The sequence below is a fragment of the Excalfactoria chinensis genome, chromosome 23, assembly GCF_039878825.1.
Source record: "Excalfactoria chinensis isolate bCotChi1 chromosome 23, bCotChi1.hap2, whole genome shotgun sequence".
In the NCBI taxonomy this organism is placed as follows: Eukaryota; Metazoa; Chordata; class Aves; order Galliformes; family Phasianidae; genus Excalfactoria; species Excalfactoria chinensis.
The window spans coordinates 875,538-988,164 of NC_092847.1; the positions used below are offsets into that span (position 1 = coordinate 875,538).

General features: G+C 59.4%; 9 protein-coding genes and 1 long non-coding RNA gene across 23 annotated transcripts; 8 read left to right on the top strand and 2 right to left on the bottom strand.

The window, feature by feature from the left end:
* The first annotated feature begins 371 nt into the window (after positions 1 to 371).
* Positions 372 to 756, top strand: LOC140262088 (uncharacterized). The gene is made up of 2 exons (XR_011905807.1): positions 372 to 484; positions 563 to 756. It is a non-coding gene; the product is annotated as an uncharacterized lncRNA (long non-coding RNA).
* A 752-nt stretch (positions 757 to 1,508) lies between these two features.
* LOC140262005 (glutathione S-transferase 2-like) lies at positions 1,509 to 4,008 on the top strand. Its single transcript, XM_072356071.1, is given in 9 exon segments — positions 1,509 to 1,625; positions 1,725 to 1,800; positions 2,012 to 2,076; positions 2,302 to 2,383; positions 2,481 to 2,581; positions 3,086 to 3,181; positions 3,276 to 3,386; positions 3,912 to 3,944; positions 3,946 to 4,008. Coding segments are annotated over 9 exon segments (663 nt in total). The 5' UTR covers positions 1,509 to 1,589.
* Positions 4,009 to 4,411: 403 nt separating this feature from the next.
* LOC140262002 (glutathione S-transferase Mu 3-like) lies at positions 4,412 to 6,504 on the top strand. The gene is made up of 8 exons (XM_072356067.1): positions 4,412 to 4,511; positions 5,086 to 5,161; positions 5,269 to 5,333; positions 5,549 to 5,630; positions 5,713 to 5,813; positions 5,914 to 6,009; positions 6,107 to 6,217; positions 6,298 to 6,504. Exons 1-8 carry the CDS (start codon positions 4,479 to 4,481, stop codon positions 6,391 to 6,393), a joined length of 660 nt encoding a protein of 219 aa, XP_072212168.1. The 5' UTR covers positions 4,412 to 4,478; the 3' UTR covers positions 6,394 to 6,504.
* Positions 6,505 to 6,846: 342 nt separating this feature from the next.
* EPS8L3 (EPS8 signaling adaptor L3) lies at positions 6,847 to 15,385 on the bottom strand. Its single transcript, XM_072356164.1, is given in 20 exon segments — positions 6,847 to 6,947; positions 7,058 to 7,190; positions 7,287 to 7,579; positions 7,666 to 7,762; positions 7,861 to 7,907; positions 8,000 to 8,023; positions 8,025 to 8,097; positions 9,298 to 9,446; positions 9,558 to 9,632; positions 9,810 to 9,874; positions 9,961 to 10,075; positions 10,158 to 10,222; positions 10,328 to 10,449; positions 10,815 to 10,888; positions 12,056 to 12,208; positions 13,990 to 14,145; positions 14,257 to 14,321; positions 14,388 to 14,455; positions 15,012 to 15,075; positions 15,266 to 15,385. Coding segments are annotated over 19 exon segments (1,833 nt in total). The 5' UTR covers positions 15,053 to 15,075; positions 15,266 to 15,385; the 3' UTR covers positions 6,847 to 6,929.
* Positions 15,386 to 21,712: 6,327 nt separating this feature from the next.
* Positions 21,713 to 26,931, top strand: CSF1 (colony stimulating factor 1). The gene is made up of 8 exons (XM_072356353.1): positions 21,713 to 21,960; positions 22,850 to 22,975; positions 24,205 to 24,267; positions 24,485 to 24,664; positions 24,831 to 25,011; positions 25,777 to 26,567; positions 26,781 to 26,840; positions 26,890 to 26,931. The coding sequence occupies exons 1-8, from the start codon at positions 21,940 to 21,942 to the stop codon at positions 26,929 to 26,931; spliced, it is 1,464 nt and encodes a 487-aa protein (XP_072212454.1). The 5' UTR covers positions 21,713 to 21,939.
* Positions 26,932 to 32,832: 5,901 nt separating this feature from the next.
* AHCYL1 (adenosylhomocysteinase like 1) lies at positions 32,833 to 51,382 on the top strand. Of its 3 annotated transcripts, none has more exons than XM_072355798.1 (17): positions 32,833 to 33,124; positions 41,950 to 42,061; positions 42,533 to 42,676; positions 43,062 to 43,162; positions 43,389 to 43,491; positions 43,714 to 43,808; positions 44,609 to 44,715; positions 44,798 to 44,914; positions 45,038 to 45,101; positions 46,412 to 46,500; positions 46,985 to 47,055; positions 47,349 to 47,443; positions 47,522 to 47,620; positions 48,176 to 48,244; positions 49,177 to 49,255; positions 49,553 to 49,673; positions 49,759 to 51,382. In XM_072355798.1, the coding sequence occupies exons 1-17, from the start codon at positions 33,017 to 33,019 to the stop codon at positions 49,763 to 49,765; spliced, it is 1,581 nt and encodes a 526-aa protein (XP_072211899.1). In that variant the 5' UTR covers positions 32,833 to 33,016; the 3' UTR covers positions 49,766 to 51,382. The 3 variants fall into 3 exon arrangements, with proteins under 3 accessions (XP_072211899.1, XP_072211898.1, XP_072211897.1); XM_072355797.1 differs by lacking the exon at positions 32,833 to 33,124 and adding an exon at positions 34,177 to 34,459; XM_072355796.1 differs by lacking the exon at positions 32,833 to 33,124 and adding an exon at positions 34,487 to 34,710.
* A 468-nt stretch (positions 51,383 to 51,850) lies between these two features.
* On the top strand, positions 51,851 to 62,290 carry STRIP1 (striatin interacting protein 1). Of its 3 annotated transcripts, none has more exons than XM_072356246.1 (21): positions 51,851 to 52,034; positions 52,549 to 52,618; positions 52,870 to 52,944; positions 54,068 to 54,202; positions 55,190 to 55,310; positions 55,632 to 55,700; positions 55,887 to 55,993; positions 56,234 to 56,361; positions 56,598 to 56,780; positions 56,876 to 57,093; positions 57,451 to 57,516; positions 57,694 to 57,757; positions 57,918 to 57,989; positions 58,242 to 58,316; positions 58,537 to 58,634; positions 58,889 to 59,015; positions 59,117 to 59,217; positions 59,338 to 59,404; positions 59,654 to 59,758; positions 59,929 to 60,133; positions 60,413 to 62,285. In XM_072356246.1, exons 1-21 carry the CDS (start codon positions 51,939 to 51,941, stop codon positions 60,658 to 60,660), a joined length of 2,430 nt encoding a protein of 809 aa, XP_072212347.1. In that variant the 5' UTR covers positions 51,851 to 51,938; the 3' UTR covers positions 60,661 to 62,285. The 3 variants fall into 3 exon arrangements, with proteins under 3 accessions (XP_072212347.1, XP_072212346.1, XP_072212348.1); XM_072356245.1 differs by lacking the exon at positions 51,851 to 52,034 and adding an exon at positions 52,045 to 52,189 and having other exon boundaries at positions 60,413 to 61,043; XM_072356247.1 differs by lacking the exon at positions 51,851 to 52,034 and adding an exon at positions 52,313 to 52,461 and having other exon boundaries at positions 60,413 to 62,290.
* Positions 61,692 to 68,295, bottom strand: ALX3 (ALX homeobox 3). Its single transcript, XM_072356354.1, has 4 exons — positions 68,223 to 68,295; positions 62,903 to 63,183; positions 62,430 to 62,492; positions 61,692 to 62,006 (listed from the first exon to the last, which is right to left on the bottom strand). Exons 1-4 carry the CDS (start codon positions 68,293 to 68,295, stop codon positions 61,692 to 61,694), a joined length of 732 nt encoding a protein of 243 aa, XP_072212455.1.
* Positions 68,296 to 76,698: 8,403 nt separating this feature from the next.
* Positions 76,699 to 90,788, top strand: SLC6A17 (solute carrier family 6 member 17). 4 transcript variants are annotated; one of them, XM_072356250.1, is made up of 12 exons: positions 76,699 to 76,815; positions 80,924 to 81,312; positions 82,765 to 82,922; positions 83,142 to 83,268; positions 83,456 to 83,637; positions 84,013 to 84,123; positions 84,679 to 84,920; positions 85,174 to 85,366; positions 85,676 to 85,868; positions 86,102 to 86,261; positions 86,751 to 86,913; positions 87,197 to 90,788. In XM_072356250.1, the coding sequence occupies exons 2-12, from the start codon at positions 81,027 to 81,029 to the stop codon at positions 87,563 to 87,565; spliced, it is 2,184 nt and encodes a 727-aa protein (XP_072212351.1). In that variant the 5' UTR covers positions 76,699 to 76,815; positions 80,924 to 81,026; the 3' UTR covers positions 87,566 to 90,788. The 4 variants fall into 4 exon arrangements, with proteins under 4 accessions (XP_072212351.1, XP_072212349.1, XP_072212352.1 ...); XM_072356248.1 differs by having other exon boundaries at positions 76,745 to 76,922; XM_072356251.1 differs by lacking the exon at positions 76,699 to 76,815 and adding an exon at positions 78,530 to 78,663.
* A 2,246-nt stretch (positions 90,789 to 93,034) lies between these two features.
* On the top strand, positions 93,035 to 111,506 carry KCNC4 (potassium voltage-gated channel subfamily C member 4). Of its 7 annotated transcripts, none has more exons than XM_072355904.1 (5): positions 93,035 to 93,263; positions 95,010 to 95,756; positions 99,798 to 100,734; positions 102,087 to 102,278; positions 110,555 to 111,506. In XM_072355904.1, exons 2-5 carry the CDS (start codon positions 95,106 to 95,108, stop codon positions 110,614 to 110,616), a joined length of 1,842 nt encoding a protein of 613 aa, XP_072212005.1. In that variant the 5' UTR covers positions 93,035 to 93,263; positions 95,010 to 95,105; the 3' UTR covers positions 110,617 to 111,506. The 7 variants fall into 7 exon arrangements, with proteins under 7 accessions (XP_072212005.1, XP_072212002.1, XP_072212007.1 ...); XM_072355901.1 differs by lacking the exon at positions 110,555 to 111,506 and adding an exon at positions 105,880 to 106,477 and having other exon boundaries at positions 93,168 to 93,263; XM_072355906.1 differs by lacking the exon at positions 110,555 to 111,506 and adding an exon at positions 105,880 to 106,448 and having other exon boundaries at positions 93,203 to 93,263; positions 102,087 to 102,272.
* The last annotated feature ends 1,121 nt before the right edge of the window (positions 111,507 to 112,627 follow it).

Genomic DNA, 112,627 nt, shown 5'->3' on the forward strand with positions numbered 1-112,627 from the left:
TGGGTCAATGATGGCCATTGGGATGGGGCCAATGATGGCTGTGGGGATGGGGTCTTGGGATGGGGCCAATGATGGCCATGGGGATGGGGTCAGTGATGGCCATGGGGATGGGGTCAGTGTTGGCCATGGGGATGGGGCCAATGATGGCCATGGGGATGGGGCCAATGATGGCCGTGCTGTTGGTTGTGGCCATACCAATGGAATGGAGTCAGCGGTGGCTGATGGGATGGGCTCAGCAATGGCCCAGTGCAAGAAGGTGCCACCAAGCTCTGGCGGATTCTGGAGGTCCAGAAGGAGCGAGAGAACCTTGGGACCCCCCTCTCTGTCAGGGGGGAGGTTATGGGGGTGTGCTGAGTCTACGTGCCCCCTGTAGGAGCCGCTGATGGAGGAGTACAGCATCGCCACGCAGGTCTGGAAGCTGAGCTCCTGCGACATGTGCGAGTTGGCCCGTAACAGCGTCCTGATGAGCGGCTTCTCCCATAAGGTACCCCAACAAACCCCAACAAACCTCAGCATCCCCCCATCCCCTTGTGCCGTGCACGTGGCTCACTCTTACCCCCAGGTGAAGAGCTACTGGCTGGGCCCCCATTACCTGAAGGAGGGACCAGAAGGGAACGACATCCGTCGTACCAACGTCCCCGACATCCGCGTTGGGTACCGCTTCGAGACGCTGTGCCAGGAGCTGACCCTCATCACGCAGGCGGTGCAGAGCGCGGAGCTGGAGCCCATCCAGGAGGAGGACGTGCTGTCCATCACCCCCCCCCCCACCCACACACTGATGTACCCCCCCCATATACCCACCCCCCCCCCCCCTCCTTCCATCCAGTGCCATCCCCGGGGCTCCGTCCCCTCCTGCTGCCCCGGGTTGCCGTCCCCACTGTTGTGCCTCAGTTCTTCTCGTTGTCTTTTGGTATTTTTATGGTTAATTTCGTGTGTGTTTGTGTCTTTTAGGTCGTTTTTTCACTGCTTTTTCCCCCTCCGTCTGTGTTATGCCCCATTGGGGGGGTTGAGGGGGGGTGTTGTTGTGATGGGTGCTGTGGGAGGGGGTCCTGGTGTCACCTCCTGCACAGTGACACGATGGGGACATTGGAGGTGGTGACATGACTTCCCCCCCCCCCCAGCATCCAGCTGTGGGTCCCCATGTTTTTAATAGCCCCCCCCTCCGTCCAGTTTCTTGCCCCCCACCCACCTCCGTGCATTTGGGGGGGGGTCACATCGTGCTGGGGACCGGCTGGCACAGAGAACGGTGTGGGGCTGCCATGTGCTCCCTTTGAGATGGGGAGGGGGGGCTGCTCCCATCGCTGTGTCCCCGCACCCCCCCCCACGTTCTGTGCCCCCCCCCGGAACACGAAACCAAAACAACAGAACCCACCCAAGCATGGGAAATAAAGTATTTAAGTAAGAAACGGGGCGCTGTGATTCGGGGGGGGGGGGGGGGCAGCAGCGATAGGGCCGGACTCTGCGTGGTGGGGGCGGCCCCCGGTGACGCGGGGGGGGTGTGTGTGTGTGTGTGTGATGGGGGTGGGACGGGGGCAGGGCTGAGCTGTGCTGCGTTACTCGGAACGTCCCGTCGGGTCCCGCCGCTTGCCATGGTGCTCACGTTGGGATACTGGGACATCCGAGGGGTGAGCCGGGGGGGGCCCGGGGGTCTGGGGGGGGGGAGTTGGGGGGTTGCTGGGAGGTTTGTGGGGGGGGGGGGGGTGACGCACTGGCTGTGTCCGCAGTTGGCCCAGGCAATCCGCCTGCTGCTGGAGTACACCGACACCCCCTACAAGGAGCGGCAGTACAAAGCTGGGCCAGGTGAGGGGGGGGGCGCCCAGTTCTGTCCTCATACACCCCCCCCCTATTTCCCCTGTTCCTTCCCCCCCCCGGCCCTGGATCCAGGCACAAAGTCCTCCGCAGTGCCCGGGGAGGGCAGAGTGCGGGCTGAGGCTGCTCCTCCCCCCCCCCTCCTATTCCCCCCCCCCATATATTCCCACCGTGCTGCAATGGGGGGGGGTCTCTCCTGCAGCCCCCGACTTCGACGTGAGCGATTGGACCAATGAGAAGGAGAAGCTGGGCCTCGACTTCCCCAATGTGAGCGGTGCCAGGTTATGAGGGGGGCTGTGAAGAGTGAGGGGGGGGGCTGCCATCGCTTAACCCCCTTCCCCTGCTGCCCCCCCCCCCATGTCCCACCCCCCCAACCTGATGTCCCCATGCCTTAGTGCCCCCCCACCCCCGTCTCCCTTTGCCCTGCTGTGCCCCCCCCACATCCGATATCCCCAAGACCCCTCCTCTTTTTGTCGTCCCCCCCCCCCCCAGCTGCCCTATCTCATCGATGGCAACACCAAGCTGACCCAGAGCAACGCCATCCTGCGCTACATCGCCCGCAAGCACAACATGTGTGAGTGCTGGGGGGGGGGGGGCTGGATGTGGGGAAGAAGGGGGGGGGGTCCTGTGGGGTGGGGAGGGGGGGGTCTGATGGGTTCCCTGTCCCACAGGTGGGGAGACGGAGGTGGAGAAGCAGCACGTGGACATGCTGGAGAACCACCTGATGGATCTGCGCATGGCCTTCGCCAGGCTCTGCTACAGCCCCGACTTTGTGAGCGCCCCCCCCCCACCGTGGGGGTCAGTCCCCATTGGGGTCCCTGAGGTGGCTTTGGGGTGGGGGGGGGGACATTGGGAAACCACTATGGGGTTGGAATCCCATAGTGGGGATGTGCCTCCTGCCTGGCCCCTGCTGTTGAAAGGGGGGGGGGGTCGGGGGGGGGTCTCATCCCATTGCTGACCCCATCCCATTGCTGACCCCATCCCAATGCTGACCCCACCCCATTGCTGATCCCATCCCATTGCTGACCCCATCCCATTGCTGACCCCACCCCATTGCTGATCCCATCCCATTGCTGACCCCATCCCAATGCTGACCCCACCCCATTGCTGATCCCATCCCATTGCTGACCCCATCCCACTGCTGACCCCATCCCAATGCTGACCCCACCCCAATGCTGACCCCACCCCAATGCTGACCCCATCCCAATGCTGACCCCACCCCATTGCTGACCCCATCCCATTGCTGACCCCATCCCGGCCCCATCCCATCCTACAGGAGAAGCTGAAGCCGACCTACCTGGAGCAGCTGCCAGGGAAACTGAGGCAGCTTTCTCGCTACCTGGGCTCCCGGCATTGGTTTGTGGGGAACAAGGTGGGTGCTGGGGGGGGAATTGCTGGGTTAGGGGGGTTTTGGGTTGGGGTGGGATGCCGTGCTGACCCTATTGCCCCCCCCCCTTCCCCCTCAGCTCACCTACATTGACTTTCTGGCTTACGACGTGCTGGACCAGCAGCGCATGTTTGTCCCCGACTGCCCCGAGCTGCAGGGCAACCTGAGCCAGTTCCTGCAGCGCTTCGAGGTCAGAGGGGACCCCACAGCCCTGCCCCATATCGCCCCTCTGCATCCCCATATCATCCCTCTGCATCCTCATATTGCCCCTCTGCATCCTCATATCATCCCTCTGCATCCCCATATCATCCCTCTGCATCCTCATATCTTCCCATATCGCCCCTCTGCATCCTCATATTGCCCCTCTACATCCCCCATATTGCCCCTCTACATCCCCATATTGCCCCTCTACATCCCCATATTGCCCCCTCTACATCCCCATATCGCCCTTCTGCATCCCCATATTGCCCCTCTGCATCCCCATATTGCCCCTCTGCATCCCCATATCATCCCTCTACATCCCCATATTGTCCCTCTGCATCCCCATCCATCCCCATACTCCCCATTGTCCCCATATTCCCCATTGTCCCCATCCCTGTCCCCTTCCTGCCCCCATCCATCTTCCCATCCCCATTCCCTTCCCTGTCCCCATCCCTGTCCCTGCTCTGACCCCACATTATATGTGTCCCCCCCCCCCCCCTTTGTGCCCCCCCAGGCCCTGGACAGGATCTCATCCTACATGCACTCTGGGGCGCTATTTGAAGACCCCCATCTTCTGGCACACAGCGAAGTGGTGCAACAAGAAGGAATGAGGGGGATGGGACCCCCCTGCCCCCCCGCCCCTGCCCCCCCCCCCCCCATCCCCATCCCTCTGTAGAATAAAGCTGAGGGTCTGCATTGCTGTGTGTGTGGAGCTGTCATTGGGGGGGGCACCCCACAAGGGTAATGGGGAGGGGGGGTTATGGGATATTGGGGCCTGCGCCCCCCATCATGAGCCCCCCAAAGATAGGGGGATCCTATTAAGTGTGGGGGGGGGACCTTCTGGTAATGGGGAACCCTGTGTGTGCAAGGGGGGGCGCAAAGGTAATGGGTGACCCCCCCCTCTAAATAGCGGAGCCCCAAAGTAAGGATCCAGCCCATAAGGAAAAAGGGGGGTTACGCTCATTGCGCCGCAGCCCTATTCTCCTTTAAGACCCCCCCCCCAAAGCCCCGCCCCCGGGAAAGGGAGGAGCTGAGAGGGGGGGCGCTCAAAGTGGGAGGGGGGCACGGAGCGCGCGGAGCAATGGCGGTGTTGGGATACTGGGACATCCGTGGGGTGCGTGGGGGGGTCCCAACCCTGGGGGGGGTCGTTACCCCTATGGGGGGTGGGGGTAGATTGAGGGGTCTCGGAGTTGTGGGGATCTTTTGGGGGGGGGGAAGGGCTGTTTATTTCTGGGGTCCCCTCCTGGAAGATGGGGGTCCTTTGCCCCCCCCCCCAAAGCTCCGAACCTTGTGCCGCGCTTTGCGGTATTGAGGGGTTTGGATGGGGGGGGGGGGCACGATGGGGTCCAGCTCCTGGGTCGGTCCGCGAGCGGAGGGGGGTACAGGGGGGTCCCAGCCTTGGAAGGGGGTCGCTTGGGGGGGGGGTCTCCCACTGACTTTCTATGCGGGATGAGGAGGAGCTGTTGATTCGGGGACGATTTTAACCCCCCCCCCCCACCCCCCCCCCCCTCATTGGGAGCGCCCTTTGCCCCCCCCCCCCATCGGCCACGTGCTGCGCTTTGCGCTCCCGTTGCATGGGGGGGGGGGGGGAGCAGAGAACGCATAGAGCTGCGCTTAGATCTGGGGGGGGGGGGCATCTCCCACAATGGGGGGGGGGGTCTCACTGCTGCCTGTGCCCCCCCCCCCAGCTGGCCCACGCCATCCGCCTGCTGCTGGAGCACACCGGGACGGCCTATGAGGACAAGCTGTACAGCTGCGGGGAAGGTGAGGAGGGGGGGGTGGTAGGGTTGTGTGCCTGAGACCCCCCCCCCAGCTTTGGGGATGGAGGTGGGGGGGGGACATCATGGCGTTACCCCTCTTTGTGCCCACAGCCCCCGACTATGACAAGAGCCAATGGATCAACGAGAAGGAGAAGCTGGGGCTGGACTTCCCAAATGTATGATGGGGGGGGGGGGCACCTCCATATTGCCCCTGTGCCTCAATGGCCCCCATCTCCATGTCCCCCCCCCCAGCCCCATCATGTCCCACCCCCTCCTCCATGTCCCCATGCCTTAGCGCCCCCCCACCCCCATCTCCCTTTGCCCTGCTGTGCCCCCCCCCCATCCGATATCCCCAAGACCCCCCCTCTTTTTGTCCCCCCCCCCCCCCCAGCTCCCCTATTACATCGACGGCGACGTCAAACTGACCCAGAGCAACGCCATCCTGCGCTACATCGCCCGCAAGCACAACATGTGTGAGTGTGGGGGGGGGTCCCACCATGGATGGGGGGGGGTTGTGGTGAGGGGGGGGGTCCCGGTGCCACCATGTGTGTGCAGGTGGGGACACGGAGGAGGAGCGTCAGCGCGTGGATGTGCTGGAGAACCAGGTGATGGATTTCAGGATGAGTTTGGTGATGGTCTGCTACAGCCCCGACTTTGTGAGTGCCCCCATTCCTTATTAGGGGGGGGGGATAGGGACCCCCTATAGGGTTGGGCTGACCCCTTTGTGTGTCCCCCCCCTCCTTCCAACCCCAATAGGAGAAGCTGAAGCCGGGATACATGGAGCAGCTGCCGGGCAAACTGAAGCTCTTCTCCACCTTCCTGGGGGATAGGAAGTGGTTTGCAGGGGAGAAGGTGCGACCCCCACCCACCCAAATAAAGGGGGGGGGGCACATGGGGCTGTTCCGATGGCTTCGTTGTTAATATGTGTCCCCCCCCCTTATCTTTATAGCTCACCTTTGTGGATTTCCTCATGTTTGATGTGTTGGATCAGAACCGCATCTTCGCCCCGCGCTGCCTGGAGCCCTACAGCAACTTGTGCGGCTTCATGGAGCGCTTTGGGGTCAGTGGGGGGAGTGGGGGGGGTCTAAGAGGGGGGGGGTGATGCTGACGTGCCCCCCCCCCCTCCTTTATGTCCTATAGGCGCTGGAGAAGGTGGCAGCGTACCTGAAGTCCAGCCGCTTCCAGAAGATGCCCATCAACAACAAGATGGCCAAATGGGGGGGCAAGAAGGAGTAATAAGGGGGGGGGGTCCTGCCCCCTTCCCCCCCCCACCCCCCTTCCTTACTGCCACCCCCCCCCCCCCCGTGGTGGGGAGACCCCAGCCTCAATAAAAGGGGAGCTGCAGTGCTCTGTGTCCCTCATCGTGCTGTGGGATGGGGGGTGCCAGGCTCAGCCCCCCCCCCCCCTATTGTGTGGATGGGATGGGGTTGGGGTCCCCCCCCATTTGGGTTGTCCCATCTCAAGGGTGGGGGGGTCAATAGTGCGTTCCCACGTGCTAATAAGGCAGCTCAATGGAAGAGGGGGGGGGGAGGGCAGTGGGACCCCCCACCTTACAGCCCTGTTTCCACACGGAGCTGCTGTCAGTGCGTTTATTTTACACCTCTTACACTACCCCCCCCCAACAAGGAGCTCACAGCTCCGTGCAGGGACCCCCAACCCCCTCCCAGCCCCAGGGGGGGGGGGTCCCTGCGGGGCTGCCCCCCCCCCCCCCACACCGAGTTGCTCCATCCCTTTTGGGGGGGGGTCGGGGCCGCCCGCTGCCATCGGCGCTGTCAGTCGTTGGGGCCGATCTGCAGGTTGAAAGGGGGGGGGCGGGTGGTTAATAAGCGTGAAGCCCCCCCCCATTACACACACACCCCCCCCTCCCTTTATTCCCTTTCTGGGGGGGGGTCTCACTCACCCCCAGCGCGGAGCGGACCGGGGACAGCTTGAAGAGGAGCCTCCTCCACTCCTCGGGACACACTGCGCGCAGCTCCGCCGCCGTCATTTGCAACAGCTGCCGCCCCCCCAGGACCCCCAGACAGCGCACGGTGCTGCGGGGGGGGGGCGGTGAGTCGGGGGGGGGGGGGCGAGGAAGGTTTCGTTTTAATGGGGGGGGGGGCAATGGGGGGGAATGGGGGACAACGCACAGCGGAGCGAAGCCTTTGTCCTTCAGCCACGCCGTCACCTCCGCCGGAGAGGATCCCATGTGCAGCGAGGGGGGGGCGCTCTGAAGGGGGGGGGGGGCACGTAAAGGGGTGAGGGGGGGTGAGGTGACCCCCCCCCCCCCTCCTCGAGCTGGGGCTGTTCTATGGGGGGGGGGGGGGCGCACACCTGGCTGCCCGTCATCGTGCCCCGCCGGCTCCACGATGTTGCTGGGCACGTAGCCCTGCGCCCCCCCCCGGCTCCGCACCAACCACCATTTCTTCTGCTGGTCCAGCACCTGGGGGGGGCAGCATCCCCTTTGTGAAGCGGGGGGGTCGCCTGCCCCCCCCAACCCCCTTTGATCCCCCTCCCCTCATGCCGTACCTGCAGGGTGTCCCCCATCCTCACGCTCAGCTCCTGCGGGTTCCTGCCCTGGAATTCATACAACACCCGAACCACCGCGGGGGGCTGGGGGGGTGCTCTGTGTGTGGGGGGGGGGGGGGGCACAGCTTTGAGTGGGTTCTGCCGTTCCCATATGGGGCGGGTGGGGGGGTTGGGGGGGGGTCAGGGTGCACTCACAGCTGCCCCGGAGCATCTCCGTATGTGGGGCCATCCCTTTCCAGTATCTATGGGGGGAGAACAGGGTGGGGAACTGAGCTGTATGGAGGCGACCCCCCCCATAACACCCACCCCATAAACAGCCCCATAGCCCCCATACCGGCTGGTTGTCTGCATTCAGCATGAGGGGGGGGCAGCCAGCCATCAGAGAACGTGGGGATGTAGCGAGGGACCAGATCAGCATTGGGGTACTGAGACCTGCGGGGGGGGGGATTGGGGTTGGGTTGGGATTGGGGATGGGGATGGGATTGGATGGGCTTGGGGTTGGGTAGGGATTGGGTTGGGTTGGGGTTGGGTTGGGGTTGAGTTTGGGTTGGGATTGGGGTTGGATTGGGGTTCAGTTATGTTGTTTTGGGGTGGAAGGTGGGATTGGGTTGAGGTTGGGTTGGGACTGAGTTGAGGTTGGGTTGGGATTGGAGTTAGGATTGGATGAGATTGGGTTAGGGTTGGGATTGGGGTTGGGTTGGGATTGGATGGGGTTGGGTTTGAGTTGGGGTTCAGTTGTTTTGGGGTGGAAGTTGGGATTGGATTGGGGTTGGGTTGGGACTGAGTTGGGTTTGGGGTTGAGTTTGGGTTGGGTTTGGGATTGGGGTTGGGTTGGGGTTGGGATTGGTTTAGGATTGGATGGAATTGGGGTTGGGTTGGGGTTCAGTTGTGTTGTTTTGGGGTGGAAGGTGGGATTGGGTTGGGGTTGGGTTGGGGTTGGGTTGGGGTTGGGGTTGGATGGGATTGAAGTTAGGTTGGGATTGGGGTTGGGTAGGGTTCAGTTGTGTTGTTTTGGGGTGGAAGTTGGGATTGGATTGGGGTTGGGTTGGGACTGAGTTGGGGTTGGGGTTGAGTTTGGGTTGGGCTTGAGTTGGGGTTGGGATTCAGTTGGGTTGTCTCGGGGTTGAAGTTGGGATGGGTTTGGGGTTGTGATTTGTTGGGGTTGGGTTGGGATTAAGTTGGGGTTTGGTTGGGTTGGGGTTCAGTTGGGTTGTTTTGGGGTTGAAGTTGGGATTGGGTCGGGTTGGGTTGAGGTTGGGATTGAGGTGGGGCTGGAGTGATTTTGGGTTGGGATTGGGGTTGGGTTGGGATTAGGTTGGGTTGAGTCAGGATTTAGTTGTGTTGGGGTTGAAGTTGGGATTGGTTTGGGGTTGTGATTGGGTTGGGTTGTGTTGGAGTTGAGTTGGGTTGGGTTGAGTTGGGTTGGAGTGATTTTGGGGTTGGGTTGGGTTGGGTTGGGTTGATTGGGGTCGGGTTGGGGTTGCGGTTCAGTTGGGTTGCATTGGGTTTGAGGTGGGGCTGTCTTGGGGTTAAGGTTAGAACTGGGTTAGATGAGCGTTAGGGTTGGGTTAGGAGGAAGGTTCAGGTTGGGGTCGGGTTATGTGCCCCATTGGAGATATAGGGCCGCCCCACCGGCTCCTGTTCCAGGCCATGCCCAGGCTCTTCCAGGTGCGGTGCTGGTCAGGCAGGAGGGTCCCATCCAGCAGCTGCAGCGTCTCGGGGAGCAGCAGGGGGGTCTCCACCTCTGCAGCCAGGTTGGGGTAGGGGCACAGCTCCAGGACCTGCTTATGGGGACGGGGATGGGGGGGTTCGTTCAGCCCTCTATGGCCAACCCCATGGGGTTGGGTTGGGGCTGTTTGGGTTGGGGGCAGTTGGGGGTCCCGGGCACTCACGGAGGTCAGAGCCTGGAAGATGTTCTCCAGCAGGTTGGGGCCGGGGGGGGCCTGGATGTGCAGCCAGTTGTATGCCTGGGGGGGGGAAATAGTGGGGGGACACACATAGGGTCACATGCAGCCCCCCCCCCAGACCACCCGGCCCCCCTTTATGGGGGGGGGGTGTTTGGAGCGGGGTCTGTGTGCCCATAGGGTTGATGTGGGGGGGGGGTCTCTATGCACATAAAGGTCGTCCCCCCCCCATGGACGTACCAGCAGGTTGAGGCTGTATTTCACCTTCTGGTAGAAGTCCACGTATTCTGCCTTGGAGGGGAGATCTATGGGGAGGGGGGGGGCAGACAGTGGGGCTGGCAATGGGGCGGCCCCCAAAGCAATGCCCCCCTATTGTCCCCCCCCCCCCAACCTTTCTTCTTCTTCTTCTTCTTCTTCTTCTTCTTTGGGGTCTGGCTGCTCCCAGCGTCATCCCGCAGCCGCCCCATAAATTGCTCCATATCGCCCAGCACGTGGTTAAGGACCAGCTGTAGGAACGAGGGGGGGGGCTGAGAGGGGTGGGAGCCTCATGTGGGGCAGGGGGGGGCAAAAAGGGGGGGGGGGTCTCACCACATCACGTTCGGGGTCCGACACGATCTCCCCATTGGGGCCCATCCACTTGTTCTGCTCCGCTCCTATGGGGCAGGTGGGATTCCTATGGGCCAGCGGGACCCACAGAACCCAACCACCCCACACACAACCTGCCCCATAGACCCCCACCCCCCCACCCCATGGCTCACCATAGTCTGAAGGGGGTTTGTGTTGGATGGGGGGCAGCGGTCGGGGCCCGGCGTGTTCGGGGTCTGCAGCTCTGTAGGATGCTGGGCTGTATATGGGGTCGGGAGGCAGCTGTGGGGCATTCCTGGGTGGGGGGCATCGGGGGGGGGGGTCGTGGGTGTGGGGTAGGAAGGGGGGGTGGATGAGGGATGGATATAGGGGATGGATATAGGGGATGGATGGGGGATGGATGGGGGCAATGGGGCAGATGGGGCAGCACCCAGTGCCAGCAGCAGGCAGGAGGGGATGGGTCCCACCAGGGGTGACCCTTTGGGACAGGCAGTGCCCCCCACCCCATAGCTGTATCCATAGCTGTACCCATAGCCGTACCCATAGCTGTACCCATAGCCGTACCCATAGCTGTACCCATAGCTGTACCCATAGCCGTACCCATAGCTGTACCCATAGCCGTACCCATAGCCGTACCCATAGCCGTACCCATAGCTGTACCCATAGCTGTTCTGCCGCTGCTCCTCCTTGCGCTGCTGCACCAGCTTCTCCAGGCTGCTCTTCAGGGTCTCAGCCTGATGGACCCCAAAGCTCCATAACCCCACAGATTCATAACCCTACATCCCCTTAACCCCATACCCCTTAACCCCACAGCCCCATAATCTCACAGCCCCATATCCCCACACCCCATAGCCCTACAGCCCCTTAACCCCACACCCCATAACCCCACAGCCCCACAAGCCCACAGCCCCATATCTCCACACCCTATATGCAGACAGCCCCATAACCCCACACCCCATAACCCTACAGCCCCATAACCCTACATCCCCTTAACCCCACACCCCATAACCCCACAGTCCCATAACCTCACAACCCCATAACCCAACATCCCCATAACCCCACCCCCCCATAACCCCACACCCCATAACCTCACAGCCCCATATCTCCACACCCCATATGCCCACAGCCCCATAACCCCACAGCCCATAACCTCACAGCCCATAACCCTACATCCCCTTAACCCCACACCCCATAACCCTACAGCCCCATAACCCCACAGACTCATAACCCTACATCCCCCTAGCCCCATACCCCATAACCCCACACCCCAAAACCCTACATCCCCTTAACCCCACACCCCATAACCCCACAGTCCCATAACCCTACATCCCCTTAACCCAACACCCCTTAACCCCATACCCCACAACTCCACAGCCCCATATCCCCACACCCCATAACCCTACAGCCCCACAACCCCACAGACTCATAGCCCTACATCCCCTTAACCCCACAGCCCATAACCTCACAGCCCCATAACCCCACAGCCCCATAACCCTACAGACTCATAACCCTACATCCCCTTAACCCCACACCCCATAACCCTACAGCCCCATAACCCTACAGCCCCATAACCCCACAGACTCATAACCCTACATCCCCCTAGCCCCATACCCCATAACCCCACACCCCAAAACCCTACATCCCCTTAACCCCATACCCCTTAACCCCACACCCCATAACCCCACAGCCCCATAACCCCACCCCCCATAACCCCACAGCCCCATAACCCCACAGCCCCATATCTCCACACCCCATATCTCCACACCCCATAACCCCACAGTCCCATAACCTCACACCCCATAACCCTACATCCCCTTAACCCCCCCCCCCCATAACCCCCCACCCCCACCATCATCCCTATGTGTTCCCCCTCCCCCCGTTGCCCCCCACCCCCCTCTCACCCCGGTCTGGTGGCACTGGAACAGCAGCACGTTGCTTCCCCCCCCCCAGCCCTTTTCCTGCACGTTAATGGCCAACACGGAATCGAAGCTGCCCACGTCCCGGATGGACAAACAGCCCTGAACGCTGCTCAGTGGGAACGAGTCCAGCTCCTCCTGTGGGGCGGGTGGGTACGGGGGGTGTATGGGGTTATGGGGGGTGTGTGGGGTCATGGGGGGTGTATGGGGTTATGGGGTGTGTATGGGGTTATGGGGGGTGTATGGGGTTATGGGGTGTGTGGGGTTATGGGGTGTATATGGGGTTATGGGGTGTATATGGGGTTATGGGGTGTGTGGGGTTATGGGGTGTGTATGGGGTCATGGGGGGTGTATGGGGTTATGGGGGGTGTATGGGGTTATGGGGTGTGTGGGGTTATGGGGGGTGTATGGGGTCATGGGGGGTGTATGGGGTTATGGGGTGTGTATGGGGTTATGGGGGGTGTATGGGGTTATGGGGTGAATATGGGGTTATGGGGGGTGTATGGGGTTATGGGGGGTGTATGGGGTTATGGGGTTATGGGGTGTATATGGGGTTATGGGGTGTATATGGGGTTATGGGGTGTGTGGGGTTATGGGGTGTGTATGGGGTTATGGGGGGTGTATGGGGTTATGGGGTGTGTATGGGGTTATGGGGGGTGTATGGGGTTATGGGGTGTGTATGGGGTTATGGGGGGTGTATGGGGTTATGGGGTGAATATGGGGTTATGGGGGGTGTATGGGGTTATGGGGTTATGAGGTGTATATGGGGTTATGGGGTGTATATGGGGTTATGGGGTGTGTATGGGGTTATGGGGTGTGTATGGGGTTATGGGGTGTGTGGGGTTATGGGGTGTGTATGGGGTTATGGGGTGTGTATGGGGTTATGGGGGGTGTATGGGGTTATGGGGTGTATATGGGGTTATGGGGTGTATATGGGGTTATGGGGTGTGTGGGGTTATGGGGGGTGTATGGGGTTATGGGGTGTGTATGGGGTTATGGGGTGTGTGGGGTTATGGGGTGTGTATGGGGTTATGGGGTGTGTATGGGGTTATGGGGGGTGTATGGGGTTATGGGGTTATGGGGTGTATATGGGGTTATGGGGTGTATATGGGGTTATGGGGTGTGTGGGGTTATGGGGTGTGTATGGGGTTATGGGGTGTGTATGGGGTTATGGGTGGTGTATGGGGTTATGGGGTGTGTGGGGCTATAGGGGGTGTATGTGGGGTTATGGGGTTATGGGGTGTATATGGGGTTATGGGGTGTGTGGGGCTATAGGGGGTGTATATGGGGTTATAGGGGGTGTATATGGGGTTATAGGGGGTGTATATGGGGTTATGGGGTGTATATGGGGTTATGGGGTTATGGGGTGTGTGGGGTTATGGGGGGTGTATATGGGGCTATGGGGTGTGAGGGGCTATAGGGGGTGTATATGGGTTTATGGGGTTTGTGGGGTTGAGGAGTGGGGGATGATGGGGTTTGTGGGGGTTGTGGGGTTGTGGAGTGGGAGGTTACGGGGGTTTATGGGGTTATAGGGTGGGGGGTTGTGGGGTTGTAGGGGGGGCTTCATGGGGTTATGGGGTTTGTGAGGTCATGGAGTGGTGGGTTGTGGGGTGTGTGGGGTTATGGGCTGGGGGGATATGGGGGGGTCGTGGGGTTTGGGATGATGGGGTATGTGGGGTTATGAGGGTTATGGGGTTGGGTGGGAGATACGAGGTGGGGTTTGATGGGGTGTGTGAGGTTGTAAGGGGTGGGATTGTGGGGTGCGGTTTATATGGGGGGGGGGGTTAATGGGGATACAAAGGTTATGGGGGCAAAGGGGGATGGGAGGGAGGGCTGGGGGTTAATGGGAGCGGGGGGGGCCTGAAGGGCTCATGGGGCGCTGGGGGGGGATGCAGTGGGTCTGGGGTCTCTATGGGTACCCGACTCTCCACGTCGCTCAGCAGCAGCTCCTGGTCCCGGACCCCTAAGAGCAGCTCCTGACCCCAAACCTTCCCCAGCGCATCCAGCTCCCGCAGCCGCCCCACACAGTCCTCGGTGCTGCGCAGCTCCCGCTCCAGCCGCAGGGTCAGAAGGTGCTGGGGGGGGGATGAGCCCGGCCGTCGTTATGGGGCGCTATGGGGCGCTATGGGGCGCTATGGGGCGCTATGGGGCGTGTGCTGCCCCACAACATGGGGGGTGTCTCCTACCTCCACGTGGTGCTGGAAGTCGCTTTGCGGTTTGAGCAGCGTCTGCCCGTAATCCTTGCGCTGATCTATGGGGCCAGGTGGGGTTAATAGGGGATGGGGGGGCAGGATGTGTGGGGCGGCCCTATACTCACTGTAGATGCTTTTGGCGCTGGGTCGGGCGAAGCCGGTGGTGCCGTGGGGGCTGCCCTCGTATTCAGTGCTGTGCGGGTGGAACGGATGAGGCCCCATAGCAGAGCACTGTGCCCTATAACAGAGCACTGTGCCCTATAGCAGAGCACTGTGCCCTATAGCAGAGCACTGCGCCCTATAGCAGAGCGCTGTGCCCTATAGCAGAGCACTGTGCCCTGCTTGTGCCCTATAACAGAGCGCTGTGCCCTATAGCAGAGCACTGCGCCCTATAGCAGAGCGCTGTGCCCTATAGCAGAGCGCTGTGCCCTATAGCAGAGCACTGCGCCCTATAGCAGAGCACTGTGCCCTATAGCAGAGCACTGTGCCCTATAGCAGAGCGCTGTGAAGAGCACTGCACCCCATAGCAGAGCACTGTGCCCTATAGCAGAGCACTGCGCCCTATAGCAGAGCACTGTGCCCTATAGCAGAGCACTGTGCCCTATAACAGAGCGCTGTGCAGAGCACTGCACCCCATAGCAGAGCGCTGTGTCCTATAGCAGAGCACTGTGCCCCATAGCAGAGCACTGTGCCCCATAGCAGAGCGCTGTGCCCTATAGCAGAGCCCTGCGGGCTGTGGGGCGACTCACCGCGCTGTGGGTCCGCTCCAGTATGTGAACGTGTCTCCCATCCTGAGTGCGGCGATACCGGCGGCTGCTGGGAAGAGAAAATGGGGGTGGGGGGCACAAAGGCTGAACCCCCGGCTGGAGCTGCGGGGTCCCCGGGTCCCCAACGTGCTGCCCGGCGGGGTCTCCGTGTCCCCCATCCCCCCCATAAGCCGTGACCCCCGAGTCGGGCAGCCACCCCCCCCATCTCCCCCCATCCCCCCCATCCCACTGCTCACCCTATGGCTGCAGCCCGTATCCCCGCAGTGGGGCAGCGCTCTGCTCAGCTCGGTGGGGCAGATCGGGCAGTGACGCGGTACCGCACCCCGCTGCTCTTTGCCCCGAGGCGTTTCGCTTCCAGGTAGGGGCGGAGGGTTAATATGGGGGGGGGGAGCCCCAGGTGGGGCACAGCGCGGCCTCCCCCCCCCCCCCATCACCCCACAGAGCCGCGGGCCGCCCCCTCCCCACGTTCCTCTTGCAGCTCCTATTGGAGGGGATGCAGCCCCCGCTGCCCCCCACCCCAATGCCCGACCCCCCCCCGCCCCACACACACACACACACACACACGCCCCGTTGGTGTCACCCCGCCCCACCCCGCACCCGCCCGCTGACCGCTCTCGCCCCACGGAAGCTCAATGTGGGGACAACGGGGGGTGTTGGGTTGGGGGGCTGCTCGGGTCCGTGGGGTCCCGGCTCCGTGTGGTCCCTCAGCCCATCCCATGGTGGGTCGCCCCGCTCGGCCCCACCGTGCAGGGGAGGAACCCACAGCGGGGACGTATGGGGTTATTACCCCATAGGATGCGGGTGGGGTGAACGTGGGAACCTTCCTGCCCCCAGTTCGGTGCACGGGAAGGACCCCCCGACGGGGGCGGCCCCATGAGGGTGCAGTTCCTACATGCGGCCACCAGGGGGCAGCACGTCCATGTGTCACCCAGCTGCCACCGCTGGGACCCGCTGTGCGGGCGGGGGGTTAGAGGGGGCTTGGGGGAGGGGGGGGTCCCCATTCATTGTGGGATGTGACCCACAGACCGACCCCCGGGTGGGGGTTTCCAGCCTCAGTGGGGGGCACTGAGGGCACACGGAGGGGGCAGGGAGGTGGGATGGGGCCGTTATGGGGTGGGTGATCAGTGGGATGGGGGTGAGTTTGGGGTGAGGATCAGCCCCACATCCCAACCCCGCCACCCCAACCCCATGGGGAGCAGCACCCACAGACCCACAGCTGGGACAGAGTGGGGCTGCTGGGGGGCACAACAGAACGGGGACCTGAATCCAATGGGACCAGAACCCAATAGGGACCCTAAACCCTATTCAGGCATTGGATACCCGAACCCATTGGGAACCCACATCCATTCAGAACCTGAGCCCATTGGTGACCTGAACCCACCTGTAACCCCAATCCCATTTGGGAACCAGAACCTATTGGGAACTGGATCCTACAAGGAACCTGAACCCATTGACACAACAGCAGCTCCCAATTCCCCCAGTGCAGGGAAATGGGGTGAAGGTGCTTCCAAGGAAGGCACGGCCCCATTAGGGCCTTTCCGGGCTCCTCATTAACACTGTGACTAACGAGGCAGCAGCGTGTGGCTCTGAGCTGTTTGGGGTGCAGGGATGTGGCCATAAAAGGCTCTTCCCTAGAAATAGGGGGACCCCATTGGGAGGGTCAGAGGGGGGGAACGTCCCGCTGCGTCAGCACCCACTGGGGCCTCGTGCTGCCCCACATTGGGGCTGTAGGGGATGTGTGGGGCTGAGCGTGGGGTGGTGACGGCTGAGGGTTGGGGGGAAGTTGTGCAAGTGGGGCTGGATGGCATCAGCTGTGGGGTGGGGGGTGGGGGGGGTTGTGGGGTGGGGGGTCACGGCATAAGGATGGGGTGTGGGGTAGGCTGACCCCAATGTGTTTGTATGGTGTGTGGGGGGGGAGGGCATCCCATAAAGGTGTGCATCCCATAAAGGTCGGCTTCATGAAACACAGCATCACCTGCAAGGGGGGGACACCCCAAAAGTGGGGACACCCCAAAAGGGGGGACACCCCAAAGGTGGGAGCCCCATTTAGGTGATACCCTCCAGCTGAAGGTGCCCCCCCCAGCCCCCTTTCCCTGCTCCCACCCCCCACGTTCCCTCCATCCCCCGAAGCCCCCAACCCCACACGAAGGTTCTTTTCCATATAGAAAAGCCCTATTTCCTCTCCTTTTTCTTTCTGCTTTTCCCCCCTTTTTCCTCCTCACGTGGCTCTGAGCTCATGGGGGCGGCGTCCAGCTCCTTCTCCAGGGCTGTGCTCTTGGCCAGGCCCCTCCATGGTGTGTGTGTGTGTGGGGGGGTCCTCCATCCTCTGCCCCATAGCGGCGCTGCCCCAGCCGTCCCCCATATCCCAGCCCCACTTTCCTCCCCTCAATCAACCTACAACCCACATCCTGCACCGGGCATCTGCCCGCGGCTTTCCCGGAGCCTCCAAAGTTCCCCCCCCCGGGTTTGTGTGGCTTCTCCAAGTAAATCAGAGCCAGATGTGGGGCCGGGCGGTGCTGCAGCTCCGGGTGTGGGGCTGGGCCGGGCCGGGGGGCTGATAGGGGGCTGGGGGGGGGAACGGGGAGGAGATGGGGAGAGTTGGGGGTAAGGGGAACGGAGGGGGGTTGGGGGATATGGGGAGGGATGGGGGGCAATGGGGGGGTCGGGGATGTACAGCTGAGGCGGGGCTGCGGGCTGTGCCAGCTCGGAGACCCCCAGGACCCCCCCACTGCGATGGGCAGCGCTGATGGAGGGCGCTGCGGTCAGCGGGGACGGAGCGGGGCGGCCTCAACGTGCGACAGCAGCGGCCACAGGATGACACCGATTAAGGGGGGGGGGGGGCGAAGGGAGGGGAGAGCAGCCCCTTCATTGCAGAGAGCAGCAGCAAGGGAAGGACCCTCCCCTACAGCCCAACATCCCCCTCGGGGGGCTCAGCCTCATCCCAAGGGCTGAGGGAGCAGAGATGCTTCCCATCCCCAGGTCGGATCAGGTGCCCCCAGCCCCGAGCATCCCGTGCAGCCATCGGATATGGGGGGGGTGACGGTGCTCTGCCCCCCAGCACACGCTCTTCATCCCCCCCCTTATGTCACACAGGGTCAGAGGAGGGGGCTGCCCGCCCCATGAGCTCAGGGATGGACGCTGAGCAGGAGATGGGGCCGGGCAGCCCTATGGGCCCCACTCTGTGTGTGGGGCAGAGCTGTGTGTGTATGTGGGGGGGGGGCACTTGGGGGTCAGAGCCGCAGCGGGGACGGGGCGCGCGTGCTCGGGGCCGCTGATGTCAGCAGCGCAGATAAACAAGCGCAGAGCGGCGAGGACAAGCGGCTCCTCTGTTCGGCCCCTCCGTGCGCGCATCTCCATCACGGCGCCGTGGGGGCTGCTGGGGGGCAGAGACCACCCCCCCCGCCTTTCTCCCTCCTCTCTCCTCCCCCCTCCTTGGCGCTGTCCGTGGGGTGGGCAGCGTGTTGCCGTGATGGCGGTGTGGGGTCGGGGGGGTCAGAAAGGATGCGCACAGCGCCTCGTGCCCCCCCCTGCACTCAGACCCCCCCCACCACCACCACGCAATGTGCCACGGAGCGGGCGGTGCTGATGGGCGTCGTGTAGGGGGCACTGCCCCCCCCAACCCCGGTCCGGGCTGTACCCCACACCGCTGCCTCGTGGGTCCGCATCACCCCGAAACCGCAGCCTGGGTTCCGGTGGGGGGCGGTGGTGTTTGTGGGGGGGTGGCAGCCCCCATAAAGAGGTTTTGGGCTCCGGCTTGGCCGCATTCCTCGGCCTGGAGAGTTCTGCTGGAGGGAGGAGCGCGGCCGGAGCGCGGTGTGACTCAGCCCTGGGGACACTCTGGGGACACATATGGGGCCATAACGCGCCCTCCGTGCCCCCCCTTCCCCCATAGCGCTGTGGGGCCGGGGCCGATCCCGCTGGCCGCTGCCCAGAGACCCCCCAGTGCGCTGCGGGGGGGGCGGCTGAGCCCTGAGAGCCACCGCGGACCCCGAGTTACGATAACAGACACGGCGTGACCCCGCAGCGCCCATCCTGCGGCCACAGAAAGGGGGGGGGGGTTGTAAAGGGGAGAGGAGGACACGGAGCGGCGCTGCGGGATCCCACGCGGTGCCGGTGGAGGCAGAGGGTGACACGGGACATTCCCACGGGGATTTCCAGCCGGGCACTCTTTCCCTCCCGGCTCCTCCCGGTTGCGGTGCCAACATTGAGGGGAAGCGGGGAAGGGGGGGGGGGCTGAAGGGCGGCGTGCGGGGCCGTGCGGGGGTCGGGAAGGATCTCGGAGCGCCCTCGGGGCTGGAAATAGCGGCGAGTGGGCGGCGGTGATTTCAGCGGAGCCGGGGGCTGAACCCGGACGGGGAAGGTCGGGGGGGGGCGTTTGGGATGAGCTTCACCGCCAGCAACTCGCCCCCAACACACACCTTGCAGCTTGGGGCTGTCTGTCCCTACAAGGGAGACGTGCTGCGGTCCTGTGCCCGCAGGGGACGCGAGAAGGTCAATCCGTGGCCGCAGTTTCCCCCCCGTGCCCCCCAACCACCCCCCCCAACCGGCACACAAAGGGGACAATGGGGCGTCCCCAGCGCTCGGGCCGGGATCTCTGGGTCTCCCCACGTCCTCCCATCAGGCCCGAACCACCGTTTTGCAACAGGGGCTTTGTGGGAAGGGACCCCGCAGCCCCCCCCCCCCATTACCGCTCATCACCCCCAGCCCCGCAGCCGTTCTATTTCTGCCCCGTGACTCAGGGATTTCGGCAGGTTCGGGGTTGGGGGAAGGGAGGAGGCACTTCGGATCGCCAAAACCAAAAGGGGCGGCCGCGTCCCTCCCCTCCCGCTCTGCAGCGGATTATTATTAACCCGGCCGTCCCACCGCCCCTGTTTGCAACAGCGCTGTCCCATGACCGCACCGTGACACCTTTCCGGTCACTCCGATGGCAGATCTGACAGAGCCCCACGCATGACCACGGGGTCCCCGTGAGTCAGCCCCGGTTTGGTGTCCCAAAGCAGCCCCGGAAATGGGGCCATCCCATAGGGGTGAGGGGGATGGGGGGGGCACCCCATAGCTACGGGGAGGGGGGTGCAGCCCCGTGCTCACCCCAACATCCGCCCTCTGCCTTCCCCACAGCCGCAGCACTGATGCTTATCAGCTCGCTCAGCAGCACAGACGTGGCCCCATTGGTGGTGCAGACGTGGCCCTATTGCGGAGCTGCCACCCCCAGCTCTGCCCTGACCCCATCCCCATCCCTCCATCCTGCTCAGCTCCCAGCAGAGCCATCACTGCCATCAGCTGCAATGCCACCAACACGTGGCCCGATGTCACCACTGTCACCGTTGCTGCTGCCACCGTTGTCACAGCACACAGCGGCCTTTGCGGCATCTCCCTCTTTCCGTTTCCCCATCCTGGTGTGACCAGCGCTCCCTGAGCCAACGTTTGGCCTCAAGGCAACTAATTGCTTCCAGCCCTTTGCAAAACAACAACAGGCAACAGGCAGGAAAAACCCCAAATAGACCGAGAGCGGGTTTGGTGAGCGCCGTCACACCACAGTGTGTCCCCAAAGCTGGGAGACCCGCAGCTCCATCCCCACAACGAGCTCCTCCTTGCACACTCGGAGTGTGCAAAAGCACAGCAGCTCATGCACGCGTGGATCTGAGCGCTCACATCCCTGCCCTCCCATGGGGATGAATGCATCCGTGCACCCATCCATGCTATCCACCCCATGTCACGCATGCACGCCCTGCAGCCCCCACTGCAAAAGCATCCCCTCCTGGCTGGCCTTGCTGCTGATGGAGCAACCTCACACCTCCCTGCTGCTGCCCCCGGGGGGACAGTTTGCAAAACCATGCAGGATTTCCTGCAGGAAAACTTGATTGCAGCAAGGCACGCGGCGGTCACCGTGTGTGCAACGCTGCAGGATGGGCTGTGCTTGTGTGATGGTGCTCGGGGTGTGCAAGCGGGTGTGCATGCAGGTGACTGTGCACGGGGGGGTGTGTTTGGAGGTGCCCATGTGTGTGTTTCAGCCCGCAGTTGTGTGTTGCTATGGGGGGTAATGGGGGTTGTGGGTTCTGCTGTTGAGCTGTGTGTGTGCAGGAGGGGTGTGCAAGTGTGTCTGTGTTTATGTGTGTTCCAAGGGCTGTGCGTGCACATGAGTGAGCTGCAGGGCTGCCCATGTGTGTCACAGAGCTGTGTGTGCAAACGCATGCATTGCAAGGGGTGTGCAAGCAGCTGTGTCCGTGCATGCATGTTCCAAGGCTGCGTGTGTGCATGCATGTGTGCAAGCACCAGAGCTGTGCATGCAGCTGTGTGTGTGCATATGTGTGAGTTCCAAGGGGTGTGAGTGTGCATGCAGGTGTGCAGGCTGTGTGTGTGTGCATGTCCCAGGGCCGTGCACACACACGTGTGTAAATGGGCACACTCAGAGCGTGCAAGCAGCTGCGTGTGCCCACGTGTGCGCGTGCACACGTGTGCAAGTCCCGCTGTGTCTGTGCGTCTGTTGGGGGGGGGGGGCGAGGCGCGCGTGCATGAGTGTGCACGAGCGCGTGCCCGTCCGGAGCGCGCATCTCCCGGCTGAAGGGGAGGGGGCGGTGCGTGGCGGCGTGCGCGTGAGGGGGCGGGGGGTTGGGGAAGGGAGGGGGGGTGTGTGGGAGGGTGGTCGTGGGGTGGCCGGTGGTGGGTTGATGGGGGGGGGGGGGGGGTCTCCCCGTGCCCACCGGTCGGGGCCGAGCGGAGCCGAGCGGAGCCGAGCGGGGCAGCGCCGCCGGGAGCTGGCCGCCCGCCAGCCCTGTTCTCATAAACCACATGCTGTCAGCGGCCCTATAAAGGGCAGCGCGGCGGCGACGGCGGACTCAGCCCGGCCCCGCTCCGCCGCCTTCTCCCGCACCGCCCGACCCGCTCCATCTCCGGCCCCACGGCAGCCCCCATGCCCCGCCTCGGATCCCAGGTACGCCCGCCGCCCGCCGCGCTCTCTCTCGGTGTCCCCTTCCCCCCCTTCCAGGAGCCGCTGCCACCTGCGTGTCCCCTCCGCTGTCCCCCCCAACCCCCACGGATGCGCGCACGGGGACGTGGCGCTGCGGACCCCCATCCGGCCCCGTCCCGCCGCCATATCCCGATCGCTTTCGCTTTGCCGTCCCGGTGCCGATCGTGTTCCCCGCGGTCCCGGCCCGGTTCCCGCCCCCATCCCGACGTTCTGGGGCTCCATCCTCAGCCCCGTCCGGTTCCCCGACCCGGCGGAACGAGGCTCCGTCCCCATCCCCATCCCATGGCCGTGCTCTCTCTCTATCCCCCCCCAACCCCCCCGCCCCCCCCTCCGGCGACATCTGCAGTTTCACAAGCCGGGAGCGTTTCTGGGCCGGCTCCCAGGGAAACTGCCGCCACCCATCCAGCCCCGCACACCCTGTCGGTGCCGGGATGTGGGACCCGTGGGGTCTATTGGGTCCCCTCCACGGAGGAGCCCCTCTGCCCACTGGGGGGGGGGTCTCGGGCCGCCCCGCTGCTTGTTGGGGGGCTGGGAGGGGGCTTTGGGGTGATGCCAAAGCAGCCGCGTGGAAAGAGCCCTGAGGGTGCGGGGCTGGGGTTATTGGGGGGGTGGTCTGAGGGGATGGAGAGGGTTTTGTGGGGTGGGTGGCACGGCGCCTGTCACCCATTGGGGTGGCCCAGAGCCACGCAGCTCCCACGTGTGTTGGGGAATGGGAAATTCCCTGCTGGAAGAAGCAGGATGGGCGTGGGGCGGGAGGACTGCAGCAGAGTCAACGTTGCAAAGCTGGGATTAACGAGGAAGGGGGTCTCGGGGGGGTCCGACCCCTCACCAAGCGTCGCTGTGCCCCGCTCAGGTGTCCCTGTTCCGCTGCACCCTGCTCTCGTCCCTCCTCCTCATCTGCAGCATCCATGAGACAGAGCAGAACAGCTACTGCCATCAGATCATCACCGAGACGCACCTGGACCACCTGCAGGTCCTGGTGAGTCCCCACTGTGGGTTCCGATGGGCTCCTGCCGGCCCTACAAGTTCCCCTCCTGCTCCGTGACCCAAACGGTGGCACCCAGCAGCCGGGCAGCCACGGGCACACGAGTGGCATCGTGCGTGGAGGAGCAGCTGTGGCTGTGAGCTGTGTGCGGGGAGTGGGGGGCGCTGGGGATGCGGCAGAGGGGGCCGGTGGCTGCTGCTGGTTTTTTGGGGCCGCGACGGCCGCGCAGGGGTTAAGCCGAGGAATCCGGCTGCATTCCTGAGTCCAGCTGCTTGCCTGGAAGCTGGGCTGGCAACGGGGCTGTGGGTGGGTGGCAGGCAGTGAGGGGGGCCACGGAGCCAGCCGGGCTGGGGAGATGGACGCATGCGTCCCACGGGGCGCTCGCCCTGGGGAGCCGAATCCCGGCCCCATCCCGGCCCCATCGGGCTGCTGCAGGCGCTGCCCGTGCTGGCCCTCGGCTCACCTCCGTGTAGGCATTCCAGCTGTGGATGCTGTGCAGGGAATCGGGCCACGCGGGGATTTGTGTGGCCGTGTGGATGAGTTCGGAGCAGATTAAATTTGGCCTTTTTGCAGCTTGAGGGATCCCGAGCTGAGCTCGGCTCGTAACCGCTGCGTGTAACCGCCGCGTCCGGGCTCGCGTCGCCTCTTCCTCTCGGTGCTGGGGGCTGGCAGATGCTCTGTGTGCAAGATAGGCTGGTCCTGCAGCCCCGTGCACGGGCAAGGTTTGCTTTGCAGCCCCACCGGGATCCCAAGCAGGCGCCGTGGCTTTGGGGAGGGGGGGGGTGTTTGTGAGGGGCTGGTGCAGGTTTGAATGAAAGCCACGGTTTCCCAGCTGGAGATCGCAGCCCTCTCCTCCTCCGGCGTTTGCAGAGCGGAGCAGCCGGCCCTCATTGCAGCCCCGCGGGATAATGGAGCAATTGTTTCCAGTGCTGCACGGCTCTTCTGGCAGCCCGCGCCCTCCCAGCCTGGGATGCCGGCCCGGAGGCTGCACGCCCTGGAGGAGGGTTTGGCTTTGGCGGGGCTGGTTGGGGGATTTTCCTCCTTTTGTAATGGGAAGGAGAGGTGGCAGCAGGCGCTGCTGGGTCCCTGCGAGCAGAACGGGGGGGTGCAGCCTTAAGAAGAGGAGGAGGATGGTGTGGGATGAAGCAGGAGCCCTAAGGGGGGGGGGGTTGCACACATGTGGGTCCAGGGCTGGGCAGTGACCCCACGCTCCATCCCTGCAGGCGGACACACAGATGCAGCAACCTGGCACCGTGTCCTTCAGATTCATCAGCAAGATGAGGCTGGTGAGTGACCCCTGGCTGGGCAGGGAGGGGGGTGGGATGGCTCCTGGGATGCTATGGGGTGTCCCTATGGGGTGTCCCTATGGGGTGTCCCTATGGGGTGTCCCTATGGGGTGTCCCTATGGGATGCATTTGCTGTCCCCGGGCAGGGCAGGACAGCAGTGCTCCCTCTGCCCATGCAGTATCCAGTTTCTCACTGTGGGGCTCCGTCTCCTCCCAGAATGATTCTATCTGCTATGTGAAAGCTGCCTTCCCTTTGCTGGGCACCATCCTGAACAGGACGACGTTCAAAGAGAAATCAGCCAACGCCGACAAGATGAAAACGGTGCGTAAGATGTACGAGGACATCGACGAGAACGTGGATCCCTGCATCAAGGAGGAGGATGACGAGGAGCACGAGGTACGGCGTCACCCACATGCACTGCAGGGTGGGCACCTGTGCTGTGGGCTCAGAGCTGGGTGCTGCCTGGTCCCCTCTGGGTGGGATCTGGGTTGCTGAGCTGATGCTGAGCTGATGCTGAGCTGATGCTGAGCTGATGCTGAGCTGATGCTGACCCATCCCGCAGCTCTCCGAGATGTGCTTTGAGGAGTTCACCACGTCCCCCTATGAGATGCTGGTGCTGGTGAGGCAGTTCTTCCAGGACCTCAAACAGCTGCTGCAGAATAAGGAGACCTTTGAGAAGGATTGCAGCCAGGTGTACCGCAGCGCGTGTGCGGGGCAGCAGCAGCAGCACAGCTCCCCCCCAGGTATGGCTCTGCCTCCTGCCCTGCCAGCACGGGCTCATCTGCATGGAGCAGCTTGGAGCTGCGTGTGCACGGCCCTGCACACGTGTGTGTGCTCAGCGTGCGGCCGTGTCGGGAGCTGTGTGTCTGTGTTTGGGGCTGAGAGCCTGCTGGGGGAGGGAGGGGGGTCAGAGAGGGGGATGCACCCTTGGTGGGGTGGAGAATGGGGCTGGGAGTGAGGCACCATGGGGAGAAGAAGGCGGCTCCATCCGCATGGCTGGAGGTGTCAGGCTGGGCTAAGCCACATTGCAGCCCGTGCCTCAGTTTCCCCTTAGTGCTGGTCCTGTGGAGCCAATGCCCCCGTGCTGGGTGAGGCTGAGTGCTGCCCTGTGGGCTGTCAGGGCCCGTGTTGCCATCCGTGCTTGTCTGAGTGCCACGCTGTTGTGTCTGCATGCCCGTGGAGGAGATGTCTCAGTGTTGTCTGCGCCAGGCTGTGCCTTGTCACCACTGCACCGTGGGGATGTCACACGTGTCCGGCTCCCACCAGCGATGCTGCATCGTGGATTTAACCTCACTGCCAGCTCAGGGGACCCGGTGACGGGCTTCCATTTGTCCTGTCGCCTCTGCCTTGCTGCCACGTCCAGCCCTGCCTGCTCCCTGCCTGCTCCCTGCTTCCCTCTGCTCTCCTTTTCGGGGCTTTCGCTCTCACGGGACACAGGGGGGAACCCCCCCCCAGACCTGCTGCCTGCTGGTGACCCCACGGCCGTCTCTTCTCTCTGCTTCTTTCAGGTGTGGGGACAGATCCTGACTGCAATTGCCTGTCCCCTGCCCTCCCTTCTGCCACCCAGCCCTCCCTCTCCGCCGCCACCCGTGCCGGTGGGGACGCGGCACCCGCTAGCACCAGGGTCCCTTACCGCCAGCTCGGCGGCATCCCGGCCGAGTTAGGCAGCAGTGCCCCGTCCGAGCCCCCCAGTAGCATGGAGGGTAGCTCGGGAGCCGAGGAACTGCCAGGAACCGGGCTCGGCGACGCGTCGGCGCCGTCCCCCACCATGCAGCAGACGCTTGGAGCCCTCCTGGATCCGGCCGCGAGCGCCGGCCCGAAGGCTGAGGACGCATCCATCCCATCCCACGGGATGCTGGAGGAGGGCGCCGGGACCTCCGTCCTCCCACATCGGCTCCCTTCGCCCCGAGGGATCAGCACGGCGATGCCGGCGTCGGTCCCCAGCAGCGGCTCCGCTCAGCGCCGCGGGGTCGGGCGCCGTCCCACCGAGAGTCCCGAACGGGTCACGCAGCTCCGCTTCTCCAGGATGGCTCCGCCGTTGCGGGGACGGGCCGAGGGCGGCCCCGGGGACGGGGCGAGGGCGCGAGGCTGGGGGCTGAGCCGGCTGCGGGAGCCCGAGGACGGCGGGGCCGGACCCAGCTTTGATTCGAGCTTTGTTCTGAGCGCAGAGCAGCGCAGGAAGGAGCCGCCGGCCGGTAGCGAGGGCCACCGGGAGCTCCTGGTGTACGTCACGGTGGCCAGCGTCGTGGCCGTCTTGCTGGCCGTGGGCGGGCTGCTCTTCTACAAGTATAAATCCAAGGTGAGACCCCTCCAGCCCTGCCGCACTTTCCCCGCTCATCTCCCCGTTTCCCAGCGCCGTACCCCGAGTTTAAGGGAGGGGACCCCGAGGGCCGCCCCATTGCAGGGAAGGGGGGTGATGCCGGACGGCACTGGAGGTGTTATTTGGGGCACCCCCCCACCTCCTTCTCCAGGTGAGAGCCCCCTCCCCATCCTCACCCCTCCCACCCTCCAGGTCCTACAGCGGCCGCTAGAAGAGGGGGGCTGCGATCCCGAGGAGCCAGAGATCAGGTGGGTGCCATCCCAGCGCTTGGCTGGGCAATCTGGAGACCCCCCCCCCCAAGCCTACCCCAACAGGGGGACCCCGGCCCCACGACCTGCCCTAAAACCCCCGCTGGGTTTTGCCTCGCAGGGCGCTGCAGGGAGCGGAGGGATGCTCGGAGCTGGAGACGCAGGAGCTGTGAGGTGAGGGGGGGGGGGCAGGATCGGCTCAGACCCCGATCTTTGGGGGGAGGGTCTGCCGGCTGGGCCGGGTGGGGACACGGCAGGGCTGAGCCTCGGCAGGGCGACCAGCTTGCGGTGTAGCAGCCTGTTCATTCCTAACCGCGATTTTCAGGCACGTATCGAAGTACTCCATTCAATACGGCCTTTCTATCATCCCCTCCTCCCCCTCTTTAGTTTTATTCTTCCTTTGCCTTTTTAAGTTCGAACTCCCCACCGTAACCCCATTTCCCACCCTCCTTTCTCTTTATCTCCCCAGCGCCCCCCGGCGGGATGTGACGCTGCTCGATGGGGGCGGGGGCGACGGACGGGGCAGCTCCTCGCTGAGCGCTGGACGGCCGTTGTGTGGCCTCCCCCCATACAATGACCCCCAAGCCCCGTCCCGCAGCTGGAACCCGCACAACCCACGGGTGAGGATGGAAGGACGGGGCGGTGCAGCCCTCCAGGACCCCGGACATGGGGTGGACGGCACCGAGGGGCTCCATTGGGACGGCATTGAAGCTGCGAGTGGAACATCTCCCCCCCCATCCATCCATGTTTCCCATTGCTCCTCTCTGACGCCTGGCACTGGGGGACCCCCGGCACCCTATGGGGAGGGGGGAACCCCTCCTGCATCCCACCGGTGCTGAGGACCCAAGGCCCGGCCTGCAAAGGGGAAACCCTCACACTGTGAATATTTAAGACCCGCGGTGCCGTCCCCATCCCACAATCCCAAGCTGGACTTGGGAGCTGCTCGGCTTCTCTATGGACGTGATGGATAAATGCTTTTATCCAACCAATGCACTTTGGGGATGGGGGGGGGGGGTTCCCCCCTCCTTGCAGGGTTATTGCTGCGAGCTGGTCTCGCCCCCAGACTGGATTTAGTTGCTGGAGCTCAGCGTGGCAGCGATGCTGTGGGTGCAATGAATGGCTTTGGGGTGCAAATGTACCCGGACTGCATCCCACCCCACACAGCATCCCTCCCTTATATAGCTATCATATCAAAAGAAAAACGGGACGGAACCACGCTCGGCTTTGGGGGCTGTTTTGGGAGCATTAGGGTTTTGGTTTTCTATGCGTATTTATGGACTGCCAATAAGAGGCATTACCTTGAGGGGGGGGGGGGGGGGGAGTGGGGTGCTGAGCTGGGTTGGGGCTGGAGCTGGCTCAGCACATGGAAAGGGGGGGGGATCAATGTGGGGGGGGGGGGGCAGCTTTTGGGGCTCTTTCTGCCTCTTGTTGTCTCCTTTTTTGTTTTTGTACAGTGAAATGGTGAAATATTTTATACAAAGTCATTTAAAGAAGGTCTATTTAAGGAAAAAAAGAATAGAAAACAGCTTGTATATTTAATGTTTTATTAATAAAGATGGACGTGCAGCACTGCGCTGTGGGAGCTGCCACGGTTTGGGGCTGGGGGAGGCACTCGGTCCCATAGCAGACATGGGGCTGATGGGAGGGCAGCCCTCCAGCCCTGTTGTCCCGTTTCGGTCCTGTTGGGGGCCGTCCCTCTCCCTCCTCCTATGGGAAAGGCTGGGGGGAGGATGGTGTGTTAACCGCCCTGTCCACCTCTGGCCCCGAGCTGGGGCTGATCCAAGCAGCGATGCTCAGAGCTGCAGGGAGCCCCTCAGCTCCCCCCAACCCCCCCCTTCAACGTGCAGGGTGAGCTCTGGGTATGGCCGGAGCTGGGATCAGGGGTCACACTGATCCTGTTTTCCTGTTGATACATCCAGGAGTTCATGGTCACCGGGATGCAGCCGGCCTTCCTGCCACCCCCATCCCCACACTGCGAACGGGGGTGCAGGGCTGGACACCCCTCCCGACCCCACAGTGCATGCAGGAGGAGGCGAAGCAGCTGCTAAAAGCAAACACACTTGAGGCTCACTTCCTGCAAGCACTTCACTTGGAGAGGCAGAGCAGCACGAGGCATTTCCTTCTCTCCCCCCCCCTCAATCCCAGACCCCCATCCCTCCATCTCCCTCTGTGCAAATCCAGTTCCATGGGGGAAGGGTTGGGGGGGGGATCACTGGGATATGGGAGTTCTTCAAAGCCTCCTGCACTGTGATTGATGGGCATGCATGGGGTTTGCAGCTCAGGGGGGTTGCAGGATGAACCCCATGTTGCTCGCTGTGGGGGGAGCCCTATATGGGCCCTTTGGGGCCGTGTTTGCTGACAAACAGGATTCCTCGAGGGCAGCTGACTCAGCCCAGCCCTTCCTCTCTCTCCTCTGCAGCAGTCGGGGGTTTCCCAGGTCCACATCCCCTTCCCAAGGAAGTGGGACCTATATATATCCGTCCGGATCTGGGCCATAGTGATTATGGTCGCTGTGTGTGTGGGGGGGTGATTGGGGTCAGAGGCTGTTTGGGTTGTTCTGAAGGGGATGAGCAGAGCTTGGGAGCTGTGTGTGTGTGGGGGGGGCTGGGGGCAGCGAGTCCCTGCTGCAGCTTTGGAACTGAATGAGGGCTGTGGGGCAGCGGTGATGGAGAAGAGGCCATGGGGAGGGGGGAGGAAGTGGGGGGGGGGGGAGAAGGCACGTGGAGGAGATTTAGGGGGCAAAACTGACAGTTGTGGGAGCCCTAAGGGTGAGTTGGGGGGCAAAACCTCAGAGCCCACTTTTGGGAACCTTAATGGGGGGGATGGAGCCAATCCTATCCCTCCTAAAGGAGAGCCCCCAGGAGGGATTTTTACACCTTCAAAGCAGGTGAGGTGCTCAGATGGGGCTGAAAACCCAAAGTCTATAGGGGGAGGGGGGGGGGAGGGATGAAGCATCAGCACTGGGGTGGCTGTGGATGGGGCACCGTTGGACCACAGCCCTCCCTATGGGGCAGCACGGACCACAGCCCTCCCTATGGGGCAGCACGGCCGCAGACTGCTGACGGGGCAGCGCCGTCCCGGAAAGCACCGCGGGGCCGCGGTTCCCCACTGGGGGCCATCGGGACAGCACGGACCGATCCCGGCCACCCTGATGAGATGGAGGGTTGTGTCGAGTAAGGACCGGCCCGGGCCCGATCTGTGGTCAGACAGAGCAGTTTTGGTTAAAGGGAAAAGTATCATCTGCAATGCTGCAATGCTGCAACGCTGCTGGCTCCGTGGGCTGGAGTGGGGACGAGCAATGAGGGGAGGCACACGCATGTGCCCCTATTGCTGGGTCTGGGGGGGGAGTAAGGGTGGGAAATGGGGATCCCATGGGGGAAAGCGAAGCCCCTCAGCGCTGTGTGGATGGATGGACAGATGGACAGCAGGGCAGGGTGAGCCACAGTGCCCACAGGGCAGGATGTGGCCCTTGGGTGCACCATGGGGGGGTGAGCTGGGGGTGCTGACCCTCCCTGTGCATTACACCCCATCCCAGCCCCTCCCCACCACCATGAATGCTTCTTTCTTCTGTCTGGCTGCCCCGTTCCCCATCCAGCCTATATCTGTGCTCGGTGCTGCCCCGACCCAGTGCAGAACAGTGAGCTCAGCCCTCCGTGAGGTTGGAAGGGAGGTGGGTGGGGGTGATAATTCTCTGTGTCCCTTCCAACCCAAGCCATTCCATGCCTCTGTTTCTGTTTATTGATGATGGAATCAGATAATCATGGGGTTAACCTTCTTTATCTATTTATTTATGTATTTATTGCCACTCTACTCCATGTCCCCCCCATCCCCATCCCCATCCCCATCTCCTTCTCCACCTCCACCTCCATCCCCACCCCCATCCCCATCCCCATCCCCATCCCATCCCATCCCATCCCATCCCATCCCATCCCCATCCCATCCCATCCCCATCCCATCCCATCCCATCCCATCTCCATCTCCATCCCCATCCCCATCCCATCCCCATCCCATCCCATCCCATCCCATCCCCATCTCCATCCCCATCCCCATCCCATCCCATCCCATCCCATCCCATCCCATCCCATCCCATCCCATCCCATCCCATCCCATCCCATCCCCATCCCATCCCCATCCCCATCCCATCCCAATCCATCCCATCCCATCCCATCCCATCCCATCCCATCCCATCCCATCCCATCCCATCCCATCCCATCCCATCCCATCCCCATCCCATCCCCATCCCCATCCCATCCCATCCCATCCCATCCCATCCCATCCCATCCCATCCCATCCCATCCCATCCCCATCCCATCCCCATCCCCATCCCATCCCAATCCATCCCATCCCATCCCATCCCATCCCATCCCATCCCATCCCATCCCATCCCATCCCATCCCATCCCATCCCCATCCCCATCCCATCCCAATCCATCCCATCCCAATCCATCCCATCCCATCCCATCCCATCCCATCCCATCCCATCCCATCCCATCCCATCCCATCCCATCCCCATCCCATCCCCATCCCCATCCCATCCCAATCCATCCCATCCCATCCCATCCCATCCCATCCCATCCCATCCCATCCCCATCTCCATCCCCATCCCCATCCCATCCCATCCCATCCCATCCCATCCCATCCCATCCCATCCCATCCCCATCCCCATCCCATCCCATCCCATCCCATCCCCATCCCATCCCATCCCATCCCATCCCATCCCATCCCATCCCATCCCATCCCATCCCACCCCATCCCATCCCATCCCACCCCACCCCACCCCATCCCATCCCACCCCACCCCACCCCATCCCATCCCATCCCATCCCATCCCCATCCCATCCCATCCCATCCCACCCCGTCCCGTCCCGTCCCGTCCCGTCCCATCCCATCCCATCCCATCCCATCCCATCCCATCCCCATCCCATCCCATCCCATCCCATCCCATCCCATCCCATCCCATCCCATCCCATCCCATCCCATCCCCATCCCCATCCCATCCCATCCCATCCCATCCCATCCCATCCCATCCCATCCCATCCCATCCCATCCCCATCCCATCCCCATCCCCATCCCATCCCAATCCATCCCATCCCATCCCATCCCATCCCATCCCATCCCATCCCATCCCATCCCATCCCATCCCATCCCATCCCCATCCCCATCCCATCCCAATCCATCCCATCCCAATCCATCCCATCCCATCCCATCCCATCCCATCCCATCCCATCCCATCCCATCCCATCCCCATCCCATCCCCATCCCCATCCCATCCCAATCCATCCCATCCCATCCCATCCCATCCCATCCCATCCCCATCTCCATCCCCATCCCCATCCCATCCCATCCCATCCCATCCCATCCCATCCCATCCCATCCCATCCCCATCCCCATCCCATCCCATCCCATCCCATCCCCATCCCATCCCATCCCATCCCATCCCATCCCATCCCATCCCACCCCATCCCATCCCATCCCACCCCACCCCACCCCATCCCATCCCACCCCACCCCACCCCATCCCATCCCATCCCATCCCATCCCCATCCCATCCCATCCCATCCCACCCCGTCCCGTCCCGTCCCGTCCCGTCCCATCCCATCCCATCCCATCCCATCCCATCCCATCCCCATCCCATCCCATCCCATCCCATCCCATCCCATCCCATCCCATCCCATCCCATCCCATCCCCATCCCCATCCCATCCCATCCCATCCCATCCCATCCCATCCATCCCATCCCATCCCATCCCCATCCCCATCCCATCCCATCCCATCCCATCCCATCCCATCCCATCCCCATCCCATCCCATCCCATCCCATCCCATCCCATCCCATCCCATCCCATCCCATCCCATCCCGTCCCATCCCGTAGTCCTCCCGCGGTCCGTTCCCCCCTTTCACCACCAGGGGGCGCCATGTTGCCGCTCCCCGTTCCTTCCCGTCTCCTCTATCTCTCCGCCTCACTCATCACACGCGCGATGACGTCATCACGCACCGACGTCACTCCAGAGCCGCCCCCGGCGCCCCGCGCGGTGCCCGCAGTGTCCGCCGCAGAGCGCTGCGAACCGGCGCCGGCGGAGCGAGAACCGAACCGAACCGAACCGAACCGAACCGAACCGAACCGAACCGGGGCGGCCCTTCCCTCCTCCTCCCCCTTCACACCTCCGTTCCGCCTCCCTGCACGATGTCGGTCCCGGAGCCCGCCGGCGGTGAGGAGGCCAAGCAGGCCAAGGAGGCGGAGGACGCCGAGAAGTTTTCCTTTATGGCCACCGTCACCAAAGCGCCCAAAAAGGTACAGCGGGACCGATAGGGGCCGGGAATGGGGCCCTATGGAGCCCTATGGAGCCCTATGGAGCCCTATGGAGCCCTACGGAGCCCTATGGAGCCATGGGGTGAGAGCCGGGCGCTGCCATAGGGACGGCTGCTGCCGGGGCTTATAGGTGGGCACATGGATGTATGCTGGGCTCAGGGTGCCCCCATTGGGCTCATGGTGCCCCCACTGGGCTCTGGGTGCCCCCACTGGGCTCTGGGTGCTCCCATTGGGCTCAGTGGTTCCCTGCTGTGGGTCCCTATGTGCTCAGAATGGGGACGCAGCCCGCCTGGGGACCCCCCTGCAGGTGGTTATGGCCGGGCTGGCTGTGCGCCTCTCCCTGTCTATGGTATGAGAGGTTTGGAGGCTCTCTCGTGCCCAGCTCTGTTTATCCAGGCTTTGGATGTGGCCTGAAGGAAGGAGCGGAGGAATGCAGAGCTGGGATCTTCCAGGGGGGTGTTTTTCTGTTCTTATTGCTTTTGTCTTCCACGAAGCTGGGATGGGAATGGGGTGAGGTTGTGGCTGGGAGAGCAAGCAATGAATCCTGCAGCATCCTACACACAGAGCAAGAAATGACCTCGGTGTGCCCAGGGGGGGAATCAACCCGGTGTTCTCAGTCTGTGCTTGGGGAGGTTTGGGATGTTTCCTTACCTCGGCTGTGCTGCTGTGTGCATGGATGCCATCAGACTGCAATGGCTGCTGATGGTGGAGGTGCCCTGAGCGACGGGAGGCATTTGATGCTGATAACATCAGCATGCACTGAGATCCTGGGGAGCTCAAGGAGCAAAACGCTCGGGGCTGCTGCTCTCCTTGCCTGGTTGGTTTGTGCAAACAGGGCTCGGTTATGGGGGAAGCCTTGGCAGGAGGATGAAAGGACGAGGGTAGAGAATCGCCCTCCTGTTATACAGTGCTGAGTGCCCCCAGCTCCGGGCATTTCAGATGCTTTCCAAGCAGGATTGCAATTAAACCATTAAAATGCTTCTTGGTTTTAATGCAAACCAAAGCTGCTTACGGCAGTTCTAAGCGTGGCCAGCACAGAAGATGGCTGAGAGGTGGAGCTGGAGGACACACTGTGCACCCTGTGTTGGCTTCATTGAGCTCTGGGATGGAGCTGAGCTGTGTGTGAGCTGCCACCAATGAGCTCCTAAGGAGCAGCCTTGCCTTGTGCCAGTGCACGGGGTGGGTGTCCCATCTCAGCTCCATTGGAGTTGTGTGAGCCCTTCAGCATTGCTCTCCTTGGTGACGCTGAGCCCGGTGCGGGGTTTTTTCACCTCCTGTCATTGATTTGCTGAAGGTGAAGAAGTGAAACAGCAGGAGGTAAGAGATTAAAAGATTACATGCGATCAGCTGCGGATTGAAGTCGTAGCTGCGGCCATCCGGGCGCTCAGAGCTGTGGGTTCCCTGCAGCAATGCGGCCGGTGCTGCTCCAGGAGCTGCTGGCATTGCCTGCAACCTCTTGCAGCTCCTTTGCTGCTCTGCTTTCCGGGAACTCAGGCTGCCAGCAAAACAGCAGCAGCTGTGAGTGGGAGCGATTGGACTGCTGGGCAGGGAGAGCTTTGCAGGCAGAGGTGAGCGATGCTGAGCCTTGTGCTCTCTGCTGTGCGTGGTGGTGGGGGGGGGGTTGCTTTGTGGACGTGGGGATGAAGGAGAACAGAAGGGCAGTGCGTGCTGTCCCAGCACCCTGAGTGCCAGCCGTGCTGCAGTTGGGCTGCCTGCACCCCAGAGACCTGCAGGTGCCCTTGGAGGTGGATTTTCCCAGCCTGTCTCAGCTGGTTGCTGCAGCCCTGAGCTCCCGCTGTGCTGTGTGTGTGCCCTTGAGCTGGGGGGGCAGAGCAGGGGGGAGCTTTGCATGCCTTGTCCCTGTTTGCCACCCATGTTGTGACCCTGCACAGAGCATCTGCTGAGCTCCATGCAGGCACCTTCACACTCGGGCGCTGTTGGACAGGCAGACGCTCTCCCCCTCTGCAGACAGATCTGCTTATTCATGCAGTGAAGGTGGAATGGGCTCCGGGCTCAACGCTGCGTGCTGGGCTTGGTGCTGTGGCCCTGCAGTGCTGTGCGGTGGGACGCGGCTGTGGAGCTGGTGGGAGGAAGGAGCTCGAGCAGCCTCTGCTGCAGCTTTTTGCTGCTGAGCAGTGCCTGACCTTGCTGCAGTCTGCTTCTGCACTGCCCCTTCCCGCTGCTGGCTTCAGCCCTGTTGCCTTGGCTGCCTCTCTCTGCCTGTCCCCCCCCCACTGTGGCCACCTCCTCTGCTGATTCCCAACCCAGGTGCTGTGTGCTCAGCTGCTTGCTCCCTTCCCCAGCCAGCTGTTCTTTTATCATCTCCTGCACTTTTCCCTTCCTATACCCATGTGGAGTGCAGTGTGTGGGGGCGGTGGGGGTCCTCCTGCTCAGCACGGGGGCTGATTTGGCCTTTGCTGGGAGTAGGGAAGCAGCTGACATAGCTGAGGTGGTTGTCTTGGGGCTGGCAGCAGGGACTGGTGGCGCTTCGTTAAGTGGCCAGTTCTATGTAAGCTGCTCCTGAGTCGTTTCCATCACTCTCCCTTCTCCCCCTCCTCCAACACCAGGTTGGCTGTTTCCACTGTGGTTGCTGACCTTCAGGGCTGGGAAGGAGCTCGGATACCTGTTCCCAGCACTGCTCAGGTGCAGCTCCAGCCTCCTGGTGGTGCAGGCTGTGCATGGAGGAGCTCTGGGGCTCCTGGCCCCGCTTGCTAACCCTGATGGGGCCATGGGAGGAGCACTGTTTTCCTTAGGCCGTTCCCCAAAGCACAGTGGGGGTGGGTCCAGCCTACACCAATACTTTCTTTGGGACCCTGACAGTTTTCCCTGTGCGAGGTTCCCACCCCAACCTGGATCCTGGTCGTGCCATCCCTGCTCAGGGCTGTGCATCCTGCTCTTATAGCCAGAAGGCTGGGAGCAGCCTGGTAGTGAGCCTTGCCAATAAGCAGCTGGTTCAGCCCAGGGCTTTGCAGGTGAGGACCGTGCCCTGCTCCTCCCAGCAGTTGCTGAGCACCACATCCCTGCTGTTTGAGCACTGCTTAGTCCAGATTTGCTCCCATCTGGCTGCACTCGTTATCATTGGGAGCTTCCCGTGGGCAACGCTGCTGTTTGCAGAGGGCTTTGCTTCACTTCCTGCTGAGCCCATTGATCCAGGCTGCTTATCTGGGGACTCTGCCTCGTCTTGGCCCTAATGCATCACCGTGACGTTCCTGCCAGCCCAGCAGAGCACTGCCCATAGGGAAACCTTGTGCCAATGCTTTGCCACCCCCCTTTCTGGGTGACTTTAGGAGCGTGGGTTGCTTTGAGGGGTTCGAGGCCACTATAGGAGGCTCAGAGAGCCCCCACCATCCCAGCAGGGCTCCCCGTCACAGCAGGAGGTGGGGGCTGCCTTTGGGAGATCACTTTGGTTGCCCCACGACGTGCTTGAACTGCGCCTTTTAATTCCACTTGGGGATCAATACGGTGGCCTTGGTAACGAGCTTATTGCTGCCGCAGAATCTGTTTACTTCAGGTTGGTGACGGCCAGAGAACTTCAATGGCTGGGGACATGATGTTCCAGCCAGTCAAACAGGCTGCGCTGTCATTCGGGTGAGACTCCTGCTGCCTTTGGAGGTTGGGACAGCTTCTCCTTAGAGGCCCATTAGCAGAGCCTGGGCTGTGAGCAGGGCATGAGGATCGTTCACTTCTTATCCCTCCTGCTGCCCTTAATGGAGCTGAATCAACCCTGCTTGCAGGAAGGGGTCAGCTCTGCTCCTGTGTGATGCCTGCTCCATTGCAGCCATGGCGTTGGGATGGAGCATCTTCCAACCAGGAATGGATGTAGGGGGTGAGGTGCTGGGTGTCTTGAAAGACCAAAAGAGGACTTGAAGTACTGCTGGGCTTCTGCAGGCTGTGCATGGGGAGGAAGCAGAGGCAGGTGGGGCAGCCTGGATGTTGGGCTGCCTCATTGCCCATGCCTTTGGCTTAGGGGAAGTTTGGGGTTTCCTGGGGCTGGCCAAGCCCTCTGACAGCACTCCTGTATGTTCCTGTACGTTCCTGTGTCCTCTTCAGGCTGTGAGAAGTTGGGTTTCATTTCAACATGGCCCCTAATTAAAGTTGATTCCCTGTCAGCCGTGACGCACAAACAGGTTCCCGTGGCCTTCAGGCTCCAAAGCAGTCAGCTGGGGCTCTTAGTTTGCCCTGTAAGCGCCTTAATCCAGCAAGGTAGCTCCAATTAACACCAATTATCTCACTGCTCATAGGGGTGAGTTTGTGCCCTCTCCAACCCCATCACAGCCAGCTCTGAGCCCACAGGAGGCTCCTCCTGGGCGCTGCTTTCCCTGTTTCTGAGCCTTATCAGCCCTCCACAATCCCTGCTATCTGCTGGGGGACGTGTGGGCTGAGCCAGCAAGCGGAACCGATCTGTGTTTGCACTGCAGGAGGTGTCCAGGTAAGCCCAGCCGATTTGGTAGGACTAATCTCTGCAGCCTGATGGGCGTTCACTGCCCGTACAGATCCCGGCATCACACTGCTCCCTGTGTCCCATAGGGAGCAATGCTGTGCAATGGAAGCCTGGAGTCCAAGGACCAGGCACCTTATCTGCTGGTGGAGAGCTTTTCCTCTGCCACTGCTGGAGGCAGCACACCTTTGACCTGAAGGTGTTTATAAGGCAGTAATTATTCCCGGTTACTCTTTAACAGCTGGACGCTTCGAATCGCATTGATTTTTATTGAATCCCGTGCTCTGTTTATTATTCCCCTCACCAGCATTCAGCAGCGGTTCGTGGGGTGGCTGAGACCTCGTGGTGCTTTGCATGCAGCCTTGTAAACCTTTGGAGTGGAGCCGTTCCTTTCCTGCTGTTCCTTCACCTCTCCCATGCTCTGACAGCCCGTCATTCTTCTCCTCTGCTCATGGAAACTTCTTGCTTTTGCTCCTCCTCTGCCAGCAAAGGATGGAGGATGGTGTCAGGGTTCGGTCAGTTTGCTTGGCCGGGACCTCAGTGCCCTTTATTTCCTTGTTGGGAACTGTAGAGCGTTCCAGGCTGAGGTTTGGCTTCGATTCCTGCTCAGCTCTGCTGGCTGCAGCTCCTGCCCTGCGAGCCTTCCTGAGCTGCAGGTAGGGATGGGAGCAGCGCTGTGCTCCGTGGGGATGATCCCTCTTTGATCTGCCGAGCTGAACCAAATCATCCCCTGCAGCACAATGGGTATCTTCAAAGGGTTGGGAAGCTGGTGTGTCACCCAGGAGAAAGTCCTTGAGCTGCCATGTGGGGCAGGAGTGGGTCCTGCTTGCTCATGTGATGGCTGCTGCTCCGCACCACTGCTCTGCGGGCCATCAGAAGATGCTGACGTTGCTGCTGGGCTGCTGTGGCCATGGCTAAAGCTGTGGGTGTTGCTCATGCCAACCCTCTGCTCTGGCTTTGGCTGGGGTGTTTCTTTGCTGCTGAGCAGATTGGAGCTTGGCTGTATCTTCCTGCCAGCTCCTGCAGTCCCTCATCTTGTAGCTCGTTTCTGGCTCACCTGGCCAGCAGCAGGAGGTAGGATGGGGTGGCTGGGTGAACCACAAGGCCAAATGCACACCTGGAGCCCTTCTCCAAACCCCCCCTTGCTGCTGGTTTGGGGTCTGCGATGGTGAGAGGTTGGGCTGGGAGCTGCTGGCTGCACCTTGCTGACCCCTGTGTCCCCATCTGTCTCATTCCTTGGATCCTTGGGGGTCAGAAATGCCCCTGGGGCTTTGTAACCTGGCAGGGTAGGAACCCAAAAACACCCATAGCTGCCTTCATCTCCTCCACCCCAAAACCATGAGTGTTTGGTTGAGTCCTGAGCAGGATCTTCATCCCCTGTGTGGGCACTGCTGTCCTTGGGGAGGCTGCAGGAGCTGGGTTTGGTCAGCCCAGCTTGCAAGTAGGGCAGAGTGGGGCTGAGGACAGCAACTGTGGCTGTGCTCCCCAGCAGCATCTCCAGGGCCTCTCTGGATGGGTGGTTGCAGGAACAGAGCCCAGAAGGAGCTGTTCCCTCTCGGGGGGGCTGTCCCAAGCAAACCTGCTGCTCTGCTCTTCTTTTTGACCTAGAAAAGAAGCAAAGCCTCGTGATGTGTTGCTTGTGGGGTTGTTGGGGTTTTTTTTAACCTCTTTTTTTTCCCCTTGGCTGCTGTGTGGCTGGAGAGACCTCAGCCCCCAGGGTGCCTTTTCCCTTCCTTCCTGCTGCATTGACTGAATGCAGCGACTCTCTGCTGCAAATAAATGAATTAGAACAATTCTCCTTTAGAAACGTCCAAACTCAGCAGCACGGCAGGGCAAAGCTCTCTCTCCAGCCTTAGAGTGATGTTAAATGGGGGTTGGCTGCCTCAAGTTGTTTTAGGTGGGTCTTTTCCTTACCTCGAATGGAGCTCAGAGCCAGCTCCCGTCCCCACTGAGTCAGTGCAGTGTGGGTGCACTGTGTGTTCAGGGTGCTGGTTGCAGTCCATATCTGGAACCCCACAGTGATGCTGGGGAGCATTGGGGTGGGAGTGGGCACGGTCAGACCGTGTTTTGCAAGAGGAGGAAATGTACCTCTGCCCTGACAGGTGTGATTGAGAGCAGGCAGCACTGCTGGGCTGATACTTGGCAAGCACACATCAGGTCCTGGTGTTTCCCTATAGGGCAGCTCCCAAAGCTCTGCAATCCCAGACTGGATCTTGGCACGATGTTTGCTGCCCACAGGCACACACAGCCCTCACCTCCCCATCCAGCTCCATCCATCCCAGCCCTGCTGCATGCTGAGGGACTGGGAGGTTTTTGCCTTGCTGTCATGCAGCAGTGCTCACCCAGTGCTGCAGTGCTTGGTGAGACCTGCCGTGCCAAGCAGGCTGGGGTCAGGAGCCTCTCGCTGCTTTGGGTGATAATTTTAGATGGGACAGATTTTGCTAAGCTGCACTGTTCAGATGAGCTCTGGTAAAGCCATGGCGGGGATTACTGTGGTTAATTCAGCTCTCTGTTTCCTTAGCTGTGATGTTTTCCTTTTCCCTTGCTTCAAACCCTGTTCCCAGAGCTGCTGCTCCAAGCAATGGGGCTGTGCTGAGCCTCAGGGCTGCTGCCATGTCTATGAGTGGGGATGGTGGTGGTGAAGCACAGCCCCATCCTCACCCCATCGCATCTCCCATTTGCCATCCATAGGGTGCTGTTCTGCCTTGGGCTGCCATGCACTGGGTGCCCAAGCTGGGAGCTGACACGTGCCTGAGCTGCAGCACGAGATCACATTGTCTGCATGGCTTTTAGCTGCACAGTTCACCTCTTCCCTGGAAACCTTTTCCTGAGATAGAGAAAACAGCTCAGCTCACCCTTTGGGCTGGTTTAATGGCAGCTGCTGTTTAATGGGGGCACGTTTACACCCTCTGTGCTGAAGGGTTGCCAGAGGGATGGGCTGGGAGTGGTGCTGTGCTGCTGTTGGTGCTGCTCTGCTTTCCACCTGGAACTGCCCACCAGCAATGCACAGCAATGGGAGCAGCACAGCCGTTTTTGGGCTCTCTTGGGTAAGCTGGAGCCAAGCAGCAGGTCTTGAGCAGGGCCCAGCAGGGTCATTCCTTGCTTGGGAAAGCAGTGTGTCCCCCAGGATACGGCTGGGCATGCTTTGCTTGCTGGATGTGCTCCCAAACCTCTGAGCTGTCCTGTGAGTTGGGACACCCTCAGGTTCCTCCTCCTCCTCCGTCTGCATCAAACAACCTAAAAGGATTGCAAAAGCAAAGCTGCAAACTCCATTGAGCAGTCCCAGTCCTTCCACCAATGCCCGCAGCCCCGGCAGCACTCAGCCATCCGCTCTGTGGGTTCCTCCTGTCTGGGATGGATGGCTCAGCTAAATAGCTTCATTCTTCTCCTCTCAAAGCCTGCTCGCCACATCAGAGCTTTTGGGATTGCAATGGCACGGAAAGCCCCTCCTCGAGGCCTCTATGCTGATCTCTTTGGGGCTCCTCTCGAGGTTTCCTGTGCCCGTGGGGATGCTCTGGTAACGCCGCTCCCTGCAGCGAGATCTCATCCTTATTACAGTGCCAACATGAAATCCTGCAGTGACCATCAGAGGGAACAAACCGCACTGGGGCTCTTTGTCAGCAGGGTGGGGGTCCCCTGCCTGGCATCGTGCCGGGGGGACCCTGGGGCTCTTTTCCCCATTGCTTTGAATGCAGCTCCTGCAGGAGCAATGGGGCTGTTGCTGGCCCCTTCTTTGAGTCAGATGGGAGCCCTGAGTTGCCTCTGGCTGAACCAGGAGGGAGGGAGAGCTGTGTGAGGGCATCTCTTCCAATGGAAATATCTGTAACACGCAGGGGATTGAAAGCCAGTGCAATGTCAACTGTGTTTTGTTGAGATGTTCTCTGGCTGCTTTCCTCCCCCCAGCTCTTAGTGTGGGTTTTGGAAGGACCTGCCTTGTTTTTAACCTGAGGAAGGAGATAGGAGCGCTGGGAGCAGGCAGTGCTGTGTTTGTGGGCAGAAACCAGCCGAATTGGGGAGGGAAGGGCTGATGGGGCTGCAGCTCTATGCTGAGCTGCATGGAGACCTCGGCCAGGGGCTGCACAGTGCCCTGCAGGAGTGGAGATGGGCCAGACGGGATGTTCCAAGGCTTCTTGGTTTAACCTCGGCTCTTAGGTATCAAATCTGCTCCAAGCTTCTGGTGGCACAGATAAGGAGGTAGAAAAAGAGGTTCTGATTTGGGTATCTGTAGCTGCAGAGCCGTTCCTTGGTATGTTTGGTAGTGCTCACTACTGTGACAGCAGGGAGCCCTGAGCCCACGTAGCCACAACGGAAGGACTCGCCTTAAGGAGCAGCAGCTCACGTAGAGCTTCTCTTCCTTTGCATCTCTCAGCAAATCCAGTTTGCAGATGACATGCAGGAGTTCACCAAGTTCCCAACCAAGACCGGCCGCCGCTCCCTGTCCCGCTCCATCTCTCAGTCTTCCACCGACAGCTACAGCTCTGGTAGGTGCTGTGTAGCTGATGGCAGTGCCACTGTGAGTGTGGCCTTGGTCTCGGGATGCTCAGTATTGCTGGGCTGTGCTCTGATGTGTAAGGGGCAGCTCTGGGGGTTGGGAGGTTTGTGTTCTGTTAAATCAGCCTTGTTTGCAGCCCCCAAGGAGGCTGCGGCTGCCCCATCTCTGCAGGCATTCAAGGCCAGGCTGGATGTGGCTCTGGGCGGCCTGGGCTGCTGGTTGGCGACCCTGCACAGAGCAGAGGGGTTGAAAGCAGATGATCGTTGTGGTCCTTTTCAATCCAGGCCATTCTATGATCACTCAGCACTGGGTTGTTTTCAGGAGCGAGGATACAGAATCCCTTATGGACAATGGGGCTTTCCTTGTGAGATTTGTAGTGTGTGCATGAAAGCCAGGAAGCAGAATGGGGGGCAGAGAGCACCAGGGCTGGGGGTGACACGTGTTCCTCTGCTGCCTTTAGCTGCCTCCTACACAGACAGCTCTGATGACGAAGTGTCTCCCCGCGAGAAGCAGCAAACCAACTCCAAAGGCAGCAGCAACTTCTGCGTGAAGAACATCAAGCAGGCAGAGTTTGGACGCCGGGAGATTGAGATCGCTGAGCAAGGTAAGGGATTCCCGGAGCTTTTTTGTGCTATGGCAGCACTGTTCCCATCTTTAGGTGTTTCTTATTGATGTGATTCTGGCTGGTGGCTGCCCTTAGTGGGGGCACTCTGGTGCTTGCCCTGGGCAGCAGCCATCCCACAGCCCCTTGGTCTGTGCCTGGAGGACGCTGTGTCACTTTGCCAAGTGACAGATGATGCTGACGTCCTGCTCCCAGTTTGGACAGAGCCGTCAGAGCAGAGGCAGGAAGGTTTCTCGCTGTCTGCACGATGGCAAGAGGGATAGGGCTGGCTGTGTCCCATGGGACCCTTGAGAGGGGAGCAGGTCTGGCAAAGAGGGGTTCCCCCCCAAAGTAAGGCATCATTAAAACCCCTGTGTTCCTTTTGCAGACATGTCTGCTCTGATTTCACTCAGGAAGCGAGCTCAAGGGGAGAAACCTTTGGCCGGAGCTAAAATCGTAGGCTGTACACACATTACAGCACAGACTGCGGTGAGTGGCTGCTTATTTGGGCATCCAGGGATGGGAAAACCCAGCTTTTCCCCAGTGCTTTCCTTTGGGGAATTGCTGGGGATCCCTCCACATTCCTGCAACCCCTCGCACAGAGGTTCTGCTGCCTGCATTTCCCCTGGGCAGCGTTGGCTGGAGCCACTCCATCCCTGGCTGCACGCTGCTGTGCTGGGGCTGCACCCACCCTGCTCACCCCTCTGTCCCACAGGTGCTGATTGAGACGCTGTGTGCTCTGGGAGCACAGTGCCGCTGGTCTGCCTGCAACATCTATTCTACCCAGAACGAGGTGGCAGCTGCCTTGGCAGAAGCAGGTGAGTGCTGCTGAGTTATGGGGCAGCATCCCTTCCAGTCCTCCCAGCTCTGCAGCCTTGATCCATGAAAGGGTGAGAGCGAATATCTTTATAGGGATGGATGTGTATAGGTTTGATCCTGGGGTTTCGATCCCTGCCTGGTTCTCCATATCCGTGGTTTTCCCAAGCAGAAAGTTGTGCCAAACTCAGCAGGTGCCAAGGATGCTCCTCTTCTCCTTCTAGGTGTTGCCGTATTTGCCTGGAAGGGAGAGTCAGAGGATGACTTCTGGTGGTGCATTGACCGCTGTGTTAACGTAGATGGCTGGCAGGCTAACATGGTAACGAGCCTTCTTCCAGCCCTTCCTCTTCCTCTGCGGAGCCATCGCTGGGGGCTCTTCATTCTCCCCTCCCTGGGGTTGTTCCTAGGAGCCTGCCGGGGTGCCTGGGCACCTGCTGGTGTTATTAAAGGTCTTTGAGTCCATGCCAGAGTGGGAATCATGGAGAATGGCAGCTGGAGCTGGGCTGGGGGCCACCGTGAAGGTTGTGGGAGCTGCAGTGCCCTGAGCTGTACAGCACGGTGGCATGGGAGCATCTCCTGCTGGAGCTGTCAGTGAGTCAGGGAACCACGAGACCTCTTTCCCTGTGGGAGCTGCCCTGACTGCTCCTCTCTGACACAGCCCCCATCTGCGGGGGGTTCTGAGGGCTCTGTTCCTTTGCTGAAAGCGGATGATGCCTCTCACTGCCTTAAGCTTGGGGTCTGTGATCACGGATGATGTGGGAGCATGTAGCACAGGGCTGACAGCTCCTGCAGCCTTCCCTCAGCTCTTTACTTATCAGCCATGAATGCTGTAACTTCCTCCTGACCTTGGGCTGTTTTGTTAGTGCTGCCCATGGCTTTGTTTTCAGGCTGCAAAGCAGTAGCAGGGATAGAAAACCCCATTAGGGTCCATTGGCTCCACGAAATCCTCCCTTCCAAAGGGGCCCTTGAAGCAGGCAGGAGGAGCCAGCAGTCCTGACCCATAGGCAGCTCTCCAGCAGTGCCTGCTCTCCATCTCTCTGTACCCACCCCATCCCCCCTGTGAGTGCTTTTCTTGGTGGAAACCTTGACTGCCCCATTCTCTTATTTGCTGTTCTTTAGATCCTGGATGATGGTGGGGATCTGACCCATTGGGTTTATAAGAAGTACCCCAACATATTCAAGAAGATCCGAGGCATTGTGGAGGAGAGTGTGACCGGTGTGCACAGGTAGGGCCTTTGGGAAGGCTGAGCTGAGGATCTCCCATTGCTTTGCTGCTGTCTGCTCTGACCTGTCTCCGTCCTCTTCCAGGCTGTACCAGCTCTCCAAAGCTGGGAAGCTGTGTGTGCCGGCCATGAATGTGAATGACTCTGTGACCAAACAGAAGTTTGACAACCTGTATTGCTGTCGGGAGTCCATCCTGGATGGGTGAGTGCAGCCCTTGTCCCCATCATCCCCAGGGCTGCTTTTGCCCTGCCTGGGTGTTTGCAGGACCTGATTTTGGGGCCCCTTGCTGACCGGTCCCAACACAGATCTCTCTCTGTCCTCCAGCCTGAAGAGGACCACAGATGTGATGTTTGGAGGGAAGCAGGTGGTGGTTTGTGGCTATGGGGAGGTGAGTTTCATGAGCCTCCCCCCCAGCCATCCTTTCCCCGAGCTCAGTGTCCTGCCCCTTCCCTGCTCACTTACGACTGATAGAGGAAATCAGATCTGGTGAGCTGTTAGGAGAGACATCTCGCTATAGAGCCTGCTGGGAGGGTGGAGAGCAAGCATCACATTTCCCAGTTTGCCTGCAGATCAGCTGAGCTGCAGATACAACAGTTGCTAGGAACGCTGGCCTGAGTGCTAACTACCCATGGGTGCTCCCATCTGCTGTCTCTGGCTCGAGTTCAGCATGCAGCCCGGCTGTCACTGAGCCTGTGGCAGAGGAGGCGAAGGGCAGGCTGCCTCTTGCTGGTGGCTCATGTTCTGGCAGGGGGAGATTGTACCACAAGCTCGTAAATGATTCTGCCCTGGAAGAGCGCAGAGCTGGGAGCTGACACCTTCCCTCCATCTGTGCGCTGTCTGTGTGGGTGTTCATCTTCCCGTGCTGCAGAGGCTTGGCAGGAGCTGCAAATGCTCTTCCCAGCAGGAACACGCTTCCTCATTGATTTAGACACCGATGGAGCTCAGCTCAGCTCGGCTGAGAAGCTGTGCTGGCTCTCTCCCAGGCTCTCTGTGGTGCTCTGTGCCTCTCCAGCCATCAGTTGTGCTGAGAGTCGTTGTCTCAGAGGCCTGTCCTGACGTTTACTGCAGTTCTGCAGACTGAGGGAGCCCTTCCACCCTCACTGGTTCACCCTTTGGATGCGGGTTGATGTCCCACTTTGGCCTTTCTGGCCATTTTCATTAAGTGTGGTTGGAGCTGCGTGATAAGCGAGTGTCTCTGGTGGTATTTCTTACCTGCTAGTGCCCCCATAATGGGGCTGAGCACAGGCACATGGAGACTATCAGGTGATGCATGGGTAAATGGCACCAGGGGCTTTGCCAAGCTTCTGTGTTGTCTTGTAGTGGAGAGAGAGGACTTTGTGTCATAGGAGCTATTCTGCTTCCCCGTGCTGATGCAGGGAGCATGGGGTGGAGGATCTGTCCCCCATCAGTGCAGAACAGCTCTGAATGTCAAGGAAACCCCGTGGTTTAAAGGCAGCAGGGGGAAGTACAGGGTTACACAAGCTGTGCTGACTGTGAGTGAGGTGGTTTGGAAGCTCCTGCCGGCTGGTGGTGCTCTGGAGCTGGGCATGTATTACTTCTGCCTCACTCAGCTGCTGCTGGCCTCCGGCTGGGGCTTGCAGGGCTCAGCTGGAGGAACGCTCAGGGTGTTCTGGGGAAGGGATTTCGGCTCTTGGTGCACCCTGCTTTTGTCTTCACGTCGGTGCTTTGCCTTGGCAGGTCGGCAAGGGATGCTGTGCTGCTCTGAAAGCCCTGGGAGCCATCGTCTACGTCACGGAGATCGACCCCATCTGCGCTCTTCAAGCCTGGTGAGATGTTCAGCTCTTCTGTGTTGCTTGGGAGCATCTTTTCCTCTGCTCTCCGGCCTCCTGCAAACCCTGAGAGAGGCTGAAGCAGAGCTGGGAGGATCTGTGGCTCAGCTCAGAGAGCATACATCTCTTTGGGGTGCAATGGGGAAGGACCAGGGTAGTTTCAGGGCTTGTTGAGTGGTGGGATACCAGGCAGTGGGCTGCTGCAGCCAGCTGGCTTGGAAGACTGCTGTAAGCATTCCTGTAGGGCTGGCAGAGTGCTTCGTACATCCCCAGCTCCCACAGCATTGTGAGAGCAGCTTTCATGCCAGGTCCTTTGCACAACCCTTCCACTTACATCTGGCATCTCTGGGGGTGTGGAAGGACGGCCTGGCTGCTGTCGGGAGTGATTCAGAGCTGCTGCAGCAACGTAGGACTGAGATCCCAGAGAGGGACCAGGTTTCTCCTCCTTATTGTGCTTCCTGTCCCCCTTTCTTCTTGCCAGCATGGATGGATTTCGGGTGGTGAAGCTGAGCGAAGTAATCCGTCAGGTCGATGTTGTCATTACCTGCACAGGTAGGGATGGGGGGGGGCGTCTGGGTGAGCCTTGGTGCCATTGGGATGGGCAGTTTGCTGCCAGGAGTTCCTTGTTTTACACTGGCAATAGCTGCTCTCTTTGGAGAGCTTTTCCTCTTAACTCCCAGCCCCCAGTTTGACCACAGTCTCCCTCAGCCCCAAGGAAGGGGGGTATCAAAGCCAGGAGAACCATCTTACCCCAAGCTGGGCTTCCCTCACCCATGTGTAGGGAAGGAGAAATGTTGAGGGTTTATATTCCCACTGCTTCGGGTTCATGTCTGCCCTGCCTGCAGGAAACAAGAACGTGGTGACCAGAGAACACCTGGATCGGATGAAGAACAGCTGCATCGTGTGCAACATGGGCCACTCCAACACAGAAATCGATGTGGTGAGTCTCCCTGCTGCCCTTCCCTGCCCCCCGTGGTCACCCCGTCGGTGACTCCAACCTCTCCATCCTGCCTTGCAGACCAGCCTCCGGACCCCCGAGCTGACCTGGGAGAGGGTCCGTTCCCAAGTGGACCACATCATCTGGCCGGATGGGAAGCGGGTGGTGCTGCTGGCCGAGGTGTGCTGGGAGCTGTGCACCCACCAGGAGATCTCTGAGGGTCAGAATTGGAAAGGGAGGTTGAACCAGGTGGAAAGGAGCTGCCACGCTTTGTACCTGGGAGAGCTCAGGAAAGGAGAGGGCTCCTTGATGTCTTTTTGTTACCGTTATCCTTCTTCTTGGGGCACCACATACAGCCACAGAGCTGCCATCTGGTTTGTTCTTTCCAGCCAGAAGCCATCCCTGTCAGCCAAACACGCTCTGCATCTGACTTGTATAGGGTTTCCCACCCAGCAAACTGGGCTTGGTTGTCTCCTCTTCCCACTCGAGCACTTCTGGCAGTAGGAGAGACTCCCGGTTCCTAGCAGCCACAGAATCTCCATTCCCCAAAGCTGAGGGCTGGGGTGGAAACTGAGGCAGATTTGGACACTGGTCCCATGGGTGGCTCTTGAATCACTGCCCTGTGGTTGTCCCGTGCCCCAGGGAGGGCTAGACTTGAGTTCTGGCTCCAGATCTGATTTGTTTTGCCTCCAAGGCACACTCAGCTCTCAGCACCGCTCTCCCGCTGTCTCTTAGGGCCGACTTCTCAACCTGAGCTGCTCCACGGTTCCCACTTTCGTCCTCTCTATCACAGCCACTACTCAGGTCCGTACCCTGGGGATATGGGGGTGGGGGTGCTGCGGGGTCTTGCACAAGCTTTTGGGGTGGGGATGTTTTGGAAGGAGCAGGGAACACGCAGTTGGATGCTTGGGATGGTTGGCGCCAGACGGAGCCGCCACCTCTTGGCTGGGACGTGGTTAACGATGGCGTGAAGTTGGGAGATAGCTTTGAAATGAGCCTGGCTTTGCTCCGCAAGTTCGGAACCAGAGAGCTTCCTGAGCACAGCTTTAAGCTGACATCAAAGCCAGGCTTTGTTCCATCTCAAGGCTCCTGATTTCTAAGTGGCAACAACAACAACAACAGGAGTGAGTTTGGGGGGGGGGGGATCTGGGAGTCAGTGGTTAAACTGCTTTCGAGCATCAGCACAGGCTCAGCTGGGCGGACACGGCTGTGTCTGTCTGTGTCTGTCTGTGTGCTGCTCTGTTTGCAGAGCTCCACCTATTCATAGAAAAAAGATGATTAAATCTGGCTGAGCTGCGTGATGTGTGCTCAGCATTGGAACGGCTGGGAGAGAACTGCTGGGCTGAGCCTCTGTGAAGGAGTGGGAGGGCATTGAGGGGGGGGGTGGGAGGATGTTTTCTTATCCTAGCTGTGCAAACTGATAGGGATGGGAGCTGTGCTTCGGGCCTGGCTCTCAGCTGCCTGAGCTGGCACTTCACAGGGTGGGGGGGGGGATCAGAGCTGCTCCCCTTCACCCTCATGCTGTGGGTGTGTTGAGCCCCAGTGCTGCCAGCATCTCATCTCCAAGCCCTGCAGTCCTCCCTGTGCCTCCTGAGAGACAGAGAGGGATGGAAGTGCACCCTTGGGGACATTGTGGAAGCATTCAGCCCTCCCTCAGGCTTCCAAATCCTTCCCTCCCATCTGTGGGAGCTTTGTGCTCTATGTGGCTGTCCCTGACCTTGCTGTGATGTCTGCAGGCTCTGGCTCTGATCGAGCTGTACAACGCTCCCGAGGGCCGTTACAAACAGGACGTGTATCTGCTGCCCAAGAAGATGGGTGAGTTGAAGGAGCTGCCTCCTCCAAGAGCTGCTTCCTGCATTGCTTTCCCCCCTGCTCGATGTAGGGCAGAGGTTTGGGATGTAAGGACAAACTGAGAGGTGGGCTGAATGAGAGGGGGAGTTTGGGGAGGACGACCCCAAAACACGTGCAGGTCCTTCCCTTTGTGTCCTGCAGCTTGGTGGGTGCCCCTTACCCTGCAGGTTTTCTTTTGGGACCACAGGGCTCCGTTGGGTGCAAAGTGCCCGGGCAGCCCCTCAGGTTGCTGTGTGATGAGTCCCCCCTCCTGTTCCCCAGATGAGTACGTTGCCAGCTTGCACCTGCCTTCCTTCGATGCCCACCTGACGGAACTGACGGATGATCAGGCAAAATACCTGGGACTCAACAAGAACGGGCCTTTCAAACCCAACTATTACAGGTCAGTGCCTTTGGGAGCTCTGTCCCTCATCTGCAGGTGCGAGCTGCACCCCCAAGCCTCAAATATCCCATCCCTTCTCTTCCAGATACTGACGGACCATAGCGATGAAGGACCAGACCACACAAGGCAACATTAGGGAGATGATTTTTTTTTAAGGATCAATTTCATTTCGCTTTTTTCTTTTAACCAACAAGGAACTTCTTACTCATTGACCGCCGTGATTTTACACTAGGCCACTTTCCTTTTTCCTTCTCATTTTCACCCTCCTATCGTGGTCGCATCTCAGAGCGCAGCCTGGGATCCTCTCCTTGCTTCCATGTGGCTGAGGCCGCTGGTGGCTCCCAGCCTGGTTCCCTCTCCTTGCTGTATGAAGGGCAACGTGTTTTTTAACCTCCTCCGGGGATACCTGCAGATCCGGAGCTGCTCTTCTACCTTTAACCCGAACGTTTTCTCTTTTTTCTTTGTGTGGTTTATCTGCAACTTCTAAATTGCCTTAAAGAGCCCAGTTTTAGCTGCTAGTTTCATGCTCCTGGCTCTGCTCGGGAGCAGAGTGGCACCTGCTGGCCACCTCGTGAATAGGTGACTGTCCCACCTGCCCGGGGTCCCCTATTGGCTGGCCGGCTGTGGGGAGCTCACTGTTTCAGGGTGCTAATCTGAATTCGGATGGGGGTCATTTAACCCAGCATCATCCTCATCTCTCTCTTAGGTTATTTTTTGGTTAGGGGGGGGGGTTTGGTTTATTTTTTTGTGTGTGTTTGTTGGTTTTTGGGTTTTGTTTTTTTGTTTTTTTTTTAGCCAAACTGCACCTTAATTTGAGTTGAAAACTGATCTTTTAACCTGTTTTCTTTGTGTTCCTCTTTACGGATCCTTCAAGAGATGCTGAAGGAGAAGTGATGTGTCCGGCTGTGGAGTTCAGGCTCCATCCAAGCAGCCCCATCTCCCAGCAGGATGCAGCTGTTCAAAGAGCGGCTGCTTTTATTTCTGGAGGGCATTTCACTTTCATTCCAAGGCTGATGCACAGACTGAGCCTTCCCCATCCCCCCCTGGGCCCTCTGCACCCTGGGCTCCCCTGGCTGCCCATCCCCCGAGCTGAGCTTCCTCAGCAGCATCCCTCAGCGTTCCGAGCTGCTCTCATCTCCTCCTCCTTCCCTTCCCCATCCTCCCTGCTGACCAGTGTTTCTCTCCATCTCCATCTCTTGCAGCTTGTCACGGGTTGGGGGAAAGCCCTGCAACCCAGTGAGGTTCCTCCTGGCTTTATTCCCCCCCCATCTCTCCCAATGCCTCTTTCTTCCCCTAAGCAAAAAGCCAGAGCAGGGAGGGATTCGCTTCTTCCCCCACTGCGTTGCCCGTTACAGGCACGAGAGCTGCATCCCGGGGATGGGAGATGCTCCCATATGGCTCTGTATGTGGCTGCGATGCTGCTCGTCCCTCGGTGGGGGCTGGAATTGGGGGGGGGGGGGGGGTCTTACCTGCCAGCTGTGGCCCCTCTGCCATCCATCAGCCCTTATAGGCTGTGGGCAGGGAGCCTTTCCAACCCCATGGGCTGCAGCTCCATGTAAGCCATGTCTTGGGGGATGGGGGAGGGGGGGAGAGAGAGAGAGAGAGAGATCGAGGTTTATTTTGTATATGACTGATTTTTAACGAATGCAATATGATGAATCCTTGCAGACGAGCAATAAACCATTAAAAGTCTAATGAACAAAAACCCAAACAAATTAGTAGGGACGTCAAACAACAGGGAGAGCCTGCGGGCAGCTCGCGGGGTGAGTGCGGTTCTATGGGGTCACCGCTTGGGGTTGGGGTCTCTCATTGGGGGCTATTTGGGCCTTGCCAGCCCCTCCAAGGCCTGCAGTTGGGGTTGGGTCCTCATGCGTTCCAATTGGGGTTTGGGCCCCTCTGTGCTCCATTGGGCCCCACTGTGTTCTGTGCTCCATTGGGCCCCTCTCTTTGGGGTCTGCTCCGTCTCTTTGGGGTCTCGTTCCCATCCCGTCATTCCTGACCCCCCTGTTGGGCTCCGAGCCCCCATTCTACCCCCCCACCTCCCCACTTCCGGTCACTCCCAACATGGCGCCCCCCAGCGGTCGCGTCACGTGAGGGCGGAAGTGCCTCTCCCAACATGGCGCGTGCCACACCTATCATGGCGGCGCTGGGGGCGGAGCTTATCCTCCGGTCGGGGCGCCGTGCCGGACGTGGCCGCCGTGGGCGGGCGGCGCTGGGCGGTGACGCGGCCGCCGCGGCGGAACGGCGGGAGCGGCGGGAGGAGTCATGGCGCAGGCAGGAGAACGGCCGGAGCTCGGCGCCACTCCCAACATGGCGGCGGCACTGCCCCGGCTTTCCCTGCCGCTCCCGCGAGAAGGAGGGGTGAGTCCTCGCGAGAGCTCGGCGCGCGCGGCGGAGACATGGAGCCGGTTGGCGGCGTGGCGGGGCCGCTCCCGGCCAACAACAAGGCCCGAGGCGGGGCGGCGCCAACGGGAAAGGGCCGCGATTTGGGCCGAGCCCCGCGGAAGGACTCCGAGGTCAGCGGAGGCAGCGCCAGCACCGGGCCCGGCTCCGAGGGGGGAGGGAGGAGGAGGAGGAGGCCTCTCCGGGAGGGGCGGGGCGTAGGCCGGGCCGGTTCCGGGAGGGGCGGGGCCACGCTCGGCCGGTTCCGGTGCCGTGCGGGCCCGGTTCCGGTTCCGGGCGGCAGGCGGGTCGGTGGGCCCCGCGCTAAGCCGAGCTGCGCCATGTCCGGCCTAGTGCTGCAACCATCCCGTTCCGGCCCTTCCCGGGGAGCCGCGGGGTTGCCATGGTAACATCACTGCGGGTCGATGTTGGCTGTGCTAAAGGGGAGATGAGGGATCCGGGGCCTGTACTGAGCCGAACTCTTTGCTCTCAGGGCTACTCCGAGTCCCCAGACCTGGAGTTTGAATACGCAGACACCGATAAGTGGGCAGCGGAACTGTCTGGTAAGGGCTCCTTATGGCACTTAATGGTTCCTATGGCCTGATGATGACCGGAGCAGTTCTTGCTTTGTTGTCTTTAAGTGCCTCGTTCACGTTAGAAAAGACGTGTTACTTTATAGCTCTGTGTTACTTTATAGCCCTGTGTTACTTTAGAGCTCTGTGCCGTTTGCTGGCTGTGCTCTTTGCGTTCCCCTCTCAGCAATCACAAGCTGTGTGTCTCGCAGTGGTGATTCTCCCCTGTGCTCCTTTGGCAGAGCTGTACAGCTACACGGAAGGCCCGGAGTTCCTGCTGAACCGTAAATGCTTCGAGGAGGATTTCAGGATCCACGGTGAGAGCCTCAACTGGGAGCTGGGGCTGCCAGCAGGGATGGAGGCGTCGGGCAGGTTGTGATGGGGTTGTTCCATCAGCTGCCACTACCAGCTTGGTTAGATGGGGTTTATCTGGTTGTGTGATGGCATAGAGACCCATAGAGGCCCCATAGAGGCCCATAGGGACATCATGGGGACCCATAGAGCCCCATAGGGACCCATACACACCCCATTGAGACACATAGAGCCCCATAGAGACCCACTGGAACCCCATAGGGACACATAGAGACCTAGAGGGACCCACAGAGACCCCATAGAGCCCCATAGGGACATCATGGGGACCCATAGAGCCCCACAGGGACCCATACATACCCCATAGAGACCAATAGGGACCAGTAGAGACCCATAGAGAGTGATAGGGGACCCATAGAGACCCCATAGCGACTCCACAGAGACCAATAGGGACCAATAGAGACTCAGAGAGAGTGATAGGGGACCCATAGAGACTCCACAGAGACCAATAGGGACCAATAGTGCCCCATAGAGAGTGATAGGGGACCCATAGAGACCCCATAGAGACTCCACAGAGACCAATAGAGACTCAGAGAGAGTGATAGGGGACCCATAGAGACTCCACAGAGACCAATAGGGACCAATAGAGCCCCATAGAGAGTGATAGGGGGCCCATAGAGACACATAGAGCCCCATAGAGACTCCACAGAGACCAATAGGGACCAATAGAGACTCATAGAGACTGATAGGGGACCCATAGAGACACACAGAGCTCCATAGAGACCCCACAGAGACCAATAGGGACCAATAGAGCCCCATAGAGACTGATAGGGGACCCATAGAGACCCCATAGAGACACATAGAGCCCCATAGAGACTTCACAGAGACCAATAGGGACCAATAGAGACTCATAGAGAGTGATAGGGGACCCATAGAGACCCCACAGAGCCCTATAGAGACTGATAGGGGACCCATAGAGACCCCATAGAGGCAGGCAGGCAGGAGGCAGCCCATCTGCCCCGATCCCACGTGCTTATCATACCAAACCCTGAGCATTTCACGTGGTGTTTGTACCCAGAGCACAGGCTAGAGGTGCTGCTCGCCCTCAGCATGGCTGCTTTGGATTTACAGTGCGGGACAAGAAATGGACAGAGCTGGACAAGAAGCAGCATCGCACCCACGCCATGAGGCTGCTGGATGGGCTGGAGGTCACCGCCAGGGAGAAGAGGCTGAAGGTTGCCCGAGCAATCCTTTATGTTGCCCAAGGTACGTCCTGGTGTCGGGCTGGAGGGACCCGTAGAGACCCCATAGAGGTAAGTAGAGCCCCATAGAGACTCCACAGAGACCAGTAGGGACCAATGGAGACCCGTTGAGCCCCATAGAGACTGATAGGGGACCCACAGAGACCCCACAGAGACCAATAGAGACCCATTGAGCCCCATAGAGACTGATAGGGGACCCATAGAGACACATAGAGACTGATAGGGGACCCATAGAGACCCCACAGAGACCAATAGAGACCCATTGAGCCCCATAGAGACTGATAGGGGACCCGTAGAGACACATAGAGACTGATAGGGGACCCATAGAGACACATAGAGACTGATAGGGGACCCATAGAGACACATAGAGACTGATAGGGGACCCATAGAGACACATAGAGACTGATAGGGGACCCATAGAGACACATAGAGACCGATAGGGGACCCATAGAGACCCCACAGAGACCAATAGAGACCCATTGAGCCCCATAGAGACTGATAGGGGACCCATTGAGCCCCATAGAGACTGATAGGGGACCCATTGAGCCCCATAGAGACTGATAGGGGACCCATTGAGCCCCATAGAGACTGATAGGGGACCCATTGAGCCCCATAGAGACTGATAGGGGACCCATTGAGCCCCATAGAGACCGATAGGGGACCCATTGAGCCCCATAGAGACCGATAGGGGACCCATTGAGCCCCATAGAGACCGATAGGGGACCCATTGAGCCCCATAGAGACCGATAGGGGACCCATTGAGCCCCATAGAGACTGATAGGGGACCCATTGAGCCCCATAGAGACTGATAGGGGACCCATTGAGCCCCATGGAGACTGATAGGGGACCCATAGAGACACATAGAACCCCATAGAGACCCCACAGAGACAACAGGGACCAATAGAGCCCCATAGAGAGTGATAGGGGTCCCTCTGCAAGGCGTGCTGGCTGCACAGGAGAGCTTTGGGATCCACTCAGGGTGTCGTTGCAGGCACATTTGGGGAGTGCAGCTCCGAGGCTGAGGTGCAGGCCTGGATGAGGTACAACATCTTCCTGCTGCTGGAAGTGGGGACGTTCAACGCGCTGGTGGAGCTGCTGAACATGGAGATTGAGTGAGTGCTGGGGGCAGCTGCTGCAGGAGCCGCAATGGAGCTCTGCTACGGGCTGAGATTCCTCCAGTTGGTGGCAGCTGCGTTGTTGTTTCCCTGCCCTGTTTCTGGTTCTGTTCTCATCCCTGCTGCCATTGAATGGCTGGCGTTGTTGTGGGTGCGTGTGTACGATGCTGTGCTGCCTGGCAGCAAATGAAACAGCTGCGTTCCCCCTCCGGTTGATGGGGGACTTGTTGCAGCAGTGCTTACTGCAGGCTTTGATTCTGACACGTGGTAGAGTTCAGATGCCTCAGGAGCACCACTGAAGCTCTTCTCTCCCGGCAGTAACAGTGCAGCTTGCAGCAGTGCGGTGAGGAAGCCTGCCATCTCCCTGGCTGACAGCACAGACCTGAGGTACGGAGCAGGGCTCTGCAGGAGGACATTGAGGAGAGGGGAGACAAGAGTCCCTTGGCTTGCTTTTTACTGCAGTATATGAGCCCCAGCTCCCTGCTGTGGAGCCGATGGGTGGAGGTGGGCTGAGCATTGCACTGTAGCTCATCCCAACCTCTGGTTTTCAGCCCAATCTTCTGTTGTGGGCAGGGTGCTGCTGAACATCATGTATCTGATTGTGGAGACGGTCCGGCAGGAGGCTGAAGGGGACAAGGCTGAGTGGAAGAGCATGCGACAAACCTTCCGAGCGGAGCTGGGTGAGGAGCCCACACTTGGACAGGAGGGTGGGATGGAGGTTCCCAGGGCTGATTGAGGGAGGTGGGTTCTGACTCTGGGCCTTGGGCTGGCAGCTCAGGGTTGGGTTCTGTTAGTGCTGAACCTTGGAGCAGGTGAGGGCAGGGAGCAGAGGAGCTGCCTGGGGTGAGATGAGGACCTCAGAGGTGGGGGTAGGAGCCAGCTGGGGCTGTGGGAGCCTGACTGTCCCTGTTTGGTTCCAGGAGCCCCTCTATACAACAACGAGCCCTTCTCTGTCATGCTCTTTGGGATGGTGACCAAGTTCTGCAGTGGCCACGCTCCACATTTCCCTATGAAGAAGGTGCTGCTTTTGCTTTGGAAGACTGTGCTGGTAAGGGAGAGGACGTGGGCTGGGCCAGTGTGTGTGTGTCTTACAGCTCTACCTTTAGTAGAGGAAATCCTGCCCACTCACAGCTGCCTCTAATTGCTCCGTTCTCTTATTCCTGGCATTTATCTGTGTGTGATTAGAAACATCCCAGGTTTCCCCTTATAGGGGAGCACAGTGTGTTGGTGTCTGGAGCTGGTTTCCAAGGACGGGCCTTCACGGTGCCGTTGTGTCCCTTTCAGTGCACCCTGGGGGGCTTCGAGGAGCTCCAGAGCATGAAGGCAGAGAAGAGGGAGGTCCTGGGCCTCCCCCCCCTCCCAGAGGACAGTATTAAAGTCATCCGTAACATGAGAGCCGCCTCCCCACCAGCATCAGCCTCCGACCTCATTGAGCAGCAGCAGAAGCGAGGCCGGCGGGAGCACAAGGTGAGGGCAGAGCTGGGGACAGGGATGTGAACCAGGGGACAGATGGGCTCAGGATTGATCTTGGAGAACCCACCTTCCTGCCCTGCTCTCTCCAGGCCCTGATTAAGCAGGATAACCTCGATGCCTTCAATGAGAGGGACCCATACAAAGCTGACGACTCCCGTGAGGAAGAGGAGGAAAACGACGATGACAACAGCTTGGAGGGAGAGACCTTCCCCCTTGAACGTGACGAGGTGATGCCTCCACCCACCCAGCATCCCCCCAGTGACCGCATCACCTGCCCCAAAGGGCTGCCCTGGGCACCCAAGGTCCGGTGAGTCCATGGGTTGAGCTGCAGGGGGAGGAAAACAGGGACAGTGTGCTGTGCTGAAGGTGGTGGAGGTGGGTGGTTGGTCTGCTGATGGTGTTCAGTCATTGAGGTGGGCTCAACACCATCCCTCTGTCTGGCCACAGGGTTATTCCTGTGCCTGGGGATCGGGCTGTGTCACAGAGTGGTTGATGTTGAAAGGGATCTCTGGAGTTCAGTGGCCCAGTCCTTGCTCAAGGCAGGGACACGGAGCCCAAGACCACATCCAGGTGGCTTTGGAAGGAGGAGGAGGGAGTCTTCACAGCCTCAGTGGACAAGGCTGACAGGAAGATGTTATTTTTCCCTCTGGTCTTTTTGCTGCAGAGAGAAGGACATTGAGATGTTCCTGGAATCCAGTCGCAGCAAGTTCATTGGCTACACGCTGGGCAGGTGGGTTCCTTCAAAGCCAGGATGCACAGCTGCTCATTTTGGGGGGTGATGGAGGGCTGCTTTGGAGGCTGCTGCTTTGGGGGCTGTCGTGCTCCTCCTCTGAGCACTGAGTTACCCTTGGGAGCACTCAGGTTTGTTCGTGCCTGCACACAGCCCGGCTTTTTCCCTTCTCTCCAGTGACACCAACACTGTGGTGGGGTTGCCCAGGCCCATCCATGAGAGCATCCGAACCCTGAAGCAGGTGAGTCCGCCTCTGGCTTCCTCCTCTGCCTCCTTGTCTGTCAGTGCTGGGTCACCACTGCAACAGGAATAACAGAGGCAGCCCCAGGCTGTGCTGTGTGGCATCGGTGGGGTCTCAGGGGCCTGTGGTGTGACCCCCCCCCCCTTCTCTCTCTGTGCAGCACAAATACACATCGATTGCAGAGGTGCAGGTGCACATGGAGGAGGAGTATTTGCGCTCCCCGCTCTCTGGGGTGAGTGTGTAGATGGGGACAGGACGGAGCTCCCAGGTGGAGCTGGGGATGCTTTGGCTGCTGGGGATGCTTTGTCTGCTCAAGGCCTGGGTTTGCTGTGCAGCTCACTGGGGAAGGAGGAATGGGTTCTTCAGGAAGAGAGGGCTGGGTGTGTGAATCAGGTGGGAGCCAGAGGTATCCTCAGAGCACCCGGGGCTGAACCAGCTGGTATTTGCTCCCGGGTTGAGGTTATCTGCTCTCTCCTGGCACCAGGGGGAAGAAGAAGTGGAGCAGGTCCCTGCTGAGATCCTGTACCAAGGCCTCCTGCCGAGCCTGCCGCAGTACATGGTGAGCACTGCGGGTCCCCTGGGCTCTGCTCCATCCTCCTGAAGCTGATCTGGGGCTGCCTCACCCTGAGGTCTCCCTCTGCTGCTCTGTCCCTTCCCAGCCACGCTCACAGACTTTCTTCCCTCCCAACAAACACATCACTTCCTCCATCCTCTGCTGGGGAGAGAGACCCTGTGGTTGATTTCCCATGTCTAATTTCCCATCTCTCCCTTTCCTCCAGATTGCTCTGCTGAAGATCCTCCTTGCTGCAGCCCCCACTTCCAAAGCCAAAACAGACTCCATCAACATCCTGGCTGACGTCTTGCCAGAGGAGATGCCGTGAGTGACCGAGGAGGGCAAGCAGAGGCTGTTGGTGCTGATAGGGATGGAGGGGGGAAGCTGGATGGTGGTGGTGCAGGCTGCCTCTGTGCTAAAGCTTCATGGGCGGCGTGACTATCTTCACATCACTGTCTGCACTGAACTGAGTGCAGCTGCCTGCTGGTAGCCCAGAGAATGGCAGGAAGGTGCCTCCAGGTGGGGGTGGAAGGGTACAGGCACTGCCCCGGGCCAAGCATCCCCTCTATGTGCCCCAGGACCACGGTGCTGCAGAGCATGAAGCTGGGGGTGGATGTCAATCGGCACAAGGAAATCATCGTCAAAGCCATTTCTGCTGTTTTACTCCTCCTGCTCAAGCACTTCAAACTGAATCACATCTACCAGGTGAGCTGGGCCGGGGTCTGGCCAAGCTTTGAGGGGGGGGGGGTGAGCAGCACCTGGGGGGTGGGTCTGCATTCACCCACACATGTGGCCTTTCTCCCCAGTTTGAGTACATGGCCCAGCATCTGGTCTTTGCCAACTGCATCCCGCTCATCCTCAAGTTCTTCAACCAGAACATCATGTCCTACATCACTGCCAAGAACAGGTAGGGGAAGGGATATGGAGGGGGGTGGGGGCTGCAGACAGACCCAGGCATAGGACTGCGTTGTCCCTGCACAGGGTTGGGGTCTGTGGGAACAATGTGACGCCCCTCTCTTCTCTCCAGCATTTCCGTCCTGGATTACCCATACTGTGTGGTGCACGAGCTGCCGGAGCTGACAGCAGAGAGCCTGGTACGCTGCTCCCTTCTCTGCAGGCTCCCAGCACCCTGCAGTGCTTTCCAGAAGGGATTTGTGGGTGTGGGGAGGCAGCAGGGCTCCAGCAGCCATCCCTGGTACCCACAGAACACCCAGTGATGCCCTTGGGTTGGTGTCTCCTGGCTGTGTTGCTTGGGGCAGTGGTCTTTGGAGCAGCGCAGCCTCTGCTTTTCATGTCAGCATCCCCCACTCTCATGCCTTGTTTCTGCCCCTCCTTTCCTGCAGGAGGCAGGAGACAACAACCAGTTCTGCTGGAGGAACCTGTTCTCCTGCATCAACCTGCTGCGCATCCTCAACAAGCTGACCAAGTGGAAGCACTCCCGCACTATGGTGAGGGCTTTGCACTGCATCGAGGCCTTGCTGTGGAGTGGGAGAGCACTGTGTGTGTGTGTGTGTGCAGCACAGCAAGCTCTGTGTGCTGGGGGGGCTGGCATCCTGCAGCAGGGCTGCCCTGGGTCCATCCTGGCTGCGTCACCCTCCGTCCCCTGCTGTCCCCATAGATGCTGGTGGTGTTTAAGTCAGCCCCCATCCTGAAGCGGGCGCTGAAGGTGAAGCAGGCCATGATGCAGCTCTATGTGCTGAAGCTGCTCAAGGTGCAGACCAAGTACCTGGGTCGGCAGTGGAGGAAGAGCAACATGAAAACCATGTCAGCCATCTACCAGAAAGTGCGGCACCGCCTGAACGATGACTGGGCTTATGGCAACGGTACGTCCTTTACAGCCACCACAACGTGCCCTGTAACACACTGTCCTCATGCCAGAGCTGCCCTGCTGGCTGCTCAGGGCTGCTGCAGCCCCAGCTCTGTGCTGTGGGGGCAGATTTGGTGCTGGCACCGCTTGCAGTGGCTGCTATTGGAGCTGATGGTGATTGCTGGCCCTGTGCTTCCTCGTGCTGCTTTATGGGGGCTCACCAGCTCTCACTGTGGGGTGTTTGGTTGCCTGGAGATCCCCATCTGTCCTCTGATACCTTCTTCTCTCTTCCCAGACCTGGATGCCCGACCCTGGGACTTCCAGGCAGAGGAATGTGCCCTTCGTGCCAGCATTGAACGCTTCAACTCACGACGCTACGACCGAGCTCACAGCAACCCCGACTTTCTGCCTGTGGACAACTGCCTGCAGAGCGTGCTGGGCCAGCGAGTGGAGCTGCCTGAGGATTTCCAGGTCAACTACGACCTGTGGCTGGAACGGGAGGTTTTCTCCCGTCCCATCTCTTGGGAGGAGCTGCTGCAGTGATGGGCTGGTGGGAAGGCAGGGAGGGGTTGTTGGGGGTGAGGTTGGAGGTTAGAGGGGCAATGCCGTGGGTGCAGGGAGGGGGCTGTGGGTGCCTGGCCTCCTGCAGCAGGGCTGGGAGGGATCTGAGATGCCATCCAGCCCCTCTGCCTCCTTCCAGGCTGTGCCGTGCTTCGACCCACTCAGAGGCCATTGGGGTAGTGGGGGGCCCTTTGGTGCTGCTGTGAGAGGTGGTGTGCACCCCCCTGCCCCAAACAGCTTGATGGGGGGCTGGGAGTGCAGTGGTGGTGGGGCTGGAGGCTGCAGTGTTCCCTCACCCCGCTGGGTGGGGTGGCTGAGCTGTACATATATAATATATATACATATATATATTCGTGATAGCCCTGAACTCAGTGTGGCCGATCTCCGTTTGCATCCCCGTCCATCCAGCTCCGTGGCAGCAGCACCGGGGGGGGGGAGAAATCAGGTTCCTGAAAGTGTGGTTTTATTGTTTATAAGGGGGCAATATCCCTGTGGGTGGGAGGGGGCTGTGGGGCAGCGTGGGTCTCCCCATGGGGCTGTGTGGGTCTCCCCATGGGGCTGTGGGTCTCCCCATGGGGCTGTGTGGGTCTCCCCATGGGGCTGTGTTCCCTGTGGGGCTCCCCATGGGGCTGTGTTCCCTGTGGGGCTCCAGCCATTCCCATGGTGTCCTCAGGCTGCTGAGAGGTTTTTGGGGCTTCTGCATAGAAACGTTTGGGTTTGGGTGTTTTTTGCCCCAAATGGGGCTGGTGGTGTGTGTCCCTTCCCTGCCATCAGGATACAGCAGAACTGGGGGGGGGGCAGAGTGGGGTTGATGTTTTGATGTCCCCTCCATCAGATCCCAGCTGCTGTGGGATGAAGATACTGGAGGTGCCCAGGCTTTACCAGGGCTGACTTTTAGGGTCCCCAGGTTCCCCTCCTGCCAGCACCAGCCCTAAGGGGAGAGGCCCACCCACGTGCCCACCACCCAGCAGGGAGATGCTGGGCTGCATTTAGGGCTGTGTCCCATGCAGGGGTTACGTGGCCCAGCCCAGCAGGCTGCCCGGCTCTTTGGCTTTCATCCTCAGCGTCACCAGGGTGGGTGGTTTGAAGTCATTCTCTGACGGTGGTGGATCAAACTGGGGGGCACCGAGGCTGGTGGGGGTGAGGCCATGCAAGGAGTAGAGGTTGTTGATGCCGGGGGGGTGGCTGGGAGAAGCTGGGATGCCCACGAAGTTGATGTTGCTGTGAGTGGGGGGGTACGGAGACACGCACGGCGATGGGACGCTGTCGGGGGGCACAAGGCAGGGCCCTGCTGGGCTGCCAGAGCTGGGCCACAAGTTGTTCTGCAGCTGCAAGAAAGGAACCAAGACCCCAAAGTGACGGTGGGCACCTGCATCCTGAATCCCACCCCCCCCACAGGGTGCAACCAAGGGCTGCATTTGCTTTGCTTTGCTTCAGTTGGGTGGGGAGTGAATCGCGGTGGGGATCATCGCTGCCTTGGAAGGTTTGCAGTGTGGGGACCCCCCCATGGCGGCCCCCAGCCTCGTGTTGTGGTGATGCTGCTGCCTCGTGTCATGGAGAGCAGTGGGGTTGGGGGGGGGGGGGGGTGCATAAAGCTGGTTGGTTTGAAGCTCTTTTTGTGCTTCTCAGTGTTTGGGGGAAAGAAAAGGCAGTTTGAGGAGGTGAAATGAAGCCTTACTGGGGTGACTGCAGGGTCTGGGGTGGAGGGTGGTGATGTGGGGGCACCCGGGGTGCAATGGGGGGGTTCTCACCTCCTGGATTTTCCCATAACGTTCCCGTTTCCTCCACTTGGCCCTTCGGTTCTGGAACCAGACCTGTGGGCAGAGGAGGGGGCTGAGGAATGGGGACCCCCCTGCTTGTCCCAGCAGGAAGAGCCCATGCAGTGTGGGTGCCTGCTGTCTGCTTCCCTTCCTCTTTAGCTTGGTCGTGCTATAGGGTGAGGCTTTGGGGGTCCAGATGATTCAACCACACGGAAGGTCCCCTCTGTGCCTGGGACCATGACAGACCCTCCCTGAGCAAGGAGGACATTGTGTTGGGATCAGCCCCTACCCCCTTTTCCTACCCTCTCCATGGCTGCCCCTCTGCGTTCCCAAGCCCCGAGGGGCAGCTCTTGCCCCACATTTTGTCTCTCTTTGACCCTTTGGATGGGACAAAGGAAGAGCTGAGGCCAGGCCCTCATGCAAAGGAAGGCATCCCTCCTCCCCTGCCCCCCCCAGCCCCATACCTGCACCCTGGCCTCGGTCAGCTCTGTGCGCATTGCCAGCTGCTCGCGGGCAAACACATCGGGGTAATGTGTCTTCTGGAAGACCTTCTCCAGCTCCTCCAGCTGGAAGCTGCTGAACGTTGTCCTGTTCCTCCTCTTCTTGCTCTTGGTCCTGCCCAGCAGAGGGGGCTCAAGGAGCTGGGGGCTGCCCAGGGGGGGGGATGCCAGCAGTGGGGCTTTGCTGGAGGGGCGGCAGGCAGCGGGCACCGCGTGGCACTCGGCCTTACAGCCCTTCTCAGTGCCTGGAGGGGGAGAGGTTGGGGGTTATGGGAGAACGGAGCCCCTGGTCTTGCAGTGGGGGGGATGAAGGCTGCGGTTCCTCATCGCCCCCTGGGATGGGTGTGGGGATGTGGGGGTGAGAACAGGGGAGGGGGGGGGCACTGCAGGACCTCCCGCTTGGTGTGCATCTCTTAGGCTGCCATCACGTCTCTCTGCAGCCCTGCCTCAGGAATCCATTTGCAAACCCAAATCTTACCCTCCTTGCTTCCAATGCAATCCCTTCCCCCCCCGCCTCTTTCGCCCCATGCAGCCCCGAGGATGGAGCCACAGCTCTAAACGGGGGGGTTCCCTTCCTCCCACCCCCTCCCCCAATGCTGCTGTGCCCCCGGGCCGCTCTTTAGGGGACACATCCCCCCACTATCCTCAAGTATTGCCATCCCATCCCCATATGGAAAGCTGCTCATCACCCCCCAGGAACCAACCCTGCCATGCTGGGCTGGCAGCAGGTGGACACCAGGAGCCACCGGGGGTCTCAGCCCCTGTGTGGGGCACAGCCCGTCCCGGTGTCCCATCCCGGTGTCCCATCCCTGGACACCCCCACGAAGTTCTGAGCCCCCCCCCTGCCCCCACGGCGGCATTTTCCAGCCCTTCCCTTTGCACGATGATGATGATGATGATGATGATGGCTATTACTCTTTTGTCCTAATTGAGGCAATTTGGGGGCTTAGAGCTTACAGCCGTGGGGCAGCTGCTTCACATTAAACGGCACAACCTCATCTGGGGATGGGGGGGGGGGGGTAGAGGGGGGGCTGCTCCCCTATCCTTGGTACCGAGTGGTCTCCATAGCCCCAAATCACAGCCGAGGGCTGCGGGACCCCCAGCTTTGTGCTCCCAAAGGGCTGAGCGATCGGAGGGCCGATGAGGGAACGTGGAGAGGGGTGAAGGCAGAAACCCGAGCGCAGCGCCATGGGAAAGAGGGGGAAAAAAGGGGGATGAAGGAGAAGCACGGAGCTGCACAAAGCGCTGCGCTCTGAGGGGCGGCTTTGGGCCTTTCTGGGGGGTTTTGCCCTTTTCCAAACGGGCTGAGATGGAGATCGATAAATAAAGGGCCCAAAAGGAGCAGGAAGGGGACGGGACCTCGGGGTGCAGCGGAACACGGTCTGGAGATGGTGAAGGGGATGGGGGGGGGGGGGGGGGGGAAGAAAGGGAGAACGCAGACACCCCAACCCCACCACCCTGAAACGGCTCTGCCTGCAGCCGTGGAACGGCGGGTACCGGCACCGGGAGGAGAGGAGAGCCCGCCGGGACCGGGAGCGAAGGGCCGGGGCTGCGAGGACTCCCGGGGCCGGACGGAGGATGCGGACAGCGGTAAGCGGCGCTCCCTCCGGTGCCGTTGGGTTCCCGTTGCGCTCGGCCTCGTTATTCGGTCTATTAGCGGCCAGACGGGGCCGAGGCGAAGCGGAGCCCTCGGGGCCTCCGACGGCGTTATCGGGGATGGAAGGAGCGAGGAGCGCTCGGGGGGATCGAGACTAGATGGGGAGAGCCCCGCCGGGTGGACACGGGCACCGGGCGGATCCCCTCTCCCACCCGCGGTCGCGTTCCGTGCTTCCCTCGCACCGCCCGGAGCCCATCGGGTTTAGCGGCGGTGCTGCCGCATCGTTCTCCTCGTCGCGACGGCGGCTCCGTGTCGGCGATAGGGAGCACAGAGCGGAGGGAGAGCGGGGCAGCGAGGGCAGGAGCGGATCGGGAAAGCAAAGCCTCGAGATGCGACCCCGGCTCCCCCCTCCACCCCAGCGCTCCCCCGGTACCTGCAGCCCCGTAGAAGGGTCTCCCGTGGAGGAGGGGGCCCGGGCCGGCGGCCCCCAGGCAGTGGGGCTCTGTAGGGTGGCGGGGAGGGCCCCCATGTGTCCCGGTTGGGAAGGGGCCGGAGGTGTGAGGGGGTCCTGGGGGGGCCCGGCGGGTCGGGGGGAAGGGAGAGCAGCCCCGTGTCTCCATGGTGCAGGTTGGAGGGAGCGGAGGGACGGCGGGGAGCGGGATTTTGTGTGGGGCTGAGGAGGAGGAGGGAGGGGGGGGAATGTGGGGTTGGAAGGGAGGGCTCGCCCAGCACCCCCGGCACACTCACACCCACCCCAACCCGCTTCCACCGCCCGCGTCACGTGTGTCCTTCCACCCGCAGCATTAACCCTCTGTGCCGCTGCCCCCCATCCCCACTGCAACCCCCAGTGCCCCCCAGGTGACCGGGCTCGGCCTGCAGCAGAAATCCATCCCTCCCAGGACATGGACTGTGGGATTTGGGCCTCCCTTATGTGCAGTCCCTGAGCAGCAGGAAACGCTCAGGGCCCTTCCTCAGCACAGAGCTTTGACCCCAGGCCCTCCAGGTCCCGGGGATGGGAGAAACATCCCCTATTCCCTGCATCTTTCAGAGCCCTTCTGTGTCTCTTCCCCTCCCCGGGGCTACACGAGGCTGAATGAGGCCTTTCCTTCCCCAGCACTGGGGCTGAGACCCCAGTACATCAGTTTGGAGATGACCCCGTGCTGTGGCATTGGGGTGTGCAGCTGGACCCACAGCTCCATGCCTGGCGGAGCTCCTCTATCCCTGCAGCTACAGCAGCTCATCGGGGCTCAGCCCTCACTTCTCTGTTCTGGAGCCACTCGGGATGCTTGTGTTTGAAGGGTCACGGCTCTGATAGGGTATGGGGCTGAGTTTGGGGAGGGTATGGAGGCTGAGAGTCACATTGGGGCAAATCAGCACCAAAGAGAGGAGGCTGGGGGTCCCCACACTGCAGCCATTATCTGTGCCACGATTGCCTTTACTGGGAGGACTGGGGCTGTCTGGCTGTGCTTTGCTGCCTGAAATCAATAGGAGCTCCTGCTCAAAGTGCTCTGCGATCAGCTGGAAAGGGAAGGGAGGGCAGCCGGGCTGTGGGGCTGCAGATCTATGGGGCTTTGGAGCTGTGGGGCTGCAGCTCATTTTGCAGTGCCCACCCCCATTGCTCCCCCCCCCAGCTGCCCGACACTTTCCCTTTGCAGCTGGGCTCTCCCATCGGGCTGTCCCTTCTCACCCTGCACTGTGAGTTATTGCAGAGCAGGGATGTGAGCCCCATTGCTGTTCCCTTTGTGTTCCATGTCACTCCGTGTCACCAAATGCTGTGCAGGGGGATTGGTTTCAGTGCCCCCCCTTCCCGTGCCAGCACGTTCTGGTTTCGCTTTCATTCTCACTGGCCGGGGGGATGTCCCTGTCTGCGTCCCATTGGGTCACAGGGGGGGGGGGGGGTCACATCGGGGCTCCTCACCTCCTCCTTTTGCTCTGCAATGGGGTCGCTCTGAGCTCCGTTTAACCCCATGTCTTCCTCCCTACCCCCCCCCCTTCGGCCGCCCCATCCCAGCAGAGCTTTGTAATGCAAAGGAAGCGGAGTTCTGTTGTGCGGCCGGAGGTCGGGCTGGAAAAGCGCTGCCAATGGGAGCTCCGTGGGCACAAATGCCTTCAAGGGGCCGTTCCCAACGCATCCCCACGCTGTGCCTTATCGTCACCACCCCAAGGAAAACCCCAAACCCCAAGCAAAGCCCTTCCCATCCCCGTGGGATGGACGGATGGATGCATCCCATCCCCTAACAAAGTGCTTGGAGGGGATACGCACCGGGATGGATGGATGATGGATGATGGATGGATGCAGCCCTGTGCCATAAAGCAGAGCAGCACTGCTCCCCACACCACAATCCCAGTGAGGTTTCCTGCAGATCCCAGCGCTGCTGTTGTGCTGATCCCAATGAATCAAGGAGCCGTCATCGTTCGCGATGGAAAGCCAGAAAAGCACCTTTCTTCCCTTTAAAATATAAGCTGAATATTTATTGCTGGGAAAGGAGAAATCTGCAGCAAATACAAGGAGGCCCCGGAGCTGTGGGCAGCCCCATAGGAACGAGGGGAGAAGTTTTGTAGGGAGAAAGGAGAGGGAAAAATCAGCAGCTGTGTCCCAAAAGGATGGGGGAAATCTCAGCACTGCCTTCTGGTTTGTGTTTAGCCCTTGGAAATGGTTCCCCCCCCCCCCTCCAAACCTCCTCCTTCCTCGGGGGGAAGATGGATGCTGTGAAGTGGCCGACACCTGAAAGCAATCGGGGTTTGGTGGCTGTTGGGGGGTGGGGTGGGGGTGGAAGGCAGCCATCCCCGGGGGCTCTGTGGGGCACTGCTGTATGGTATCACTGCTATGGGGTGTGCTGTGGGGTGGAGGGAGGGATGGAGGGATGGAGGGTTGGATGGAGGAAGGGATGGAGGGATGGAGGGATGGATGGAGGGATGGAGGGATGGATGGAGGGATGGAGGGATGGAGGGTTGGATGGAGGGATGGAGGGTTGAATGGAGGGATGGAGGGTTGAATGGAGGGATGGAGGGATGGAGGAGGGATGGAGGGATGGAGGGATGGAGGGATGGAGGGATGGATGGAGGGATGGAGGGTGGGTTGGATATGGGATGTGCTGCGTAAAGGTGGTCTCTGCCGTTGGTGTGGGCTCAAACGTTCCCCTTCCCAATGGGGAAACTGAGGCACAGCAGTGTTGGTTGATTGCCACACGGAGGGCTGGGGATGCCTGGTGGCTCTGTGGTGTGTGGGTGATGCTCAGTTGGCCCTGAGGAGCAGCAGAGGGTCCCATCTTTGTGCTGGTGCCCCATGGCACCACGGTGGAGGTGCTCTGGGTGTTCTCAGCTTGAGTTCATGGAGCTCCCGTGATCAAAGTGTTCGTGTCGGGGCGGGCTGGCAGTAATCCTGTACCTGTCAGCATGAATGAAAGGTGACGACGCTGTGAGGGCTGCAGGGAAACCAGATGGGCCAGTTGTGGCTCCTTGTGCCAGGCAACACCGAGCTGTCAGTGTGGGGCTGCTGGGGGTGTCGGGGGGGTGGGTTGGTAGGTGGAGGGATGGACTGACAGGTGGATGAGTGAGGTCTGAGCAGCAAGATGTTCCCTATCTCAAAGTATCCCTTGTGTTAAGGAACACATCCATGCCATAGGACTCCCCATTGCTTTCAGCCCCAGAGCTCTCGGGCACCCAAGGAGGCTCAGCACCTCTCACCCTCTCCCTCCTTCCAGTCCTCATCCTTTGCTTGTTTCTCAGCCCAGTAATGGAGGTGAGGGTTGCTCTTCATGCTGCTACAGGAAGGCAATGACTGGAGGTGTCGGAGCTCATTAATTGCTCTGAGCAAACTAATTGGCACGAGCACAGCAGCAGGAGACGTGGCAGCACTGAGGCTGGCAGAGCTGCTTGGCTTCCATGACTTCAGCTCTCCCTGCTTTGGGGTTTCCCTGCAGTGACACTGCCCCCATTTCATGCTCCCCACCACCAGACCCACATACTGGGGGGCCTGAGCACCCTGCAGAACCCGGACCCAAACACCAGCAGGTTCCCATTCACTTCCTCTGATATTAAAGCTACGTTTCCCTGCTGTCGGTTAACCCCACTAATGGGGTCTGAGCCTGTTCAAAGCCTTGGGAGCAGCAGGGGGGGGAGGCTCAGAGCAATAAGTGCAGGCGACCCCTGCCAAATTGGAGTAAAAGATGTCTTCCTCCCACTCCTGAAATAACCCACAGCATTTTCACATTAAACCTCTGAGCTCACAGTGCTCGGGGAGGAAGAAACCTTTGGGATCAGCCCCTTCTTTCTCCTGCTAAGAGGGGCCCTGAAGCTGCGGAGAGGATGCTCTGTGCTCAGTGGGGTTTGGAGAATGGCAGGTAATGGGGGGGGGGGGGGGGGGGAAGTGAAAGTTTAATGGGACAGGGCCATGGGAATGATTAGCACGAGGTCTCACCCCCACGTTCCTCATGCAGTGAAGCAGCAGAACTGGGCCAGGAGAACAGGGGCAGGGGAGGAGCTGTGGGGCGCAGTGCGGGGCAGAGCAGGGCACAGAGCTCAGCAGGATGCGGCTCCTGGAGGCGCAGGGACTGATGCTGCCCCATCCCCAGGAATGGTGTTAATGGGGCCCACCTGGAGCTCAGGGAACTGAACCCATTGCCCTCACCCCGAGCTCGGAGCTCGTTCACCATTTCCTCTGCATGTGGAGCAGTCATGGCTGTTAACGGGGCTGTCTGCACAGAGAGGGGGGGGGGGGGGGCTTCCCCTATTCCTGCCTGTGTGCCCTACAGAAATCCCTCTGGCTCCTTCCATCCAGCCCCTGTGACACACCGACCCCATAGAGGAGGTGACACCTCATGGCTTGAATCCCTTCCATTCATCCCAGCAGGGACACCGCCGAGCTTCGAGGGCGCACGGGTTGCTCTGCCCACCACTGATTTAATGCACACAGGTCGGTTGCACCGTTCCCATAGCCGGGCTTGGAAACGTGGGCAGCGCACGTGAGCGCAGTGCTGGGGCTGATTCAGGAGCAAACCCAGCCAAGCAGCCCAAATCTTCCTTTTCCCACCCAAATACGGTCTACGGCCAAGAAACGGGCCGTATCCAGGGCAACGCCGGCGCACGGTGGCTGCGTTGCGATCCTCCGCTCATCCCAATGGGAGCGTCGGGACAGCGGCTGCGATGGGGACGATGGGGGCCGCCCCCCGGGGTTGGGGGGTCTCGGAGCAGCGCAGAGACGCTCCGCTGCCCCCTAGTGACACGGGATCGCCGGCACCGGGACCCCAGAAGGATGGGATGGGATGGGATGGGATGGGATGGGGTGGGATGGGATGGGATGGGATGGGATGGGGTGGGATGGGGTGGGATGGGGTGGGATGGGAAGGATGGCCGAATTTGGGGCTGCAGCAGCTCCTGCCATCCCTCTCTGTGATGCCTTTTGCTGCAAGGATGTGGTTTAGCCTTCTGTCTTCCCCCCCCCCCCCCCTCTGCAGCATCCCAGCTGGCTCCTGCCTGGAAGAAAACTGGGGAGAAATGAAAGGGAAATGGGTTTTCCAGCCCCAGCTGCCTGCAGGGTGAATGCGCTGCGCTGCGGCTTTGAGGATCTCTGGGGCAGGGTGGCTGCTTTGGGAACAGCACAACCTTCTGGAGCATCAATGCGCCTCATCAGCACACGCCGTTCAGTGCTTTGGCCACAATGAACGTCTTCCATCCCATGAGTGTCTCCCTCTGGGTGACCATAACACAGCTCTGACCCGGCAGAGGAACACTGTGAACAGAGACGTGTTGGAGGGGAGGAAGCAGCAGCCAGCCGACCTGTGAGCATTAGAATGATTAACACAGCAGGATAACGAAGCGCTGGCGGTGCCCGGCTCCATCACTCGCATCGCTCACCCTGCGCTGTCCCCGTTTCCCCTTTTCGGAGGTGATTTCCCCACCTCCATCCGTCCCTCTCCCGTGTTACAGCAGCCGCTGTGCGGTTACACGCCTCCGTCCTGTAATTACCTCGGCTCGCGCTAATTGTGTAATTGGAAGAGGCAATTACCTGGTGAAACGAGATAGGAAGAGGGCTGGTTCCGTCTGTGGGACTCTGGCTCGGCTGCGTTCTGCTCTCACTCTTCCCAATCGCCCTTTTCATGCCCGAATTCCTGCCCTGGGGTCGTTCCCATCCTTTCCTTTCATCCACAGCCCTATTTGTGAGCCCCCTCCTCACCCACTGCAGTGTTTCCTACCGACCCTATGCAGGGTCACAAAGAGCCCCCCCCCGGCCCCAAAGCTCCCTGCGGTTCTAATCCACACCCCCAGCCCAGGGCTGCCTGTATTGGTTGTGGTCCATACAGGGATGGGGGACGGACAGGGGCAGAGATCTGCTGTAAGATTAAAGCTCTGCCTTCCTTCAGCAGCTGCTTTCCCTCGTTAGTGCCCTAAGCTGATTGCTGTAAGCTGCTTGGTGAGCGATAGCTTCCAATGGATCCTCCCAATTTCCTCAAATCCCCTCTGCTGCCCTCAACCCATTACCTCCCCCAATGGAGCAGCCCAAGCTTTGGGCTCTCATTGGGGTGCTCAGCTTTGGTTCTTCTCCTTAGTTTTCAGTAAGGCCCAGGTTTTGTGGATCTCTTGTTGTCTGAGGTCACCCCTTATAAGGCACATAGACCCCCATGGGGAGCTGAAGGGGTTCAGGTGGGAGAGGGCAGGAGGTCCTGTGTTGTCACCTCCCCACCTCTCCTGATCTGGGTCCCATCCTGTCCTTGCAGGGGGGGGGGATCAGCTCCTGTTGGTGGCAGCTCCTACACTGGAGCAGAAAGGAGCGCAGCAGATGGTTGGCACATCTCCCCATCTCTCCATCTCCCTGCTGCCTCCCTCTCTGCTCCTCTTGTTCTTCTTGTTACTGGCTTTCCCTTGAGAGCTTCCCAGTGCTGCAAACCTGCATCCAACCCCCCCTGCGCCCCCCATTTCTGGGCAGCAAACCCAACCCTTATCTGCCCATCACAAGAGGAGAGCTCTCATCTTCCTGTGGAGATGGAGGTATTGAAGGGGGAGAGGGACTGGACACATAGGGTGCCCCCAATAGGAGTTGGAATAGAGCCTGTGGTTTGGGGACCCCCCCCAAAACCTGGGGCTTTTGCCAATTGTTCCCATCCCTGCTGCAGTCTGTGCCCTGAGGCTTCAGCTTCAGCTCTTCTGGGGGGGGGGGGCTGTAAAAAGCTGGGCACCCCCATCTGATGGGAATGTGCCTCGAAAGGCTCCGCAGTCCCCATGTCACCCCCATCCCAGACACAACCACCCCCCGTATCCCCCCCCAGGGACCCCCACATGGCCACATTCCTCCACGGTCCCACAGTGGGGACAGTGGCAGCCATCCCAGCTCAAGAAGATGAACTGTTATATCGGGGGGAGGGGGCTGATTTCACTGTTTGTTTGTCTCCCCCCCCCTCTCCTCCCTGGGGTCTCTTTGGCAATGCCAACTTTGTTGTGCATCCAACACTCCCCTCGGGTGGCAGCGTTCAGCTCTGACCCGGACAATGCAGAGCTGCTGTCTTGGCAGTGGAACCGCCTGCTGACAGCTGGGATGGGGATGGGATGGGGATGGGATGGGGATGGGATGGGGATGGGATGGGGATGGGGATGGGATGGGGATGGGATGGGGATGGGATGGGGATGGGATGGGGATGGGATGGGGATGGGATGGGGATGGGATGGGGATGGGGATGGGATGGGGATGGGGATGGGATGGGGATGGGATGGGGATGGGGATGGGATGGGGGCTGGAAGGCAGTGGGCTGGGTGTGCTCAGCATGGAGGCTGAGCTGCTGGGCTTGAGGTGGTGTCCAGGCTGAAGTTATGCTCCTGGAGGCACCGATAGCAGCCCAGTGCTGCACCCACACAGCTCAATCCTATCTGAGAGCAAATGCCCTCCTGGAAGCTCTCCCCATCCTGCTTCCTCCTCCCGGCCCTGCTGGAGCACAACCAGCCCTGTTCTAATGATGGATGGGAGGGAAGAATTGATCCCCGGGGGGTTAATGGGGTGAAGATGCCTTTGTGTGTGCCAGCTATAGAGGGGCCGGCTCACTGAGTGGGTGGGAGCGCAGCAGGGGCGTGGGGTGGCATCCAGCCCCATCTCTCCAGCAGTGTTTCATATACCTTGGAGTCAGCTGTGCCCTTAAAACACAACAAAACGCTGCTCATGGGGGGTCGGGGGGTTTTGGGGCATGAGGAGAGGAAGAGGGGGGGGGAACCTGATCCAAACCTGCTTGTCTTCCCGGGGATGATTGTTTCCATGCGGGATGTTGTAATGGGGGATTCTTGGCTTCTTAAGTCCTCCAGGCTGCCCTGCTTATAGGGTCCCTCTGATGTCCATCTCGGCTGGGCTCTGAGGTGTCCCGTTGGGTGAGATGCAGTCATTCCCATTTGGGGTCATGGGGGGGGGGGGTGGGTCTCAATGGGGTAAATCTGAATATATACGGGGTGAGGGAAGGAGTTCTGGTGGGTCACAGAGGGTGATGCTGGGATGCTCCGACCTCGTGCTCCCCTTGGATGCACCGAGCTCCATAAACCCATGGGCTGCGCTAAGACAGAACTGCAGGTAAAAATAGCCGGAGGGGGGGGATGGGGGAGGGGGGGGGCGGGTCTGGTGCTCGGCCTGCGCTGCTCTGCGGGCTCAGATGGTGAACGTCGCCGGAGATGGAGACGGGAGGTTTCTGGGACGCGATGTGCGAGCACAGAGCTCTGCGGGGCTCACTGCGCTGCTGCCCGGCGCTCCACAGCTGCTGGATTAGAACACGGCCGCGCTGCCCCGGCCCTCCTCCTTCTCCTCCTCCTCCTCCTCCTCCTTCCTACCCCAGGTGGCCGCATCCTGCCGCTGATGTTGCCCAGGCTGAGAGGGGGACGGAGGCTCTGCTGGTTGGAGATGGAGGGGATGAAGGTCTGGCTCACAGTGGGGTTTTATGGGGGTAGGGGAGCAGCCAGCATCCCCCTGAGCAGCCCCATCTCTGCCCTCCCCCGGCGCCCTTTGTTGCCAATGATGTGCCGAGTGCCGGGCATCTCAACCTGCGTGTTGTCACCACCCACGGGGGCAAAATCACACTGCAGCCTCGCGGTGGGTGATCTGCTTTCCCCTCTGCCCGGCTCCCACCGTGCCCGGCGGGGTGGGGGGGTTGGCTGTGCCAGGCTGGGGTCGGCATGGAGGGGCGGCGGTGGGGCTGCGGGCGGTCTGCTCGTTCCCAGCTGCTCCCCATCAACCTCCGCGTCGTGTCCCCGTGCGGCTCCCGGGTGTCACTTCTGATGACAGCTGCTGCTGGTGGGGACCGGCTGGGTGGCACCGGGCTGCCGCTCGTTAGCTGAGCGCCGCCTGCCAAGCTGCTGGGGTTGTTTGTCCATCGAGGGGGGGGGGAGATGGGGATGGGGCTCAGCTGGGCGGTGTCGGGGCAGGGCGATGCTTTCCCCCCTCCAGCGGGTGCAGACCGTGCTGGTTTGGGCTCTCGGAGCCTGGCAGGCTGAGATGAGCAATAGGAGGAATGAGCCACGTCCTAATTTTTGCAGTGTGAGGCACTGTGGGATAAAGGCTCTCCCTGCTGGGCTGTGTTCTCCCGCAGCAGCATCCTTTGGGATTCGGGGGCACATCCCCCTCCGAGGAACCAGCCACGGGGTCTGTGCTCCCCCAGGAACATGCTTCATTGCCGGCAGCTCTGAGGCCCTTTGAAGGGATTTGTTTTCATTTCCAAGGACAAAATGATGGAGGATCCCACGGAGTCGGGAACTGCAGGAGCTGTTGAAGCCGTCCCACACCCCCCGGGCGGGATCTGGGTCTGTGTCTGAGTGATGGACACCCATGTGTGGGGCTGCCCCACTGCAAACCCCTCAGGGACACAGAGCTGGGTGTGTGTGGGGGTAAGTGGGTAAGCAGAGCTCCAGGGGGAGCCCCCAGCCCCAGCTGGGATCACTCCAAGCCCCGATCCACAGCCTGACACCCGAGCCCCCCCTAGGCCCAAACCCCCTCACATTGAGGGGATGGGAAACGCAGCCCCACTGCCTCCAGCTCCTTCCCATTGCACAACACAACCCTGGGTGCATCGGATCCGATGGCAGCTCAGCATGCAAAGCAAATTAAGACCAGAAGACGGGAGCAGCAGCTCTTTCAAGCCCGTCGTCCCGCTGCTCGGAGCCCTCGCCCAGAGGCAGTGAGACGTGGTTCTCATTCCCGTGCCTTTGCTGGTGTTTATTATTTCTCCTTCCATTGTGCAGGGTCCCCTTTCTTCCCTGCATGCTCATCCCTCGGGGCTGAGTGAATCAGAGCCGTTTTCTTCTGTGGATTATTGCCTCCCCCCTCTCCAACTTTTGGGATATATATATTCTTCAGACGGCCCGAAATCAATCAGCCCAACTCTGGGACAACCTGCAGGGCTAAGGGCTGAGCTGGGAGCACGGAGGGGCAGCGCCCCTTCAGACCCGTGCTCCCACAGGCTCCATCCCTTCTCTCTGTGCTTGCAGCTCCGGGCCGTGGATGAGCCACGACAGCCCACGGCTTTGCAGGGAAATACATATTTAGAAAGCAGAGGGCATTATCCCCTTAGATTATTATCACTTGAATGTAGGTCGGCACGACAGCTTAGGTGGAAAAACCATCTTCCTCACTACGCTTCCTCGCGCTGTTTAGTCCCCTCTGCTCACATTGCTGTGGGCAAAGGCATCTCCCCTTGCTGGCAGCATCCCTGCAGTGCTCAGTCTGCACCTGGGGGGGGGGGTCTCTCACCCTTGTGCTCCCCACACCTCTCTGCCTGCACTGCTCCGCAGGTGAGATACGGCACCTGCATCCCCTCAGCGTCCCCCGCTCCCATTCAACCTCCCTGTGTTTTCCCTTCCATCCGTTATTTGCCATCCTTTCAGCGCCTCCCTGAGCGCTGGGAACCTCGGATGACTGAAGGGGGGGGATGGAGGATGGAGGGGTTGGTGGCCCCCGCGATGCCATCGCCATGGTGACAGATGGCAGCCGAAAACGCGGGGATCGGGGTCAGATGAGAGCAGCGCTGGATGCGGGCGGATATTTATAGGCTGCTGCCCCGATGCTGCTGGGAACGCGATGCTCTCGGAGCACGGGATGAGCCCTCCGCCGGCTCTGCGGGGCACTGCTCCTCCAGGGGAGGCATTACTCATCCGCACGCTCTCTGTGCTTTAATCCAGGCTGCTCCCCGCTCTGCCGGCGGAAAAGTACAGGGCTGAGTGAGCTGCGGGAAGGTGGGGGGGGGGGGGCTGCGAAGGAAAACGGCCCCGGGGTTGGGGAGCTGAGCAGGCAATGGGGGCTGGAGCTCTGCGCCTTGGGGCACTGGGTCTGAATCCTCCATAGGATTCCTCTTCCAAAGGTGTTTTTCCTCCTGCTGGGGGAACCAGGAGCTGGGTACGGGTACCAGTGCCCCCTGCACCATCCATGTGTCGGCTGGAGAAGCTGCGCTGCTGAGCATCAGGCGCTGAACCGACAACGAACCCCTTTAAAAATCCCCACTTCCCCATCAATAAATCAGCCCTGCAGGCTCCGGCTTTCCTGGCGAACCCAATTAGGTGCTTCCCAAAGGCAGGGCCGATCCCTGCAGGTGTGCTGAGCTTTCTGCTCGACTCCCCGCAGCATCAAAAGCAGCTTAAAGTGGTTGCGGTTAATTAAACCTACGACGGAAGCTGGGTGTGATGTTTGCGTGCCCCGCAGAGGCGGCCGCGTCCGTATCTTTCTGCTTTCCTCCTAATAAAACACACGGTGCTTCTCCATGGCTCCAAAGCACCAAATCCCCCCTTCGGGAGGCAAAGAGACCACGGAATCCCACCTGGAAAGGCAGAACGGGGGTGGGAGGGCGCTGTTGGGGCCTCTCGTACGGACCTCAAGGTGGGCAGAAGGAAACCCGCCCCTTCTCTTTTATTCTATTACTTTTAATACAAAGGCCCCATCGGAGAACCCGGAGGGGGGTTGTAAGGGGGAGGGGGGGGGGGAAAGCTGCCTCCCCAGCGTTGACGTGCAGCCGTGCCGATGACTCAAGCCTGCGTCAGGGGCTGCGTGTCGGCTGTTATTTATTTATTTTAACGTGTGTGGTTGGGGGGGGGGCATTGAAATATATACAGAGATCTTTAATTATTCGGGAGCGGAGAGAGGAGTTGCCTCCCCTCGGGCGCAGCGCCGAATCCAACGCGCATCCGCGGAGCAGAAAGGGGGGTTGGGGAGGGGGGGGGGGGGGTTGGAAAAGACAGGCGGCGGCCGCGCAGCGTCACCGCGGAGGCAGAGGAGGTACCGGCAGGACCGGCGGTACCGGCGGCGGCGGTTTCCCCGGTGGCCCCGCAGGTACCCGGCTCCGCCGCCGCCCGGGGGTGCGAAGGGGGGGGTGTGTGTGTGTGTGAATCTGGTCCGTTCCTCCCGGCGATCCGCTCCGTTCCACCCGCAGCGCAGAGGTAAGGTTGCTCCCCCCCCCTCCTCCCCACTTTGCTTCCCCCTCCCCATCCATCGGATCCTTTTTTGGTTGGGTTTTATTTTGGGGGGTGGGGGGTTGGGAAAGCTGCTTGGGGGGCTGCGGGTGCGGCTCTGGCACTGAGGGCTGGGGGGGGACGATCAGCGAAAGGCTTTAAGGACCCCCCTTATGGGAGAGCTGAGGTAATGGTGGGGCTTGGTTAGGGGCTCATCCCCACCCAGGGAATAAACAGGGCCTCCAGACTGACCTTGACAGTAACATTGGGAGAGGAGAAAGCGTTCAGCTGCCATGAATATTTCACACCCGGCCCCCGAAGTGAAGGGTTTTTTTTTTGTTTTCCCTTTTTCTATTGAATTCTCCCCTCGCAATGCAGCCGGCTTCGTTTTGAGGCTGTAAAATGCGGGTCGAGGTTTCGATTTCATGCAGTTTTGGGTCTGGCATGAGGAGCCCTTGCTCCCATCGGTGTATTTCTTGCACTGGAGGTGTGTGTTTGGGGCTGACATCTTGGCCAGGTGCAGCTTTGCATCGCTTCGGGGCTGATTTGCGTCACTCCGGAGATGTGGGGCTGGAAGCAAAAATAAACCCCAAACCTCTCCCAGCTCTTTACAAAGTGCCCAGAAGGTGAAATCGTTCCGCTTCTCAGCTCCTGTCTGGCGTCAGAGGCGCCTGAGGTTGGGATCCACTGTGAGCTGATGCAACTATTTCAGGGCTCGAGAGGAACAAGGAGTTGAGCTATTCCAGGCAGGGAGTGCAGTTCGGCACCAGCATCTGCCCCGGAGGTGTCGGGATTGGGGCAGGAAGGGCAATAAAATGTGGGTCTGTCCGTCCTCCAGGTGGAATCGGAGGCGGTCAGGGTGACACCGAGAGGGAGAAAAGGGTTTGGTTGGAATGGGAAGCGATGCGAGAGCCGTTGGGGGTCACCAGGATGCGATGGAGTCGGGTTGGTGCCGAGGTGGAACGTCCTGGGTTGTGTTTGGGGTTGGTTTGTTTAGGAACACGGGTGTTTTGTGAACCACAGCGGAGGAAAGCGAGAGCTTGCGTGGGGTGCGTGGACAGTGTGGGGCAGCAGCTCGGTTCGGTGGGGCAGCAGCTCCAGCTGGGGGGGGGGTGGGGATGGGGATGGGGGGGGGGAAGGGCTCACCCCGTGAGCAGCCCGAAGGAGCCACGTGATGTGACGGCTGCTCCGAGCCGTGTCACACTGCTGCAGATGATGGATGTCTTCGCCATCCTAAATGAGACGTGAAGGGAAACGGAGTGCGGAGCATCAATGGGCTCCTACGCTTCAGACGGCGCCGAGGTTCCCCTCCTCCGGGGCTGCTGTGACTGCCTCGTGACCCATCCGCAAAACTGCCCTTTCTGTGGGTTTCTCCGGAACCCATTGATGAAAATCCGCTCTTAAACCCTTCAATGGTACGACAGCAGAGCTGGGGCTGCGCGAATTGCGCCCACCTCGCGGGTGGAGCAGGTGGCAAACGGCGCTGGGGCTGCCGTAGCCGCACCTCTGCTGGCCCGTAGGGGGCCGGGGGCTATTTATACCACCTGGACGCTGCGGGTGGTGTAAGGCAGAAGCGGAGGCAGCTCTGATTCATCCCCGAATGCGAACGGCTCCTGTGTCACGACGCTAAAACGAGCCTGAATGAGGAGCGCAGCTCTGAGCATCCCCCCCCCCTCTGCAATGAATGCCGGCTGAGCACCGCGGAGCTACACGCAAACTGCTTGCAAAGGTGGGAGCCCGAAGTCCAGCACGTCTCTATGCGGTGACTTCCCCTCGGCCTGCCCTGCTGTCCCTTGGCTTCGTGTTCCCCTCATGCTGTGTGAGTGCGGGGGGCAAGAGGGGGGACCCCGTGATGTGGGGCTGCTGCCAGTGAGTCACCGTGTGTCACCTCTGTGGGGTGTCAGAGCCTGGCGTTAATTAGCAGGGATCGTTTAAAGAAAGGGAGAGACCCCAGTGAGCTCAGATGGCAAAAAGCCTTCCCCGTGGAGCCGGAGAGGATGAGGAGGGTGAGGAAGAGCTGGACGGGAGCTCTGAGTCTCCTGGTGTTGTGAGTGAGGAGCAGCGTTAAGATGGAGGCAGCTCTGTGCGCTATGGGAGCTTTGCTTGGCTGTGGGTCAGAGCCGAGCTGCTTATCTGTGGGGCAGAAGTGCCTCCTCGGGGCTCTGCTATGCAGTCGGGGCGCTGCTCTGAGCATCCTGCCTTTGATTTCCTGGGGCTGAATGGCTCTGTGATGCAGAGCAATGCTGCTCCCAGCAGGGTCCCCCATTGCCCTCCTGGTGGCTTCGCTGCTCGGCCTTGCAGAGCACAAGGGGGAGGTGGCAGAGGTGCCTGCTCTTTGCCCCCACCTCTCTGCAAGCTCTCCAGGTCCGTGTGTGACCTTGGTTGTGTCCCCTCCCCGCCTGCAGCATAAAGCTCAGCCCTCGAGGTGGTATCCCAGGATGGGGACGTTCAGATCCCTCAGCCTTTTTCCTTCCCTGGCATCCATCTGTGCCCTGGATCCATCGCTCTCCTTCCCTGCTCTGTGACCTTGGTGGAGCTGAGCAGGGCGCTGTGCTGGTGCTGAGACACCACGGCTTGAATCTGAAGGTTATTTTGAACTCATCGCATCCCAGCCTGGCCTTTTTTGTCGCCCCCAAATGGAGCATAAAGTGCAAGATTTGGATGCAGGCACTGCTCTGCCCATGGGAGAGGAGAGAGCTGCCCTGTGCCCTGAGCTCCATCGCTACTGATGGGTTTCAGCCCCCCCCAGTCACCTCCCTGAGTAAGCAAGTGCAATAACCGTGGCAGGAGTGTGGGGAGGTGGGTTATCCCCGGGGCAGTGCTGCTCTTTCCTGTGTTTCCTGCCCCCACTTTCACCTCCAAATCCGCTCATCTCTTGCAAAGCCTGATCCAAACTCGATGGGAATCTCTGTGATTTCCTGCCTCGGGACAACCCCCCCCTCCTCCCACCCCCTCCATGCTGGGGATACTCTGCCTGTGGGCAGCCCTGAGCTGGTAATTGCTGCTGTCGAGCTGTGAATGGTCCTCGTTAGGAAATGAAAGACTGCTGGACAAGGCTTGAAGGAATCATTCTGGAGGAGCCTGATCCAGCCAAGGCTGGGAGCCGATGCGGTTGCTTGGCAACGGATGCAGCTTTTGGCTGAAAATAGCTTTTCTATTAGGAATAGGACCTGGCACATGGGGAACTTTCTTTGGTGTGAGGAAGCAGCGAGGTGAAGGAAAGGAGGGCCGGCTGTCCTGCTGCTTTGCTTCCCTCCAGCACCGGGATGGCTGCTTGGGAATGGGAAGGGCTGCCTGGCTGAGCTCCGTGCTTTGGAACAGGCCAGGGTTGTGAGCTGTGCTCAGGGCTGGGATTGATGTGTAAAGGGAGAAGCTCAGGAGAAACACAGGGGCCTTTTTCCTGCTCACCAGCTTGGGGCAGGCTGGGATCCTGGGCATGGCCCCATTGGTCCTCTAGGGACTGGTGGTCACTGTGGTGTCCCTGGAAGGTGAGGATGGAAGACAGAAGTAAGCACAGCCCTTGGGGAGAGTCATTTTTCCATGACTTGGGGTTTCCTATGGTTGTCCTCCAGCTGGGCCGTGAGCTACTCTGGCCCCAGTTCTCCCAGTATGGCCAAGGCTCACTGGTGTCACCGCTCAGACTGCATGGATCCTATGGCTTGGGTTCCCAGGCCAGGGCTGGGAAGGCAGCAGGGTTGGGATGATGGATGGCTTTGTGTCACCGTGGCTGTTTTGCAGATGTTATCTGCCATAGAGCTGCCTGCGGTGATTGAACTGCTGGCTCTCACCCACCTTGTGCCTGATAACGTCCAAAGAGGATGGAGAGCCCTGGTGTTTGTCACTGTCACCTGAGTGCTTTTGAGCCCCCCTGAGGAAGCAGCATAGGGCTGCTCCCACTTAGCATCCCTAAAGAATATACCCAGAGCATGAGGGGGGGGGGGTGATGGAGACCTGTCCCCCCCCCATGCTGCTGACCCCTTCCCACACAGGTCTTGCTGATGACGAGGAGGTGAGCCCCGAGCAGCTCACACGGGACGTTCCTCTTCTCCTCTCACCCCATCCCAGCCTTGGGGGTGGCACGGAGCCGTCCTGATGCCGAAGAACAGCAAAGTGACGCAGAGGGAGCACAGCAGTGAGCATGTCACCGAGTCGGTGGCCGACCTGCTGGCTCATGAGGAGCCCGTGGACTATAAACGCAGCGTCCTCAATGTGACAGGAGAGGCTTGGGACAAGCAGAAGGATGGGGAGGAGGAGCTGGAAGCAGAAAACAGGCCGGCGTGGAACAGCAAGCTGCAATACATCCTGGCTCAGATTGGCTACTCTGTGGGGCTGGGAAATGTCTGGCGCTTCCCTTACCTGTGCCAAAAGAATGGAGGAGGTGAGAGATGGGGCTCTGGGGCTGTTTGTGGGCTGATCTGAATGCTGGGGGTGGAGGGAGCAGAGGGGGTGGTTTGGGAGGTGAGGGGCAGCTGGGAGCTGCTGGCCGTGCTGCGGTGCAGAGCTGCAGGAACGTCTTCTTAAAGGATGCTCATCTGCCCACCCTGAGAACAAGGCAGATCCCACTGGTACGTTCAGGGCTGCAATGGAGCCCTGATTCTGTTGGTAGGGAGCTCTCTGCATCTGTGACTTCCTGCCCATGCCAGTTAGATGGGATCAGGATCCAGCTCTGGGCAGGTCAGGTGCCAGGCCTACCTCATTTCCCCATATAACAGATCTGAACCCTCAGCAGCCACAAGACTCACTGTAGTGGGGTCAAGTTGGGCTTGACATCCCCCCCTTCACACACACTCATCTATCTCACCCCTTGTATGCAAGGGCACAAAGGGGCACGTTGTGGGATGAGCTGATGCTGTAAGAAGCCCCTTGCTGCTGTATGACAGCTTCCTGCAGCAGGTTGCCAGGTTATGAGCCACCTTCTATTGCACAGATGGAGAAACTGAGGCACGGAGCTGGGATCTGACTGGCACAGCAATAAGCTGCTCAGTGCAGGGGGGGATGGCTGCTTCCTTTCTGCTCCCATCTGCTTGGGGGGGGGGAGGGAAGGGAGAACAGCCTCGTGCTGGCAGTGAGATGGGCCTGAGCCAAACCTGAGCCAAACTCCCTGCACTTGGTGTGCTGGGAGCTGCATGTGCTGGTGATGAGTCACAGGCATGAGCTGGTGGCTGCCCTCCCAGAGGTTGGTGGGGGGAAAATCTCTAAGATTGGACAAGTTTGCATCCAAACGGATCCATCTGTCTCGTCATCTGGAGATCGTGATGCCCCTGAGGCTGTTGCAGGGTTGAGAAGCTCGTGGGTGTTCCCAGTGACACCAGTGTCCAGCTGCACACCGTATCTCCGTTTTTCCTCCTCCTTAATGAACCTCTTAAGGAACCTCCTCACCTCTGCTCCAAACACATCCCCAGCCCCATCCATCCCTGCCCTAGTGCTGCTGGCTGTCACAGGGCTGTAAATCCCAGCTCTGCAGCCACGTGCTCCCAACACCATCCGGCAGCCCCTGGCAGAGGCTGCAGCCATTCATCAGCTGGGCGCTGCAGCGTGAGTCATTGCATCTTTTACGGCCATTTGGTTATGCTTCATGAACTGCTAATTCCTCTCTGGTCTCCCCAATTAAGTGGAGATTAACCGCCTTTATGTTCCGAGCTGTTTTACCCCCGAGCAGAGACTCTGTATATCCTGCACATACCCACACTGCCTGGGGATGCTGCAGGGCTCCCTGTCACCCACGTGTGTTTTCTATTGCAAACAAAGTGATGTACCAGACACAGCCTGTCTCTCGTTGGGTTATAAGAGCAGGCAGACGGCTCCATGACAAGCTTTGTATCCCTACCAGGTGCCTACCTGGTCCCATACCTGGTCCTGCTCATCATCATTGGGCTCCCGCTGTTCTTCCTGGAGCTGGCAGTGGGGCAGCGGATCCGACGGGGCAGCATTGGTGTCTGGAATTACATCTGTCCTCGCCTCGGTGGCATCGGCTATGCCAGCTGCCTGGTGAGCATGCAGTGGGTTGCATGGGATGCTCTGCAGGCTGTAGATGGGGGGATGGCCTGGGGCAAACCTCACTGAGCCCAGCGTGGCTGATTGGAAGGTTGAGTGGAGTTTTCAGCTCCATCTGTGGGTTTAGGGCTGGTTTGGGAATGAGCCCATCCATGTTTCTGGATTCCTGCCCTCACTGCTTCACGCTTTGTCCTCCTTCCCCCCACAACCCAGGTCTGCTTTTTTGTTGGTCTCTATTACAACGTCATCATCGGATGGAGCATCTTTTACTTCTTCAAGTCCTTCCAGTACCCTCTTCCCTGGAGCGAGTGCCCCATTGTCAAGAATGGCTCCATGGCTGGTGAGGAATGGGAGAATCCGATGGGAAGCGGGGCTGAGGGACACCAAAGACCCTCAAAGCCTTCAGCTATTGCAGGCTGGGGACGCTGGAGGCTGGGATGTCTCCTGGGGACGTGGATTGAGTGAGAGGAGGCAGCGGGTGGCTCTTCCCCAACCCCTCATTCTCTGGTACCCCCATTCGTTCTCAGTTGTGGAGACTGAATGTGAGAGGAGCTCAGCCACCACCTACTTCTGGTACCGGGAGGCTCTGGACATCTCCAACTCCATCTCAGAGAGTGGGGGACTCAACTGGAAGATGACCCTCTGCCTGCTGGTGGCCTGGAGTCTGGTTGGCTTGGCCATGATCAAAGGCATCCAGTCCTCGGGGAAGGTGGGTAGCAGCAATCCGTCCTCCAGATGTGTTGGTTTTCCATGGTGTTTGGATGGAACCCATCTCCAGATGTGCCAGATGTTTCACAGAGGGTAGCACAGGGCAAGGAGGCTGCTGTCCCATGGCAGTGGGGTGGTATCACATCCCCTATGCCCAGGAGGAAGCCCCCATCCACATCACTGGGACACTGGGAGGGAGCCCCATGTTGGGAACTATTGGTGCTGGGAGGTGATGGGGATGCAGAGTTGTCCTTCCCCAGGGCTCACTTGGCAACAGCAGTTTGGGTCCAGTTTGTGATGTCCTGGGGATGGATATGGGGACGGGGCTGATGTAAAGGAGATGGTGCCCACCCTGCATGCATCCCTCTTGCCCCAGGTGATGTATTTCAGCTCCCTCTTCCCCTACGTGGTGCTGGTTTGCTTCTTGGTGCGGGGCCTCCTGCTGCGTGGGGCGGTGGATGGGATCATGCACATGTTCACCCCCAAGGTAAGAGCTCAGCAGACTCCCAGCGGGTTTATCCTCTGGGCTGCTCAACCTTTGTGCACGTCATTTCACAGAATCCTATTTTTCCCTTGTTTCCACCCCAAAAACCGGAGTGTCAGCCTCAAAGGTCCCAATAAATGGAACAAGAGGTGTTGCTGAGCCATAAGATGGTCACCAAGGTGCTGCCTGAGGCATCGCTCTTTGGGTGGGCGAGGGGAGGGGTGCCCTCAGCAATACATTTATATAAGGGCTTAGGGGCTCTGTGAGATGATGCTGGCTGGTAGCAAAACCTCCGCTGGTGTTTATGCAATTAACTGGCTAATTAATTAATGATGAAGAGATGCAGATGAAACAGCTCAGCTGGCGAGTCTCTTACAAGATACTAATTAGGATCTCCCAATGAATGGCTCTCGCAGGCACACAGCCCTGCTGCAGGGGAAGGGGGGGGGGGAGGGGGTGAGGTCCGGGGTTAAATGATCCCAAAGGCTCTGGAGGATGGGAACAGCTCTGGCACCACCACACCCCCTCATTCCTTTTTCTATGTCCCCTCTCCACAAGCTGGACAAGATGCTGGACCCCCAGGTGTGGCGGGAGGCAGCCACTCAGGTGTTCTTTGCCCTGGGATTGGGCTTTGGGGGGGTCATCGCCTTCTCCAGCTACAACAAGCAGGACAACAACTGCCACTTCGATGCCACGCTCGTCTCCTTTATCAACTTCTTCACATCCGTCCTGGCCACCCTGGTCGTGTTCGCCGTGCTGGGCTTCAAGGCCAACATCATGAATGAGAAATGCGTGGTGGAGTAGGTGGATTTGCTTTCTGTCCATCTGGGGGTAGGGAAACCTGTGCTGGTGGGGCTGTGGCTCAAGGACTGGGTGATGCTGTGTTTTGGTGGATCCAGATTGCTTGTGATCAAGACCTGGATCTCCAGAGGTGCCCCCTTGTAGCTGAGGGCACAGTTTATATCTGGCTTTGGTTGGGCACTAAGCTCTACCAGGTTCTTGCATTGGATGGAAGGGGATGTCTCTGGGTGACCAGGCTCTGCTTTCCCTTAGGAATGCTGAGAAGATCTTGGGGTACCTGAACACCAACGTGCTTAGCCACGACCTCATCCCACCCCATGTGAACTTCTCCCACTTGACAGCCAAGGACTACAACGAGATGTACAGGGTGATCATGACGGTGAAAGAGGGGCACTTCAAAGAGCTGGGCTTGGATGCTTGTCTGTTGGAGGATGAGCTTGACAAGGTACCCCATGGCATTCCCAATAACCTTGTCTGTTGGCAGTCCCTGGTAGGAGCTGTTCTGTTTGTGTGGCTCCTGGCGCAAGGAGGGTCCAGTGACCCTCCAAGGATGGGAATTCCCAGTTCCTGTGGTCTTTCCTGGGCTGTGGGGATGGTCTGCGTGTAGCAAACCTCATGGGGTCATCACCACTTCCACACTGGGTACTAGAGTGGATTTTTCTTTCCTTGATGAGTTGTTCAGTGGGACAAGAGAGCCCTGAGACACACAGCCTGACATGTTTCTTCATCCTTCTGGTCTTTTCCCCATGAATAGTCAGTGCAAGGAACCGGCCTGGCCTTCATCGCCTTCACAGAAGCCATGACCCACTTCCCAGCCTCACCATTTTGGTCCGTCATGTTCTTCTTGATGCTGATAAACCTGGGGCTGGGCAGCATGATTGGGACCATGTCAGGCATCACCACACCCATCATCGACACCTTCAAGGTGCGGAAGGAGGTGTTCACAGGTGAGGGCTTCTGCATCCTCATGGGTTGGGGCTGGAGGGTCCCCACTGCCATTCTAGAAGAGCGCATGTGGATGTGTATTGGGATCAGACCCTATGGCAGAGGCCTTTGTTCCCCTTGGGACCGTAGGATCATTAGGGTTGGGAAAGGCCTCTAAGATCATTCAACCACTGGCACATCACCATCATGCCAACTGATCCGTGCTCTATTAACTGTGCCCATTTGCTCCCCGCAGTTGGTTGCTGCATCTTTGCCTTTATGGTGGGCCTGATCTTTGTGCAGCGCTCTGGGAACTATTTTGTCACCATGTTTGATGATTATTCAGCCACGTTGCCACTCACCGTCGTGGTCATCCTGGAGAACATCGCCGTGGCCTGGATTTATGGCACTAAGAAGTAAGGTGTTTGTACCAGAAATGGAATATCTTGGCTGTAACTCCTGGTTAACCCCCCCTCCCCACCTTCCAGTTCTTTCCTGACTTCTTTTCCCAGCAGACAAGCTCTGATGGAGCAAATACCCTGAAGGCAGTTTCTGCCCTAGGTGTAACCCAGAACAAGTCCTGCTAGTGGGTATCTAGCTTTGGTTGTGGTGCTCTGGTGCTTCTCATTATGGTTTTGTCTGAGGTTTCTGGAAGGGCACCTCACTTCCTCAGTGCTTGTTCTTGTTGTCAGGAGCTGAATAGAGCAAGGGAGGCTCGGGTGGCCTTTACCCTGGGAGGTTCCCAACCCATCCTATAGGTTTGAAAGACACTGAGATGCTTTCCTAGCTCAGCTGGGCTCTTCTCCAGGCTCTTTGTTGAGTCTAACCTGCAGCAGGGCTTCCTGGGAGGGAGTTTCTTGCTGGAAGGTGGGGAGCAGTGTGGTTCCATCTCTTCCTCTTGGCAGGTTCATGCAGGAGCTGACAGAGATGCTGGGTTTTCGGCCCTATCAGTTCTACTACTACACCTGGAAGTACGTCTCTCCCATCTGCATGGCCGTGCTCATGACTGCCAGCATCATCCAGCTGGGAGTCAGCCCCCCAGGCTACAGTGCATGGATCAGAGAGGAGGTGAGCACGGTTCCCATCCCAGCTCTGCTTCTTCCTCCAGCAGGGACGTGTCCCACCCTCTTGGCCATCCTTTGTCCCTGCTGCCCAGAAGGTTTGAGTTTAGCTCGGAGATTGGGCTGAAGTGTCACCTTGGGGTTCACTGACACTTCTGTCTGCTTCAATTTGCTGTCTGATAACTTCATAAGATGAAGGCTGGCAGGAGGCAGCAGGAGCTTCTGAGCACTTAGCAGGTGCTGTACCCGGCGTGCATCGCAACTCCCTGACACCAACCTCTCTTTTTCAGGCTGCGGAGAAGTTCCTTTTTTACCCCACCTGGGCCATGGCCATCCTCATCTCCCTGATCATCCTGGCTTCCCTCCCTCTGCCTCTGGTCTTCATCCTCCGGCAGTTCCACCTGGTGTCAGACGGCTCCAACACCCTCTCGGTCACCTACAAGAAGGGCCGGATGATGAAGGACATCTCCAACTTGGAAGACAACGACGAGACGCGTTTCATCCTGAGCAAGGTGCCAAGTGAGACCCCGTCCCCAATGCCCACACATCGTTCCTACCTGGGTCCTGGCAGCAACTCCCCTATGGAGATGAGCAGCGCACCCAATGGACGCTATGGGAGCGGGTACCTGACGGCCGGCACCCCCGAGTCCGAACTGTGATGGTGGGCAGCCAAACCACCCCCTGGGAGAGGAGAGGTCGTTGGGGAGTGGATCCTGGCTGTCCAGGCAATGGGAAAACGAACAAAGAAGAAACCCCTCTTTAAGTTGTAACCAAAAGCAGCCGTTCCTAGGGATGACATCGGGATTGCGGGAGGGGCAGGACTCCTCCAACAGCCCTCGGGGAAGGGCAGGACCTGGGGCTCACCTTAGGGAAGGGAGGAGCAAGGGATGCTGCAATGCTTCTCCAAGGGTTGTCCTCTCGCAGCTGAAACCCGAAGCAAAGAATCTCTCTTTTTCAAGCAGCTGGTGGTTGGAAAAAGGACCTGGCGTCAGGTGGGAAGCCAGCCATGCTTCCTCCTGCTCTCTGCCCTTCGTCTGTTGTCCTTTAGCTGGGAGGAGCCATGGCCTTATTCCAACGAGCACAATTAACCGTCGATGTTCATAGCACAAAAGGGTGCTGCCGTTGTTTGCCATCGTTGTTGTTGTTGTATCTGCTGTAGTTTTTCTAGCCGTGGACACACTCGGATAGCCACAATGTTTTGGTCGGGGTTGGCAGGGAACAGCGTGGGGTTGAATTATGGTGAGTGAGATGTGTGGGACCACAGCTCTGTGATGGCTGTCCCATCACCACCAGCACAGGGACAGCATCTGCAGGCTGTTCCCAGGTGTCAGTGGGGTGATGTGTGATCAATGTGCTCTGAGATGTTGGGATGGTGTGGTCTGTGGGCAGGCAGCTCTGCTGGGCAGCACCTCCAAAGGGAGGGATTTCATGTGAGGTTTGGAAGGGCAATGGGGATGGAGCTGGGAGCACACTGCTGGGATGGCTCTGCACATGTGGGATGCTCTGCTGCACCACCATCCCCGGTGTGGTGGTCATCTCCTCTTGCTGCTTTCTTTAGGCACGTGGAGCTGTGGGGCATCTGGCCCTATAGCAGCCCTGCTTTGGCTCTCAGGAAACTGCCCTGGGCTGTGGGGAGGTGAGCTGGCTTTTGGGGATGGCAGATGGAAGGATATATCTGAGCAGCCAGCACTGAGTCCCAGCATCCCCATCAGCTGCATCCAGGCTGCTGAGCCCTCCTTGGTGCCTGTTTGTGCTGCCTGGGGAGCGTGCGGATGCAGAGCTGTGTGAGTGAGGAAGGTTGGTTGGGGTCTCCCAGCTCTGAGTTTCTCCCCTTGATACTGAAAGCTTCCCTGATTCAAACACAAATCCAAGCATTTCTTATGGGAGTGAAGTATGGAGTGGCCATTCCTTGTTTCCCTATGGGCACAGGGGAGCAGCACCTGCTGCCTTGGTACTTTCTGTGGTCTCAAAAGCTGAGTGAGCTCCATACTTCAGTCCTGTTGGGCTGAGATCACACATGGGGGCATTTCAAATACTTTTGCTCATGAGCTCCTCTAGCCTTGCTTTCCTGCCCATTGGTGGGAGGTTCTCCACTGTATATCTCTGGTTGTTTGGGGTCCTGTGTTTGTATTCCTTCTCATTGCAGGCTGATGGCTCATACTGGCCCATTAGCACAGGGCCTTCGTTAGCCAGGGGAGAAACAAAGATGGGGACTGAACCAAAGCAGCTCACCTTGCTGATGGCAGGGGAAGCACCAGCCCGAGGATCAGCTGCTCTCCAGCCCTCATCCACGTTAACCTTCCTCTCCTCCTGCCCCTATAGAGCGACACATAGATATCCCACTGCATCACCTGCAAATGGGAGAAGCACAAAACCCATATTCCCCCCCCCTCAGCCCCCAGTTTTTCCCATCACTGCCCAGTGTCACCTTCCCAGTGGCAATGACTGAGCCCAGGGGCTGGATCCCCACTGCAGCTCCCATGGAGTTGGGGAGCGGGGCACCTCACCAGGTCCCATCTGCTGCCATGCTGTGATGCTCCTCGAGCCATGGGGGGGAGAGGGGGAGGAAACAATTAATTCCCCTTCCCACCCCTTCCATTGCCATTCCCAAGCACCGAGAAGAGGCGAAACAAATAGGAAGGTCACAAGAAAGCTATATATTATATATAGATATAAATATATAAAATATTATATGCGGAGAGAGGAGATGGAATAATAACCCACAGATTCTCTATTTCTATTGTATATTTATTCTGTAAATGTCACTGTAAATGCTGTTAAATGACAGAGTGGCCCGTGACCCTATTTTCATCCCCCAGTGCTGTACAGATCAATTCTCACTGTATATGGGACAGATTTATACCTTCTTCTTTCTCGTGCGTGGTGGGTTGCTGTGTGCCCCCCCTCCCTCAAACCCAGACCCCCACCGTAGGGGGGCTATGGGGGGGTAATGGGGGGGTGGATGCCTTTCTTTTTACCTGTGGAAGTTGTGTATTTCTCGTGGTGTTTGCTCGGTGTTAGACACAAGGGGGTCGGTGGATGGGGGGGGGGGGGGGGGGGAGGGGGGTGTGTGTGAAGCTGTAGGTGCTCCGTGTCGTCGCTGTGTGCGTGTGTTTGTCTGTGTGGGGTGTGCGCGTTGGTGTCGCGTTTGGGGTCACTTCCTGCTGTATTCGGGCACTTTGGGAGCCTATGGGAGGGGGGGGCTTTTCCCCCTGGTTCTCCCCCCCCCCCCCTCCGTGCACCTTTTTGGGGTCGCTCCCCGGTGACTTTTAGCCCTGGCGATCACTTTGGGTTTGTTTTCTCCCCGCAGAGGCACAGGGAATAGCTGATAGCTGTGAGCACAGGCACTTTCCAGTCTCCCTCCGGGCGGTCGGAGCAAGAGGGGTGGATGCTGCCGATGCTCCTGCCCCTCCCCAACCCCATCCCACCTCACTTTCCCCTTCCTACCCAGCCCAGATCCCGCTGTTAGAGCAGGGCTGGACCAGGAGCCCCACTAGGGAGATGGGCTTCCCCTCCTGCCCCCCCCCCCCCCCCAGCAGCACCCCCTGCACCCCAGCTGCTCCCGCTGCCTCCCTCACCCCTCCATCCCAGCTCTCTGCAGCAGGAGCGGGGTGTGCAGGCATCCTGTTGGCTCTGCCGACCCCCAGGGACAGCTCAGTCCAGGCAGAGCCCCCTCAGCACACGGGCTGCTCCGTTGTGGGTAAGCACAATGCTGGCCAAGCCCTCCTTGTACAGGTAAAAGCACAGATCTGGTAGAAACTCGTCCCATGTATCCTTATAGCCGGTGTATTTACCACTCGTGCCGTGCCGGCCGGACTCCTCAGCAGGTGAGGAAAGCCCTGTAATGGTCGTAATGGAGTCCAATTAAAAGTCTGTTCTTACCAAGTCTCTCCTCTGCCTCTGTTTCCTTCCTTGGGGTGGGCTGTGGGTCCCTCTGGGGCTGTGGGGAGCACCGGGGCTGCCAGCACCTGTGGATGTCGATGCCTCTATCCTGTCCTGTCGCCTCTGTCTGTCCTTCTGCCTCCTCTTATCTTCTCTGAGCCCCTTCTGTGCCTCCATCCAGCACTGGAGCTCACATGGGGTGCAGCCCCAGAAGGACTGTGGACTTGATCTTCCATCCTGGACCAGCTCAACCTGCACAGGCTGGATGGGTTACACAGGCTGGATGGGTTATACAGGCTCATAAGACATCTGCTCCTCTTGCTGTGCCTTGCTGACATGCTGGTGGCTCAGCCAGAGCACTGGGGATACTGGGAGGAGGATCAGGGATCTCCATTGACTTCAGCTGCTGGTTATTGGCTCAGTATTGAGCCCAGTGGGAAGCAGGGCTGCCTCTTCCTTCCCATCTTTGTAGCTCCCTTAGATTCTTCAGCCCTGGAGAGCATGGGGGGAGCTGAAAGAGGGGAGGATGGGTGGGAGCAAAGGAGCTGTGCAGGGGGTGGTGCACAGGTCCCGCAGGATGAGGGTTGGGACAATGGGATGCAGAGGGCAGCTCTGTGGGAGCAGGGATTGGGATGCTCCCAGTTCCCCCACAGCCACCCCTCAGTGAAGTACATGGGGCCATAAGTGCAGCCACCCTTAAAGCTTGGGGTGATGCTGGAGGGAGACCCTGCAGTACCACTCCTGGCTGCTGTGCTGAGTGCAGGAAGAGGCTTTAATCCTTAGTTGCTGTGCTGCTGCCTCATTCCCAGCCCACCCCACTGTGTGTGTGTGTGGGGGGGGAGCTTTGATTTCTCCCCTTTTCCCCTCCCAGCAGAGATATGGGAGCAGTCCAAGGGCTGAGAGTGGGGTCTGGGAGGGCACTTAACCCACCCTCCTGCTGTGGGTGCTCTGTGCAATGCAGGCGCATGGATCAAGAACCACAACGCAGGGCTGGGAAATAAAACAACAGAAAAAAGGTTAAATTGGATAAAATCACTGAGAATTCCCTGTGTTGGTGAGGTACAGAGTGGGGTGGGATGGGGTGGGGGGGGACTTTTGGGTGTCCCACCATCCAGCAGCCCTGGAGAATGAGGAGCAGACATGGTGCTGCTGTGAACCTGAAGCTTCACCCTGAGCCTTCCAATTGAGAAGCTGAAGCACTGAATGCAGTCAGCAGCTGCAAATTGGAGGCAATGGGAGCATCCTCGCTGCTCCCCCTCCAGCCCGACCTCCTGCAGCCCCCCGAAATGCTTCTGCGGAGCAAAAAACCGCAGCAGATGGAGCCGCCTGCCCGACTTTCCTGCCGGGTGGGACCCACGAGGTGGCACTGTGTGACAGCGACGCGGGCACTGCCACCGCTATGGACATCATGGGATCACAGCATGAGAAGGAACCTCCCAGCCCCCGGGGCTGAGCTGTCCCACCCCAAGCACGAAGGGCTGAGATCACAGCCCTGGAGCGGCTGCAGGTTGCTGAGGTCGGTGTGTTTTTGGCCGTGGATCCCAGTGGTGAAGGATGAGCGTGGTTGGCTCGTCTGTTGCCCCCCCCCCTCCCCATCCTCCCCCCAAAGCAGGATCAGCTCTCCCTGATTTGAGATGAAGTTGGCCTTCTTCCCCAGTTCCTCTGTGGATGCTGCGTGTTCCCAACATCATCCCATCCTCTCCTTCAGGCCATGCAGCCCTCTGAGCTCCCTACAGCCCTCGTGCTGCTCTGTGTGTGGGGATGTGTCCTGTTTGTGGGGCCTGGAGGGAGGCAGAGCAGAGACCACCAGGTGAACCTGGGCATCCCATATCTCACCCCCAGACTCCTTCTAGCGGCTGTGGCTTCCCAGGCTCTTGCTGGTCCTCCATGTGATCCTGCTCTTTTCTCTGTCCCTCACCCAGATGTGGTCAGAGAAGCCTTCAAACCCCACAGCGAGGATGAGGGAGGTCCCTTCTCCATCAGCTCTTCCTATTCTTCCTTTTTCTTCCCCTCTTTCTCTCTCTCTCCTTTATTTATTTATTCCCCACCCTATGGACATTAAAAATCTGAAGGCATATTTACAGAGCTGCCAGCTTTGGGCGGGTGCTGCTGGCTAAAAAGCTCCTTTCCTTCCCTGGATCCAACCCATTTATCTGCCTGGCCCACCTCCCTCCCCCTTCGGGAGCACCGTGATCTCTTGGGATGAGAGTGGCCATATAAAACACAAGCATCAGGTCGCAGCATTTGTTTCTCCCAGCCAAACTCGCATTACTGCTGATGAGGAGCTGAACAGCATTGCCTGCCCGGTGATGCAAGGCTCGATTTTTCCAGCACAGCTCTCCCTTGGGCTCCTTTCTCCCCCGCTGGTGCAGCCCCGGGTGGTTTGGGTGTGGAGCTTTGCCAACCTCCACCCGCTCAGGACCGGCTCTGGAAGCTGTGGGGTTGCAGCTACAATTGGAACGGGGCTTTTGGGGGGTAAGCTTTTAAGTGTGGTGTGGATGCCCTTTGTGGCTTTGGGGTGGATGGAGTGTTTGTGTGTTCCCCCACCCCCCCCTTCCCTCCAGCCAAAGGGGTGTGAGTGGCACTGCAGGGACAGGGCTGAGCAATGGAGCTGGGACCCCATTGGGACCCCATTGGGACCCCATTGGGACCCTCTGAAGTGTGGGGCAATGATGGTGGAGTGGGGCAGCACCCCCTGCTTGTGGTCACCTCGTTCTGCACTGAGGATGCTGTTACTCAGTAGCTGACCCCTATCTCAGCCCTCCACCCCACCAGTGTGCCCGTGTCACACTCTGACCCTACCCACGACCCCAAAGCCCCCACCTGCATCCTCTGGGCTGTGCTGTACACAGCACAGGCAGCACCGGGTTCCTGGGGTGGTCTTCACCTTGGTGACAGGTTTGTCCCTTTCTCCTCGGCCTTAGGACGATGGGGCTGAGCTTCACCGGCCCCCAAGGGGATGGAAGAGCCCCCCTCAGGGAGGGGCTTTGGGGGGAAGTGGGACGTCGGTGCCCCGCGATACCCGCGGGTACAGCTCCGGGGGGGGAGACATTTCCCGCAGAAGGAGAAGCGGAGATTCTCGGGGAGGGGTGGTCGTGGGAGGGAAGGGGAGGAGGGCCGGCTCTGCCTGCGCTGCCCTGCTCCCCCCTCAGCCACCGGCCCGCACCCGGGGTCGCTCTCTCCTGACCTGAGGGACTGCGAGCCAGGGAGGGATGGGATCTGCTCGAGCCTCTGCCAAGAGCTGGCTTCAGATCCGCAGGCGGCTCCGGGCTGCATTTCCCCTCCGGAGCGAAGCGGAGCTGGGGTGCCCGGGGCTGACTGCTCGCTGACACTGAGCCCCCCCCGCGCCTCGCTGCACGCGGGGAGGTGAGCTGGGGGCCGGGGGGCTGAGGTGGGGGGAGTGGAAGGGACCGAGGGATGGGCGTGATGGGGGGATGGAGGGAGGGATGCGGGGATGGAGGAGCGTGCCGGGAAGGGCTGGAAGGATGGAGGGATGGAGGGCAGCGGTCGGAGATGTCAGGGGGGCGCTGGGGCGGGGGGGTCCTCAGCCCCGCGTCGGGGCGGCGCCGGCCCCTGAAACCCCTCCGCCCGCTCCCAGCCCTATGAAACCCCCCGGGGAGGCGGCGGCGGCGGCGGCTCTTCCCCGCTGAGAACCGGAGTAGCCCTCGCCGCTTCCAACCCCCCCCACCCCAGAGCCGGCCGGGCTGCGGCGCAACAGGGCCCTCCCGGGCCGCCCCCTCCTCCCCCGCTGCCACGGCCGCAGCCGCCTCGGGAGGGCCAGGGGGGGGAGAGCATCCATCCCCCCCACCCCACCACCGCCACCGGGAAACGGGGAAGGGGGGGCGGAGGGAGCGTGGAGCGGGAGGGGCGGGCGGCGGGCAACCGGCAACCGGCGCTGCAGGTACCGGGGTTCGTTCCCCTATCCCGGCCTCCTCCATCCCGGTCGGACCCCTCCGGCCCTCCACCCGCAGCCTCCCCCCGCTCCGCCCGCCTCCACTTGTTGCTGCCCGCCGGGGCCGCGCTGGCTGCGGGCGGAGGGCGGATTTAATCCGGGGGGGTGGGGGGGGGGGTGGCTTGAGAGGAGGTGGAGGTTGCAGCCTCCCCTGCCGGCCCCCGGCAGCCAGCGGTGTCCGGCTCGGCTCCATCCCGCTCTCCTCGCCCGGCGCCGGGGCTGGCGGAGGCCGGAGCGAAGGCTGAGCCTCCCCGTTCTGCCCTCCCCAGTCCCATCGCTGCTCCCCTCGCCCGCCTCCGCCGACCCCCGGCTCCTCGCCCGGAGGAAGGGTGCGCGTAACGCGCGTCTCCCGTCCACCGAAATCTATGATCAGCTCGGTGTGTGTCTCCTCCTACCGCGGACGCAAGTCGGGGAACAAACCACCTTCCAAAACATGCCTGAAGGAAGAGATGGGCAAAGGGGAAGACTCGGACAAGATCACCATCAACGTAGGGGGAACCCGGCATGAGACCTACAAAAGCACCCTGCGGACTTTGCCGGGCACCCGCCTGGCCTGGCTCGCCGACCCCGATGCCCAGAGCAATTTTGACTTTGATGGTAAAAGCAACGAGTTCTTCTTTGATCGCCACCCCGGGATCTTCTCCTACGTCCTCAACTATTACCGCACCGGCAAGCTGCACTGCCCGGCTGACATCTGTGGGCCTCTCTTCGAGGAGGAGCTCACCTACTGGGGCATCGATGAGACCGACGTGGAGCCCTGCTGCTGGATGACGTACCGCCAGCACCGCGATGCTGAAGAGGCCCTGGATATCTTTGAGAGTCCTGAACCTGGAGGAGGGGCCGGAGGAGAGGAGCCCGAAGAGGAAGGGGGTAGGGAGATGGCCCTTCAACGCCTGGGCATGGAGGACAGGCCGTCGGGGGCGGCGGGGGCTGCCGGAGGGGGTGGCTGCTGTCGGAATTGGCAGCCCAGGATGTGGGCGCTCTTTGAGGATCCCTATTCATCCAAGGCAGCAAGGGTAAGCTCCCCAAATGTGCTGGTGAGTTGGGTCGGGGCCGTGCTGCGGGTGAGTCTCCATCTCCCCATCTCCAAGAGTGGGATGGACTCTTCATTGCGTGTCCTGCTCCTGGCCTTCTGCCATCCCACGGGAAGCTCCACTGGGTATCCCATTTCTGACCATCTCCCACCCCATGGGAGACCTCTTCCATCATCTTCCCATCCCTTCTCAATGTGGGCTGAGGCTGGGGGTCCCCTTCACACCCATGGGTGCTGCTGAGCACCTCCTGGCCTGTCATGGAGGTGTGGGACTGTGTGGGAGAGCCCTTGGCAGGGCTGAGCCCTGGCAGAGTTTTAGGATGCTCCAGGACAGACAGGACTGCTTCCTCTTGCTTGTGTGCATGCATGCACTGAAAAACAGCACTTAATGGAACTGTGCCCTGGCATGTGTGAGTGCCAGCAGGAGGTGCTGGGTAGGGAAACACCACAATCGGGTCCTGAAGTAAATGGGATCCTTGCCTTTGTCTCCAGGGAGCTTGTACCCCTTTTCAGGCCTCAGAAGGTGCCCTGTGCAGCCCTGCTGGTGCCCTGCACCCTTGCCCCCCACTGTCACCACGTCGATGCAGCCCACGCGCAGCATACGGTCCCCATCAGCACGTGTGAGCACAGGCTCACAGCTGCGGCTCTTTCTCTCTCTCTTTCTCTCTCTCACACACACACAGTCCTCTCAGAATCATAGGATCACAGCACGGTTGTGTTGGAAGGGATCTATAAGATCACCCAGCCCAATTTCTACCATGGGTCGGGTCCCAACCAGCTCAGGCTGCCCAGGACCAGCCATGGACTCGTGCACTCTGTGGATGGGGCACTCACAGCTCTGGGCAGCAGGGCCACGGCTTCAGCCACATTGCAGAAGACCCCCAGGCACCATATGCCCCCAGTGAGGCCATGTTGGCTGTTTCTGTCCTCCTTGTGCCGTAGCAGAGCTTCCAGAAGGATCTGCTCCATGACCTTGCAGGACACAGAGGTGAGGTTGGCCGACAGCCCTTCCCCACCTCTTCCTTTTTTCACCCTTCCCCTTTTGCAGTCAATGGGAGCTTTGCTGAACTGCCACGATGTCTGAAATGTGACAGAGAGTGGCTCAGCATTCACCCCCCCAGTTCTCCCCCAACCCTTCCATGCACCTCATACTGTCCCTACATGTATTTGGAATCCTTACACATCTGCAACCCCATCTCCTACAGTGGGCATCTCCTCATGCTCCCATCCTCTGCCTTTGGGTTCTCTGGGCTCCCAGCACAGCCTGGGCACTGCCTTCCAGAGTACCTCCCCTCCCCAGTGCTCTTAGATCATCCCCAAAGCGCTGCCCACTGACCCCTGGCCCCTTCCTACCCCATTCCAGGGCCATCTGGCCCCATTCATGCACGCTCCCCCCACCGTGCCCATGCCACACGTACACATACATGCAGGCATTTGGGAATGAAATGAATTCTGGATGCCTTTAGAGGTGCAAAAACCCATCAATGCTAAGAAATCCTGGAGGCATTTCCCACCCACCAGCAATGCACGGGGCAGGGGTCACAGTGTTGAAAGGCCCTGAATTCAAAACAAAGAACTGCAGCACCAAAATAATGGAGCAGGGCAGTTCAGTTTGGGTTTCTGTGTTCTGTGCTGAGCTGCTACAGGAAAGGCATTTGCTAAGCAGAGAAGCAGCAGGAGGGATCCAGGCTGAGAAGTCTGACTGGGAACTAATGGTGGGATGGATGGAGCAGCACTGGGATGTGCTGGGAGCTCCCTGCTCCCTTCCTTCTGCACCCTCTGAGATCAGGGCTCAGCTCAGCACTGCTGCAGGGGACGGCCAACTTCCAGGCATGATCTGTCACCAGTTCAGCGTCACCACTCAGCGCTGGGATGCTCTTTTGGTGCAACGTTCATGGATCCCCCTCCAAACCGGGAGCAATGCAGAGGGATTTTTTAGCACTGCCCCATTCTGAGGTCCCCCCTTCTCCACGGCACAGGGTCAGTGCTGGCTGCTGAGCTTTGGGGCTGCAGAACATCCCATGGCTGCTCTCACCAAACCTGGCAGCAGGGGAAGGAGTTCAGCCCCTGCATCCTGTGACAGCAGTGACTAAGAGTCTCAGGGGCTGAATTCTTTGCTCCTCCTCACACCTGGAGCAGCCCCTGGAGCCCTGAGTCAGTTGGATCGTGGCTATTTCCATCTTCCTCTCCCTCCACCATCTCTCTCCCAGCATCTGGTTAGATGCCATCCAAGCTTAGCATCGATCTCCACTGTTCCCCGTTGGAAGCTGCTCTGGTTGTGGTCTTAGGTCTGCTTCCAAACTCTGCTGATGTTTATCTCCTCCTTCTCTTCCCTTTGCAGCCCTGGCCTTGTGCCCATTGGGACCTCCAGGCTAGGGACCCCATGGAGGGAGATGGTTTTTTGTTGGGGATCACCCATCCCAAGCTGCATCCAAGCACAGGGATCATCATCTGCAGGTCCTGGGGAACTCATTTAGTGGGACTCACAGTGCTGTGTCGGTGGTTGCTGTGTATAGACGTGGATTTTGTGTTATTTTTAAGACATTCGAGATTGAAGACATAAGAGATTGGAGCAAAACAGGGGTTAGAGCTGGGCTGTCTCAGGTCAGGTCTTCAGCTGACATAAAACTGCAGCAGTGCTGCTGACTGAGGATGGGGGGGGGAGCACTGATGGCACTGGCTGTGAACCTGACTCCTATTTTTAGAGGATGCTGTTGCTCCTGGGGCTGTCAGCTCTCACCTCCACGGCTCACACAGCAGTTCTGTTCCCATTGCCTGAGTGTTTGCTCCTTCGGGGCAGTGCAGGGTCTCACCATCAGGTTCTGCTTTGGGTTAGGAAGCATTTCAGCCCATCCCTGGGCCAGCACCCATCACTGGGGGAAGGTTTCTCCGTTGATTGGAGTCTGTTGGAACTTCACACCTCACTTTGGGAGGGAGGGATGATGCTCATCTCTATGCCAGACCCACGTGGGTTTGCCCTTGGGGACACCCCGTGAGGATGCTCTCACATTACCACTGGTGTTGGGGCATCTTTTTTTTTCTCCAGCATGACTCAGGGCTGTCTCCTCTGCTGATTCACTCCAGCCAACGACCCGGGCTGTTGCCTCCAGCAGCTCATGGTGCAGAGTGAAACCAGACAGGGGGGGAGGTTTGCAATGCTGTGAGCCACGGCAGTGGGAGCAGCAGATTGCATCCTGCCTGGTGCAGGCAGCTGTGTTAGCAGCAAAGGGCACTGGAGCAAGATCTGCTCCCATGGAGCCAAATGAACCCTGGAGGGAGGAAGATGGAGATGGAGGTGAGGATGGAGGTGGAGATGGGGAGATTTTCTGCTCTGATGCTTTTTTCAGGGGTTCTTGCCTGTGTCCCACATTAGGTTCATGGAGTAGAACGTCCTGAGCTGGGAGGTTGGCTTGAATACAGGGGAAAGCTCTTTGACTTAGTCCTCTCACAGCTGCATTCTCCCACATGTGCTCAGTTCAGGCTTGCTCTAAACACAGGCTGCGGCAGGTCTGCCTTCATTCCCATCACTGTCACCTCCAGCACAGCTGGAACTCAGCACACCTGCCCCAGTCTGTACCATTGAAGGAAGGTCCTGATGGCCTTAGGAGTGATGGGAAGTTATAGAATCGAGGGATGGTAGAACAGAATATCCCCAGTTGGAAGGGACTCACTGGGATCACTGAATCCAACCCCAAGTTCCACACAGAAGCACCCAAACAATAAAACCTCCCCGTTCTCCATCCTTGGTTGTGAGGTGGGTGGCAGCAGCACAACTCTCAGGGTGTTTTGAGCCTCGTTTTTTTATCAGATGAGGACTTCTCCCATCCCTGCTGTTGCCATTTGCTTGCAGGGATGAGAAGAGATGTACTAAACTCAGTTGACACCAGAAGCATGCCTCAGGCTGCCCTGCAGTTATCACCGTGGCTCTCCATAACGTCAGCGCTCTCCCCAGCCAGGTAACCCAAATCTTTCCATGCATCACCAGGAAGTTCAGCTAACAGCTTGGGTAATTCTGCATTTGCAGGTAGTTGCTTTTGCCTCGCTCTTCTTTATCCTGGTCTCCATCACGACCTTCTGCCTGGAGACACACGAGGCCTTCAACATCAACGTCAACGTGACGGAGACCCTCGTGGTGGGCAACACCACGACCATCCTGCTGACGCACAAGGTGGAGACGGAGCCCATCCTCACCTACATCGAAGGGGTCTGCGTCCTCTGGTTCACCCTGGAGTTCCTGGTTCGTATCGTCTGCTGCCCAGATAAGCTGCTCTTCGTTAAGAACATGCTCAACATCATTGACTTTGTGGCCATCTTGCCCTTCTACCTGGAGGTTGGGCTTAGCGGCCTGTCCTCCAAAGCTGCCCGGGACGTGCTGGGTTTCCTGAGAGTGGTTCGTTTCGTCCGGATCCTTCGGATCTTCAAGCTGACCCGGCACTTTGTGGGCCTCCGAGTGCTGGGCCACACGCTCCGGGCCAGCACCAATGAATTCCTGCTCCTCATCATTTTCCTGGCTTTGGGGGTCTTGATTTTTGCCACCATGATCTATTACGCCGAGCGGATCGGAGCCAAGACGTCTGACACCAGCGGGAGCGACCCGACTCACTTTAAGAACATCCCCATCGGGTTCTGGTGGGCCGTGGTGACGATGACGACGCTGGGCTATGGTGATATGTACCCCAAAACATGGTCGGGCATGGTGGTGGGGGCTCTCTGTGCGTTGGCCGGGGTGCTCACCATCGCCATGCCTGTGCCCGTCATTGTCAATAACTTTGGGATGTACTATTCGCTGGCCATGGCCAAGCAGAAGCTGCCAAAGAAGAAGAAAAAGCATATACCCCGTCCAGCCCCGATGGACTCCCCCACCTACTGCAAATCTGAGGAGAACTCCCCCCGCAACAGCACCCAGAGCGACACGTGCCCCTTGGCGGTAGAGGAAGGGGTGGCTGAGCGGAAGCGGTCAGGTGAGACCCCAAAGGTGGGGCAGAGGGAGGGGGAGACCTCTGGGAACCCCCAAAGGCTGCAGATCTGTTCCCATATGCTTCCATGGGCTCTCAGGGTGCTGAGGTCTTGGTGCAGAATGGGCTGGGACAGCTGGGTATGGGGAGTGGTGTTGGTGGATCTCCCACTAGAGCTGGGCACAGGGGAAGGGCCATATTCTGCTCTCCAAATCACCTCGGTGTGACTCAGGGTGTCCCTGCCTGGTGTACATCCTCCTTACCCTGACCACTGACCACTGACTAAGTAAGACCACTGACCCAGCTCCCATAGACTGCAGACCCAGCTCTTGTAGACTGTCATCCCAACGCCCATCTCACTTCAGCAGCGTCCCTGGGGTTGGTTTTCTTTTCCTTCCTCACACTTTAAAGGGAGAGAGCACACCAGGGCGTGCTTCACCAAAGCTGATAACTCCATAGGTACTGCCTGGGGCCTGACCTCACTTTCCCATTCATCTCCTATGAGATGTGGTCTCCCTGCACAATGAGCCCAGCGCTGCCCAGGCAGGAGCAAAATCAGCCTCCATGCATTTGTACTTTGGTCTCATGCACTGAGCTGGAGTTTTGGGGCATTCCCAGCATGTTCTTCTGGTTAGAAGGAGGGACGTCCCTGACTCTGCATAGCCCAGCTATGGGCAGCATCACTTGGGCTGAGCTAGGGGAAAGGTGGGCACCCAGCCTTGAGAGAGACCATGCGAGGGCAGTGTGCTGTCCCAGCATGGTGTTGGTCCTGAAGCACTTCACCTGTGGGGACACAAGGAGGTTCCAATGCCCTCTATGGTGTTTCCTTTATAAATATGTTTCTCCCAAGTGCCTGCACAGCCCATCTGCCCCAGGAGACCCCACAGTGGGGAGCAGGAGATGCTGTCAGGGCCATCCCTTCACCCCAGCACTGATTCAGGAACTCAAGGCAGGTTCTCAGCGTGCAAAGCATCTTCTTAGATGGCAACCCAGAGTCAGGTGACGTCAATCAGCCCCCCAGCAGCTCCTATTGCAGATGGTGTGCATTTGGAAGAGCAAATTCCCATCAGCTGTGGGGGTGGATTTCAATGACCCTGGGGGGTTTCTCCCCCAGCTGGCCCTGCAAGGTATGCAGCCCTCAGTAGAGGGAAGAGTTGTTTGCTGCTCTGGGTTAAGATCTAACATGGTTCTGCTTCTCTGCTAGCTGTAATTTAGCTTGGATGTGCCTGGATCATTGGGAGATGCTCTAAGCTACCTACGAGCTGGTTGTATGGCTCTGATGAGCCCCTTCTGGCCGCTCTGAGCACATTGCTTCACAGGTCCTTCCTGTTGATGGCTTCCTGCTGCCTTTCTTCCAGACTCCAAGCAGAACGGTGAGGCCAATGTGGTGCTGTCAGACGAGGAGCAGCCGCTGTCCCCATCCGATGAGGAGAAGCGGCCCATGCGACGCTCGAGCACCCGCGACAAGAACAAGAAATCCTCCACGTGCTTCCTCCTGGCGACGGGTGACTTCTCCTGCACAGCAGATGGAGGCATCCAGAAAGGTAAAGGTAAGCTCAGGGCTGGTGCTGGTGGGTCGGAGGCTTCTTGCATCTGTTTGAGGCTGGGGTTCAACTCCATCTGCCTGCCTGGCTCTTTTCTGTTCCCTCCATTTCCAGGCCCCCAAGTCCCCTCGTCTCTCTGTCTCTCCACCTGCTTCATCTCCATCCATTGTGTCCCTCTGTGGTAGCTTTTACCTTCTTGTTTTCTCCTCCCCTGATTGCCGCTGTTTGGGATCTGGGAGCTGATGCTTGTCATGCTGCCCTCCATGGGGACAGCCCCATGTCTCTGTTCCCCTCACCCACCCACCTCGGGGTGCTGTGCCTCTCCTGAGGAGGTGCTGAGGCTGTGGCTGAAGCGGGTCGAAAGGTTTTCAACAGGGAAAAAGAGTCTGTGGTCTTTTCTCTGGCCTTTCCCTCTCCTCCTCCGTTGCCTTTTGGTGGCTTTGAGCGTGGGGAACCGTGCTGTGTCAACTGCTGCCTTGCCAAAAGCATGGGGTTGCCAGGAAGGCTGTCTCCTCCTGGTTTGGAAAGTGAGCTTTGAGAAGTGTTGGGGGAAAACTGTGGGAGAAACCAGCCAGGAAAACACAGAGCTCTTCTACCAGTGACAAAGAGACGGTCTTCTTCAGTCAGATCCCTTCGTGTCTCCTGCCCACCCGGAGCCACAGGATTTACCTGCACCCTGGGTTGATCCTTAGGGCACAGCTCAGTGCTTTCATTGTGCAGTTTTCGTGTGTCCGAGGGGGTGTGGGAGGATGCAGAGCTACAGCACTGACCTACTTCTCTCTTCTCAGCACCGCTTAACCCCAGTTAGTCCCAGTCCCTCACCCTCATGCATGGGAGCTGGGCCAAGCAGGGGACGGGATGATGCTGTACTTTGCAAGCCCTCAGTCTATAGCTTGGCAATAAGGAAGGGTCTCATTTTGGGGGCTGTGACCCCCAGCTGTGGTGCTTTGGTCCATCCCACACCCCTCAGTGCCTTTTTCTCCCTGGGTTCTGGCAGCCCTGGAGCTGTGGGTTGGCATTTGGGGATGGTGGCAGTTATTGCATTAGCAGGAGCAAATTGGTTGCATTCTCCTGGGAAATCAAGGATTCCCTTTGGTGTTCCCACACAACCTCCTCCCTTGAAAAGGGGGGGGGGGGGGGGGGGGAAGAATAAACACTGTGTTTTGGGCAGCAGAGCATTATACAAACATGCGCTTTAAGTTCTCAGTGCTCTGCCTGGAAGTGCTGTTTGCTCTCAAGCTGAGCTCTTTCCTTACTGCTTCTTAAAGAGAAGAGGGGAGGGGTGCTGCTTCTACCCTGGGGAGGACACAGGAAGGGATGGGGGGAGGGTGGAAGCCCGTGCTGCCTTCATCCCTGGGAGATGCTGTAGTCAGGCAGCTCTTCAGCTGATGAATTGCAGCTGGGCCCCCTTGAAGCCAATGGAAGATCTAACTGCTGAGGATGCAGTTTGGCTCTTGCTGGGCTCCCAAACGACATGACTTGGGTTGGGATGGAAGGGACCTCAAAGACCGTTTAGTTCCAAGAAATAAGTCCAGGAAATTAATACTGCTGTGCTTTATTGCAATTAAAACTGGGTTTGGAAAGTATGATGAAAACTGGGGGTTTTCAATGGCAATGTGAGACCCTTTTGGAAGGGAGAACCTCAGTGTTTGTGCCATTGGGGACAGGCAGGTGGGACTCCAGTTCAGGCTGATGTCTTCCATGGTGACATACCCCAATGTGGGCAGAGCAGCCTCCCATGTTCTTGCCTGAGGGCACTGGGAGCCGCAGAGCACCTCTTCCTGATTTATCTCCTGCTGAGGCTGTTTGTTCTGGTACCGGGATGCTGGCAGCTCTGCAAATTGAGATGAGCTTGGTTCGGAGCCCGATTTGCTGATGGCCATCTGTCAGATGCTGGGACAGGTACCCATGTCTGTACAAGCTGTGGGAATGGGGCTGCTTCAGGAATGTGCTGCAGGTCTTGGCGGCCGCTATGGTTGGAGCACTGATGCCAACAGTTGGTTTCTTTAGGGGCAGCTCAAACAGAAAAGCAACCCTGCCCATCACCCCTTGGTTAGAGCCAGAGTGCAGTGTGACACTTGCAGAGTGGTGTTTGTCTTGCATCCCTTTGGCCGCTTCCAGTGGGGTCACCTTCCTTCCTCCCTGCTGCTGGGGGTCACTGCAGACCCTTTATCTTCCTCCAGCAATGTGTCCTGCTGGGATATAGATACTGGCACGGCTCTGTCTTGGCACCTGAGCACACGTACTCTGCTTTCATGTAGGGATGCAGAGGCAGGGCAAGCAAGCAAGGTGTGTTAGGATGGTCTAGGAACAGCAAGGCAGAAACCAGAGCAGCCCTTCTAGAGAGAGCATGGGGAATGGAGAGAATGGGATTCACCACCCGGCGTTGCAAAGCACCAGGTTGGCTGCCAGAGCCCAGCTCATCACAGCACTGATTTCCCTCTGCTTCTTGCTATTAGGGCAGAGCCATGCCTGGCATGTGGACCGAGTGCTCATGTGAGTGCAGCATCTGCTGGTGATGCTCGGCTGGGAGGGAGCAAGGACAAACCCACGTTTGCACAGGGACACGAATGTGTGTGTGTGCAAGCAGCAGGCGGGCACCAGGCTGCTGGTAAATGCACACGTGTTGCTGGGCTCTGCTGCCTGCTTGCATTACCCCATCCCCATCTGCTGCCGGCTCAAAGCATGTGTGAGCATGCACGTGCACAGCAAGGATTTGCATCACGGGGTGCTCGGGACTGCTGGCTCCTGGGGGTGCACGTTGCTCCTTGGCAACAAATGTGTTTTGAAAGCAATCCTGGTGACCTCGGTTAGTACCTGCATGGCCTGCTGGAAGAGCAGCTCCTCAAGCAAAGAGGTGGCAATTAGCAAAGCAAGGCCCTTGGTTTCTTGGTCTGCAGCTTGGTGGAAGCCCCAGTGGCCTTTGGAGCTGGGCAAACATCACAGCTTGGGGCTCATGTGGGACCCCTTACCCAGGGCTGCTGGTTGGACATCAATCCCATTTTCATACTTGGTTTCTTTCCCTAAGAAGTGTTTTTGCTTTTGACCTGGGAGAACATCTGCCTGTTGCTTTTCCATTTGAGCCCAAGCAGTTTCTGGCTTTTTGGGGGGGTATGTGAAAGGCTCCACTTATAGACATGGAAATGTTTGCTTTTCAGTGTGATTGTTCATAGGAAACCCTGAGCGTTTCTACCTGCTCCTCTGCATGCAGGAAGGTGTCAGCAGCAGCTTGCTGCTTAACAATCCAGAGCTGGGGGAACCACTCCTTCCAAATCCCACATTTCTTTGAGTTCTGCTGCTTTCCCCAATCGCTTCAGCCTACAACCTGCCTGGATTCATCTCTCATTCAGACACCGGGCCCTGTTATCCCCAGGCCCAGCAATGGGATGATGCAGTGCCCCACCAGCAGCACAGCTCCACGCTGTGGGGCACCCCTTGGAGAAGGGGTGGCTGTGGGGTGCAGGGTGGGGGGAGAGGGCTCAGCAGGCTCGTAGAGGCTGTAAGGAGCAGCATTGCTCTTTCTGGATCTCTTGGGGAGGGGGTTTAGCGTTCAGGAATGGGGCTGAATGCGGCTCTAACTTCTCCTCTGTCCCTTTTCTTCACAAAGGCTATGGAAAATCCCGGAGCTTAAGCAGCATAGATGGTGTGGCAGGACCTGCAGGGGGGTTGGCTCCCCTGGCCTCACGCTACAGCTCTCCCTGCTCCCCTGTTCCCTCCATCCTCTAAATGCCACCCGGATCCTGCTTTGTGTGTTGGCTGCACACTCCCCGTGTCTCTCTGTCCCCCTGATCCCTGTGATGCTGTGTCCCCAGTGGTGCCCAGGATGTCCCCATCACCAAGAAGTGGGCCCTGACCTGCAGCCCATCCCTATTCCCTTGCCTGCAGACAGGACCCCCGACGTCTCCATGCACCTCTTCCTCTCGTGTCTGTGCTTTTGGGACAGCCCCCATGGGGGTGGGAGGGCTGATGGGTGTTTTTAATGCCTTGGAAACCTCATTCACCCCCAATGTGGTCCCTTCCCGTGGCCCTGTTGCACTTGGGCTGGGAATGCAAGAAGGATGCATTGACTCATCGAATTACATATTGTTGTGCTGGAAATGGCTGAGTTCATCTCATTTTAGGGCTCTTTTTCAAACAGCCTCCAATTTCTGGAGGCACCAGATGAATAAATCTCTATTCCCTGCCCAGCAGCAGATTCCCCTCTTGTTTGGTGCTTTTTCTGTGCTTAACTCTGCTTCTCTGCTTGTGTCTGCTTCTCTGTCTGATTGGGGGTGGTCTCGGGGGGGGGGGGGGGTTTGTCACCTCGATGTCAGCCCCTTGCAGGTGGGGGGGATAAAGGGGGGGGGGGGATGTGGGTGGATGGGACTAAAGAGCTGGGGGGTGTGGGGAGGGAGGTGTGGGGAAAGGAGCAGCTGGGAAAGCTGGGTGTGATGGGAGAGCTGGTGGTGCCCTGCTGCTCTGCTGGGATGGGTTTGGGACGTGGGGCACAGCATCCCATGGGGTGGGAATGAGATGGGGCTCATGGCATCCCCTCCTGCAAGGGTGAGGTCTCAGCGCATCCTGCCTTCAGAGCACTCCATGCACTTGGAGCAGGAGGAGCTGAGATTCCCCCCCCCCCCCCCCCCGAGTCCATGCAATGCACAAGGTGACCCTCCGTGCTTTTCCGTGGGCTCAGAATCATAAATGATTTACCCAAGGTCGTGTGCTGGTGTTGGGGATGAGCTGAGCAGAGCCGGCAACCCTGCGTGGTGCAGAAAGGCTCCAGGTTTGGAGGAGGCTTTGTGAGCAGAGGATTAACCCCAGCAGCTTCAGGTTTGGTGTGGCAAACCCTGTTTGTAGCACGGTGTTGATCCCCGGTTTCCTGTTAGAGCCAACGTGGAGCCACGCTTTGCAATTTTTAGCCTTGGCTGTTATGCAACTCGGTGGAAAGGCATGACTAATGTGCAAAAAGCTCCTCTAAAACAACAGGGCCCCGAATGGGAGACAGAGGCATTTCTGTGGGAGGCACCAAACTGGTGAAAAACCCACAGCATCTTCGCTCTCCTTCCTCCCCCCCCTTCTCTGAATAGCACTTTGGGGGCAGCGGGGTGCTGGGATTTTCAGGTGAGGTCCCAGTGGGTTTTTGGGGGGTGAGAGAGTAGGGGTTAATCCCACTGCTAAGGATATAAGAGGAGCCGTGCTGGATCAGGAGAGCTGAGAGCTAAATGGCTCCGCAGCCTGGAGTCTTATCACAAACAGTGGCCAAAATTGGCTGCTTGGAGAATAGGATAAGAATAGAGTTGAGTGAATACGATACTTCCCCCAAATATCCTCCCAGCCACTTGTCTATGTTTAGGGATCTGGAAAGCAGCGAGCATTCCGGCTCAGTTGAAACGCACCAGGAGAAAGCAAGGTGGTTGGATTTCTTCTTGACAAAGGGGATCAATAGATAGCAGGAGGGGCTGCCTCCACCCTGCTATGAAAACAGGGTTTAAAAGCTCAGCAGTGTGCAGTGGTTGAACTGCAGTGGTTGAACTGCAGTGGTGGTTGAGCTGCGGTGACCGGGATGCATTGGTTGAGCTGCAGTGATGGTTGAGCTGCAATAACTGAACTGCAGTTGTTGAGCTGTAATGATGATGCAGTGACTGAGCTGCAGTGATGGTTCAGCTGCAGTGACTGAGATGCATCAGTTGAGCAGCAGAGGTTGAACTGCAGCGGTTAAGCTGCAGTGGTGGTTGAGCTGCAGTGACTGGGATGCTTTGGTTGAGCTGCATTGATAGTTGAGCTGCAGTGATGGTGCAGTGATGGTTGAGCTGAAGTGATGGCTGAGCTGCAGTGGCCGAGTTTGCTGTTGCCCTTCTATCCCTAAAGGCAGAGCTGTGTCCTGTCCTGCCTCATCCCAGCAGGATGTTGTGCTCTGGGTGCCTCATCCCTGCATGCAACACAGAGCCAGAGAGAGCTGCATCCTGTGCTCCTCTCCCCATCACAGCTGCAGGTGCTGCTCCATAGCAGGGCTGAGCTTAGTGATGCTCTTCCCACCTGCAGAGCTCCAGGCTGTGATCTGTATCCCTTCACCCACCCGTCTGTCTGTCTGCTGAGCTGAGCAAGCAGCTCATCCTTGGGAGCTGGGGGGGGGTTTTGGGGCAGTGCCCCCATCAACCCCCATCTGCTTCTCTTGCTCCCAGGGCCTCGGATGGCCGTGCTGTGTTGCGGCAGGGTTGCGTGCAAAGTATTAATTGTTATTGCTGCAACAACTGCTCTGTTTCTCAGGAGATGCCCGAAAGAGCCAGCAAAATAGAAAGGTCTGTCAGGCAGCGGGGTGGGAGGTGAAGATGTCAGGAGAGTAATTGCTCTACCCAGAAGCAGCCTGTTTCTGACTTCCCCTGACTGCCAGGAAAAATCCTCCCTGCTTATGTGATGGCAATAAAATGATATAGAAAAAAAACATAAGAAAGCAGCTGTAGCCTTTGCCCATGCTGACGAGGAACGCAGAGAGCAGAGGCAGATGCAAAATAAGATGCAGCTGAGCTTAAAAATAGAGCCTCCCTCTCCCAGTCCGGCGCTCCGTTCCTCTGCTTGGGCAGTAGTTCTGACTGGAGGAGCAGATTGAGGCTCACCCCAATCTATGCAGTGCTGGGTGAGGATTGGGGTCCTCTGCCCCTCTGCAAATCTCCCCCTCCTGTTGAAGCATAGAGAAGAAAAGCATCCTATGGATTGCTGTGGGTTGGACCCAAATGCTTTCTAGGGTGGCCGGGGCCCCAGGTGGCTCCGTCCCATTGTGGCTGCACCACTCCTCCATGGGGTCTGGTTGGATGCTTCACTTGCCTCTTGTCCTCAAACAGACCTCAGAGCATAAAAGAAACAGGAAAACCCACCTGCAGAATAAGGGTAGGACCGACCTAAAAGCTGTGCTGGGGAGGGAGGTGGAGGCAGAGATGGGGCTGTCTGGGGAGATCCATTAGGAGGAAAGCAGGCATTCTGGGGGGCAGCTCCTCCTGCAAACCAAACTGGGGCCAGATCTCAGCTGGGGAGGACTGATTCACACTGGTGCCATTGGGTGAGGGTGGGTGCAAGCAGGAGGGTGGTTTTCTGGCAGTGTCTTTGTCTGGGGACAGAGATGAAACCCAGTTCTCCTCTGTTGTTATTTATTTGTAGTGGCACTGACTTCTCCATGGCTGGTGAGCTGCTTCCCAAGGCTCTCCCAGGGGCAGCAGGTCTGAGCTCACACACGTAACGGCTCTGAGCAGGGAGGAGGAGATGGGAGTTAAAAGCTGGGTTGTGTCACCGGGAAATCAATAGAGCTGCTGGGGATGCTCCAGCTGGCCCAGGGAGCCGCAGAGAGCTTCCAGCTGCTCTCCAAAGTGGGAGCAGACACGGATCAGCAGCTGCATCCCACCCATCTTTCTGATCTGAAGGCAGATCCCCAAAGCAGCCCATCATTGGGGACACGCTGCACTGGGAGCTATGGGCTGTAATCCCCCCAGCGTTTTACAGGGATATGGCATTGAAATGACGGTGCTCATGGAGAACCCAACCAGCAGCAGAAGATGATGGGACCTTTCTTTTGGGGAAGGCAACTTTTGGAGCTGCAGGGGTTGAAAGGAGCCACGAGAGCCCAGCGTTGGGTTCTGCAGCCATATGGCTGGGGGGAAAGGGCAGCCCTGTGCTTATCAGGAGGATCAGAGCTGTCTCCCAGCCTGACGGCCCTTGGAAACCTGGCACACATGGGTATGGGCGGTGTTGTGACTCAGAGCTCCAATCAATGTTAATTAATTCAATGATAACGAATGAGAAAGAGAGAGAGAGAGAGTGAAAAATAAACCACTGCAGGATATTAATGCACTCAGCTTGGCTTTGGGACATCTGGCTAAGGGTTGGGTTGGAGACTTTGGTCACAATCCGCCTTCCTGGAGGATGCGATGAGGATGACGATTTCCATCTTCTCTTTGTTCTTTAACCTCAATTCCAGTGCTGATGGAGAACCAAGGAGGAGCTGAGATGGAGGCATTCCCCATGTCCCCATCCCTATGTCTGTTTCTCCTTGGTCCTCCAGCCATTTCCCACATCTCCAACTTGGCTGAGGGTCTCAGGGCCCATTTAAAGGCATTTTTAAAATAGTTTTATCAATTTATTGATGGAAAAGCTGCAATTTCTCCCTCAGGAGAAGGCTGCATCCCTTTGCACTGTGCTTTCTGCACCCTATGAAGTGCTGATCCTCGCGTCTCTCTCCCTCTCTTTCCCCCCAAACAGCTGATGGAAGCGGTGCCCAATGCTGTGCTTAATACCTCTGTCTTTTATTGCAGACACCTGCCAAGACGTCCTCTCTTCCAGTTACCCCCAGGGTGAGGTGGTCACCTTCTCCTGAGCCCCAGCTGGATGCAGGCAGCACCCCAGCGAGGGACGTGTGCCCCGAGGGATGCTCTCCCCGAAGCTAAGGGATGTTTGCCCAAAGGGATTCATTCCCTGAGGCCCAGGGATGCTACCCCATGGCTCGAGGATCCTCTCCCTGAGGCTGAGTGATGCATCCCCCTAAAGATGCTCTCCCCACAGTGCAGGGATGCTCTCCCCATGGCCAAGGGGTGCTCTGCCCAAGGGAGATGCTGTCACCGGTGCCAAGGGGTGCTCCCCCCAAACCCGAGGGATGCTCTGCCCCAGGGGTGCTCTCCCTGAGGCCAAGGGATGCTCTCCCAGTGAGCTTTGCCTGTCCCATGCAGCGACCCAAAGCTCTGGCTGCCATCCCCATGGCTGGAGAAGTGGGGTTTGGCAGCCATGTCCCCTGCTGAAGAGGGGCAGTGTGGGGCTCCCTGCCTGCTGCCAGCCCCACTGTGCTCTGCCCCATCCTCTGTCCCTGCTTTCGGACACGAGCCCCAGCTGCTGCCATCCTGCTGATGTGACCCAGCCGGAGCCCCGCCAGCTGCTCACCCCTCGCTCCTGCACAGTGCCCCATCCACGCTCTGACCACCTCCATTGCCAAACTGGGGCTCTCCTCCACACTGGGTGCCACACATGGGGTGCTGTGCCATCACGGGGTGGGCTGGGGGGATGGGGATGGGAAGCAATAGGGGATGGGGATGGGTGCTGAGGTGGGGTGAGCCTGGCTGGCCTGAAAGGGTCGGTGTCTTTCTAATGCTGTTCCATATCTCTGTGATGAAGGCAATACTACTCCCATTTCCTCTGTCCTGTACGCATGCCTCTCCCTGTCCAGCCGCACTAGAGTTCGAATAAAGACATCCATGAGCTGAGTCAGCTCCCACACCCCCTGCCTTGGCGTGTCCCTCCTTGCCCAAGGATGGCGGTCCCAATGGCCGTGCTGTCCTCACATTGGATCAGAGCCCTCTTGGAAAGCTCATGTTGGTTACAACATCTTCATTTGGTGAAGGGAAGCACTGCAGAGCTGACCAATGCGTTGCCCCTCCCTGCTCTGAGCAGCAAAGCTGAACTCATCAGCAGTAAGGCCGTAGCCCTGCCATCATTAGGTTTCAGAGTGAACGCCGCATGGAGGTGAAGGGGTGCAGCTCTCCAGGCTGCATGGGCAGAGGGCAGCAGAGCCAAGCAGGCAGCACGAGGCTGATTCACGCGTGGGGATCTCCCACCTTTCAGATCTGAATGGTTCCAGAGGTGGGTTAGAGCCTCTGAACCAGGTGCCTGCAGCACCAGCCCTCAAAGAGCCATGGAGCCCAGCTTGGCTGCTGCAGTGAGCAGCGGAGGCTCAGCTGTAGCCCCAAGAACGTGCTGTTCTGTGCTTTGTTTCTCCAGTGACAACCCACCCAGGGGCACGAAAGTCTTAAATTCGGGGCTGCAGAGGGAGAAGGTTAAAGCCGGGGGTGAGGAGGGGGGGGGTGACCAAAGATCTGCTACAAAGCTGAAAGGGAAGAAAGCAGCCACAAGTGTGAGCAATCAGTGGCTGATGGCCAAGCAGCAATTACAGCCCAGCCTGCCTCTCAGCCTGGGAGAGAACCATCGGTGAGCACAATGCTGCCGAGCAGCTGCTGCGTCCCTGAGGATGCCGCACGCCGCGGCTGGGCTGGGATCGATGCTGAGCACTCGGGTTGTTCGCCTAGGGCTGTTCATTCAGGTGATGCTGGGCAGCTGCATCCCCCCGGGCTGCACCCACGTGGCGTTTGGGGAGCAGCTCTGCAATGTGCAGGTCATGGGTGCCTTAGGGAGCTGGGTTTGGAAATAGGTGGCTGTGGGGTGGCTGGAGATGTCCCCGGGCAGCAGCGGGTCCCTGCTCCATCCTTCCCATCACCGGGCTGTAGCACAGTTTGCAACCTGTTTCTCACCAGAGCACAAGTGAATCAGGAGGATTCCCCTTCTAACCCGAGATCAGCAGCTCCCCCAGGATGGTTTCAGGTTGCTGCTTTGGGAAGGCTCTG

Excerpts from the sequence above, each read along its gene's own strand:
- CSF1 (XM_072356353.1), top strand. The coding sequence starts at position 21,940 with ATGCCCCGCCTCGGATCCCAG. Across the intron at positions 21,961-22,849 it reads TGCCCCGCCTCGGATCCCAG|GTGTCCCTGTTCCGCTGCAC; the intron begins GTACGCCCGCCG and ends TGCCCCGCTCAG. Across the intron at positions 26,841-26,889 it reads AGGAGCCAGAGATCAGGTGG|CCTACCCCAACAGGGGGACC; the intron begins GTGCCATCCCAG and ends CCCCCCCCCAAG.
- ALX3 (XM_072356354.1), bottom strand. The coding sequence starts at position 68,295 with ATGAAGAGCAACCCTCACCTCCATTACTGGGCTGAGAAACAAGCAAAG. Across the intron at positions 63,184-68,222 it reads GGACTGGAAGGAGGGAGAGG|GCACTGAGAAGGGCTGTAAG; the intron begins GTGAGAGGTGCT and ends CTCCCCCTCCAG. Across the intron at positions 62,493-62,902 it reads TGACCGAGGCCAGGGTGCAG|GTCTGGTTCCAGAACCGAAG; the intron begins GTATGGGGCTGG and ends CTCTGCCCACAG.
- STRIP1 (XM_072356245.1), top strand. The coding sequence starts at position 52,073 with ATGGAGCCGGTTGGCGGCGTGGCGGGGCCGCTCCCGGCCAACAACAAG. Across the intron at positions 57,094-57,450 it reads CCCTGGGCACCCAAGGTCCG|AGAGAAGGACATTGAGATGT; the intron begins GTGAGTCCATGG and ends TTTTTGCTGCAG. Across the intron at positions 59,218-59,337 it reads TACATCACTGCCAAGAACAG|CATTTCCGTCCTGGATTACC; the intron begins GTAGGGGAAGGG and ends TCTTCTCTCCAG.
- AHCYL1 (XM_072355796.1), top strand. The coding sequence starts at position 34,552 with ATGCGGCCGGTGCTGCTCCAGGAGCTGCTGGCATTGCCTGCAACCTCT. Across the intron at positions 47,444-47,521 it reads CCAACACAGAAATCGATGTG|ACCAGCCTCCGGACCCCCGA; the intron begins GTGAGTCTCCCT and ends CCTGCCTTGCAG. Across the intron at positions 49,256-49,552 it reads TCTGCTGCCCAAGAAGATGG|ATGAGTACGTTGCCAGCTTG; the intron begins GTGAGTTGAAGG and ends CCTGTTCCCCAG.
- KCNC4 (XM_072355901.1), top strand. The coding sequence starts at position 95,106 with ATGATCAGCTCGGTGTGTGTCTCCTCCTACCGCGGACGCAAGTCGGGG. Across the intron at positions 100,735-102,086 it reads GGCTGAGCGGAAGCGGTCAG|ACTCCAAGCAGAACGGTGAG; the intron begins GTGAGACCCCAA and ends CCTTTCTTCCAG. Across the intron at positions 102,279-105,879 it reads AGGCATCCAGAAAGGTAAAG|GCTATGGAAAATCCCGGAGC; the intron begins GTAAGCTCAGGG and ends TTCTTCACAAAG.
- SLC6A17 (XM_072356250.1), top strand. The coding sequence starts at position 81,027 with ATGCCGAAGAACAGCAAAGTGACGCAGAGGGAGCACAGCAGTGAGCAT. Across the intron at positions 82,923-83,141 it reads TCGGCTATGCCAGCTGCCTG|GTCTGCTTTTTTGTTGGTCT; the intron begins GTGAGCATGCAG and ends CCCACAACCCAG. Across the intron at positions 84,124-84,678 it reads TGCACATGTTCACCCCCAAG|CTGGACAAGATGCTGGACCC; the intron begins GTAAGAGCTCAG and ends CCTCTCCACAAG.
- LOC140262002 (XM_072356067.1), top strand. The coding sequence starts at position 4,479 with ATGGCGGTGTTGGGATACTGGGACATCCGTGGG. Across the intron at positions 5,814-5,913 it reads TCTGCTACAGCCCCGACTTT|GAGAAGCTGAAGCCGGGATA; the intron begins GTGAGTGCCCCC and ends CAACCCCAATAG. Across the intron at positions 6,010-6,106 it reads AGTGGTTTGCAGGGGAGAAG|CTCACCTTTGTGGATTTCCT; the intron begins GTGCGACCCCCA and ends TTATCTTTATAG.